This window comes from Vanellus vanellus (assembly GCF_965231255.1).
Source record: "Vanellus vanellus genome assembly, chromosome: 14".
Taxonomy (NCBI): domain Eukaryota; kingdom Metazoa; phylum Chordata; class Aves; order Charadriiformes; family Charadriidae; genus Vanellus; species Vanellus vanellus.
Genome location: NC_138919.1, coordinates 7,313,677 through 7,457,855, shown reverse-complemented (window position 1 = coordinate 7,457,855; position 144,179 = coordinate 7,313,677). Strand labels below are relative to the sequence as shown.

Sequence of the window (144,179 nt, the reverse complement as noted above, 5' to 3'; positions counted from 1 at the left end):
ATTCTCAGGATTTAATCTCAGTTTAATTTCTCAGTTAAGCTGCCACATATCCCTACACATACCATAATAAACCACTAGTCACTGCAGATATATTTAAATGCCTTGGAAAAGTGCTGTGTAAATACCAACAAACTTCAAATAAGTATTATATGTTTTGAACTAATATATCTCTTTTCAGCATTGGAGCTAGCACCTCCTAATCAAATCCTCTAATAATCCCATGAAGTGCCATATCTGATCATAGGCAGGAATCTGGCAACACTTCAGAAAAAACTCTGAGGCTCAGCCTTGCCTGGAAACTGAGGGCACCATTACAGAGCCAGTTTCCTGCCCCTGGAAAGGTCCCCCCTGACTGCGTGCCCAGCCTTGCCTGCATCTGCCCTTCCTCTTCCCAGTACCAACCATGAGCTTAGTGTAGCATCATCAGACAACTTGAGAGAAAGTGAGGCAAATGTCCTTCCTCTGACTCTCACCATCCTCCTCACTGCCGGGTCTATCCATTGCAACCATTGCTTCTCCCTCCAAAGGCCAGAGAAGGCCCCCCTCTCTCTTGCACACACAGACACGCTATTGCTCACGCAAAGCGCATTTTTGCTGTCCCATCAGTCCATTGCTTCATCTAATTTTTCATTTGTTCCTGAAGAGTCCCTTGTGAAGGTCAATACTTCTGGCCAGGTATGTAGGACACTATGAAACAAAGTGATCCTTCCAAAAGCCAGTGGTTAGGGCTGTAACAGAAATTTAAGGGCCCTTATGTTCACTTGTCTGTAACACTACCTTTCTTCTGTTATCATTAGCATTTGTCTGGTCCCCAGACTTCTCTTAAGGTGACCTCCCTCCGATTATCTTCCCCTGTCTCTTTGAAACCACGCTGCTTTAATTTTCCAGCTGCAAGGCAAGTTCTTTTCAGGTGAAGTCCTTGCACGGAAGCATGGCATTGTGTATGCAGTTTTCACTGCATAATCCATTGCTGTGCTGAAAAACTTGCTTCTGAGTTTTCTTTCAAGCAAAATTATTTAACTTGGGAGAGCACTGTGTCACCATCCCTCCTGTTTCTTTGTACATCTCTACATCTTGCTGTATAACCTAAGCTTAGATGCAGAGAACTTATTAGCTTTTGGGAGCAGGATGTTAAAAAAGTTCTCTAGTGAATTCTTGTCCTCTCCTTCAGAAAGTTTAATTCATAAAATAAACGTCTCGGGTTACACATTGGAGCTGCTATAAAGTAAACCATAGCATGGAGCCTTGTAAAATGCAACTGCTTGTTTTGTGTGGTGCAACTCGATACAGCATGCTGTTCCCACAGCTATGCAATGCTCTGTCCTTATATCCCCTGCATGGCCATGGTGGCTGCACTGATGCTGCAGCACATCAGTAAACGATTCCACTGAAGGCATTTCTGTAATTCAGTCTCATTTCCGAGAAGCGATCAGAATTTTCTATGGTTCCTTTGAGCACTTCTTAAAAATCAACAATGGTTTTAATAGAAATATGGTCTTCTTACTAATATTTGACCAAGGCAGAAGCTCTCTGACATGATGAACAAGCAGCGGGGAAAGGGGAAGTAGAAGACGAAGACACCAGGGCGAAGACACCTGCTGTGGCCATGCAGGTGGCACCATGGGAGGCACTGAAGGTCAGCAGTGATTGCTAATGCAGAAGAGCTAACACAAAATATCTCTCCTGTTGCTGCAGTGGGAGGAGAAAAATGCTGCCTTCTGCAGGAAAGCCAGTCAAGGGCTGTGTGATTCCCATAGGTTTCTAAACAATTTGAGTCTTTGTTTCCTGAGTTCGAGGATACAGCCATAAAATCCTCTTTTTCTTTAGAGACCACAGCCCTTTTTGGCACCAGTGATACCAGTATGGGAAGCTGCAGAAGTCATGGTTTCAGAGACCAGCTTGTATTTAGGACAGAAAATGGTGGCAAAGACATGGCATAAACTGAAAGTATAATCTATTTTACTAATTTATATAGTTCATACCTCACACAGACACCTGAATGTGTGAAAGGGAATGAATCCCTTTCAAAAAACCCAGCAAAAATGGCTGGTTCCTGTATGGTAATGTCTGTCAGGGTCAGACTCCAGATTCTCAGGCAACAAGCAATCTCTGTTCCTGCTCTCCTTCTCCCAACAGTAACATCATAATATATCTTACTAAGTCCTAACTTGTTCAAAGAGCTGCAGTGTGTAAGAATCCCCTTAGTTTCACCATGGGGAAGTCACGCTTGACCAACTCGATAACCTTCTATGATGAAATGACTGCCTTAGTGGATGAAGGGAGAGCAGTGGATATTGTCTACCTAGACTTCGGTAAGGCTTTTGACACTGTCTCCCATAAGACCCTCACAGAGAACCTGTTGATGTATGGGGCTGGATGAGCAGACCTTGAGCTGGAAGGAAAACCAACATGAAGCTTAGTTGGAGGCCAGCAACTAGTGGTGTATCCCAGACACCAATACTGGGTCCAATCTTGTTTAACAACTTCATTAATGATCTGGATGATGGGGCAGAGTGCACCCTCAGCAAGTGTGCAGATGGTACAAGCTGGGAAGAGTGGCTGATACATCAGACGGTTGTGCTGCCAATCAGAGGGACCTCAAGAGGCTGGAGAGTTAGGCTGACAGGAACCTCATGCAGTTCAACAAGGAGAGAAGCAGCGCGCCTGGGGAGAAACAACCCCATGTACCAATATATGCTAGGGGCACCCAGCTGGACAGAAGCTTTGCAGAAAAGAACCTGGGCATCCTGGTGGACACCAAGTTGAACACAAGCCAGCAACGTGCCCTTGTGGCAAAGGCGGCGAATGGTCTTCTGAGCTGCATTAGAGAAAGCATTGCTAGCAGGTCAAGGGAGGTGATCCTTCCCCTCTGGTCAGGCCACACCTGGAGCACTGTGTCCATTTCTGACCTCCCCAGTACAAGAACAACATGGACATACTAGAGAGATCCCAACGAAGGGCCACAAATATGATTAAGGAACTGGAACATCTCTCCTGTGAGGAAAGGCCTGGAGAAGAGAAGGCTCAGGGGGATCTTATTAATGTATATAAATACCTAAAGGGAAGGTGCAAAGATGACAGAGCCAGGCTCTTCTCAGTGGTGACCAGTGACAGGACCACAGGCAATGGGCACAAACTGATATGTGGGACATTCCCCCTGAACATCAGGAAACACTCTTTCACTGTGAAGGTGACCAAACACTGGCACAGACTGCATAGAGAGGTTATGAAGTCTCCACCCTTGGAGATATTCAAAAGCCATCTGGATGTGGTCTTGGGCAACTGGCTCTAAGTGGCCCTGTTTGAGCAGGTGGCTTGAACCAGATGACCTCCAAAAGGTCCCTTCCAACCTCATCCAGTTTGATTCTGTGGTAACAATATCACCCAGTAAGTAACACTACCACAAACATTCCTATGCCTACTCCGCTTATCAGCGGTTATAAGCCTAACAGCCACATTTGAGCATATTCTAAGTAAAGAATTTTTTCATGCAAATTCCATCAAGTCTGAACAAATTTCTGTCTTAGCTGGAATCAGGTAGTGGAACTGTATCTCCATGAACTTAAAAAGATAATTTTCATGTGCAAGTAGAAGTCCATAAACAAAAGAATAGCAATTTGAGCTCTGTTTTCAATTCAGTATTTAAATGTTTCATTCCTGGCAAGGGCAGAATCCAAAAGCACAAAGTAATAGAAACTGAAACTAATTTCCCATTCACCTGTAAACATCTTATTTATATATGTATTTACTTTGTCAACCATAACAATCACCCTTCTATACAGCACAGCATCAAACCATACTGAAGACAAAGAACAGAAAATCTGCTGGCTGGGACTAGCAGATTTTTTAATTCTCAGTGCAACACACCGTTTTACAGCCTGAAACTACTATGTTGTGTGACTTCCATTAGAAGTGGATGAAGGCAGAATTCAGAGGGCAACTGATTTAACAAGATGGCAGCATCCAGTAGGCACTCAGGAGACAAAAAAAACTCCAGTGACTCACGTTTCATACCACTTACAGTGCAATATGTAACAAGAAACACACGTACTGGTTGAAGTCTCTTGGGTTGGTAGGACATAGCACCTCTGAATCTGCTGTATATTACTATGTTATGAAGATGTCTGAATTGCAGTGAAATTTCTTCTTCCCAGGGGAAGAGAACTCATTTCAGTGATATGATGAACTGTAAAAAAGTAAGAAAGATGTTTAGAATGAAAAAAGCTTGTGTGAGACAAAGTTACTTTGCGAAAGTCAGTAAAGATGGATATAATAGAAAGTAGTGAGAGTGCTCTACACCTCCAGACTTGCTATAGGTAGAGTCCCCTCTTATCAGAGAGAGAGACAGACAAGACATACTGTGAGGAACAAATTCATTGTGGACTGCTTTAATTTCCCAGATAACTGCTATATAACAAAGGCTTCCAGCAATGATACAGCCCAAGTATTTTTGTATGGTACAGTTAATATTTCTGTCAACTATTAAGTCAATGAAGTTTTGGATTTGTTTTAGGAACTATGAATCTTCTGCCATTACTTTCAATCTGATATTACTGGGCATCCTGCATCCTGGACGTGGTTCCACACAGTCATTTTTTCAGCAACAGCTTATTGTCTGTCTTATGATGATTTTTTTTTTTTTTTAAACCCAGCTTTCACATGCCTTTTCCTCTCCCTGAACTTGCTTGGTGCAGAATTTGGATCTTAAGAGCTGTATCACACCCATTCTGCTTCTCTAGCTCTTCTATAGCATCCATGGCAGGCTGCCTGGTAGCATACACTGCCCTGTAATGTACCAGGATAAGTATGACATAACACTGCAAATTCTAAGAAAAAGCACCTGGGCAGTATTTAAACAGGATAGTAACGCGTGCACAACACAATCCCAGCAGAGTAGATATGTGTAAGTATTGATACATGCTGTAATTAGACCACAAAGGGTTTTATATCCTGATTGTATGTATGGTGGTGCCAAACTTTCTATCAATCTTCTCAGAAAACTGTTCTATTCCCAATAAAAGCTTAGAGAGCCAAAAAATGTAACCACCTTTGGAATGAACTTAATTTAAAATATATATGGGTGGTGCCCAGGTGGAGAAGCCAAAAATATGCAAATAGAGATATCTGAAAGATCTCTAGAAAAGTTTGGATGACAAGCCTGTGCTAGTTTCCAGGGGAATTTAATCCAGCTGCTAATATCTTTAATGTGGAAATATGTCTGCAACAAAAATAGGTCCTTGGGAATGGAGAGATCCCTTACAGCATGCTGTGCAGCAGCAGGAAGCTGTGAGGCAGCAGTTGGCTAAGAATACAGCACCTACTTAACTTCTTGGGACGCTTTCTGATCAAAGTGCTGCATGATCAGCACTTTATTATCACAGGCTTTTTGCAATTGTGTGAACAGTCTCCTAGCTTTTTAATCAATGACTTAATAAAGGACTAAATGCAGAAGGATGGCCACAGACTGACTGGTTTTGAGGCAAGTTAATAGACTACCCGTAATAGAAAAGATAGCAGTCAGAGGATCATCAAGCTACCGTGCAGTAGAGAAACAGCCTCGTGAGCCTTAGCCTGCAATTTACTGTGCCGTGTGCCGAACCCAGACATCAGAGCAGGCTCTACAGCGTTCAGCTGTGTGGTGATGCACTACAGTCAGCACAGATAATTTCAAACCACATAAACCTTAGCTTAGCGTGAACTCTATTTTGCACTGATTTCTTTAACAAGATACTGTAACTCCGACTAAGTCAGGGGGAAGTAACTCCTGTTGATTTCTCAGGACTTCCCTCTGATACCGTAACAGTGTTCAGCATAATCAAAATTAAAGCTAGATGGGAAATTTTCTGTGGACTTTAACAGAAGCAGCTAGACCTCTGCTGCTACACTGAAAGGTTCCTTCCTGGTAACGCAATATAGAATATCAAGTTTACAAGAAGATACAGTCTGCAACAAGTTGCCTGCTGACTTTGCTTAATAGTTTATATCTGCCAGTTTCTTCTCAAGAAATTATTAGAAGTGGGCTATTTTTTTCCAGTGAATCTACTGAGGAAAGAAGGTTAAGGAGAGTAAAACTACACTGGAAGAGAGTCAAACAATCTTTTAACAGTTTTGACTGACAACTTTCTACTCTATGCTTGCCTGAACCAAAGCTATCCAGCTCTTAGGATGCTATATAAACCTTACACATTATACGATGGAGAAAAATATGCTTACATAATAGACTGCACACATACACAAAGAGTTTTATACGATCTCCTCCAAGGGATGTTGTCATGCCTCTCACAGACTCTTGTCTTATTCATTATTTACACCCAAAATACTGGTCTGAGGATGTACTTCAAATTTAAATGAATTGAGATAGTATTTGGTCACTGTTTCCTCATCAGTATTTCACTGCACAGCACAGAGCTCAGCTAGATCGTGGTACACTGGATGAGGCAGGTAAGCCTTCCTTGAGAAGTTATGCAAAATCCTTTCAAAGCCCTTCTCAGCAGCTTTCTGAGCTTCTTGGTCTCCAGATCGTTCTGCCCCATCCTACTGCCCTCTGACTTCTTGCTGCCATCTGTCTTCTTGCAGAAGTTTCTCTCTAGTCAGCTTTTGCTAAAATGCATTCTTGAAAAGAGAGAGACGTGCACATATACATAGCTCATATTTATATAGGCTGAACTGCCTCACGTGCTCTACTCTCCAGCAGTCTTTCTGGCACAGTTTCTCTGTCTCCTAAAAAGTGATTTGAGAAATGGCCTTTGCATTACTCTCTCTGATTACTGTTTGCTTACTTCCAATATCCAAAATAAACAGAAAAAAAAATGGAAGAAAATTGTTCCCTGTCTCAAAATTCATCCCCCTTTTTCCCTTCACCTCCCAGTTACATCTGGAAGTGCAATTACGGCTCATAAGCACCTGTGTGGCCTATAAAGGGCAGTTGGACCCCAGAGAATGCTCACACACTGGGAGGAAGATTCACGCCCCCAACAGACACAGAAGCTTATCAGAGCCACGAAGGTCCTGAGGGAGACTGTAACATACACAGATCATTTTATTTTGTGAAGAACAGGAACCTTTCTCCTCCCCCAGTCATAATGCTTACACTGAGCTCAGCCTCAAAAGCGAGCAGGTAAAGTCTCTCTCTCTCTGGACAGGAATTGCGGTAGCATTGAAGGAAACGCTCCTATCTTAGCATACAAAAGAAAACGTCTGTTATGGGCTTCATTCTACTGACTTGCTGGGAAGTTTCAGAAAGTGTGGCTTATTTTTATTCATTTCCTTATTATAATCAAGTGTCAGTCCTAGTTTACAATTTCCATTTAACAGCCAGGGCTTTGTATTCCTAAAAAGTAAGTGCATGTCTCAGTGTTGTCCTTGCAGCATCATGTACCATTACAAAACCCTGAGCTGTACCAGCTTTAACAAAGAAATCTATTTCCTTATCGCTCCAGGAAAAGACTGTCTAAAACTCCAACTATTCCCTGGCCTTGCCATATTTGCTTATCATGGACTGGGGATTTAGTTACAAAGCCTATACAGTCACATTTTATTTCCTACCAGCAATTAAGAAAAGCAAATTTCACTTTCTGATGAATCAGATACTTCAGTGTTTCCAAATGCTTCAGTTAAGGAAGTAATTAACTGCTTATTTCATAGAATGAAAACAATTATTAGAAGCAGAAAGCGGATAGTCCCTCTTTGGGAAACATTTCCTAGGGAATTTTGGTGATATTAACCAGAAAGGAGGAAGCAGCAGCAATGATTTAATTTCAAAATCATGAAAAACTCCATATTTTTACATTAACAAAGTCTCTGCTGAATACATTCCTTACTGTTAAGGCCATCCACACCATATATCCATCAACATCCATCCACACTGTAAGTCTCCTTTAATTACACTAACACTGTAAATCTCTAGCTCAGATGCCAAGTGGCAGCCCAAGGCATCCCCTCAAAATTGTTTACCTTCTGGATATGAGGATGCGCCTACATTTTGCAGATGCTTCTCATCCAGTCTATTATTCCTTCTTCCAGTTTCTGGTCCTCCTCCTCCCATCCCAGTGCAAACCAGAAGCACCTTGAGAACAGACAGTATAAGAGAACCTGGGGTACATCTTACTGCTGTGTTCAAGATGTAGGCATCAGAGTATGAATGGCTTTGGTACGGTCAAAAGATGGTATTGATGGGAGAAAAGGGGTGGCAGCTCATATAGCTCCAGCTAGCCAGGATCACCCTCTAACCAACTCTAAATATAATCTCTCATATAGGCCCTTTCATTTTCTAGATTATATGGCCTCCTTGTTCCCCAGTAGCAGCTTTTGTGTGTTGATTCTAGTTAGATGTAATCAGAAATCTGTTGTAATCAGAAAACCTCCACAGTACTCAAGTCCGTGACTGCATGGAAACACCTGCAGTTGGTGTAAGGCTGCCTTCACATTAAGGGCAAGATGTATGGGAGGGGGAATTGGAGACGAGCTTTACAGAACTCATTAAGGATTTGGAGGTACTGAGCCATAAATTATCATAGGGATATACTGATTCGATTTTAATGCAAACACTTAATGTTACCTTATTTGTGCTTCAGAGTTCTGAGTTTTAATACGGGGCAGTGAACAAGGCGTTCAAGTTCAAACAAGGATTACTATTTGACTATGCCCAAATCTGATTACAACCTAACAATCAACTTAATGTTTAGTGCTTTTCAATTTTCTTTTCTTTCCTGGAGCACAGAAACAATTATCTAAGTTTACAATGAGTTCTTGGCTACGTCCAAACTACAAAAACAAAGTTATTTTCAGGCTGGGATCCTACCTAAAATGGAGAGGAGGTTTGTGCTATTTGCTCACTCCATATTTTTCAAAATAATAATAAAAAAATCTTAGCCTATCTATGGTAATATCTAATTGAAAATCCACGGTAACCTATGTAATAAAGAGAGGCCAGAGAAGGTGTCAAACGCATTAACTTAGGTGTAAACTATTGCTAATATCATTCCATTATATCTAGGCAGAGAAGAGGGAAAAAAAGTAAAATCCAGCTGACTAAGTAATTAACTTTGGTACTTCATCTTTTAACATTTTAAGGTGGAAGGAGGTCATTTTCATAAATCCATTGTGACCATTTCATTCCCATTAGGAGTTTCTGAATTCAAGAATCTTTAAAAATGCTATTGCTATGATCCCAGTATCACGTTTTAGAAAAATAGCATGAACATAACTAAGAAAACAACAGGACAAGATGTGGGAAAAGTAGTTAGTGTTTTTTGGATGCCTGGTTCACCAGAACAGATTATTGCACAACTTCAGTTCCTAGGCATGGGCAAGTAAAAATACCTAGTGGCAGTAAGCTGATCTGCTATGTTTTCAACCATTAAATCAACACTCATTTATATTTCATGGTCTACACATAGACACACAAGTCTGCTGTATTATTTTTGAGCACAGAGGCAGTTACAATAGCATAAAAGACATATCCTATGGCTATAGGTGAACATCACAAACCTCTCTGGTCTACTGGGTTTCTCATTTTGACTGCAGTGTTGCAGCTGAAGCACAGAGTCAAAGAAGATGCAGGCTTAGACTCAAGCAGATGCAGAATACTGAGAAGTTTCTACCCCCAGCACTTGGAGCTCACTGCACAGGCAAAACCTAGAACCGCGCTTCGCCTGCCAGTTTGCTTGGCTCTCGCCTACCTGCCATTAAGTACCATCCACAGCTCTACAGAATCCCCAGTGATAAATGGGATTGAGAATTGCTTTCAGCTGCAGCATTAAAGTCTGTCCATGCCCGCTTATAAAGGAAGATAAAACATTCTCTGTTCCTTTCCCTTTAAACACAAAACACAAGACAGTGAGGTTTTGGGTTGGTTGTTGGTTTTTCTTTTTCTTTTTTTTTTTTTTTTTAAACTAACATCAGACTTTCTTTTACTCAGCGAAGCTGAGCACTGACTTACAGCCAATAAGGGCCTTACTGAGTAGCTGCCAGATGACGATATCACCTCTCAAAAAAGGTTTCCCTTTCTAGCTATCTCTGTGTTATTTATAGGCAAAAAGCAATGGACACAAAAAACTCAGGGGAAAAGGGAAGAACAGCATCAAGCAACTTGGGACTTCATCCAATTACTGCCTGACAGAGAAATATTTGCCAAGGTCTCTCTGAATAGCTTTTAAAAAAAGTTTCTAGTACAGAGAAAAGTCCATTATTCACAGATCTGGCAGCCTGGTGATAAGGAAGAAGCTTTAATTTCTAAACAAAAGGACACTTGGTATTAAAATCACCTGCAACATAGTCAGTTCCAGAAAACTAAGAGGGAAGGTTTGTTTACTCTTTTTTTTGGGGGGGGCAGGGGGTGGGGTGGGGTTGGAAAGTGTTAGATCACTCTAGAAAGAGCACCCAGGATAGACAAACTGCTGGAGGAGAAATACAGTTTAGGCACAATAGCACTTCCATGGGACAGCCAGGAAATTTCAGTGGAACCGCTCCCTTGCTTTAAATTATGCAGTTGCTTTGCACATAGCAGAATTTTGCCAAAGTGCATTGTTTTTTGACTTGATTTTCTGAGAAAATGAAGCTCATGTTATTGTGCTGCTTCTTCTGCCTCCTATTCCTGCAATGAAGGCTTCAATGGGTTGGTCAATTCCAATCCAGTTTGCTACAAAGCTTGAAATACTGGAGTTATCCACTGCCTCCAGCCCTTTGAAGGCCCACAGTTCTGAAGAGCAGGGAAACTACTCTGTTCTTCTCTACCCACCTAATGTCAGAGGAAAAAGTACAAACAACTCAACTTAGATTTGTTTGGGATGGCCCACCTCATATTTGGGAGGCAACAGCCAGCACCTTCACCAAGGTCAACTGCAGTCCTGAAGTTGGGCCACAACAACCCCATGCAACACTACAGGCTTGCGGAAGAGTGGCTGCCAGCCAGTGTAGGCAGCAGGACTAGAGAAGTGTTTGTCCCCCTGTACTCGGCACTGGTGAGGTCGCACCTTGAGTACTGTGTTCAATTTTGGGCGCTGCAGTATAAGAAGGACATTGAGGTGCAGGAGAGGGTCCATGGGAGGGCAATAAAGCTGGTGAAGGGTCTTGAGAATAAGTCTTATGAGGAGTGGCCGAGGGAACTTGAGGTTGTTTAGCCTGGAGAAAAGGAGGCTGAGGGGAGACCCTATTGCTCTCTACAACTACCTGAAAGGGGGTTGTAGAGAGGTGAGCGTTGGTCTGTTCTCACAAGTTACAACAGATAGGACAAGAGGAAATGGCGTCAAGTTGTACCAGGGGAGGTTTAGGCTAGACATTAGGAAAAACTTCTACACTGAAAGGGTTATCAAAGACTGGAACAGGCTGCCAAAGGTAGTGGTTGAATTGCCATCCTTGGATGAGTTTAAAAGCCATCTAAATATGGTGCTCAGGGACATGGTTTAGAAGTGGGCCTCACAGAGTTAGATAACAGTTGGACTTGATGATCTTAAAGGTCTTTTCCAGCCATAACAATTCTATGATCTGCTTAGCTCTTAACCAGCCATAGGACATGCTGCTCCCTGTGCTGTGAGCAAGCTAAATAAAGGTAGGTGAAGATGGTGGAGAGTGCTGAGGGTGTGGGTGGCTTTTCTGGCATACGTGCACGTGCACGCACATGTGCGTGACAGCAGTAGGAGGCTAGGCCACTACATACTGAGACACAAGACTTGAGGTGGAACTCAGGAATGCAGGACAAATTCACAGGAATAAGCAGTTCTGTAAGGTCTGCTGTTAATGGCCTAGCTGTTCTCCCATTGCACTCATCACCCCAGAGAGACAGACAGCCCTGTCTCTTTCTTAATTAGCCCTGGAAAATTAATGATCTATCACTTTAACTTGCTGTATTACAACTTCTGTTGATAAATACTATATTAAATATTCAGGGAGTAGCACCAATAGCAACAGACTTACTTCAGCAATCACAAAAAATAACCACCAAAACCCAACAAGCTAGCACTCAAAGGAGGTTCAGTGAGGAACACCTGGACATGCATACCCATTTAAGGAGCCTCCGTGCTCCTAGTTTGCCATCACAGACAATTAGTCTCGGAATCAGTGGAAACATTAAACTAACTACACTTGATGGAACGCCTAGGATCTACTGACTTTCCTTATACTGCTAAATTTAAATTCCTATGCTTTTACAACATGACATGACAGAAATTATAAGCAAACATCAGAAACAAGGCTATGGAGCAATCAATGAAGTTTTTGATAAAGATACTGAAGTCCAAGAGAAGAGAAATTTCAACATTTTGCCATTTGAATATACTCAAGTCTTGATTTAGCCAGTTATCCAGAAAACAATTAAATATATTGTTACTGTATATAGGCTTCTCATTACAACCTGTAGCTCAGTTATCTTGCTTTGCAAATACAGAGGAAAAGTCACAAAGCAGATCTCAAGTGGGGCAATTAACATTGGATTTGCAGGTTAAAAATTCCCAAACCCAGTAAACAAGGCCTGCTATCATTTTTAATTTGAACACTAAATCTCTCAGTCCATTAACTCTTGAATACAAGTAGGTAATTTCTGTGTTTATACAAGTCTGGCATTCTTTCAGCTGAAGGTAGAAAACCTACCACAAGAGCCCATCCACCTGGCTGTTTTCTTTAATCTTCTAGAGTAAGTAGGTAGGAGCAACCCTCTGCCCTCCCCAGATGTCTCACTGCAGTGACTTACTGATTGTTCAGCTCTCCAAAGAGATAAACTGTCCTCTCTCCAGATGCAGTGATGGACAGTAAGGGTGATCAGGTCCACCCAGATTTTGCCAGCAATTGAACCGAATAAGGTCTTTCCCGAGACAGCTCTTTGGCCAGTCAGGCTTAGAACCCTGGTGACATCTTAAGTGTATTGAATTTAGATCTGGTTGAGAATTTCGTATTTTATTTATGAGAATGGATTGATTTTTCTTTTCTGTGAGGCAATTATATACCATGCATCCCTCACTCCTCCATCTGTACCTCTGGTAAAATAATTCCTACATAAATACTGATGCATCACTGCCAGAAGCATTGTACAGTTTTAAGACTGCCTTTTTTTTTTAAGTTCCTTTCTTTACCAGGGATTCACAAGGAATGAATTTATGGAGAGGAAAACACCTGAATGCAAAAGAAATTCACAATTACCTTTCCTGCTTGCTGTTGATGGTGCATTCCAGTAAGTTAAGTTCTCTAGCTACTTGCGTTCTGTCCTTGAGTCACAACTACATATTATACAGATGTTTATTTCATCTTGTTCCAAAGCACATTAAAATTGAGAAGAACTGAAGCATGGAGATGGGTAGTAATAGTATCTATCTCCCTCTCACCATGTATTACATATATTTACTCTTTCCTAGCTTACACTTGAGAAATCAGAAAGACTTACACGACTTAGGCTCATGTTTTTCTTTCACACCTTTTCACCCTTGAGCTTGACACTGCCTACCAGCCTCTCCTTGTTAGTAAGGACAAGGCCCAGCATAGCTCCTCTCCTCATTGGCTCCTCTACCACTTGGAGAAGAAAGTTGTTGTCAATACAATCCAAGAACCTCCTAGATTGCCTATGCCCTGCTGTATTATGCTTCCATTAGATTTTGGGGTGGTTGAAGTTGCCTACGAGGACCAAGGCCTGTGAATGTGATGCCACCCCTATCTGTCTATAGAGGCCCTCATCCGCCCAGTCTTCCCAGTCAGGCGGTCTGTAGCAGACCCCCACTGTAATGTCCCCTGCTCCTGACTTTGCTTTAATTCTGACCCATAAGCTCTCAGTCAGCTCTTCATTCATCCCCAGGCCGAGCTCCATGCACTCCAGCTGGTCATTGACATATAGATTACTACTTCTGTTTCAAAACTCAAGAAGAAAAGTTTTATTTAAACAAGGGCCCTACCATTCACTGCATCAGGGAAATGCAATAAACCCAAGAACCTGAAAGTGAAACTTAGAGTCTTGTAAAAAGTTAACTGGCTCCACTGAGCTGCAGCATCTCAAGAACTGATGAACAGAAACCAACGCATTTACTAGAAGACGGTCATACTGGTTTTCAACAGCCTAACATGTACAAAACAGCTGCAAAAGAACTCACATGGCTTCCCATCCCCAAAGCTGCTATAAAACAGTTCCGTGGCGACACAAAGGAACACCTTAAATCAATCAGTGGCTAAGCAAGAAAACACTCAGTGGAAAAGTAATTCTCTCAGTTTTGGGAAAAGCTTCTGTATAGAAGCAGCCTCGCTTGGTGCTGATGGAGAAGGGTCAAGAGTTTGGAGGAACAAGTCTCCAACACTAAGATCAGTTCAGCTGCACCACCGTCACAGTTGTGCAAGTATATGTTGATATGGTTAATACCCAGGAGGTTAAAACAAAAGGAGGTTTATCACTAGAGCTGCAGTGCCACCCCCACGACATGGCTGTTGGTTATATGAAGGTTAAAGTGGTATTGCTACAAGCTTGGCAAGGAAAATGAATAAGCCTAGTTTTCATCTGGCTTAATAAGACCCAGGCTACAGCACCAGCCAGTACTGAAATTACCCTGCTAAAAACCCCCTGCAATTCTTACTTGTCCAACACTGCCTTCCCATGAACCGTGCCAATCTCCCACATGGCCTGAAAATAAAACAGCACTACAAATCACAGCTGGGCTTGCTCTGTAGGAAGTTAGTCTAACATATACAACCGGGCCAAATACTTACCAGGGAAGAGAGCTTCACCCCATTTGTAACAAAACAAAAAAAGCACTAAGTGCTTTTTATGGGCACAATGTAAAAGCCTGGCCTGTTATCATAGCACCTGCATTACTCTGACATAGCTGTACTCAGCCCATATTGCCACTCCTGCATTTAAAGTTGTGCATAATATTCATATGGCCTGCCAGACATCTCCTCCAGTGCTCACTCCAATTTATTTGCTGCTGCTGTGGCAGCATAGCCTGAGGGTGCTCTGTACCTCAGAACGCTTCAAATGCACTGGGCCTGGATTCTGGGGGCAACACACAGATGGAGACACTGTCCAGACTTCAGAGGGAAAAGTCTAAATGTAACTGCACAGCCCAATCATGCCTGTTGCGTTAATGCAGAAGTGAGCATTTGAGAAATGATAATTTTTGCACTTGGAACTGAGCCCCTGGACCCCATACCCTGCATCTGCTGAGCCAGTATCTCCCCTCTCCAGACCATCCCTCACGCTCCAAGGAACAAACTGAACCAAAACAAAAAGCAGAAGAGTATAGATTCTGCTGGCTCTGATGCCAGATGTAGTAATTAAAAATAAGGGATTCTGCTTTTCACCTTCCCCCCTTCTAGGCATTTAGAAGAAACCCATTTCATGTGATCTGAGCCCTTGTTTTAAATGGGAAGGATACTGTCATCATGCCATTAAGGACTGCTTGCAAGGACAGGTTTTATCCCTAGCCAGTGCAAATCCCACAGATCTGCTCAGCACCCTTCACTCAATACTTCAGACTAAGAACAGAAGTAGCCCTGTCCCTTTGTATGCAGATATTTGTATGACAGATAAAACCAGCTCACAGTACTGGTGCATATACCAAGTCCTGAGGAGGACTAAATCATAGCTCTGAAGGGCTTCCTTTAAACTGGCTACTGATGCAGTAGTCACAAAACGAATGATAGGTTTCATTATAGAAGGCAGCAGAAAGCAGCAACAGCAGTAGTTAAGACTATGGCTCAGAGAAAGCACGTCCCTGGCACCCAGGGCCTGGGACATGCTGAGAGTTTTGAGTAAGCTTCCATGGAAGTTTAAGTGAATCTCAGCCAAGATGCTGAGGTCCTGTGCCTGTCCCTCCCTCCTCGTTTCTCTCTTGTGCCAGCAGTAAAGTTCACGTGGCTATATAACGAAAAGGTCTGGCAAAGTAAGAAGAAATAAATTAGTTTGGAGGGTTTTTTCTCCAGTTCAGGCAGATTAGCTTCCCCACCACCTTCACAGGAAAAGTATTATAAATGCAAAGGAGAGGAGAGGCAGGGCTGTACAGCAGACGCCAGGGAGAAAGGGCTGCCAGGACCCAGAGCAGACCAGCTGAAGCTGACATGGAATCATGCTGCTGTCACTTGATTCTTTATTCACAGAATGGAGATACTGAACCTCTTTGCCAGTAGACGAGTTCACAGACATCAAGTCCTTTCCTCAGTTCTTTGCACCCTTCTAGAAAAAGTATAAAATAAACCAAATCTCAAACACTGACAACCCACTTGGCTCAACAGGGGTAGCATTGCCTTAATGGATGGAACCACTGGAGCACTCTGTCTTCAGACTCTCCAAGTTCAGTGCAGAAAAGTTTTTCCATCTGAGCTGTATAGGCTAGCTCTCAATACCAAATGGGCAGTGATGTGAGGGGAGAAGAATTTCTGCTGCAGGAAGATGACATCTAGCCAGAGAATGTCAAAAGCTTGGAAGCCAGTTCATTGGAAACAGGCTGTGAGACATGGAAGATGCCAAAGCAAGCTTGTCAAATGCATCCCAAGAGAGTGAAAAACAAAAACATGGTTGACAGAAAGTGGCTATGTCTTGATATCCCACACTTGAGAGCAGAAAGTGGGTGATGGCTTGCCAGAAAGGTCCCAGATCATCAGCCAAAACAAATGAAGGAGATTCCTACTTTATAAATGGTGAGACTGAGTGGAAATCTGCACAGTGACACCTAGAAAAAGCATACTTCAAGCCTACGTATGCTTCTCCTCTTAACAACGTGACTGTGTCCTCAATATCAAACCATTTCAAGATTATGAAAATGTGTTCCCCTAAGTGCACCTCTTGCCAAAACACAAAAAGCTTTCTGAACAGGAGAGGAACAAGTGGTACAGGCAAGATGGCACAGTAATGCCTGTAAAACACAGGCAAAGTAGGGGAGAAAAATCTCCTTCTCTGCAAGGTCTTCAGGCACTGAGTATCAAACTCTGGAAAGAGTCAGGATTGCTGCAAGACACTCTGCAGTAAATCCAAACACTGCATACTGCCTCCTTCAATTTGGTATTCCTCACTTTCCATTTTGTTGTCTCCATGGGATTATCAGCTGGAAATGGACACACTTGATGGTTTCTGAGACCTCAGATTCCATTATTCTGCCACAACACTTACTAATTATAAACGCTTTGCCAAATATCTGATGTTTTCATTGGCTGAAAGCCCATGCTTAATGGGCTGATAAAGAACAAGTGCTGTCAGAGAATGGCATGTGATTGGTTACATGGGTCAGCTGAAACAGTGCCCTCAGGAGGTGCCTACATGAGCAAGTATTTCCTGGGTGAGAAGCTGAATGAATTCTACTCCTAGAAGAGAACTTATCTTTAACTATTCCCAGTGCTGCGAAGGCTTCCCCTTCCCTGCTGAAAGTTGAACATCCAACGCACGTTAGTCTCCCAAGAGTGCTGTGACCTATCTTCAGTGACTAGATGACAAGATATCAAACAATTTGAGTGAGTTGGGCTCAAAGACAAGTCTGTGTTTGGCATAAATACCTGTTTCTCCTTTTTCCGGGTACACTGAACATATAGGAGGATGCTTCCAACACTAATCTGCATATTCTGGCTGCTGTATCTAAGTAAGACATCCTTTTTCTCCTACTGTTCTGCTTCCTGAAGTCCACAGTTCCCTCGCCCTGTCCTCTCCCTTTCCAGCATTACTGCTTCACACCATCATCAATTCACACTCACAAACCAGCAAGAAAACGAAGAGAAATTAAAGTTTCAATCTTCTCCACTCCACCCCCCCCCCCCCCCCCCAACTTGATTATTTGGAGCACTGTTTCTTAGTTCTGAGACCCAGAAACCAACATGGGTCACTGTTAGGTGCTGTACGAGTAGTGTCCCATCTAAACAGGCAGAACAGAACCAGGCTGGGGAAGGGACAACAGGCAAGCAGATCTATACCAATGCAATGGTGCCCACGTGCTCCAAGTACTTCTTGGTTTTATGATTAAATCTTTTCTGGGAGCCGATGTCAAAGCACATTAGTTAAACGAAGGGTTGGAATGAGAGAGCAAAGGACCAAACAGATCAAATAGGATGGTGATGAGCAAGAAAGCTTCAGAAAGTAACTCAAGGATGTCAGCGATATCAAAGGGTTGTCTTCAGAAAAGCTTCAATAGCTGTTCTTCTGGCTTCAGACTTTAGTTGGCTTCCTTTGCTTTGCTGTTTCATTTTTCAAAAAAGCCTTGTGCTGGTGGAAAGGGGAAGTTACTGAATGAATGTTAATATATCTGCCTCCTAGTTTCCTCAGACCTTTGTCATCTAAGCTGTCTCAACAGCTAAAAATGCCCTTCTCTCAGCTTCTGGAGATTACACGGGTGACATGTCTTTAATAATGACTTACAGCTGAGTGGATGCTCATTCAGTAATCTGATAGCATGCATTTGTAGGAAAATTTCCAGAAACACAAATAGTAATCTCCCTTGAAATCAAACAATCTAGTTCATAATAAAAAAAAAGAAATCACTGATTTCTTAAACTTTATTCTATTAAGTCTTTGCTTCTATTGCACCAAATTCAGGAAGTTAACACTGTGGAGATGGGTTGGGGGAAAACAAAGCAAAAAAAAACCCACCCCACACCCCGTCCTGTCACTCAAACTTGTCAGAGGCTTTGAGGAAGTGTGCAAGGGAACAGCAGGGAACTACAGGAGAAGTTCACAGTGGCACAGGTGCACAGAACCCTCTGGAAATGGATAAACCCCAGGGCTGGCTTTCTAGGCACATTCAGTTCCTGACTTTTGCTGTTATTGATTATGCCCCTTACACCTTTCCAGTTATTTATCATTCTTTTTACTTGCCATCTCACTCATGTTCTTTTGGTAGTGCTGTCTTCTTAGAAAGACATTTGGTGGTTTATTCAGTTCTGCCAGGAGAGAGAAGGGGAACAGAAGCCACTGCCAACTGGAGGCTGAGTGATTAATCTCTCTAAGGTATTTGTAAGATTACAGAACTGGGTTTTACAGACACCTTTGTAGGACTGTCTTTCTATTAGATGCAACATTATCAACTCAATTCTGTTTGCAATACCTAGGCTTAATTCCATAACCCGTGTCGAGAGAACATTTTGGTATCACCACATCAGCATGTAATCTCATAGAAAGGTGACATTAACTTCTGTGAAGGCTGCAAGGCAGGGGAAATTAGGCCATTTAGTAGCATCAAAGGTACATCAGCACAACCCATCCAGGCTCAAAGCTAGCTAATATATAAGGTCTCTATCTAGATTGTTGGGAATTCAAGCACCACATTAAAAAGGAATAAATATGTTTTAATACATTTTCACAGGTGGTTTAATAACAAAGCAACTGTGAACTGAAATAACTTTGAAATGCCATACTTATTTCAGTGGTGGGCATGCTACAGCACAGTCTGCAGACAGGCTTTTCACCGCCTGTTGACTCTTGTGTTTTGAGTTATTAGCTGCTGTAGCTGCATCAGCAGAAAGCTAGAAGGTGGATGAGCAGAGTAACGATTTGTAGGAGATGAGCTAGCTCTAAGTTCAAACTCAGGTAAAACTTCAAATTGCCGTTCATCAGTGGCTTTATTGAAACCCCTGAAGCGACAATGGTAGTTTCACTTTTCATTCTCCTGGTTCAGCTGTTGTGTCCATCACTGAGGGAGGAGCTCAGTTTCTATTTCTCAGCAATAGCCTCTTCACCCTGCACTCCCAACAAGGAATGCTTCCAAACTGAAGGATTCTTAAATATTTCCACAAACATTCCCAGGTTCCTCAAGAAAGGCAAGGGCACTGGCCACCCACATCTATTCTTGTTTGCAATAGACCAGCAGACGCTACTTCACAGTATCACAGTATGCTAGGGATTGGAAGGGACCTCAAAAGATCATCTAGTCCAATCCCCCTGTCGGAGCAGGAACACCTAGATGAGGTTGCACAGGAAGGCGTCCAGGCGAGTTTTGAATGTCTCCAGAGAAGGAGACTCCACAACCTCCCTGGGCAGCCTGTTCCAGTGCTCTGTCACCCTCACTGAGAAGAAGTTTCTTCTCAAATTTAAGTGGAACCTCTTGTGTTCCAGCTTGAATCCATTACCCCTTGTCCTATCATTGGTCGCTACTGAGAAGAGCCTGGCTCCATCCTCATGACATTCCCCCTTTATATATTTATAAACGCTAATAAGATCACCCCTCAGTCTCCTCTTCTCCAAACTAAAGAGACCCAGCTCCCTCAGTCTTTCCTCATAAGGGAGATGCTCCACTCCCTTAATCATCTTAGTTGCCCTACGCTGGACTCTCTCCAGCAGCTCTCTGTCCTTCTTGAACTGAGGGGCCCAGAACTGGACACAATATTCCAGATGCGGTCTCACCAGGGCAGAGTAGAGGGGAAGGAGGACCTCTCTCGATCTACTAACCACCCCCCTTCTAATACAGCCCAGGATGCCATTGGCCTTCTTGGCCACAAGGACACAGTGCTGGCTCATGGTCATCCTGCTGTCCACCAGGACCCCCAGGTCCCTTTCCTGCTCTCTAACAGGTAGCTCCCCATCCTATACTGGAACCTGGGGTTGTTTCTGCCCAGATGTAGGACCCTACACTTTCCCTTGTTGTATTTCATTAAGTTATTCCCTGCCCAAATCTCCAGCCTGTCCAAGTCTCTCTGGATGGCAGCACAGCCCTCTGGCGTGTCAGCCACTCCACTACTTCAAAACATAGAAGTTCTGGTATTTTAGTTCATTTATTTAAGCTAAATTTGTGTCTGGCATTTAATTCATTGTCACTGATGGACCAAGCATTCCAAAAATACTCCTACTAACAATTCCACACGAGCTACTTCCACTTTTTTCCCCCCACCTAGTATATTTTACATTTTTGTACTTTCAAATTCATCTCACTTAATCAAAACTGGTTGCAACACAGACAACCCAAAAAGAGCTGCATCGCTATATGCACAGACATGGAAACTTGCAAGATAAAGGCAGAAGCAAACAATGACTTAAACCATTTTCTGCAAGGAAAAATATATTGAAACAACATACTCCTGAGCGTAATTTAAATTTAAGCTTCTGCATGACTAACTTGACATTAAAAGTCCACCTCTGGAACACAAATAGTGAAACAGTCACCCATAGGGGGAACTTGCAGGCATGGTTTGTTTCACCAATGGACAAAAAAGGCTGATTAGATACTTCTTCTATTCAAAAAATGGTTTGGGGTTTCTTAACTGATTTATTTTGGCAGGACAAGGAGTCTACAGTGGGTATTACTGTCTTGATGCTTTTTTTTTTTTTTTCATATTCCCATAGAAAATCATTTGAAGGACAAAAAATACCCTTTGCCTTTTTATCTAACAAATGGCTATGGCCTAAACCAATAATAGAGCTTAAAGTTAGTGCTTCTAATGTGACCACTGAGACATTTCAGACTTAATTACATCTGAAGCAGACTTAACCACTCATTTCTCTCCAGTTTCACACAAACAATAATTGCCCCTGTAGCCGCACTGCAACACTGTAGAATTAACCACATCCTAGAGGAGCTGCAAAAGAAAAAAGGGAAACAAACCAGACTCCAGAGTATCAAGTCAGAGATACAAAGAGAATATTCCCGAGTCTGTATGTACTTATGTATGTACACATGTACTTATCATCATCCTTATTAATGTACTTCTTAAAAAAACCCAGTATTTTTACTTCAAGAAGCTGTGCAGATTTTACTGTAAGCGGTAATTTTGTGCACCAAATGATACACTAGCCCAAGGCAAAATAAAAAGTGTTAAAGTTAGAGGCTATTTATTTGTGTTTATATTAGTGCACTATTAGTAAAAATGTTGAAGTTAATGTCCCCACAAAAATCTTACACCTTACATTAGAGGCCAGTAACCATACCATGGAAGCTGGAATGTGTTTCTGCAGTTTCAGTATGGCTGGACCACTCCAAACATGCTTCTCTGTGACAGGCAACAAATCCTCAGTGAATGGAAGGGATAGTAAAATACTTTTTATACATTTAGGTCCTGTAAATGAAAGAGACAGCAAAATACTTACACATTAGATCCTGTAATCAGCAAGGCTATACACAAGCTTATCTGTTAGCCACAGAGCTGGGATACTCTTATGATTCAAAGCCTAAAGGGGTAGCAGAAGAGTCCAGGAGTTTCCTGGCATGGTAGATAGTACAATTCAGGATGCCTCTGCCTTGCTGTAGTGCTGCTCAGCACTAAGATACTCTTGCACAGAGAGATAATCCCCTCTCATTTTACAAACCATCTCCACTGCATACTGTTCAGAGTGTACAGCTTCCCACTAGATGTTCTAGCCTGACTCTGGAAGCAGGACGGAGCAACAAGCTGCTTTGATTGCTCCAAGACTGCAAAGTTCCTTGAGGGCCATGTACTTATTTTATGCCTGGTACATACAGGTTTTGTTTTTCTGTCTTGGCTCGAGCAGGTTGAATTACAGATTCCCACTTTATTCTGTTTCTTCACTGCCTGCTTTAATATAAAGAACAGGATTTCACATTGCACTTTGAGCTGAGGATCCATCCTCCCAAGTTGCCTGGAATGGAGGAGGAAAGCTAACAAAACAAGATGCAGCTGCTCCTTCTTGCCTACCAGGTTAGAGTTTGCTAGAGATCCTCTTGTTCACTATACAGAAGTGATTATTGGATCTACCACCTAAAAATAAACAAAAACGTCCTACAGGAACATGTTACTGTGCAGACAGATTTGGAATTGCTCCAAAATGAACCCTCCATGCTGTGAGCCAAACACACCCGAAAGGGTGGCTTTCTCTCACAGTCAAAGGAGTGTCCGAGTGAAGAGGTACAAATTCACTTCCCTGTGCAGACAGAAGTCGTATACAGCTGCCAATCTAAATCCCAGTGCAAGCACACAAGTGTATCTTTACAAAGGCCCATCTCAGAACTTGTGGAAGTATGTCCTAGCTTTCTGGTTTCAGGTGGGGTGGATTATGTTTTTTTTCTTTCTTACACTGAAACTAAAAATAAAATAAAAAAAAAAAAATCACAACAGTAAACTAATAACTGACCTAGAACTCAAGCCTGAGCTGTATTTCAAATACTAACAATGGAAGCGTATTTTGTTGTTTGTACTGCAATCTATGAAAATTGCCCATTCGCAGAAATAACTATACTTTAACTCTCAGAGTTGAAAAATACTGTGGTTTTCTTTCCTATTGTTCCCCTAATCTAGCAGCAATTCAGAGATGCAACAGCTCCATGCGTAAAACAATAACAAGAGCTAACACCAACATGTGTCTAGCCAGAACTAAATCTGGCTGTATGTCTGCCTGCCTTTTTCCCACCGACACGGCTCTCTTCAGAGGAGAGGTGAAAGATACCTCATGCCTCTGGTCTGGTTGGACAGAAGAGCTAACTTCTTGCAAGATTTCTAGTAGAGTAATTTTGGCTAAGGAAGGCTTGCAAGAAAGTTGTTTAATACACTTTGAATGAAATACTATCTCATTAAAAAAATTGAGAAATCTATTTCTCCACTTCTGTTTTCTCATTCAAAAAGCTCGAAATCACAGATTTTGTTCATTTAGTGTCCCCTAAAATTTGGTTTAGATTCTTCATGTGTAACCCGACCATGAGTCATGTTTGAAACTTACCTATAGCCCCCTTTAGGCACAGCACTTTTCCCTGCATGTAACACACTGCATGACATGAATTATATAGTCTGCACAGGAAAGAAGAGACATAAATGAGCATAAATGTATGAAGACTTCTGAGCTACTATTCCCATGAGGCTCTGAAGAAATGTAATTAGACTGATTAGGGATCATCACTTTGTGTCAACATTAATATTTTTCTGAACTTTTCAGATTACAGAGGAGATGGGAAACTGCTCTTCAATCAACTCTTGTTGGTAGCTGAGGCAATATTCCAGATGATGCTCATCCAGACTGGACGAACAATTACTCCGGGTTTATCCTACTACTTTCCTCAAAACATCTATTTACTCATCATAACATGCTATTCTAAGGAATAACATTACATGGAAAAGTTTCCTCATACATACTAGAAAAAAATCTTGTCTAGAAGATGTATTTTAACACCAGATACTACATATAATTTCTTCTACCACTGGAAATACAAAGCAGTCATTAGTAAAGGCAGTTGCTTTGGGTTCAGTTCTTGAGTCATCCACAGACTTTATGTACAATTCTGAGCAATAAGCCTGTGACATGCTTTCCTCAATACAGAAATGATTACACTACCTTATACTCAAATCACACACCCTACCCTACACACAAGTCATCAATGCAGACCGTAAACTCTTTGTAACAGGGTTTGACTCTTAATTCATGTCTGTACAGCACCTAGTACACCACAGTTTCAGTGTTATCAGGGACATCTGTGCAATACAGCAGTGGAGAATGACAAGTTCTTGAATCAGCTTCTGGTCACCCAGCTCAGAGCCAGTAACAAATTAAGAAAAACTACAGCATTAAGTGTTTCAGAGCTTGAACTCCACATTAGTAAGGTTTGCGATGAGACTACCCAGAAACTTAAACTGCCAGAATGAACGGTACATTATCAACCAGGGAGCTGAGGAAATCAACAGACAGGAGTACTTTCTAACACCAGGTTAGGGTGACTTCTGCATTAGTTTTGTTGAAAATTCTGAAAATCAACAGACTAGTTTCCCCTCAGATACATTCACTTCATTCACTCAGGATAATGTTTAATTTATTGTTCTAAAAATACATAATGAGTGAGTCTTGGTTAAGTCTCATTGCTAATAGTGCCTTACAGTTCCTGGACAAGCCACTTCTGCTTCTCCATTTTGGAATATCTAAAAGCTTTACAGGGAATTCTCTCTTTCTGCATACAGACTTTGTATTCCCATTCCAGTTGTTCTCAGCTGCTTTCTGAGAAGTCTTTTTCTAAAAGACAAAGCTCTACATGAAAAATACAGAAACCAAGCTTTCCATGGTCTTTGACATATACTCTGTGCAACAGACCGATCAAGTGGGATTGTTCAGACATATTCTGACGAACAGTTATATATTTTATTTGAACGTTGTTGTGGGTTCTTATGCTCATGGATGCCATACTTTCAGTACTGTCACTGATCAAGCTCAAGCAGTTCAAGATTTCTTCGTGCTTACCAACACTTAATGCTTCCTTTCTTTTGCCCTAGAGGGAAGTTTGTCACAGTCACAGCTCAGAGACAGCCAAAGGGAATGTCTGAGAGCTACTCACCTACACCAACCCTTCCACATTATTTCAAAATGAATTTCCCATCAGTGTCAGCTAAAACATCTGACTGCCACTGAAGCAGTTGAAAAGAGTTCACATGTTCCTTTCTAGTGACTCTGGTTTTGTACTATAATGTCTTAAACCGTGCCTTCCCCCCCCCCCCCAAAATAATTGTGCAACTAATACCTGAGGCTTTTGCAGAGATGGCCTGTACATCATACTGCTATGGCTGAATTTAAGGCAAACTTTTCACAGTACCTTGCTTGAATTTCTTTTTGTTTCTTACGTTCCACACTTCTTTTAGCCTATATACAAAAACAGGCTCTTAAAACAGTTTCAACATTCTCAGACTGACTCATGCATTCAGTTTGACTTCTTAGAGGATAAATAATTCCCTTACTCTCATCAGTATGAAGCAGGAATGACGGAAAAGATTCTAGAAATACTGATTTTTTTTGTCTTCTTTTTTCAAATTAAAAAGAAACTCGTCTTCTTTTCAAACATCAAAACTATTACCATGAACTAATCAGACTGGACAACAGTGAACCATTGCAAATTATGACCAAAACTTAAATCAAAGAATCCTAGAATCCAGGAGGAAGACCTCTTTCCTTAACATTTGGAAGTTGTTCAGATGACTCAGTTATGCTGCAAATGAAAAACCAAAAGTTTTTTTGCAGTGACTTTCAAGGTTACAGGTACTCACCAGGAACTACATTACATGGTGCAAGCAGTAAGTCTGAAATGATAATTTTAACAACATTCCTTTACAACAAGGAGTTGAAAAGATTAATGTTTAGCATCAACATCAAAGCGCTTTACAAACATGAACTAAGCTTCACAAGTGCACCATTAATTGTTTGATATAATTATATTTGAAAAAGGTGAACTAAGGAACAGAGAGGCTGATGACCTGTCCAAAGTCCTATTAAGCTAAAGCAAAGGTGTAGCCTGCTGATGCCAGGATAACACACGCTCTGTACACTCAATGTGAACTAATCCAAATGCAGCTATAGAAAAGTCAGGTCTGATTTCCCATAACAGGTCTGGTTTTCTTTTCAGATTCAAAGAAAAAAACAGAGGAAGCTTAGGTCCAAGACTGTGGTTCAGAGAGATCTGTGGTTTTAAAGAATTTGACAAGCTTCCCTCTCCCACAAAACATCTAAAATGAAGATCTGTTCATAAACTCAAAGAAACTTGCAAGACCTATTTTAACACAAATTCAGCCGAGTCAAGCAAGACTATTTCCCTCCTAAGCATTTTGGCAGCTATGTAAGAATTACAAGTTATCTAGCAGACAGTGGTTGCAAACAACACTTTCGCAGGAAAGCCCTGAAGCTGATAAACTGTGATAAGCAAATTCAAGTGAACTGCATGATGGAGAAGCAGCAAAGCAAAGCCACTCACATCTTGTTCCCAAGAACTTTGGAATTAAGTTACACCCTTCTCCCATCAGCAACTGGGTTTGCACAGGATACGTGTGTGGCGTAGAAAGAGTAAGACTTAAACGCAAGTGTGGCTGTGGACAGTTAAATCTGATGTTTTTACAGATGACATATGTTTTTTATAGTATCAGTTAAGCAACTGATATCCTGCACAGAAGTCAAGATTACATATAAAATGCTATATACTGATGTTTCTTTTCTTTTGGACTGTCCTGTCGAATTAGCTATTATTTTCGTTCTTTGTATGACTTAAAAGTCTTATCTCTAAAAGCTTCAAAACTTTAATATCTGAACCAAGACCTAGTTACATAAAAGTGAAAGGGTTTCTAATTTCTTACCACAGAGAAGCCAAAATGGAATAGCAAAGTCTGTGACCAGTCAGACAAAGCAAAGGGGCTTTATCTTGAACTTAAGGTATGACCTACAATGAAAAATGCATACTGAAGAAAACGCAGGCAGTCTCTCATTCAAACATTCAAAAGGTTGTAAGCACACGAGCAAGACTGCATGTCTTGTTAAAGATTCTAGAAACTACTGTATTATTTTGAGACACTTAAACTTTTCTTTTCAAATATAAGAAACTGTAAAATCCTCCAAGTTGGTTATACAGGAAATAACACTCCAAAATGCTAACTTCAAATTTTTCATCACTCTTCCATTTAATGAAAATTATACATCAAGTAGCCAAAATTTTTGTTATAAATCCTTGAAATCACTCTGAAACATTTAAATGGCTCTTAATGTGTATCACTATCAACAATGAATCAGTAGGCACAGAGCACAGCAAGAATCATTTAGGTAAATTATTTCCACCCTGCCACCTTTAGGGAGAGTGCAGAAGAGAGATGTCCAGAGGTACCAGGAGGCGGGAACAGAATAATCACACAGGGTGAACTTCAGAAACTTGCTCCTTTCTGTCCTTGTTTTGCAAGCACTGAGCAAGTTGTGCTCATTTCTCAGGTTACTGTATCTCCCATATAACAATTCCCATTTTGCTTGCTGGAATCTTTTGGAAGAACAGGAATAACGGATAGAAAAAGGCAGAGTTCATTCTACTATTTGCTATTTCTCATCTTCCACACAGCCTCTACAAAAAGAGGTAAAAACAAGCCAGTTGTTCTGTCTTTAGCCAACTCCCTATTCTAAGGTGTTGTAATCCTTACCAGCAGTTACTATTTCCAATGCCATTGATTGCACTAGCTGGGGAGGGATGTGTTAGCTAACAAGCAGCAGGTAAATCTCACTTTCGGTGACAATCCCTCTGTAACACACTGATTTCATTTAGCTTCAGAGTATCAGACAGATATCACAAGATGTGCATAGGAAGTATTCCCAAATCATAACATATCCCAAACTGTATTCATCTAGACGAACAGATGTATCAAATAGGGTAACTAATACTGGAAATACAAGGTCAGATGATTACTGGCCAGCTAGATTTTTTTATGGTGCTTTGCTTTCAGTTATTTTTATTTAATTTGTTCCATCTGCACATGGATGTCAATAGATGAAAATAAATTAAATTAAAATGAAAATCTAATTACTGTCTTACTTGAAAATCCTCCCCTGAACAGAACATTAAAGTTTATTTTAAACTATGCATGATTGCTTTGATGCTTTGTAAACTCTTACAAGGACAAGACAGATGAAGCTGCAGACTGCTTCAGCAGTGACGGGCACAGTGGGTCCTATTACACCACTCAATCACAGCAGATCTGTACAGTAACCTAAAACTTCAAACTCGACTTGAGTAGAGAACCCTGATGACAGAAATGTCTAGTTTCTTTTTAGAAGAATTACTCCACTAGTTTTCTGAAATAATTTATATCACAGAGCACTTCAAGGCTCTCTGTAAACACCTAGGTGGGTTAGAGAAGGAACTACTTCTTTACCTGATCCTAAGCCTCCCCTTAGGGCTAGAAAGCAAGCAGTCTTACCAAATCTGAAACATCTGGGTGGTAGACCAGCACCATTTTGAATCTACTTTGTAGTCTTTTTATTGATGTTTTTGTTCTTACTCATTGGCAACCTCACCAGGTGTGCTACAAGAACCACTTGTGCAATTTCTCAAGTCCCACGATAGATGCAGAACTAAAAGACAGTTAACTCGCTCCACTGAACAGCATGCCAGTCAAGGTGCACCTGAACAATACAGTTACCTACATTTGTGATGCTGCACTCTCAGTACCCAGAAAAGGAGACTAAAGATCTTAAATAGAAACCAATAACAAAAGAGAATCGCCAAACCATTTCACATGCTGAATCAACAGTGAGTCACAACACTCAGACTCTGAGTAACACACCAGAGAATGAAGCAACATTGCAAAACAGTGTCTTTTTTTGTTCAAAGATCAACTGCATTAGTGATTTCTTGAGGGGTATTTTGGTTTTTTGTTTGTGTGTTTTTATTTTTGATTGCTCCCCAATAAACCTCTTGTACTTCATAAAAGACAGAGGGTAAATTTACTTATCATCAGACATTTCCAAAAAACTGCTGAAGTTCTCACCTTAACCATGATTTCCCAATCAGTAATTGTTAGTGAGGGGCATCTACTATTAAGAGAGATGCTTCCTTCCAAATGAGAATATATTCCTTCCCACCTCCAGTTTGTGGCAGAAGTATTAGGGTATTTCTTCACTTTTAGGCACCCAAAATTGAATTTCCACCTTCGGAATATTATGCTAGAGCAAAATTATGCAAACCCAATCCATTTACTAGGGCCCGAAATTGGTAGAAAAATTTTGCAAAGCCATTTTCAGGTATTTAAAAAAACCCTCACTGGCTCTTGTAGATGAGTATTTCTTATTAGCTTCCTAACATATCTTCTCCTTTTTAGAACTTTATCTGTATTTTAAATAAGCTGAGAAAGGCCTAAAGTTTTCCTCAAAATTAACTCGGAGAATGAAGTGTTTTGCTAGAAAAAGAAAATGAAAAAGCAGCTCTTCCTGAACTGCATGTCTTAAAAACATCACAGAAAGTTCCTATTATGGTTTATGTGGAAAGGTTTTAAATATCAGAGGATCAAGATTCTGCTCTTCTCAATTTGACCAGCCTACATGAAAGGATTTCCATCTTGTTGTGAATTTTCTAAAGCCTTTAAGGAAAGGAAAAAAAAAAAAAAAAAAAAATAAAAAATCAAGCTTCCTTTCTATGTTCTAAAAACACCCAAAACTACACAAAAGCAGAGAGGACAAGAGCAATTAGAAATTTAAGCAACCCCCTTTAAAAAAACCTAGAAGATTAGATAAGAGGCTGACAGAGAATTTTCTATTATTTCCACTTTGACCATTTTGCAGAAGCTTTCCTTCCACCTTCTGATTGTGAGAAATTTTAGGAAGGACAGCCGTTGAAACTGAAACGCTGAATGCTAGCCACCAAAAAAACCCCAGTGAATATATTCACTGTCACATACTCAAAAAATCAAGCCTTATCTCCGTAATTCACGGGTCCTACCCACTACTCAAACAGCTTGTCCTAAGCGTGCCATCTCCCTGCTGAAGAATCAACCTCCTAAGCTGTTTGGTACACTTTACTGGGTAGAATTTCCTGTGCATGTTATTACTCATCTCACCCTGATGTGTCACAAAAATTGCAAGAGGAACTCTGCTTTACTAACTGGGTAAAATCTGTTGCAATGAAAGAGTTGCGTCCTTCCTACGCCTAACTTCAGACAATATGCAAAACGGAGTCAAAGGAGCACTAACAGGGTATGTGGTCTTGCCAACTCTTATGATTTTGAGTCCTTTAATTATGGAAAGGTTCTTCGAACCCTAATATTGGAATGCTATTACCTGAGAACCTCATCTCTTATTAAATAAAAACGTTTCTAGCCTTTGTGACAGGTCAGAAAAACAAGGATCTACAAATTACTCCAAAACAAAAATTGAAATCTTCACACAAACAAGCATCAATACAAAGGACTCTATAATCTCCAAGTGAATTGATGCTGCTGTGAGGGATCTCCTCACTGATCAGACACTGAAGAGCCATCCTTGACCTCTTGTCTCTCTGCCTCCCTCAACCTGAACCGGGACAGCAAGAGGACTTGGGGGGGGGGGGAGGGGGAGGGAAGGGCAGCAAAATGCTGCATTTGGTGGCAAGGCATACTCACCTGCAAACGACTATCAAAATTTGACTGACGAACCTGTCATCATCCACTGAGATGACTTTGGCTTCTTTCTTCCCCTTCTCAGCAATATGTGATTTCGAAGACCTTATCTACTAAATAGTATATTAGCAATATTATAGGATTAATTAGTAATCTATCAGGATGTATCAGAAGAGTGGGATAAGCGTGAGTGCAATTATTTCAGTTCCCAAGTGCCAGCCAGGAGTAAGTCTTCTTGCATTGTTCTTGCATAGTCTACCGGCGTTACTGCTTTTGTTTAAGAGAGGACAAATGCAAGTAATTTCCCATCAATGTTAGAGGCTGGACAGAGTGTTTTCACTGTTATTCAGTGCAGAAGACGTGTGTGCACATGCGTATTATCATTACAACCAGGTTCTCCTAGTAAGAGAGAGACTACTTTTGTCCTTTGTAGGCCCTGCCTCCCTCTGCTGACTTGTAATTCATTTCTCTAAGACATTATGGTGGTTCTGCCTCTCCTCCAGAAACTCCTTTTTCAATTTCTGGTAGCTCTACCTGTTGAGGGAGAAAAAGCTCTGACTATCTCCATAGTGGTAATATAGTCTGACTAGCTGCCTCCTTGACTCGTCCATCAACACGCAATTTCAAACAGCAGCTGAAAATAAAGAGCAAGTTAGCATAACTGTGCAATCAATTTTTCCATAACCCCCAGTTTGGTAACTACCACCAGACCAACATGACATTTCCCAGCCCTTTAGTAACAGGGTGAAGTTGCAACAACTACAGCTTTCCAAAAAGAGCTTATGGGGATGCTGATGCTGGTACATACACTGAGCCAGCTCAGATTTCAGTTAACTTAGTTTTGTGCAGATTTTATGCTCTATTGTTTCAGCTTCACATAGATGTCTCACAAAGTAAGTCATGTTTACAGCCAATTTAGATTATTGACAAGAGCAATGTTGCTGAAGTAAAGAGCCAAGTGTTTCCTGGGAATAAGTGACCCATTTTGGAAGAGCAGCAGAGGTAGGAAGCCTCAGGAAACACTCTACTATTAATAGCTGTACTAAAATAAACCTCCTCTCCAAATTTTGTAACAATTGTTTTAATAAGTTTTCTGGCAAGAGGCTAGAATAAATTATCGTTCTTTGCTCCTGTGCCAGTCACATTAACTCCTGCAACCAGTTTAGCCGAGACAATTGGGTCACTACAACTGTTCATACTCCTTTATTCTACATAAGTTTTAAGCATGCGTTTTGTTTTAACATTTTTCTAAGCTTCTCAGCAGCCTAAATCTGCTTCAAATAAGTGATCCAAAAATGAGGACAAATTTACACAGAGATGTCTTCATCCAATTAACTTAAAGTCAAAATTTATTTCTGCAGTAAAACAACAGCTTGTTTTCCCACCCTGTGTCACAATGTTTATTGCATACTAGAGCCGAGAAAAATGATGTGTAACTAGGAAACGGAGTCTGAGTATTCATGTGTCCTTATCGGTCATCCAAACAAGCCAAAAAAAATTAAACTGTGGCCTATGTGAAATATAAACCTTTATCTGGGGGCAAGACTGAGGATGGAATGATGAGATCAGTATTTTCCATTCAACAAACACATTTCCCAACTTTGCAGAACGAGTCTCTGAGGACAGGCAAAAGCTTTCAACATATTTCAAAAGATCTCACAATCTAAGATGGAATAATAAGGCACTCGATAACCTAAAAATTTCACTTCTTAAATCTATTTTATAGAACTGGGATCCAAACCCAATAATAATTTTAAGAGCTAGACATGTTTGCAGATAAGCTGTTGGTAGAATCCTTGAGCTAAAAACAGACACACGACTGAACACCATCCAACCAGACTGAGTCACTCATTAGCTCAGCTGTCTTAACTGTGTGTGAACACTTACCTGAAACCTTTCTTCTAATTTTGCCAGTGGAGAGTTGCAACTCTCACCATCTCTCCTTATTTGAGAGATAAAAGTTATCAGCTCAAAACTGAATGGGATTTTCAGGAAATACACTCACATAAACAGTGAGCTTGCATTCCCAGCTGTATGCTTCACATACTTAAAAAGATCACCAGAAAGTGCCAATACAGCTTTTGTCCTGACACAAGCTCTAACATGGCAGCATAAAAATGCAGTTAGGGATGCAATTTCTCCCCCCCTACCAAACGGCTGCATGCATGCAATCCCAGTGAACTCTTGCCTTGATATACAAACAAACCAAGCAGTTTAGGTGTCAAAGAATAAAGATATCGATCTCTAAATGCTACATCTTTACTTAGACAAGAGCTACTTTGATAAAGACATATATGTAGTCACAGTTTCACTTTCTTATTTATATAACTATACTGGAATGAATTACCTTAATGATAAAGATGTGGGTTTACCTACTAAGGGACTGTTCAAGTGGCTATACTTATATATTCACGGGGACTAAGAAAAGAGTGGACTAATACAGCATTACCTTTCTGTCAATTTAATTTTAATCCCAGTCAGAATGAGAAGAGGGCTTGAGGCTGTGCTTTCATTCCATCTCTGACCATTATTAACACAGGGAAGATGCTGAACTTGACTCAATGTCGAAGTCTAAAAAGATCCTGTGCAGAAACAGAGGAAAAGTGACAGGACAAAAGGCTGCAAAAGTTCTGAGGCATCAGGATACAGGAACCACAAACCAGTTTCAAACAGAAGGGATCTTCCTGGCCACAAACTATAAAATTGGTATCCTTAACGCAGTATTCTTGGCATGATGTAGAAAGTCCGACAGCCAGGAGCAGATTTAAGCTCATTTTCCCCAAAACACCATGTTTTAACATTTGCATCTTACAGTGAATCACGGTGTTGTCTCCTACCTATGATACCCAGCTTGCTTATTTCACAGTACAATGTGATATAATTTCTTCCTAAGAAAGCTTCTGGAGCAATGCCTAGTTTGAGAAATAACATTTCACAAGGAATGTATATTGACTGTAATTAATTCCTATAGATGGAGAGGCCAATTAACAAGAATCCAAGTAATAACTTGGTTGGATTTAATCCATATACTGAACTGGCAACATGCACCAGAGAAAGAGGTAGTGGGTGCAAGGATATATTTGGGGAAGAAATCACACACGACAGGCACTTTCAAAGTGCTTCACAGACGTTTTAAATGTTGCCCAGCCACTCTTAACCCTTGGTCCCATCTACTTTCCATCACCTCTACAGGCTTCTTTTCTGCTCTCTCTCTCATGCTGTGTCTTTCCTGCATACACAATGCAAAAATGCCTTGGATTTCAGTTTTCAGCTTAAAGATTAAAATGCGTGACATTCACATATGCACATCATTCTTCTTAACAAAAGCAAGCTTCTGCAAATTTTGCATTTCACTATTATTGAACAGCCTTGTGCATCAAATCCAGCAACAGAACATGAAAGGGAAGGAACTTTTCTTGGTAACACCATTTTTATTGCCAAGTTCCATTTACAAAGAAAGGTCTATTGTTCATTTTTGTCCAGATTTTCAACAGCCATGACACATGATCAATGCCAGCAAATACAGACTCAGCTATAGAAATCTGGATTTCAGAAACATACACCAATATTTTCCAATTTCACTCCCTTCCCAGAGACTTATTTACATATTTCTTTAAATTAACAAAAGATATCGTCACATTTACTACTAAAGTCTAACATAACTTGCATTAAATAATACTTATTGCCTGTAGAAAGATATTTCAGAATTCAATTCACCCCCTGTTTGGGCTTTTTTCCATGTAAATGTAAGTGCATGTTCAGGACCTTTTTTTCATGGTTTGGTTTGTTCCCCCCCCCCCCCCCCCCCCTTTTTTTTCAAATGAAATATATTTCAGACACAACTTTATTGAAATATACTTCATAGGACAGTCCTTCATGTTCATTCAATGCTTTATGTAGTGTTTAAATCCCAGGTACATTCATTCTTCTAGAAAAATACATTTCCCCCTCTTCACACTTAAAACAATCAAACTTACAAAACAGGTCAAAATGAAAATGCAACAAAAATATCAACACACCTATTCACAAGTGGAGATGCCTAAAGTTATACCCTAAAGTTTAAAATGCTTGCAGCAGGTCCCCTAGAGTTGTAACAACGTATTATTCAGTGCTATTGCTGGGCTAAATAAAGCTCCTAGATATTCTAATAGTCTATAAATTCACACAATTGAATCTACTCGCAATCCTTTTCAAAATTATCTTCATGCCCATTGTAATTATTTCTGCTACGGTTAGTCCTTAAATACACCCAAACACAAAACCTCAGACCATCTCATCTCCTCATACATACTTAAGTTATCGGATTGCAATTACTATGTCTTAGACTCACTTTAGTATGAGCACCCAGAACCAAAAGTAATGGAGAACAAGGTGAAAAAAAATTCTCATGTATCTTAAGATTACCAACTTAAAAGAATCCTGAGAACACTATATACTAGTCTGAACCTTATTTAACTCTAACTTTTGTCATCGAAAAGTATTCTTAGTCATTACCTGCTTCTTAAGCCCTTTTAAGTTATGTTTTTAAATAAATGCACCCACACATTTATTTATGCTAACAAGACAGTCACGACAATGACTCAATTTTTAACTTTTCATATTAAGAACCAATGAATTTAAGTTAGCAAAACAATAAAACGGATGCCACCACAGTGCACATTTATTAGACAAGCAAAATTTAGCTTTATATTTATAATACATTAACAAACATAATATACATATTTTATAATACCTTGCAAAAGAAATCAAATCTGAGCAATGCGCAAATCTAAAAATTTTGGGAGATCAAAATAGGGAAAAATCTGTACAAATGTAATATAAAAATACATTTCCATATGAAAGAACCTTCGGTTTGAGACTTAGTCCAGAACTGCATCTCCCATGTCTGTTGCTGCTCAAAAAATCCTGAGCAGCAGAAAAACCCCCAAGCACTTCCCCCTCCCACCCCCTAAAAACATCCCACCCTAGCAAGCCCTGCTTGGATCACCATCTGCTTTTCAGAAGCCAACAAGAGACAGTAAGAGTTACTATATTTGCAAATTTTGGGAAAGGTCAGAGCAACAGAGCAGGCAAGCACAGGTGAACCACTCCAAAGACTTCTAGATAATAGAAGTGCAGTGCCCAGGTTAGTGATATCCTAGGGTAGGCCAGTGATGGTTAAACAGTGACATACCAAAAAACTCTTGCAAGAAGAATGACAGTAACAGTTAGGAAGAAAATTTTCAACATATATTTAGATGTCTAACATTAGGTTGCCTGAAAATAAGTAGGAGACATCATCTTTGAGGCAAAATGGCTAGATCTCACCGATGACCCCATCCAATGCCTCTGCAAATCTTTGATTCAGCTATTGGACTAAAATACTTCGTTTCCTAGATGACAGCTGCCTGTGCAATGTTCTTAAAAGCAACACCCCATTTAACTTTAGCTGCCTAGTGAAGACATCAGAATGTTTAGCATGTTTTGTTTTTTTTTTTTTTTTTTTTTTTTTTTTTTTTTTAAGAGTACTACATGCAGGTTAGTGAAACTATTCATTAGACTATTCTGTAGTTATTTACCTATAACGTGTGAGGTGAAGAGAGTGACTGATGACACTAGAGCACCGACAGCACCACGTGACTCAAGTATTTACTTTTATGAAGTGGCTTCATAATTACACAGTTTGACCTGCTTGCCTGATAGCTTACCTATGTCTTCAAGCATACAGTTTTAAGTTTAATTTACTACTAGTGAAATGACACTCAATTGCAGGGCAATTATCTGATTCCTAGACTGCTTAAAGTAATCATGCCAGGCCACTTGCAGTAAGCGTGGAAATTATAGTCACTCATGTCTTACTGCTTAATTAGAGAACAAAAAAAAAGTCACAGTAATTTCAATCCTAAAGATAGTTTGTTTGTAGCAAAATCAACAATTTTAACCATCAGTGTAAAAATTCTACACACAAGAATAATTCAAATCCACAAAGGAACATTATTTCCCCTTGTATTTTGTCTCTATTGGGCAAAGAGTTCATATGAATCACTGCACATAGACTTAAACTCTAAACACTGATCTAGATTTGAGTCTTAAATTCTGGATATGGAAGAAGAGTTTTTAAACGTCACATACCTGTCCTTTAGCAACAATACTGCAAAAGATTAAACGAATTCTGGAAGATATTCCCAATTTTTCCTCACAAAGTGGCTTCAAGGAAAATTCCAACTGTATTGTAAAGTGAAGAATGTTGAGGATCTTAACAGGTGTAATTGTATATCTTTTTTTAAGATCAGCTTAACTTAAGAAAGAGAAGTCATAATTTTTGTATTCTCCACTGTTAATTCATGATAAACTAATAAGCTCAGTCCTTATACTGTATATAATTCATGACTTCACACACAAAATACAGCTTTTAGTATTAATATACGTGACTGCATTTCGAATTAATTTGGTTTAATCCACACAGCTTGTAAAATGAACTGCAGGAAGCTTATGAAATGAAAAGCTGGAGTCTTGTTCATTGTTGTACACTGGATGACAGAAAAGCAAAGGGAACGTGCAAGAGGCAATGAGACCTAACAGTGACAGCAATATATAGTTTTGTTAAACTAGTAATATCTTGGTAAAATTTGATAAAATGAGACACATAGACATAAAATAGCAAAGTAACATTCAGTATTCCTTGGCTTCTTTGGCTTCTCTTCTCAAAAGGAATGGAATAATAGAACTGTTTTGTGTGAACAGAATACAGCTGAACATAGGCATAGCTTCTACAAACACATACTGAGAATTTAGCATCTCTCCAAAATTTTGGCATTTTGCTCTGGAACATTGCTATATTTACTTTAGAGTAATCGTACCTCCTCTCTGCAGTATTACACTGAAATAGCGAGCCTTTTGAATGGTCAGTTCTTTAGCTGCTGCTGTCATTTGCAACTTGGTATTTGGATTTGGTTAAAAAGGGTGAAGTCACACTGGCTCAAATCAACTTTTGTTTAGAAAAAAATTACATTTGTGGCTGATGTGCTAATGCTTTCTTGGTTGAGTTTCCTTTTTACAGTGAAAGGGGGATAAGGAAACAGCCCTTGAGTTTTTCTGATAAGGGAGAGATAGATATGATACTCTTCAGGGAACTGTAGATGAGTAACACCATACTTGCAGATAAAAGACTGCCGATGTCAGATTATTTCAGCATCTCCAGAGCTTTTACATTCTGAAGTCTCCTAAAGCAGCATGAAGCAGTCAAATTGCATACACATATGCCTTAATATTAGAAGCAAACAAGCCCAAAATCAATTGTTTCTGTGTCATAACCATTCAGAGATTTAGGTTGGTCTGTACTAGTTGTAGCATTCATAACAACATGACATTGGTAGAGCTAGTGCAGTCAGAGCTTTCCTAGTGTAATTCCACCTTTGCAGAGAGCTTTTGATAGAACTGCTAAAAGATATCCTACCTTACCACCCCTTGACCAGCAAGGCTCTGCCAGCAGTGGACTAGACAGCAGACCTAGTCTTCTATTTTCCTAATAATAGTATCTATCTCAGCCATTTCCTGTGAAGCCCTCAGTAGACAACTGGTCATGAGATTTAAAAGTCACTCAAAGGCAATGAAAAGCACAAAGTCAGCTTTCTTTCCTTTTGTGCCACTTCTTGTGCAGTACAGCTCAAAGATGAGATTATGCATACCCATTAAAAAGACTCCTTGTACTTGGTCCTAATCTTGCTAGAACTGAATTTGACATTAAATAAATAAAGATCAAGGTTTTCCTGTCTAAAACTAATTCTATTTAAGGGAACTCAGCCTGCACAGTGGCATTTTGTGTAATCTAGGTCAAGAGTTAAGGTTAACAGCTAACATAAACTGCGTTCAAGCTAAGAAAAGCATCAATTTTTATAATGATCTTCAGAATTTTACTGGGGCTACAGTGTAATGCTGCAACATACTAGAAGAAGTGTAGACTACAATCAGTTCAGCTAATAAAAATTTATGTGGTCTTTGTGCCCAAATTGCTACTGATGTCTAGACTTGTTTAGGTACATGTACATTAGCTGCAACAGTGACTGCAACGTAAACTCACCCTAAGCATACGACCAAAATAAAGGCAGGCTCTTATTCCAGCATTGCTAAACTCTCAACCCATATCCATAGCAGTGCTGAGGTCACCTAACTCAGAATTCATTTAGAGTTTGGGCTGCTCTGGAATGGTCAGAATATTGGTTAATCGATTTGAGACAAAGTAGAAGCCAAAGAAAACTAGAAAGCAACAAAACTGCATGCAAAAGATAATAGGGAAGAAAAAAAAATTGCTGCCATTCAATAGCAGACACCTTGTATACATGTTTTACAAAGATTAAGTTATTAAGTGAAGAAAAAGATGGAAAAAGAGAGCAGTTATACTTGTGGATTTATCAATCTCATATATAACATTTAAAATCACTTCAAGTATTCCATCTGACAGCCAGGAAGAGGTACAATACGAGACTGGGAAGTAGGTAAAAACTTTCCAGATTCACCTACGCAATATGAAATCAATGTTAGTAGAGACAGAATGAAGAAACAGATTGCACTGATGACTGAAATCACAATACCAAGTAAAGTAAATAGTAGTCTTCAATCTTTGAGAGCCAGAAAGCACTCAATGTTATTAGCAGACCAATAATGACAATCTGCTCATTTTACTATTAATTTAAATTAACACACATGGAAATTGATGAGAAATCTTAAATTCCAGTAATGTTAAATTACGTATCAAATCAGCAAAGAACATTCCAAACTTTAATCAACACTTTTCCCCACTACTTTCGGTCAACTTGGTATCAGGATCTAGGAAGCAAAGTAAGGCAAGCATAAACTCAGAATCACTTTTATGTAGCAATGTTGTTTAACTGTGATACTATCACAGATAGAAAAAAACCTACACAATACCTTTCCTTTTGAATTTCAGACTTGCAAGGGAACTCTCATTTAGATGGGGTGACCTTCTTTCTACATGAAGATGAAAAGTCTAAAAAAACCTCGTCAGAGTAAAACTGCTTCTGTCTGCTTCTAGAAGTTGTCCTTCTGTAGAAAGGATATCATCATTCCTCAGAGGTGCAGCAATTTGACTTTCAGGAGTGAACAAACAAGCTATAGCAATCTCTTAAAATATTTCACATTCCTCTAGCTGGTTAAGAAAAGACTAAAGTAGTCTCAAAAATCCCTTATGTAAATTTGAATAAGCATTTGTCATTAAATTTCAGGCTTTGACCTTTTACAAAATTGTTTGAGAGATATATATATATCTTGCTTTGAATCAAACCCTGAAATAAATATTACACATGGAAAACATAATATTGAAGTCTGGAGTCCTACCTAGGGAACACTGAATGAAAGTGGCCAAGCCTGCTGGTATCATGCAGACCTCCAAAAGATGAATGAGATCAGGATTTAAAAAACAAAACAAAACTGAAAAAACACACCATGTCTCAAATGGAAATGTTATCTCTGTAGTACAATACGTAATTTTTTCCAGTCAATGGAATGTCTCCAGTTTCAGAGACAATATCCTGAAGCCAGGTATCCAAAAATTTCTTCACTTTGCCATAAAACTCTAGACCTTTTACAATTAACTTAGTTCTGGCAGCTGGAACTCTATAATAGAAAGAAAGTAGGTGCTCTGAAATACTTTCATGTTCTTATATAACAGAAATTGGTAGGAAAAAAATCAGTCCAGATTAGGAGTTTTGGGTTTTTTTTCTTCTCCAGTTTAAATATGCCGAGCATCTGATGTTTACTTTAAAAGCTGCCCACACTCTCTTTCATCAGTGGGCCTCTTCTTACAGATCCCTCAGGCTTCAAGAAGTATCTGCACTCCCAAAGAAAAAAACAATGAAGAATTTGGTTGCATTTGCTTCACTGTCTATCACAGTCTGCAGGTTGGCTTTAGTCAGAACATTCTTCCTCTACCTCTTTTACCTTGCAAACTTCAACTTCAGATTGCAAAGAGGACTGAGAAATGCAGCTGAAAGTTCGAATGCTGTGTGGATCAACCGGTGGCACCAGCGTAAGTGACTCGACACTTAGGGCATCCGTATTATCGTCTGTTATTAACGATATTGTTGGCTGTTGTGCAGGAATCAGGCTAGGAGACAGGTTTGCTGTTTCTATGTCACTGTTTTTTACAGCGTTCTTGCTAGACTTTGAGACAGCTGAAAGAGTTTCATCAGTCAACATTGTCTGACCAGAAACGATCATCTGACCAGAAATGGTCATCTGAGGCTGCTCTGGAGCTGAAGTGTCATCTAACAAAAGAAAACACCAAGAAACAATCAATATTCAACTTAGTATGTACACAAAGCCTAACAGTATACTATTATTTATTAATATTTAAGAATATTTAGGTGGAAAATGCAGTTCTGTGAAGCACTATGCTTACATGTCCACTTTTTAGTAATTAGAAAGAAAACAAAATATTACGAAGGCATAACAAAAAATGCCAGCAGGAAACTGTTCAAATTAGGAACCAGAAAATTTTACACATTTAGTATTAGAATATGCAGCAACATCAGAAATATTCCTAGAGAGAGGGGAAGAATAAGAAAGCCTCTCCAGTATTTAGTATAGACTAAAATGATTAGCCAGCCCATACCAGGAAGCTCTTCAGAAATAAAAAAAAACCAAAACACCCGTATAACTAGTTTTTCCCAAGAGATGGCTTGTTTCTTACAAAAATTGGAAGTCATTCTCTCATTTCATTCTCCAGATTCACATTTAGGTGACACCTCAACCACAGAAAGCAGAACTATGGAAGAACAGGAAGGAGAATAATGTGCTTACTGCAACTGAAAGGTGCTGCAAAATAGGTCTGATTGTGTTATATGATTTTTTTTGTGTACTCCTGAGCGTGGAACATACAATACAGAGAAAATTGGGAATAAGCAGTACATACCATAGAAAACCGATATGCCACTATACCTTTCCACACAATGGAAAAAAACCAACCAAACAGCTATTTGTCCTTCTCCCCCTTAAAATGCTAGCTAACTATCAAATAAACTGCTCGTTTGGCTCAGATGGATAGTGAATGTAGGGGATGAGGCAATATAGCCTTATATGAGCAAGTATGCCCAGAAAAGTCAGGGTTTTTTTCTTTTCAGACTAGTGTAATAGATGCCATTAACATAACAGAAATCCAGCTTCAAGACAGACCATTTTTAGAGCTTTTGTAAGAAACAGCATGTGTTCAAGTGTACAGGCATCTGCAGAAAAGTCTACAAGGCAATGTAGTGAATACAGAAACTCAGAATTAGGTTCTGTTTTTAATACACAGTGACCTTAATATTTCAGTTTCAATATGATTCCAATTAATCCTGTAAAAGAAAAGAAAGCATGAACATAAGGAAGAGGAAAAAAAAAAAAAAAAACCAAACCCAAAGCTGAGAATGGAATGGATAACAGTAAAATTATTGGGTTTTTTACCTTTCTGGTAAGATAACCCCAAACAACGGTGTTTTCTCATTTCAGAAAACCACTGAATTTTACTTTTTGCTGAATCGGTGGCTAAAGCTTCTCGCTTTAATAAAAACAAAATTTAGAGATCATAAAAAAAGTCTCCTTTTAAATAAAAGGGACATCACCAATTATTTTTTGAAAAATAAGGACAGATTCAAAGTAACTCTGCAGATTCTTCTTTTTAGCTGTCAAGAAGCTTTAGTGAGAATGTAGTGATTGATAACAGAGGATGTGATGCAAGACTTGCATGGAAAATGAACTGCTAAAAACATTGAAATAAAGCCTCATTTCTCTGAATTCCAAGATAAATACTATCGTGGTTTGGTATGCACAAAACACTGAGTCTCTTTGCGGTGATTTTACTTTCTGAATTTATAAAATCTTAAAAGAATATCAAACGTTTACTGCCAAAATTATTTTTTGTCTTAATTATAGTATGAGTATTCACCAAAATTCAGGATTCAGAAACCTGAGACATTCTGGTAGATAAAGTACTATCACCAATGGTATTCTGCTCAGGAATGGTGTATACAGCACATTTCTATTGTAGTTCTGCTATTTCACTTCTGATTCTGCAGTTCATTTCTTAAATAATTCCTCCTCCACTCCCAACAAAATATTAACATATTTTCACTCTATTTCAATTTGTCATGACAGACATACATATTCTTCTGCTATGATATATTGTCCCCAAATCTTTCCACGTAGGATCTAAATTAATGCTGAAGTGACTCCCTTCTTAACGCCACAAAGAAAAAGAAAGTATTTGAAAAAAGACTCAAGAAAAAAAAAAAAAGTAACTGGAGTCAACAAGTCCCAATTTTCTAGCCAAAAGTCTGAAAAAAATTGAAAAAAAAGATAAAAATATCAAAAAAACGTAAGCAGAATATACTCTGTCCAGTATTTTAGCTGCAGTATTAATAGAGAATGCAAAATTAGAGCTTTTCTATGCTTGCCTAGAGCTTTTATTTACTATTGACTGAAGTAAGTCTCTCCTCTACTTTCAGTATTTCATTAGTCACTGTTAGAGCTTCACTTCAGATTTCTGTAACCTGGCATGGCATTTCTGCCAAAACAACTAGGTATTCTGAAACTGGCACTAGTCCCTGCAGGGGCAGAAAGCAAATACCAGTACACAATGGGGTGGTGGAGGGAGAATTTTTAAACATTGTCTAGAAAAGGTCAACAGCTCTCACTACTATTTTGCAATATACTCTCCTTTCTGGACCAATACTTATCTTAACTAAAGATCTGACTCTTCAGGTCACAGCTATAAACTATGGCTGTGAGAGCAGTACTCACATCTTTGTGACCTAGCTCTCAAATCCATAGGCTACTTGATGTGTATATTTAGGCTGAAACTACAACTATAAGCTTGTGCTAGCTAATTTTTGAAGCATGGTCATTTCTCATATCTTTTGCATACAAAGATAGAGGAAAACAATCCCAGACCACAGATGAAGGAAACTAAATAGAAAATAGAATACAAAGACACAGCATCTTGGAATGAAAATTTGGTATATAAGAGGCATTACCATGAAAAAATCAGACCACCCTCTTGATGTAGAAAGTTTTCACATATAACACCTCCCAGTTAATTGAATATATGGCTTTAGGACGATAATTACTAATGAGAAAAATTTTGAGGCTCAAAATTTCAAAGCCTTTTGAAGTCATGCTCAATTCAGATGAGGATCCAAGTAGATAAATATATATCATCTGAATTCTTAAAGTCTCTAAAACTGGAATAAACAATTGGCAAAAAGATGCACCCTGGCTGAAAAAAAAGTTCAAGAAGGGATTATTAGAAGAATGTCTGTCTCCAAAATCCGGATAGGCACCAAGCTCTTGATTCAAAACAGTTTCAGGGCAGTCAGCATGTTTAGAGATTAAGTTCTCTACCCATTATCTGGAACTTGTGTCTATATTGCACATAAAAGTACTAACTGGCTTTCAAAAAAACCTCAAACTCCTAGCACTTGGTTTCAGTTTGACTTTTGGATAGAAAGAGCAAAAATAATTGTCATTTCTACCTGAATAAAAACACCAGTCACTAAGATATGCTCTACTCTTAAATATCAAAAAGTTATAATCTAATATGGGAAAACAGCATTTTTTTTTACCTCTCCCCAACACCCATGTATTTAGGCAAGAGTGTTCTGGCAAAAAATGTAAGCCAGATCTGCAACAAAACCAGGGAGAGTGAAGTCAGTTTCTTAAAACAGTTGTGATGTTAACATTTAGTTCTAACAAACACCCCACATGTACCCTCAAATTTAAGTACCAAACACGGTTTGAAAACAGGGTGTCATTTTACAAGTTTTTTGGCTATTATCAGTGCTCTCTGGTTGCAGTGGCTTCAGCAACCTTAGATGTCTTTCAGCACTTCTATAATGCTACCAAGATGATAATTACAGCACAAAAAATCCAAACAAAATCACTCAATTTCTGTTATATTAACATATGTTAAAGATGATTACTAGTGAAAGAAAATAGAAAAGAACAGGAAAAGGAGACAATGAATATCATCTACAGAGCAGTGTCCTAATCTGTACAGCAACATACTATGAAAGGATAACAAAAATATAAATAACAGGACATTAAGTGAAAAGATGCAAAGTAAATCTAGAAAGATTAAAAAGGGTGTTTGTATAATATTATCAGAGTAAAATATCTTCATGCCATGATAGTAAAAAAAATAATAATTAGATACAAGTTAAAACAGGTTATAAAAATAAGAAGGTAGTCTGAAGCTTATTTCCATCTTTTTTGCATATGCTTCCCCTCCTCACCTCCTCAGGCAATTAAACAGCCCATAAAGCCATCTGCCCGAGTTTGATGATATTAAGCTTGTGCCACCACAGTCCAAGGACAGTCTTATGTTGAATGCATGTGCATTTTACCAGAGTTATAGCTTGCTGCTAGCCAAGTACCTGCATTACTGTCCATTCAAGAGCCTGTGCTTACTAAATTCCACCACAGCCATGGCTGCCCCTGTGCAAATGAAGACATAGCTGCTTTGAAGCTGGAGGCTTGATAGCAGAAGTTCCATCTTTGGCATGGGAGCCAAGAAACATGGGAGAAACTGCAGATAAGGCTTGCAGAAAAAGCTAATTATTTCTTTACAGTTCTCCCCCAAAAAGCAGTAGAGATAAATATTTATAATGCTTTCTTCAGTTTCCTACCTCACTGTCATTGCTGTCAGCATGGAAACCAAATATCTTCTATTAACTGTTATGGGCTTTTGAAAGCTTATGGAGGAACCTGCCTGAATTGATATTGCGGGAGTTTCTGTTGCAGCTGCTGCTTGAAGACCTAAACCCAGTGTCCACCGTGACTGTCAGCCTCCGACAGACTAAACACCCGCCGACGTCCTTTCCTGCCAGACCTTACTAGAGGAAAACACAGCGATATATCATACAAAGGCTTTAACAATGAAACAAGGAAGGGAAACTGGAATGAAGACAAAGGAGAAATGTTAGAGTAGCAACAAGAATAAGTGACAAGGACACATCCATAACTGCTGGTATCTTGAATACAATTTGACACCACACCAAGAGTCTTGTAAGTTTGGGAAATACTTCTGAAGCTGGAAGTATTCATTCTTTAGAAATTAAATAAATGGCTTTAACTGAATTTATTTTTTGCTTACCTATCTGGAAATTTTCATAATACAGTTTGGGCTATGTCTGGCAACACCAACAGCACTTACACTGAGGAAGGACTGGCAGGCATTTATTTGCATTACAATCTACTTACATGCTTTAGAAATCCTGAGAGAAGCTATTTATCACAAATTCTGGTGACATAGAATTACTGTAATTTATGGCCAGTGAAAATCAGAAGAGGCGCACTACCGTGCAGGTGACAATACTTCAGACCATTCAGCTCTACTATTCTACGATATGAAACGGAAGTATTAGATTTGGTTTACAAAAAAAGCCAAACAGTGTTTTAAAAGATAGCAGCAGTTCAGATGATGATGTCTGGTGCATAGAAAGTTTCTAGAAAATAAGCTTTCTAGAAACAAAAGTACTTCCTCACCTAGTTAGAAAATCACTGGCATCATTGAACAGGAGATATCAAACCACACTTATGTTACTGATTATATAGGGAAGAGACAGCAATGGTTTCAGTAAGATGGCAGGCACTGCTCTTACAGGCTCTCCATGCTTGATTAATCATCCTGTCCTTGGAATATATAAGTTTTGGGTTGGTTTTTTGTTTTTTGTTTTTTTTTTTTTTTAAACAGACTGGAATCCAATATATTCTCTGTAACAAGGGACAGCTCTTTGTACTTATTTTAGACCTTTTACCATCAATATCTGCCAGAAGTGTGAAACACAGCATAAGTGGCATAGAAAATCAATGCCTTCTGTAGTCCTCAATATCCATTGCTCCAATGTAAACTATTTTCTTAAACATTGACGCCAATTGCATTTTAAAGCTTAAGACAACTTAAAAAGTGATAATATACAGTGTAGATAACATTACACATACATAATACTGGAAGACTGCTAACTTACAGTAAGTGAGCTTCTTTATCTTAATCCTCGGCATATATAAAAATAAGTACTTTAAAGAAGTGCATGGTTCCAGCAAATGTAGCCAAGAAAAGACTGTATTCTAAGCTCAGAAGCTTGATGATTAAAATCTGCCTAGCAAGAGAACATTTTTATCTTATGCATAGCAACACTCCAAATGGACATGTTAATTAAAAAAAAAATATCATGTAAATACAAAGAAAAAACCAACCTGATACTGCTTTTTCTGTCTTGCTAGGGATTCTCCTTTCTTTAAGGGATGACTTCTGCCTTTTCAGTTTTATAGAACAGAGATCTTGTAAAGGGTTAAGCTTAATTCCCAAATACTGCAAATGGGGGAGCTGCTTGGCTTTAAAATATCTGTGCCATGAAGTATTGTGACAATTATTAGATAGGATAGCTGATAAACTCAGTAGTCATAAGAGTTTGTTTTACTCATGAAACCGCAATTAATGCAACTATTGTTCTCTTGGACCAAATGGACCAAAACATGCACAGTAGTCATGATTTTATGTAAGTTCAGTTAACCTCCCCTCACATCAAGATACTGTGTGATTGTTTGATGCAGGTAGGTGTGACAGCAAGTAAAGGATTTTTACAAAACACCAAAATAAAATGACTTTTTTTTTTCCTGTGATACATTTTTGAAAGCTCTTTTACTGTTTAACTATTAATACGTACTCTACTTTGTAACATTGTTTTCTCTCAGATAACAATTATGCAATTTGTTTTTATTTTGTTCTCACCTATCACTGTTTTATGTAAAATTCAGTGTGTATGTTCCAAAGCTTATTTCCTGAAGCAACTCTGTGAAGATTACAAGTACCATCTCAAATATATCAAACTCTGAACAGTTTAAAACTGTCAATAGACAGTAGCTTAGGACACTATAATCACAACTTTGCAGTAGAAACAGCTGTCGTGGTTTATGATGTTACTCTTAAGAAAGGTAGTTGAGGTAGTTTCCTTGAAGTCCACATACACATCTCCCCTTTAACTTCTCTGGCCTTCTTGGCTGAAATTCCTGAGCAACTTAGCATGTTCTTCATGGTCAACAACCTGAGCAGTTGCCAGAACAAACAGGGGAGCAAGGAAGGAGGGAAGGACAGAGAGCACATATGTGTGCTCGCATGAGTGTGTTTAAAACAGAAAGGAAAATGAGAAGGGAGATTCACTTGTGACAGATAGTGGCAGCATTCAAGTGCTGTCTTGGGGCATAAAACAGATCTTGGCTCTAATGGCTCGCTGTTCATCAGCTACTTGTTACTTCCTCCATGAAGGAAACAATTCACACTATGTAAGCCTCCTCTTCTGCTTCACAGCAGACTAAAGCAGTTTAGTTTCACTAGTCCTCAACAGGTTAAGGGAAAATCCACATGGTTTTACATTGAAATGGGTGAACACCAACATTGTTTCTGTAACTCAGCGGAGTGGTCAGCAAGACCTGATATAACACAGAGAGTGGTCAAGACATTACCGCTTATTTCAGCAGTGTACCGTTCATGCAGAAGCCTACAGAACAGCTATCTGGACATACCAAATGGATAACCTCTTTCAGGGTCATGCTCCTGGCAACAGTTTCCAGTATAGAGCACAATTACATATAAATACTATAGAAGGGAAATCATTCATCAGAACATTCATTACAAACTTGCAGTAAACTGGTCAAATCAGTTAATGCAGAAACATTGATCCCAGGAACAGACAATAGTATTGATCTGACATGGAAGATCAGCAAAAAGTGCCAAAGTAGCCCTCTGGGTTGGAGAAAACCCTACCCAAAACCCCAACCCCTAAAGACCCAGCTCCAGTGATTTCAGAATCCTCTCTAGTTCACACTAAGGACCTTGAGACACCATCAGCCACTCAGGTGTAATTATTTAAAACAGTACTTGTTCATTATTGGCTGCAACTACATGAGCAATTTGGTTCAGACCAATAAAGCAGCTTTGAAGAATTACACACACTTACTGCTTTAGTCTGATTTTAGGAACAGTTTCTGTGCGTTAATGAGATTCTTTCACCAAACTATAAGATACGCTGCAACTATGCACCAAATACACCTCAAACATTAATAGTAACATACGTCTGAACTAATAATTGGTCCTTCAGACAATCACATACACGGCAGGCATGCCTTGTCCTAAACGTCAGAGTAAATATGGTCTACAGCAAAATCCCTAAGCCACATGCAGATCAGATGCATGTACCTCAGTACCAACTGTTCATTGTCCTATTGCACCAAATTACCTGCTCATGCACATACAGTCACTGTCTTCCTCTTTGTACTGCCTCCCAAGTACAGTTAGCAGAACCAAATCCAGGTGTTGAGTTCAAAAGTCAGCCCTCCAGCAGGTTAACGCAAGCTGCTGAATTCGGACTGAAGTAGCTGACAGATTCTTGCGTTTGTCTCCACTGACTTTGCTGAAGGTTACTATGCTAATAGTGGTAGGGCACAGAATTATATCCTCACAACTAGATTTCCTGAAGCATCTACATCAGTGCCTCTAGACCCTGTGCAAAAAAACCCCAAACCCACCCAAAGACTGTCTTCATGCATGACACGTGGCATTTTGAATATACTTTTTGATTAAGTGACAATGAAGGTCATACTAAGTGCAGACAGTTCATGCAACCTAACTGGTAAAATGCAGACTGAAGACAGGCATTAAAAAAACCCTTTCCTGTTCTTTTGTTTTGTTTTTGTTTCATTCTGTTTGTTTGGTTGTTTTTTGGTTTGGTTTTGTGGGTTTTTTTGTGTTTGGTTTTTTTTTTGGGGGGGGGGGGGAGTTTGGGGATTTTTGTTTGTTTTGATTTCTTCTTTGTTATTGTTTTTTAAACCAATGAGCAGCCTCCTGTCATCAGGCTTTTAAATTGCAGAAGAAAAAAAACAGAATTTTATGTTACATGAACGCCAACATACCATGTAAGTAGATTTTAATTTTGTTAACTACAGTCTGATTACTCTTCAATAAAGCACTATCTTTTTATGCTAGATGAGGAATTATGTGTTCCGGATCCACTCAGTTTTTCACAGAAGTCAGATTACATGCATTTGAAAGACCTCTGTTTGAAACACGGAGTATAGTCTTGCTTGGTGTTTCTGTGAACTAGCATGTTGCTTACAGCAACAAACATAATTCAGATTTTTTATTTTCGTTTCCTTTATCACAGTTTTCTCTTAGCCACCATTGCCCAGAGGCTTCAAATACAGCAAAGGACATCACAGATGAGCCCTTTTACACTACTAAGGAGAAACATGCAGTCAAACAAATGTTGTCTTGTAGTGCCAATCCATACTGAGACTTTTGACAAGTGATACCACACCTCTGTGTAATCACCACTTATTATCTAGGCCATGAAGAGACTGGATAACAGCAATCACTTACCAATTGAGAAAATAAAATTAGGTCCTCCCAAAGTTTTGAACAGACTGCATATAGGAAAACATTCCAAATTTTATTCTGCAATTGCATATATTGCAGGAATATTTTGACTATATGTCAGTCTATCACAGTAACAGATGCTTTTTAATCTAGAGTCTGGGTGCTAGAATAGTTTATATGTTGTTCATAAACTTCATAAGCAGCCTTTGCTTACCCTTTCCAGCAGTATTTCTTGCAGGGATAGTCACTTTGGACATGTAATGTACATTGATCTTCTGACACTGTTCAGTGAAACCTACAAAACACTAAATGCCTAACAAGGATTGCATCATTTCCTGTAGGACTGCAAAAAAGTTTAGATCTACAGAAGGCTTCCAAATAAAGGTGTGTCCTAAAAAAGACATACCAAAAAATGGTATGTCTTAAAGGGAGGAACCAGAACAACCATTTCAAGGAGTGATCAACATTGCAATTGACTGTTAAAATGAGAGGACTGTTTGGAAAGGTCTTGAGAATCACATCACCTCTATTGTTTTATAGCCAAAATGAGGTAGAGTAGGTCAATTCTAGCAGGAAAGCATTTCAGTATGCACCCTTCAGGATTTACTTCTTGTTTAGCCTCCAGCTTGAGGTTTTCTACCTCACAATGAATTGGTAGTCAGAACAAACATAATTGCAAGATTCTCTACAAATACTACACCAAAAAAAGGAAGAATGAAGGCATTCTAATGCATCAAGTCCCAGCATAAACATACCCACTAAATATACTGACCAATACAAACACATGGTAGCTACATTTGTGAAAGTTACACTGTCGGTCTATTTATATGGCAGCTTCTTTTGCACCAATAAATCAGCCTCCTCAAATGTGGTCGCGTTCAGCCAGAAGAGTGTTATTGCAAAAGCTTTACAATATTAGCATCCTAAGTAACTATTCAAATATTTCATATTTGGCCCATTGTTAAAAAATTAGCATAAGATAAACTTACAAAAGCAAGTGTCACCCAGTTCAAAAAAAGATGCTTCATGCAGAGATCAACTTATCCACTACAGTGAAAGGCTAACAGTTTACATTACAAACTTACACAAAGCAAAACTTCAGTTTAAAAAAAAAAACAAACAACAAAACACAACATTTTTAATTGTATGTGCTAGGAGACAAATCAGACAAGCAGGACATAATTTCACCAGTGCTTAAAGTCACTGCTGAAATATTAGAGCTCCAGAAAGCTGAAGAGATCATTAACATTTGCACCATTATTTACTTTAACTTATTTAGTTGAATGACCAAGTGATCTAAAAACATAAAGCCCTACACTCTGTATTTAACCAATAACATAGTAACTTAATTTTACAATAAACTAGTCTACATCCCTTGGTGCCTAGGCTGAAAGTCGCGATTTAGTACCTGATGGGCTCTGTGCAGCAGAAGGAGTGGATGTTGAGCTGGCAGTCACTGAATCACAGCGCCCTGTGCTCCCACTGCCACTGGAAGGTGATGGTGATGAGAGTGGTGATGGATTGTGCTGATTTATACACTGGGCTACAGCAAAGCCTGCAAAACAGGACAATGAAGTTTATGCGTTAATAATTAGCTTGAAAGAGTTAACCCACATGAATGCAGAGAATGGCTAAGAGTGATTACTGCATCAAAGTGATGTTAATTTCGTGCAGTGACCCAGAGGATGCACTCTCTCTCATCTTCACCTCAGAAGCCTGAAAATCTGAATGCATCTTACTGAAAACATGCTATCTATAAATGCTGATCAATGAGCAAGTAGAGGTTAAGGGATTCATAATGTTTTGAAACTTAGAGCTTGCACAGTCAAAATTCTTCAAGTTTCGGTATATTCAATAAATTAATGGGTCACAGACCTTAACATGGTAAGGAAAAAGGTTAGTCAAAAGCAAACAAAAAACCGTCTCAGCTGAAAAAGCTGCACTATTTAATCCAATAAAAAAATTATTAATCTAATCTAATGCTGGCATTGGATTTCATCCACCTTCTCACAAGTCAGTCTATACAGTGTCTAACAGCACTTATTTAAATGTCTTCTGGGTTTCAGTCTAATATTTCCTCAAATTCTTTACATTGTAGCATCCTCTTCTTTCCTAACATAATCTTGCATTCGTTCCTTTCTCCTTCCTCTGCAACCCCTTGCTTTGTCTTCGACATGCATTCAAAAAAAAAAAAAAATCCTCATTTTAGTTCCTTCCCTCCTCACATACAATGACTCATGCACCTTCTCCTTCAAAATACAATTTCAGAAAGAATTGAGGACCTGCAGCACAGGGAAATCCATTGGAAGTATGCAATTTGGGAAAGAAGTGCAAGGAAGGAATTCAAATCCCTGGTTTCCCAAACCCAACATCTCAAAACTGAATAATCTGAGAATGATGTACTATGCAATATTTAATTTCACTGATTTAGTCAAGATTTAGTCAAGTTAAGACCACACTGAATCAGAAAGTAAACAACAGTTATTCCACATATGTTGTGTAAAATATTTTGTGCAGAAGCATGCTATGAGCCAAGAGAGAACTCAAATTTATTCTTTAGGTTACTGGTGAATGTGTTATGTTGCCATTCAGTCATATTCTACTAAAATAAGTACCCATAAATGTGTCTCCTGTAAGTCCAGTGGCACTGCAAACACATGCTAAACACTTAGTAGAAGTGTTTCAAAAAAGCATGCTACTTTAACAAGAGGTTTTTTCCCTTTTTCTTAAGAAGTCACGTTCCGTTATATCTGACAAATACATTTTTGTTTGTTGTTCAAAACATCTTGTGTTTTCCAGCAATTGTCAAGTCTTTCTTAGAGCTTCTAATTTCATTTAACAACAAAATGAGTTTATTGTTGCTGGGATAGAAGCAAGTAAGCATCCTCTGGCTTTCACCAGACTTCGGATCAAGAAAGTCAAAGCACTTAACTCTTGCATCAAGTCTCCACCAGACTATCAGAAAAAAAGTTGTCCAGTGATGTTATAAAAGGCACTGGCTTGACAAGTTTGCTTTGGCACAAAAACCATAGAGCAGAATAGCAAGACTTGCAGTGAAAAAGCTCCAGAAATTATTTTCACACACTCTGTTGATCCTAATATGTTGAAGACTCCCGCTTTGGGATGATCCGCTAACTCACTTGTGATTAGATTGTTTGAACAAGTCAGGATATCTCCCATGAGATTAAAACCAGTACATTGCCCTTTACTGTATCTTTCAATTAGCAGTTACTTTTCCCCTTTGCTCTGATTTTTCAGCTGAATTTTTAACTTACAGTTGTCATAGTTCTATTGTTATAGAAGCCAGTGGTTTGATCTCAAACTGCATCGGTATTGTAAAAATGAAGAAGAATCAAAACCTTAAAGGTCTAGCATTTACTTTAAATGCTATGGAATTACCTGCTAGAATTTACAACATGCTCTGAAAGAAGAGTTCATGAACTGCCTTTCCCACACAAGTCCAGTAAAGATAAGTACCACTGCACTGCTAATCCTTCCTTGATCTCTTACTTTCTTTAGAAGATTACACCTTTCTTGTGGTTCTCCTCAACTTTCCTCACAACGACACTCCTATAGCAACCCCTCAATTTTATTAGTAAGGCTTTCGTGTGGCAAACCTTCCTCCTAGTACTTGGAAGCTTTTAGTTATCTCTTTAGGTTTTGATAGCAAGCAGCTTTTCAGAAGTTGGAGCACTTCTTACAGCAAAAGAACTATCTTCAATATGGGATGTATGTCAGGTGATGTACACAATTTGTCTGCTTCTGCAGCCCTCCTCACTCTCCCATGGGAAAGAATTAATGCAAAAGTTTACTTTGTACTGGCAGTCCCCTGAATTATTGAAAGTAGCCACGACGTGCACTGTGAACCACCTAACAATATACTACTTGCTGTCTTCACTGCATAGTGAACACTGAAAAGGAAAGTATCTAACAATAAGGTATGAGAGAAAGCAAATGCACCACACAATTCTTTATTCTTTTATATGGGGAATCTGCCATGGCACTGGATGGATGATTCACTCATTACAGACAGTCTCCTGTATGGGGAATTTACTGGTGCCATTCAGCAGGCAGCCAGTCAAAACTCAGTTTAAATGGGCTTGTTAGAAGAAGTATATGAAAGCTTTAAAACACAGACATGACAAGTCAGGAAAATGCTGTAAGCAGCAACACATACTGACAGGTTGTGTTATAAGGAAAAAAGCCAGAGTGGATGAAGAAAGACAGACAGAAGAAAAGCTAACAAACACCTGTTCTGTTAATAATCTGACTTAATCTGTGGTCCCACCTCCTACCCTCTACCTCCCATGCTTATACGCAAGAACTACTCAAAACCACTTGCAGAAAGAAACACAATGCTATCTGAATCGCTGTTAGCACTTGCATCATAATTTTACATGAGTGCATGCCACTTTCACCAAGCTCTTCTCTTATTTTCAGTTACTATTCAAGATGAACACCACTTGAAAGAATTAAATAACCACTATGGTAGGAGACATCTATTTTAGTTAAAAACAAGATAGTTTGGTAAGCAACTAATTATTCCACAAATGTAAATAAATTCATGTATTTTATTTCAGAAACCAAACTGATTGATCTTCTACAATAATTTAGATAAATTAAACTGAGGTTACACACATCGACGCCCGATAGTCTGCAAAAACTTAACCACAAACTAAACTACCTCAAACGTGAAAGACTTATGGCACACAGGGCCACTGATATATATAGGTTTAATATACAAAATATTAAGAATGTATGAGAAACCTAATGCACATTTTGAAACACCAGTTAGCATGGGAAACAAGGAATAATCAATGGACTTGTCACAGAAGTGTGGCAAAGTCATCTGTTAAATTGAATGACACTTTTCTGGAACAATTACTAAAGCCATTGGTATAAGAGTATATTTTGTTTCCCTTACAGTGCTGGAGGAAGTTGTACCCATCCAAGGCGTTCTATATCCATAAAAGGTTTGCACTTCAAGAAAGGAGGACTCTTCCATCCTCACCAAAATAGTAGAAATTGCAGAAAAAGTAAACAAAGTCTACTGGGACTACCATAGGAAAAGCTGTTCTGAGCCAGCAAGATTGCCTACCGAAAGGTTCTGCTAAACAGTCCTCATGGATTCATGAAGCATTTGCTTGCAAATGATCTTAACATATTTTCTGTCCCAATACCACTGCAGAGGAAGGATTTTAAGTGTGCAACTGGAAGGTAATGTAGATGGGAGAGAAAGGTAAAGCTAAATCCTTCAAAATGCTGTAACTGGGAAACCACTGACTAAGAACAAGTATTCTAACCAGGAAACTCCTTCAGGAAGTATCTGCAAAGAAAAGGTGAGCAGAATTAATCATGGCTACGGGAAGTAAAATAACACTCAAAAGGTTCTAGAGATGCCTTTCTTACTACTTTATGACTCTCAAGTTGTGATAGAGATTAGTTAAAACCACAAATATTTCCTTTCCAGTAGTCATGAGTCTGCTTCAACAAAACTTTCTATTTAAGACTCAGTAAGGTATTACTGTACAGATGTACCTTCCTAGATCCTTGGAGAAGATCTTATTTCTATAATCACAGTATTTCATAAGGCTGGGTTTCTTTCATAAAAGATGTATCAATAGTTATCCTTTTGCCAGGTTTTACATAACAGAAGCAAAATTTCATGCCAAAACTTGTAATAGCTTCTTAGCTTTTTTTTTAGAGGAGCTTTTTCTTAAGCAAGTAATGCATATCTTTCCCCAAAATTAGAGAAAATCTTCTTACTGTCTTATAAATAATTTCATGTAAAAGACTGCCTGAACGGTAAGATTGACAAAGAATAAAATTTGAAGGTGAGAAGGGGAAAGAGTAGCAGTGGCAGAGAACAGGACAAGCAAGACAAGGGGAAGAAGGAAAAAAAAAAAAAAAAGGCCTGAGAAGTAGAAATAAAACCTTGGCAAAGAAAGCAGAAACTGTTTTGTCATTGTAAACCATACCTTCATTACCCCAACATCTTTTTTTTGTTTTTTGATTTCTTTCTATTCTGTTCTTGTAAGTGTAATTATCTCATAAAAAAATTCTCAAGTCCTTCCACGAGCTGGTCCCTAGTCAAATCAAGGCAATGATGAACTTGAGCTTTTTTGCAAGCATGAATGAAAAAAAACCAACCCAACCCTTACATGCCTAAAACTATTTCTTTCACTAGTTATTTTGCATCTTTGCAACATGCTATTCTGCCTTAGAAAACTTGATGCACTTCGTAAAAATTTCAACTTGTAGAGATTGTTTATATTTAAGAAACTCCAATACAACCTCATAAAACTGAAAAATAACTGGTTTAATGCAAAGAAAAAAAAAAAACAGTAAAAAAAAAAAATTGGTCACTTGGAGCTCTGTTGCCAGTAGCTGCTGCAACTTCAACCAGCATTAAAAAAATAGATTAACTGACATTTTTAGTCTCCACATTTGCCCTGCAATGCCAATATATGATGACTGTAGCTTTATTAGCAGTTCTCATCAATTTAGTATACTTACAGACTAGTTTCAAGTCTAGTGATCAGGGGATTTAATTCTTTGCCATGGCTGATAATCTTTATGCCTTGCCAGCACATCTTCATTTTGAGTGATTTGTGGTAACAACATTTATTTTGACTGTCCTTTAATGCACAAAGGAACTCTAATATTAAAGCATGCCACAATTTCTTCCATTGGCCAGAGAAGTGCTTTCTACAAGTTGAAAGAAACTGGAATACTTCAACTGGCATGGAGAGAGCTAAAGCATACGTCAGCACTAAAACAGAAGACTTGAGAATTGTCAGTCTCAGAATATGCTATTCTGAAGTGCTGTTTTTTTACTGAAAATAATCCTTGTAAATAGTAAACTCCCCAAATAGTAACAGTCAAAGATTGTTTCCAGACCTATTTCTTATTAAAAAAAAATTTAAAAATCTAACTAGCAGTCCTGCATATTTAACTCAGTTTCAATGGCATCTTTCATTTCTTGCACACAAGCAGTAATTCATACTACATAAATCAAGTTACTTGTCTCTTCTGTAATCTTAGTGCTGTAGAACTACCTTAATGAAGGACTTATGCTTGAATACCTCTGCACAGAAATTATTTAGTTGTAGATCACTCTGATGAGGACAGGAAGATTAGTATCTAGTTAATTTCCCACAGTTCTGATGACCGGGCAATATAAATAGGTATAAAAAAGGCAGCAGAGTTCAGTCTTTAAAACAGCAGCCATAACTAAGTATCAAGCTTGGAATGGTTCAAAGAATGTTAGTTAGAAAAAACAAACTGAGGTGATAAACTGAGTTAGCAGTTGTACTCCATTATTCTTGCATAGAAGACAGGAATTAAAAATACTTTAAATATACTTACAGGCTATAAAAGCAGTATCCTAGAATTATGGAGCATGGGACACTTAAACCATCTCACACTATAAGAAACTTAGTATTAAAGTATACTATCCCAATCTGATGTTCCTACAGTAGGCGTGGTTGATGACAAACATGAAAGGGTTGATCAGAGTCCCACAGTACAGTTCCAAAATAACTGGTATATGACATTCAAACATGCTGAGCAATCTAACCTTATAAAATTAGATAACAAGTGCAGATGCTCATCACCTGTGAATGTCAAGCCCTTCATTAGTACTTTGATCAAAAGGATCTGCTTTCTTACTGTAGATGGAGAAGGCAATTGAATTACAAAAGGTTATAAACATTTCAAGAATACATTCATATTATTAATTAAAAAAAATCTACAATTTTACGCCCACCTGTGACCTGCTAAAGAAGGGCACATCAGTTTTTACAGTGTATAATATGCTTTTAGAGTTAATAATATTTGACAAAACAAAAATAAATTTTCTTCACATAAAACTGAATAATCTCAAACACTGTTTGAACAATTCTCAGGCTTTGTTTAAAATTTTCCTATTCCCAACAAGTAATGCAAACTTCATATAGAATTCTTACCTACATTTTCTTTTCATTTAAAGGGTTACAAAGCTATAAAAGACTTCTTCCTTCAAATTTTAAAATTAAGACGGTTATACTTTGCTTGCAATGACTAATATTAACAAGAACATTTTTTCCAACTTTGCCCCCCAAAATATTATTAGAATCATCATATGCTAAGGTATTAACAATGGAGAAAATTGTAAGATAGACCTACTGATTTATTTTTCTTTCCAGAATAAATACTCCGGAAGAAAGTGACCACACTTGTTAAAATATCTACATGTATGTTTTGCAGTAAATTGTTAAGATTTCCTTTCAGATACACTGAGCATATAAATCTCAGTATACAGCTAGTATTTGAAACTACTATTTGAGTTTGCTTGGAGAGGAAGTGACCGTTTGTTTACTTTCAATTAAAGACCTATGTTCACAGGACACACATCAAACCTGCTCCTTTCTTTGAAAACAATGTAATTCTTTATTTACATAAAGAGTGCTTCAAAAGCATCACATGAATACCTAGCTAATATTTAAGATGGTGAACAGTCCAGCCAACTAAACTATCCCTAAAATGCTTTAACATTCTGGCAAGGGCCATTAACCTAAAATAGACCCTGAAATATATTCATGGTCATGACTTAAGGATGATAAAATTGATCAAGTGAAGGATTTTGCTTCTATCCTTCTCCAATTAGAATTGCCCAGTTTTTCAGGCCAGTTATCTGGGATGATTACATCATCTCACTGCATTTGCATAAGCCATACAATTTGTAAAGAGTATTAACAGGGATGGTCCTACTAAAAAAAAAAAGCGATTAATCTTTTTAAAATATTGCCAAAAATATAGCTCTCCTTAAAATCAAAGCCCACCATCACCAAGGGAAAGCATAACCTGTTTCTTACAAGCATAATCAAACTAACATGTTTCTATTATTGGGTTTCTCACAGACTATATGAGCTTTGCAGAATGCATAAACACCACTTAAAGTTGTAGCATTAAGAAATGAATACATGAAGCTGTAATTTAACTGCAACTTGTTCAATAATCTTTTAAAAAGGCACAAAATCTTTCTCTTAAAGTAAAAATAACTCCAGGCCTCATTAAGGGATAAACACAAAGATTTCTAGCAAAATCACTCAGAACTAGGAAGCCTCATTCATTCATTAGTGAAGATAAGGGGAGAAGGAAGAGGCATTCGATATTTATTTTGTAATCAGATGTAAAACAGTATATTAAACCATTTATAATACTGGCTATCAAAAAATGAATTTTAAAAATGCAGCATTTGAGATACTTCATGTTGTGTGCCTCGTTTCTCATGTTTGGTATTAAATAAAAGCTTCAAAATGCTTTTTCCTCTGGATTTGCATGTGCATACAGTGGAATTCTCCATATCCTGGAATTCAAAGTAAGTATGTGGTTGTTTGAACAAACTATCATGTTGCACCACCCTCAACATTCTGCCCCCCCCCCATTATTAGATGAAGTCACTTGTTATGAACACAAGCAGTCTTCTTAGAGAAGGTTAAATTCTGAAACAGTAACACTGGCATTTTTTCAAACACACCTCTTCCATGGAAGTCACGTCAAATAAGGAAATACATTCCCATCACACAACATACGCTTGTCTTCTGAAAAACATGACTGGCAATATAAATGCTTTCATGATTTCTGTTCCCCAGACTCAGGACTTGGGCAAGCTGAGCTTCAATCTAAAGCAGTAGAACATCTGCTTTCTAAGTAGGGCATTTGAATTTTGAATCAGTGAATCACATTTAAGGAGAAATGCAGAGTTTTGTGAAATGATTGGCAGCCACTGGTAACAAGATTGCATCTTTTAGTATAATACAGCAAAATTAAGTACTTTGAAGTGGTATGAGATTCAACATTAAAATGACTCAATCCAAAAGGAGAAAAGTTCACCACCTGGAAAAAAACCTCTGCAGAGAATTTAATTTGTGAAATAGACAATAAGAAGACAAAAGAGCAAAGAGCTCATTGATTTAGAATCATTCCTTTAATCCCAATTTCAAGGTAATGTTTTAGGAGTAGCTATGGCGCTTTTCTGTCTCGCTAGCTCAAAGGTAAACAAAGCAGTGCATAGTATGCCAGCTATTTTTACAAACTGGCAAGAAAATGATCATAACCAAATTAAAGGAGGAACTATGCACAACTGACAGATGCGTGAATAAATACTGAGTATCTGAAACATGACTCAATTCATAAAGGAAGGCAAAGTATTAAGACACTTCCAGTGTATTTGGAGAAACTGCCATAGATGTATTGCTCACTACATACCTGGAATTACACCCAGGCATTACTTATTTCTCTAGGAGTAAATTTTTCCCTAAGCCTCATCCTGGAGTTGTGTGTTCAGAAACATACTATAGTAAGCTTTTCATTGCTTACAGAAGTTACAGTTCACCTTTTGCAGATACAAATCACAAAGAAAAAACTGCTTGATAATGAATGCTAATCTCACCTGGAACTTTGTCAACAGATGCAAAAACAGAGCGTTGTACTGTAGGATCACTGCTACCACGCCGTGACTGATCATAAAATCTAAACGGAAGGTGTTGGGCTGTAGCTGCAGAGCTGTGTCCAAAACCCATAACAACTTCAGTTGAAGGCTGAACAGGAAGATCCAGGAGAGCTATGTTTAATCACAATTGATAATTTTTGTTACTCAAAAATACATAAAAGGTGGAGTAGGTGAAAATAAAATTACTAGTTTGCTCAGGATCTTAAGATGAAACCAGATTTGTTTAACATAACTTGCTCGCATTTACCTCTTAATTATGGTTGCAATTGCATTGGAAAAGAAGAGAGACAACATTTCTGACAATGTTTTCTGCCATTGCTGTCCACACCACATTTACACTAAGGAAGCCTCAGAATATAGTGGAGGAGAAAAAAAGGATTACAGTAAGCTCCTTGCATTAAACAAGCCATAGCAGTTATTTAAAAAAACATCTTCAGTTTTTCCCTGTACAAATAAAGTCATTCATCAGTTACAACTGAACACTGCAGAAAGCCATTTAAAGAAACAATCTATTTTAAAGTGGAAAAAAATGCCTATAACCTAAAATTTTAATATTAAAATAGACCTGTATTAACCTCAAACTTGCTTTAATTTTTTTTAACGTGAAGTAAGCCATAAAAGTATGGCGTATGTCTTTTGTAAACACAAAAAATAAAACTCTTTTTAGTTAGCTTCCTACAGAATCATAAAATACTAAAATAATCTTAAGCCCTCTATAATCAGAATAATTCTCTGGCCAACTCAATAATTTTAATACCAGCTACGACTTTGTTTTTCACAACTCTGATTAGTTCATTATTGGTCTTGGACAATCCATGTAACTAAGACAGCTGGTGACCTCTTTCATTTCCCCACCTATTTTCCTTCCTGTATTTCAGAGTTTCATTTTCTATACTCACCAATTCATTCAGTTTACTAGTAAACTTCAATTTATTCTTCACTCACTTAATATTCAAGTAACATTTTAATCACTCTTTGCTATTTACTCACATTAACTCCTTCCTTCATCTCTTCATACGCATTTCCTCTAAGCCCAGAAATCTAGCTGCTGATACTCCCCTTGGATTGCTCATCGTCACCACATCCAAGTATTAAGCATTATCATCAATGCTACTAGGACACCAACCAACTCAGGACTTGGACAAGCTGAACTCCAATTTAGTCCTGAAGCAGGAGAACATCTGCTTTCTAAGTAGGGCATTTGAATTTTGAATCCCTGAATCACATTTAAAGAGAAATGCTGAGTTTTGTGAAATGATTGGCAGCCACTGGTAACAAGACAGGATTCTTTCTTTTTCATCCTTTCTTTGATGAGTCTATCATTAAATATGAAAACACATACTTTACTCTTAGAAAATCTATTGCTTGGAAACTAGACTCTGGTTTACAGTTTTCTATGGCACACCACATATTTTTCTAACACGTCCTTATGTTACAGAGCGACTTGCTATGACATACAAGTCTTGTTTCTCAGAATAATTTAAAAATAACCATATACCTGCTATTCTCTGCATTTTCATACGCCGAGCTTGGATACGGCCTTTTGCAAGACGTTGTTTTGCAATAATGCAACGAATGTGATCAGAAAAAATAAATGTAGCTTGAAGGATGGGGAAGGGCTTAGAATGCGGACTTGAGGCAGGCTTATGAATTATTATGTTCAGAGCTCTGCTGTCATCCTCTACTCCCGTCACCTGCATATCCTAAAAAGAAACAGAAGACAAGTGGCTAATGAAAAAGTTAGCATTTTTAAACCGTACATTAAATATCAACTTTAAAAGAAAACTCTATGAGTGGTCCAGTAAAGAAATTGGTACTTGTAGAGATTAAGTCAGTTTAAAATTCAGTTGAGGTATTTGAGCATAGCAAATTTTCAGGAAATACAAACAGTGTCGTCTTAGGCAAGAAAGAGAAACTTCAAGCTTTTGACATCAATTAGATAAGCACAGATCATTCTGAAGTTACAACCTGTCACCTTCCCTACCCATATAGGAAAATCAGAACTCCAGGAGAGTTCATTACTGTGCCACTTAGGGCAAGTGCTTGGGAATCAATCCTCATTGTAAAGGATTTCAGTGTTCAAATGAACACAGCCCAATATATATTGGGGAAGTTACCTCATTTTCAAGCATGCTTCTAGATAGCTACGTAAACTTCTTCAAAACCAGAAATAGTTTAAGAGGCAAGAACTAGAAAAAGGACTAGTAACAGAATAAACAAGTAAGCGTGCTGCAGAGCTTAAATATATAAGCTAATACTGGTATTACTATTTATCCGACATACATGTAGATTTTCACCTGAGGAAAAAGTAACCACCCAGATTAAAACTTGTCTTACCTGCAAAAGGCCCGCAAACTTAACTACTCCCCATCCGAGTCTGGCAACATCTGGCTCAACCAAACTCATCTGGTAAATATCCACAGCCAGGAATCTTTGAACTTGACCCCCATCCTTTGTTATGACTGTACAAGCAATTAGATCACTGTTATCTGAAGGAAGGAAGGAAGGAAGGAAGGAAAGAAAAAAGTTACATAGCTACTGAAATTAATGATTCTGGGTTTTGGTTGTTTTATGTAACATAAAATGTTAACATATAAAAGTGTAATCATCTTTACAACACATGTTTAAACTTATTTGAGGGTGGGTTTTATATTTTCTGCATTTCCTGACATATTTATAGTTAGCTATAAAGGGCAGGATATATTCTTAAAACAGTGGTTCAGATATCTTACAAGTTACGTATAACATGTGTGGCATATGCCCCTTGCTTTCTCTTAGCACCATCATTACCTTTTAGTATAAAAGGTCACTTCACGTCAGGGGTTAAATTGCAACAGTGTTGATCTCTCTTACTAAGTGAAGTCTCAAAAAGTCTTGTTGCAAGACCACAAGTACAGTCCCACACCACTGCAGGCAATTAAGTCTACCTCATTATAAACTTTGGCTCCATTCTGACACAATTTCTACAGATCTGAAACCTGACTATTCTGACTGTTGGAAGTCGTTCAACTTCAAGACTATATGGAGTCTTCAGGTAAACTGTATCAGGTTGTTACCAATATTTGTTAAACGACGTGACATTTTTTTTCCTTTAACCACCCATTTTATGCATTTATATTGAATAAACATATCCTCTCTTAACCATTACTCTAGAACCCCTCAAACAAGCCCCAAAATACAGATCTCAAGAAGTAAATACATGACTCCCTGATCCTCCTGCATCTCCTCACTGCACCTGTTACTTTTCAAGAATGATGGGTTTGAACTGAGACTAAATCACCTTCTTTATACCAGCTGGAGCCTGAGCACCCTACAAACTGGCACTGATACCTCCTAGCAGACTTTCGCTAATCTTACTAGAGTTGCCTTCTCCTTTGCTTTAAATTGATACTTTCTTTCACACACTTCATACAGGTCTTTTTCCTTTGTCTCGTCTAGTGCAAGTTACAGCAAGTAAAAGATTCTATAACCACGCATGCCGTCCTACTGAGTTCATCATCTTTGTAATTCTACATGGTACTCCAGACAATTTGATGGATTTAACAAATAAAATTGCAGCATTTACACTATTTCCTGCAATAGTTTTGATTGGTGGTGTTTTGTTTTTGTTTGTTTGTTTTTTTTTTTTTTTTTTTTTTTTTTTTTTTTTAAGATAGAAACCATCCTATTTGAAAGCAATGAGTTCTACATTTTGCTTCTACCTTAGCCATAGTTTTTCAACACACTTTCTCCTTAGAGCTCTCATTCTTTAGTATTGCTAAGGCATTGACAGACTCAGCATTTTGGAGTTATTAATTCAAACAGCCTTTCCTAAAATGAGGGTTCAATACTGTAGGCTTCAATTGCTGTTGAGATGTATGAGGCTTTTTTTCCCCTCCTATTCTACATACACATACTATTTTTAAGGATGCAGCATTTTTAGACATGTGTCTATACACTGAAATCAGTTTGATAAATGGTATCATTTATATAGGTAAGTTTCTTCCAAAAAGGCTGCCGCCTTATTCAGTTTTTTATATTTATCTGAAGGGAGCTATTCTAACACACAGAATTCAATGTATCTTTAATACTTATAGCAGTATCTCCATACTGAACACTGTAGCTGAAAATCTGAAATCTAGCTGTAGCGTTTTTCACATTATTTACACAAGTAACTGGATTTGGATCACTCCGAATACGTAATGTGAGGTTGATGAATTTTGCGAATAATGTAGTGTGAGATTCTCAACATATAGGCCACAACACCAAACAGAGTTGTGAAGTTGTCAAATACTTGGGTTTGTCCAGTATTTATACAGTTTTTAATGTAACAGCAAGCAGATTGCAGTACTTGGAATTACTGCTGTACAAATCCAACTGCCTGACTACAAAAACACAGTACTTAAGGTAAAGAACTCAAAGGGCAGAAGTTGTTTTCCAGAGCAGACATTTTTCATTTTAGAACTGACAAAAACTTAAAGTAAAGCATTGCTGTGAAAGTTTATCGAAGAACAGAAAGGAAAATTACTCATTTATTAGGCAACTGTTACAGGAATCTTTTAAGTTTATACAACTGAATGTACCCCATTTATATGACTGTTTCTAGTTCACAGCTGCTGAAGGGTCATAAGCTACAGCCATCCTTTATGACAAAAACAGAAGAGAAAGTGTGGTTAAACACATTTCCAGTGAACTGATCTGAGAATACTTACAGCTATGCTATAAAACACTTACAGATAGCCAACCACATTTAGATGAAAGAATTTCAAGGCAGTAAACTTCAGTACTACTGAAATTCGATCTGGGGATTAAAGTGAACCACAGACTGTACGGCTCGCTGATGTGACACTGCTGCAAAAAGGTTTAGTCCCCTTTCTGAGATTAAAAGCAATGCTTAGTTTTTCCTCATGCAAAATGAAGCTTGTAACCAGCTTGGACACTACACCTCCAAGACATGGATCCAGGATTTCTCTGGACCTTCTCCAAGAAAAATACAACTTTTATGAAATACAGCCTAGGAAGGAGAGTTCAAAGACTTTAGCTGCTTGCAGCAAAGACTTAAATTAGGTGAAAATATTGCACAAACACAGGCAACTATTTGCCTAGAAAGACTGTATTATATGAAGCCTTTATGAATACAACAGCTACTTTAGGACATCGTCTAAATGTACCTGACCTGCCTAAGGGCTTGACCTTTACTGAATTTATTATTTATAGTCATCACAAGTCTAGAAATCATCTGCAGACGTTAAAAGCTCTTACAGAAAACGTTTAGCACTTTGTGTGCACAGGTGGCAGTCCAAGATAAGGATTCGGCTGCAGATAGTTAATGCACCACCTCCCACTTTACACAAAGAACTTTTTCCAACAGCATGTAGCTCATTTGGTACAATGTTTTGCTTTGCTACTTACTATAAAAGTCTTTAATTGCAAAGAACTTCAGAGTTAAAGTTTTCCAAGTGCATGAGTTTATAGAGGAATATATGATCTTGACAGAACGACAACAAAATCCCCGAATTTACTTAGTTTACAAAACCATTTCAATTTTTATGTAACTCCCGTGAAACAATTATCTGCACCACACTCTATCCAAAATGTTTTTGACAAGCTGTTTTGACCATATTGTTGAACAGTTTAAAATTAATTACTTCTGTTACTCTTCACAATAAACAGCCCTGTTTCACAGAGGCTCAGAATTACTTGCTCTATATGTCTGCCATCTCTCTTTTGTCCAGTAGAAAGTCAGAATATCTCAGTTCACGTATACTCCCTGCTCTAAGTTAGGACAGGATGCCACTGCTCTTCTTGAGCAGGGAAGCACTTTTCCCATCAAGAACAGCAGAAAAGAGCAAGAGTAACTCCTAAGAGTCATTTGAAATCTCTGTTCTTGCAAGAAACACTAACCACTTTAAAAGAGGAATTCTTCTTTATCTGAAAGAAGTGCTGAAAAATTCATTAAAGAAAAAGGTCTCAAAGACAGTAATAATTCTAAAGACTTTATACAAGAAAAAGACCATGTCAAGATTTATTGAACAAAAAGGAAGATTTAGGAAAAAGGCAAAGACGTTTAAGATCACCATGGAAAGAGGGAAAAATACAAAACTGTATACACATCAATTGAGAAAACAGGATAAATTGAGCAATCCAGGGTGCGGATTTCAGAATGTAAACCAGAGGACAAGTCTTGTTAAAGACGGCTTGCATTGTGGGGTTTTGGTGTTGCTCTCCCCTCCCACCCCCAACGGTTAGATGCAAGAAATGAAAAAACTGTTTTTTAAAAATCACTTTAAAAACTCTTGTTGACATAAAGTATGTAAAACCACCACTAAGTGTGGGGAAAAAAATAATCAGACTGGGTTTCTGGATTTGAGTATACACAAACAAAAACCTAGTGGAAGAAAGTAGCTAACAATTATGCTTACAAAGATAACATTTACTCTAGTAGCCATCACAGAATTTTGAGAGCGCATCTTTTCCCCATTACTGTTTTTGGTAATTTTTTTTCCTGTGAATATGAAGATTTATTTTTGTACACCTCCAAATAACTGAAAATAAGGGAGAACTTATAAATGCTAATCACACACAGGGTGTGTGTGACTGCAATCAAGCAGAATCATGCTTGCTCCTAAAACGTATTTCCCTGTAAACACAAGACTACTGATTACCAGGTAGAGGGACTCCATATTGTAGCATCATTTTCTTGAATTGTCTCAAGATTGTCATGCTGCACTTCTGACAATATTCTTTTTTAAAAAAAAAAACAAAATTAAATACCTTGTTTATATTTTTTTAAACAGATACCAAGTTCTTAAATATAAATCTAGCATTTGATCCTGCCAGGTAGGTGTATTTTAAAAATATTTCAAACCAGTACTTATAAACCTAACAGAGACACTATCACAAGTAAAACGTTAAATAAGTAACTATTATCAAACAAGCAAAACAGTCCAAATAAGCTCTTTCACATTACCATGAATAAATACAAGATTTGAACACCATACACGCTACAGATGAGTTACGCCACTAAATCCAGAAAAAGTCTTGCCTCCTGATGATATTCAGGAACAAGTGGAACATTTAAAAGCAGTATCTGCCAGAATGTCTTATAAAATATGTGATTTCCTCTCAGATCCTTATCAAGTTTCAAGTGTTCTGAATAAAATCCATCTTCCACAGTACCACGTGTGCTAGTACTCACCAACCTACTAGGTAGGCTAGTGAAAAAAATTTAGTTGTCTTATCATCACAAAAACTTCACGGTCATTTCAGTGTTTTGTGACTATCTGAAAAATGCTCAAGGCTAGCATTTACTATCACCTACGGTGATGCAGGAAAACAAAACCAGATATTATACTGTCTTCTTCAAAGCATAAACCTAAAATGAGTAGCTATTTTTGCTCAAACTGCCTTTTTTTTTTTTTAAACTTAAGTGTATATGTAATTTTTTTCATATATATGTGTGTGTACACACATATAAAAAGCATTTAAATAGATGCCTTTAAAAAGCTATTTCGCTCTCTTAAATGCATTATAAAAATACTGGAGAAGTAAACAGGAAAATAAGCTGTCATTTCCATTTATCTAAAACCCACATGATTCTACGGCAAATGAGAACCAACAATAGCTTCACTTTCAGCTTGTAATGAGTATCTGGATTTTAACATTGGCATAAAGTTCAGACAGATCAGTTTTCAAATCAATAAATCCAATTCGCTGCTGTCTGCTTTGCCACTATGAAAACGTCAAAAGTTAAACATCTTACAGAAAGCATCTAGGGATGAGATGAGGGAGTGAAAAAAATTGAAGCGTGTTGTTTATTAAGCTGTATATAAATAAACTTCAGTGCCTGAGGGATGACAACTTTGAACTGAGAAGCACTAGACTGATTATGTTATTTCGCTGGTATTGTACTCTGACACCAGACGGAAAGGCTCTGTGCAAGAGAAAGCATGCTTGCCAAATCTCTCAACTAGGCAGAATCTGTTATGAATTCCTCAGTATTACAATCCAGAGAGCAAATCAGAAAAACTTCTGGGGAGAAAACTTTTCTGACAGGGAGTACCTGCAGAATGACAACAACCTTGTTTTACATGTAGGTCTTCATAACAGGAGAGTTAAATTTTTATCAGGAAAAGTATGCTTGCCTTGGCTTAAAAAGAGATTATTTTAGAGCAACACCTCACTTTTAAAGTGAGAAGGAAATGCCACTCATTCATCTCTGAAGAAAGCTTAGCAACTGTACAACCTAATACCTCCAAAGCTTCTGTTAAATTTGCAAAACGCTGGTATTTCACTCACAGAAGCATAATTACTTAGGATGGGGGAATGGAGATCAGTCTGTTATACAGCATTACCCTTCACAGACTAAGCAACATCAAGAATACAACGAATCAAGCATCTACCTAGGTGTTACAAAGTACATTTAGTTGAAACTAGAGGACCTGTCTCTGATCATACATCTGCACCACATTTTGGCTGGTTTTTCCTTGAATATTTCAGAATACAACACGTTTAGGAATGAGATAGACAAACCTCAAACATCTGTACTTTGGGAAGAAAACTAAAGCAAAAATCTCTTTTAGCATACTTAACATAGTCTTGAAAATAAGTTATTTAAAAATATTAATAAAAATTAAAACCTAAAAATTTTGGTGTTATCTATTAGTGAAATCTCATACTAAACTACGGAAGGAAACTTTCATTTGCTGAGGCAGTTTATGTTCAAATTAAACACTACTTATGCAAATAAGTTGAACTAAGTTTCATTTTCCTGACCGGAGTGTATTCTTTATGTTCACTGAACAGACCTGAAAAGTAACTGGATAAGGACTCAAAAGATAAGTTATATTCCTGGCAATATAACTTAATAGAAGAAAAATTTATATGCTCTATGATAAAACCTCTTTTTAACATCTGCAAATACCTGTTTGGAGGAGTAAAGAAGACGAAGCCAGTGGTATCCAGTAACAAGATGAGAAGCACTAAGCACAAATTGAAATACAGGCAATTCCATGAAAAAAATAGGGAAAAAAAAAAACCAAACAAACCAACAACAAACCCCCACAAGCCTTTTTTATCACGAAGGTGGCCAAACACTGAAACAGGTTGCCCAGCAATGCTGTGAAATCTCCATCCTTGACGATATGCAAAACCTGCCTGGTGAAGGCCCTGGGCAGCTTTCTCTAGCTGACCCTGTTTTGAGCAGGGGGCTTATACCAGATAATCTCCTGAGGTTCCTTCCAAACTCAATTATTCTATGATAAGCGTTCCTCAAATCTTACTTAAAAAATGTTGAGTATAATGGCGTTTATAAAGCCTGTATATTTGGTAAAGACATAGTGAACAAGGAGAGTTAACTATGTTACTTTTTTCAGTTTTAGCAAAGAAATAATGGCTTTAAATGTATCATCATTTACCTCTTGGCCATGGCATTTAAAACATTGTCACTAACAGAATCATCAGCCTGAAACCAAGCAGGAAAGCTGTTAATTTGATCACACAAACAGTGAGCTGCTGAATAATATTAAAGAAGTCACCTACAAACTCACATGAAGCCTAAGGCAGGCAGTTATCACACAACACATGAGTGCTTCAAAACTATTTACAGTAAAAAACAATACCGAAAAGTAACAGTATATATCATTCTGGTGGCAGCACACTCAGCAATATGGAATCAACTTTCTATGGAATACCCGGTTCATTTCCAAACGTACCGTCGTATACAGTGGTGACAGTGTTGCAACTACACTTAAAGGTTAAAGGTTTATAATGAACATACGCGTATCCAAGTATTAAAATGCTTCTTTACGAGAAACTTTAACCTTTCTAATCAAGCTCCCATAAAACACTAGCATTACATTCAGGCAAAAATACCCAAAACATTTTGATAAGGTAAGTTTTGCAGGATTTTTCAAAATTGAAACAGTAACTGAAATAATTACTGGATCTTGTTGATCTCTAGTCCTTCTTGACACTATATGTATATGAATGAGCATAACCACTGGAGTCATCTCAGTGTTCAGAAAAAATTAAAAAGCATTGTAATAATATAGATTGAGGAAAATTTGTTAGATCAAAAATATCTCCAAAGTGATTAATTCAAAAAGGCACATCATTATATTTTTTTGGGTGACGTTTTGCCAACTGCTAAGTCTCCTCCCAAGATACGGCACCTACACAATGGTGTATATCCAATATGCTTTATGCCAAAATACTGACGCTCACTTTACTGCGCAACACAGACTTGAACTGGCAACTGCCTTTATGCTACCACACACATAAGAACTTCATCACTGTGCTACCTCAATCCAGGTAGTTTAAGTAACAACAGCAGTAATAAGCAGTTTAGAAAGTGTTACAAACCAAAATACATAAACTGATGCACATGTAAATGCAGAACTTCACTCAAAGGCCCCAGTGAATGCAGAGTGTTTGCTACTAGCCTTAAAAATATTAAAATTAAAAATAAAAATCACAAAACAACTCTGATGACTTTGAACAAAGAGCGTGCAGTGTTGTAGATGGGAAGACACGATAGAGGGAAAAAGGAGAAAGCTAAAAAAAACCCAAAAGAACAGAACAAAACACAGAAAAAACAGCTAAGATCAACCCCACAATCATGGATACTCAGCAAGGGACTTGTTAAAACCAAACAGTATCTATTTGCTGGGAGGATCAGTTCCAAATATCTGTACCTGTGCTGCACAGTATTATTTTAGCAACTGACTGACAAGAAATAAAAGCTCCTCCCAAGGAAACACCTGAAACATGATCGTATTTTGTGGGCACAGATAGCAGTGCCACTTTTTGGAACAGGTCCAACACCTGTCAACTCGATTTGAAGATGGAATAAGTCTATGCTTTTCTAGCTAGCCAGGAAAGAAAAGTCTTTTGAAGCCAACATATAAAATTCCACATCAGGCACTAATTGTTCAAGACAGCTTGAGACTCAAAGAGAGGACATGAGAAAACTCAACAGGAAGGGCTTTTCACAGCCTTTTTCCGTTTATTTCAGTTCTTGGAAATAGGCTAGTACATCGTTCAAAATTTTGAGATCCCAGACTGACTGACTCCCTCTTCAGATACAGGCTGTTTTCACCAATAGTGGGGTAAGTGATGCGTTTAACTTAACTTCAGTAACTCTACCAGCTGTAGAAAATTTGTGTTTATTAATAAATGCTGGAATACATCGCAACAGTCATATTTTGAAAAATCTATGGCTGTAATTACATATGGTAGTCCCAAAATAAAGACTAAAACCTTCTGTGAAAAAAATCAGAAACCAGTGAAGACACTAAGGCACAGAACCGCCATCATTGTGTGGATACTCTGTATTTAAACTTAACTATGTAACAACAGCACACATAAGGCATAGATACAGCTGTAATGCTCTTCAAGTGTCTAACGCTTCTTTCTACAATTCATACTCTTTATGAAGTCTATTATCTGCACTAGATGTTTACTAAACAGTACCTCATGAGCCCATCTGGAGCTACCAAAACACCTTTGCAAAAGGTTCAGGTTTAACTCTGATGCAACCTATAACAGCTTCCCATTTGTCCACAGAACATAAATACACGCATACATATTTGTGCATTCAGACATTTTAAAAGTCCTGTATCAACCCTTCTGTCTTCTGATTTACGTCATACTGAAAACTGGTTTGGTAGTTAACACCTAGTTGGTAAAAAAGCAGCCATCCTAATTCTTAATTAAAACTTCTAATTAAAAAAAAAAAAAAAAAAAAAAAAAAAAAAAAGAGCTCAAGTCAACCAATACATTTCCAAAATAGATTATCTGGGGAAAAAAATCCTCTTTTCAAACACCCCAATAACACTAACACACAATCAGTGGCAGGGATGCATAACACATTATCTAGTTTTGAGTGATGTGTCCCCTTCCAGGAGAAGCAATTTAGAGAGGTTCCTTCTTGAAAGATAAACTCAGTTGCTGAAGTTTACACTAAAGAGCATTTGGTTTTCTCCTCTGAAGAAAGATGGATCTGCTGTCCCAAATTTTAAGTGTGTAATAAATCGTAATTGCTATTTTCAGTGAGTTCCTGGTTCTGTAATCAAAGAGCTACCAGCATACAGGAATGTGCTTAATTCATATTGTATTACAAAAAACGTGAAGTGAGTCTAGCCCAGCAGATTCTTATCTACAACATGATTTCTTCTACTATTCCACATTTTTGAGTCTCTCTGCTTTTATATTGCAGTTGTGAGACTTCTTGAATGCTTTCCTAACACATCAGGTGATAAACAAGTTACTTAAGAATTCCGCATTGTTACCATTACAGTTTTGATAGCAATAAAATATTCAGTGTAGAATAGTCTGCAGATTAAAAAGACAAGCATGAAATCACTAGCTAGAAATCCATGAGCTCTTCTAAAAAAGAGCACTGGGAAAGTACAATTTAGCAAAGGTGTTGGGAGGACTGTCAGGCAATACTTTAGGAATAAAATAAAATAGGTTAATTCATATGAAACTATTTCAAGTTCTCTCCTGGGATGTACTACAGTCATGTAGGCATCTCTGCTGCCTTCCATTAATAAAGCAGAAAAGCAGTTAAGTAGTCACTCAAAGAAAAAGCACCTCCAGTCCTTTAAATGAATCAAAGCTAAGTAAGTATTCAGTCAATCCCAGTATTGTTCTTTATTTGAAATACTGTCATTTACCTTCTCAAACAGCTTAATGCTGACTCAAAGGAGTATTCTAATCTTCCTACACCAAAAAAAAAAAAAATTTTAAACTTTAGTTTGTTATTTTAAACTTCAGTTTATGCTTATTGTAGTGGAAAGAATAAAGTCTTCTGAAAATTAAGATACGAGTTATTAGATAAATTATAGAAAAAGAAAGGATTTTCATATAAGGATTTCTTCTCATATAGAGCACCAGCACATAGGTTCCATGAGTAGGCCAATGGAACTTATTTTTCTTCTCTACTTGTACATGCACATGCGCAAACACAGATGAATGTATACACATATTAACAAATGGCTTCATGCACATGCATTCAAGTATCACATGACAAACAGTTCAGTATCATTGTTGCCTTAGTTCATATTGGTCAGTATAAATGTGTATTTTAAGTTAATGACTGTACAGTTAAGGACTATAATACACCTTAAAGCAGCAAATGAGTTTAAATCTAAAATAATGATGTTCTAAATCAACAGTATAATTTTAATTTAATACAGCTTCTTAAAAAAACCTTTTCTAGTACACATTAGATCTTTAAGTTTTAGAACACTATTCAAATCGAAGCAGATAATTTTCAGGCTAATAGCCGTGGGCTTTTTTTTTTTTTTCCCCAATATCCTTTCTATACATAGACTCTTTTAACCATTTATATCCAGTGTCCCACACTGGAAGTAGGAAACAACCTTGGACATCATTGAATAAACAGAGCATGGACCACTACTTTAGCAATTAATCTAGCATTGTGGACATGTAATAAAAATTACAAACAATTATACATAACAGAGTGAAGTATTAATAATCTATGGGCTAAACTAAAAGTTCCAAGAAAAGGATACCTTGTGTTCTGTGTAAAAGCAACTGCCCTAGAAATGAAAGGTGTTCCTTTTCTTTTTTGGGGGGGAGGTGGAGAGGAGGAACAAGTAACATTTGGAAAAAGTATCTACCTTTTGTTCAGTATGTTCTTAAAAAACTAACAACTACTTCATAATTTCCAGTTAATTTAAGAAAAACTTTTTTTTTTTTTTTTTTGGTGGAAGCTGATTCATTATTTCATCTCACCCTCTGAGAGCCAACATTTCAATAAATACCTAACTCATTTGAAACAGGAAGCTGAGTTAATTCTTTATTACTAATCCTTGAGGAAGTAAACAGTAACTAAATTATGGACATCATTTTTTACCTGAAAACTAATAATTATGTAATGTAATTAACAACATCTTGTGCTGTTCATTATCTTTGGGAAAGCTTTTAGGGAAAGACCAAAAGTGATGAGTTTGCATTAAGCTCATTCAGCTTAATTCACCAAGCCAAAACAATACCAGTAGGAAGAGGACAGAATACAACTACTGAAAAACACATTTTAAGAAGTATTTTCCCTGTAGATTTTCTTAAATCTTTTAAATAATACAGAAATTCAACAAACAGGAATCGCAATGACTAAACTTTCAGTCTTCCATGCTATCGGCCACGCAGCTACCAAAAATGCTTCTCATCTATTGTACCTTAATGCTTACATTTACTCAGCAAAAGCCTGTCCCTATTCTACAGCTTGTATAATTTTACAAGTTCAGTTAATTGCTTTGATAGCATTCTTTCCATGTTTACAGATAAATGAGTTTATTCTCAAAACCTTTCACGGTTCTGAGCCGCATGGCTTGGATGTTATGCCAGAGGGAGTGTCCTCTGACATTTTCAGCATTGCAGACACACATAATTTCTAAAAATTAAATTTAACACGTTTTAATTTTGAAATATAATTTATTTGTTTAAGGATTAATCTGGATTTCATCCATTAAGCTACTGCACAGCAGCTCTTATCACAAAACTTTTGCTTAGCTCACTTGATTTCAGTGTTTTCCCTTCACACAAGTAATTAATACTCTTGATGGACTTGATGCAGAAAAAGGTCTCTGAGATACTCTGAGATACTCTGAGACATAATCCCATAACATCCACTATGGCAACTAGGGCAACTGCTTTTTTTCTTTTAGTTTGAGTAAGATCAACAAGCACTTAAACAAAGGAAATAAAATATAATGTTTGAAACATTAAGCACTGTTTTCATTCTTTTGTGAGAAAAACAACGGTCAAAAATTAAAACCCTAGCAAATACATATACTGTATTTTAGTAATCACACGCCCTCTAAAGCTACGAATGGTACCTGCACGTTCTTAATAAGACAACTAGCTGAACAAAAGTTAACCACTTATCAGCTAACACCAATACACCAAATTATTCTGTCTTGATTACAAGAAATGGAATTAATAGTATTTATATTATCAGGCACTTTCTTTTCAATTCTAGCCTAAAATCACATTTCTGTAAATATTTTAAACCTTTAAACAAAAAGCAAACATCTCACACTATAGTAAGATTAACTTAAAGTATGTAAAGTCACCGTTTCTTAAACGGTGTCAGTGCTGGAGACAGTAAAACTACAGATTTATGAATTAGGCCAGAGTTACTAAACAGTACGACTTGTAGAATAACACTTAAGGTCATCTAGATATGTGTATTTTAATGTTAAATGAACACAGGTATATTGAATTTGAAGAAAAACAGCATACTTCATGATTCTATTCCTTCCAACTTTTTTGCTTCTTCAGTATGAAGAGTGCAGTAGTATTCTATGATACTGCAGAAAGAAGGAACTTCACCTTTACTTCATAGTAAGTACTACTTAATATCACAAAGTCATCCTGGACATTACAGGCTGGTTCCCCTTAGGAATAGCTCAGCATCCTGTTCAACCATGGGAGTAAAAGCCTCCATATGCAAACTTTAAAATGACAGAAGAGATGGGAAGAACACCACCTCCAGGGCAGGGACAGGGGGATATGATGACGACCAAACCCCAGCATTCGTAAAAGAGCACAGTGTAGCTCTTTAAGAGACCTCTGGTCTCTTAAAGTTCATGAATGGTTTAAGTGCATTTTGAATAGGTGAAAGCAGAATAGAAGAAAATCCTGCTATGATCAGTTCATTTAGGAAACTAACATACCAGGAAACCAGATGAAGGACTCCAAATATTTCATGTGCTAATATTTAAACCCTGGAATACTTATCAACAGTCTCTTTAAAACAAGAACAAAACCAAACCAAACAAACAAAAACCCCACACCAGAAAACCACACAAAAACCCCAAAACCACAATAAGTGTTCCAAATCCAGTAGAAGACAAACTTCATAAAATCATCCCTGATAATCAATTATACAAAATAGATAACTATATTTGGAGGTTTTTAACTTTAAAAAAAAAAAAAATGCCAGCAATTTCTCCATTCTACAGACTATTTGGGAAATTGAGGGACTACTTACTCAAGTCAAGAACATCATCTGTCTTTATCAAATCTTCCTCCCTTGTGAGTGGTAACTGAGTTTCTGGCTCATCTCGCAAGTGCAGTGACAGTGAACGGAGCATAAAGAAAACCCTGATTGCCTTCAGAAATTAAAAAAAAGAGTATTAAAATATTGCTGCATTCAGTACTACATATTTTAACACAATCTTACAAACATATACTTGCTTTTACAACTTCTGAGTTTGTTGTCATGCAGTACATCTACTTTTTAAATTGAGAAAGTAGAATGTAATTTCAAAGTTAGTTAAAGACTATGGAAGAAGTTGAAACATGCTGTTTATTTTCAATGAAGTAGAAGCAGCAGAGATCTTATCCCACTAGCACATTTACACAGATTGTGACTGACAGGCAAATGATTACAGGAGCTGTTTAAGCAAAACCAACAATCTTGTGTCAAAGAACAATCATCATTTTATTAGCCACGTTTCAAAAGGCACCATTTATAATCCTCTTCCACTACAAGAATTGTATTTTCAGTACAGCAAATGAAAAAAAAAGAATTTTATTACTTCTGCTGTTTTGTTTTTTAAAACAGTTTCCTACATAGTACTTCTGTGGCATACTGTAAATTAACTGCTGCCTTACAGTAAAAGCATCGAATTCATGGAACAGCTGCAGTGCCCAGGAACTCCCACATTGCAGGAAGTATTAGGAAAAAAAAATCTAAACTGCTTTAAAGGCAAACCCCTTCACCCCTCTGTTTTTAAAAATCAACAGAACTGTGGTTCCCATTAACCAGAAATGTGAGTGCTTGGTCAGCTATCATACTGATGGTGCTTTCAGAAACTTCTGGTAGAACAGGGATGAAAAGGAGAAATTCCATGAATTGACACCAGAGCAGATGAATTTGGTATGCTGCTGAAATCTAATAGGGCAATATGATTATTCAAAGCAAAGAATGTCAAGGGTATCTAACAAAAATATGGTATTAACACTACCTTATGAATAAGAACAGAGTCTCTTTATAATGGGAGATGATCTCTCCCATTTAGGCAGATTGTATTCTAATGTATTATGCATTTACTGAAATTAAATAGGATTACTATAAAGCAGTTTTACTACCAGATACTTCAAGAAGAATTCGTGGTATTCGGTTTAAAAGTTTCCAAATTCAATCAAGAACAGCAACATCCTTGCATTTTTGGTAACCCAAAAGTCAAACCCAACATTTTTTAATTCAGAGGGCAGCCATCACTCAGCCTGCTTTCACTTACTTTACCCTCAATCTTCTTTCCCTCCTAGACAGAGCATTAATTTTGCTTGCATACATTCTGTATAAAACTAATGTCACTCATCTCTAAACACATAATCACATTTACTATAGAATAATCTACAGGAGTAGGAAAGAAAATTAGAATTTTAGCCTTTGCAAGAAAAAAAATAATAAGAATGTCAGATGAAAAGGGAACTACACTGTGCTTCCTACAATACTGATAGCCTTCAGTTTACTAGCAATATCAATATACACCCAAAAGCATGTGATTTGTGACTTCCTGTAACATTTTATTAGATCTCAATAAAACAGCAGCAGTTCAGTGGCCTAGAATTTTTTCAGCTGATTTCTGTTATCTTGGTTAAGTAGGAACAAATATGAATTGCTATCTACGTTAAAGAACTATGCATTATGATGAGCTATACTTTGCCCCGATTCCTTCATTTATATACACATACCACATGCAAAATCGTAATTTGCAGGGAAACCTACCAGTATCTTATTACATTCCCATAAAATCACATTCTCACGGGTATTTCAAAGCCTTCTCTCAAAGTCTTTGCTTACTACGTACTCCAAGGTGCAGAGTTCAAGACCCATACTGTTCATTACTTCCCAAATAAGCACGTAAATGAGTCTGCATTATTCTAGATGACCAGGAAGCAACACCATCTTTAGGACTACAGAAATCAGAAGGAAGAGATGCAACTAACAAGCAGTAACTGAACTATCAACAATTCAGAAGAGCATCTGATACTGGGCAGAAGGCTTGATCAAGCAGCAATAGCTGATTTCAGAAAGCAGCTTAACAACTTCTGGTCATTTTAATGTTTGAAGTCAGAGGGGCTGGCTGTGCCTTTGATAACTTGAGAGATATCTGATTTCCGAGAGTTCTGCCTGAAGTTAAGAGGAAAAGAACTGCCACTTAGAGGGACTTTTTATAGCAAAAGAAGAAGTGAGAGCCTAAAACGATCTCATCTCTAACAGCTAAGAACTCATGATATAATCGAAGTATGGGACTTCTTCACTTGCTAGTGAAAGAAGACTTGAGAATTTTTTTAGAATCATGCCATGTGATGCTCAGAATTGAAACACTATCCATTTGAAACTGCCAGCAAAAAGGACCTCCAGCAGGTTAAGTGGCAGCAGCAATGTCACAAGGTACACCTGAAGTTCAGCATATTGTTACAGCAATCCAGCCTGAGAGAGGTAGCCTAGCTGGAAGAAAGTAGTGTAGGAATTCTAAGAAATTCTAAAACTTCTAGAGCAATGCAATCAGAGGAAGGAGGACCAACAAGGAAGCATTCTGGGAGTTTTTGCTGATGAGAAAGACCCTTCCACCCCAAAGAATGTTAAATTTTTGAATTTCCACCAACAGAAATTAAGATATTCCTTATTTAGCACATGAAAAGCCATATAGCAGTCAGCTTCTGTTAACATATATTTCTAAGTATCACTCTGTTAAATACCTCAGAGAGAATTCTAGGAAGCATTCTTGCTTTCTAGAACAATACTTTTCAAGATAATTCACTGTACTTTATCAAACTTAACTTGCTGTGATAACAAAAGTTGTGTGGCTTATAAGTAATTAAAGCAAATGTTTTCAAAAGACTCCTGGAAATATGTTTTTTCTTCAAGAGTACTTGAACATACTTATATATACACTTATACAAATGCAAAGCTACCCAAAGAACAGCACACTTTTCAAATAATAATGTCATGCAATAATATATCTTTAAGACTTACTGGCACTGCAAGGCCTACAGGACACTGCCAGATAAGGGCCAAGAACTGATATTCCCAAGAATGCCAATAATGATGCTGTTATTCAGGCCAATATCACCTCTACAGATTGTGTCATAAAAATAGATATTTTGCTATTTTTCTCCTCACTCTCAGGATCTTTATCATGAATTACTTCAGCAGGATGGACAACCCTGACTAGAATTATATTTTTTGCTATGTCTAGAAACACAAGCAATATGAAGCCGTCCAGCCTTCCAGTGGAGATTCTTACTATAGGAATATAATGAAAGATGGACTGAAATATCAGATCATGAAAGGAAACTGACAATATATTCATGAGTGCCATCAAAATGCTTTTTGATGTAGATGTCTCCATGGTCTGGAAAAATTAAAACCCCAGTGCAAGAACATATTGAATTGATTAGACACAAGAAATAGTACAGAAAAGGTTTCTTCGCTGGGACAGGTAAATATTATATATTCTACACACACAGAATCACAGCATCACAGAATTATCAGAGTTGGAAGGGACCTCTAGAGATCATCTAGTCCAACTCCCCTGCTAAAGCAGGATTGCCCAGAGCACATTACTCAGGACTGCATCCAGGCGAGTCTTGAAAATCTCCAGGGAAGGGGACTCCACAACCTCCCTGGGCAGCCTGTGCCAGTGCTCTGTCACCCTCACCATAAAGAAGTTTTTCCATGTATTTGAACGGAACTTCCTGTGTTCTAACTTGTGCCCATTACCCCTCGTCCTGTCACTGGGAACCATTGAAAAGAGCCTGGCACCATCCCCCTTCAACCCACCCTTTAGATACTTGTAGGCCATAATAAGGTCTCCCCTCAGCCTTCTCTTCTCCAGGCTAAAGAGTCCCAGCTCTCTCAGCCTTTCCTCATAAGGCAGATGCTCCAAGCCCTTAATCATCTTAGTTGCCCTTCGCTGGACTCGCTCCAGCAGTTCCCTGTCCCTCTTGAACTGGGGAGCCCAAAACTGGACACAGTATTCCAGTTGGGGCCTCACCAGTGCAGAGTAGAGGGGGAGAATGACCTCCCTCGACCTACTGGCCACACTCTTCCCTATGCAGCCCAGGATTCCATTGGCCTTTTTGGCAACAAGGGCACATTGCTGGGCCATGGATAATTTACTGTCTACCACGACCCCCAGATCCTTCTCCTCCGAGCTACTTCCCAGCAGGTCCGCCCCTAACCTGTACTGGTGCCTAGCATTCTTCCTCCCCAGGTGCAGGACCTTGCACTTGCTTTTGTTGAACCTCATTAGGTTCTTCTCTGCCCAGCTCTCCAGCCTGTCCAGGTCACGCTGGATGGCAGCACGGCCCTCTGGGGTGTCAGCCACCCCACCCAGTTTGGTATCATCAGCAAACTTGCTGAGGATACACTCTGTCCCCTCATCCAGGTCATTAATGAATATATTAAACAAAATTGGACCGAGTATTGACCCCTGGGGGACACCACTGGTTACAGGCCTCCAACTAGACTCTGTGCCGCTGATCACAACCCTCTGAGTTCTGTCCCGCAGCCAACTCTCAATCCACCTCACTGTCGCCTCATCTAGCCCACTCTTCCTCAGCTTCCTAATGAGGATGTCATGGGAGACAGTGTCAAAAGCCTTGCTAACGGCAAGGTAGATGACATCCACGACTCTCCCCTCATTCCACCAACCAGTTATAACATCATAGAAAGCTATCAGATTGGTCAAGCATGATTTACCCTTGGTAAATCCATGTTGACCACTTCCAATCACTTCCTGTTCCTCAACGTGTTGGGAGATGACATCCAGAATGAGTCGCTCCATTACCTTCCACACAGGTTTGTCTTCATCAAGTCTTCATGATTTTATGGATGAAGCTTCCAATCAAGCAGCTTTAAAGGAATTCTAAAAATCCTAAAATTGTTCAAAGTCTCTGACATCATTCTGTCATGAATTAATGTTAAGAAAAACAATCTTACTCACTCTTCGTGTTCTTTCCACATCTCCACAAGGCAATCTTTTCACAAAATCAATACCAGTCAGTGGTGTCCCCGTTGGAGGCAACAAGATTGATGCATCCATCATCAAGTACTCTACATTCATGGGTTTAATCTATAAAAATATTTTAACATTGATTACTATACAGAACAATAAGCATTTGCATCTTTACGTTCAAATACAACTCATGGTTGCATATTTTAAGAGGAAGGAATTGTTAGAGAGTTCTGAGAATTTTCGATACCATCTGTCTTATTTTAAGCTCGTTACATGCAATCTCTATTTTACATTTGCTTGTCATTCCCTAACACACTTTTGAAGTTTCCATACTGAAAAAAACACAGGAATAAACTCTGAGAGATTACAGAAGAAAAGCTATTTCACGAGTACTAAAAAACAAAGTCTGTCAGGTTTAACTTTTGACTCAAATTTGTAATTACTTCAACCACAAGAAAAAGTTCCCCTATCTTTTTCTCTCCAAAAATAATTCTCTAGTCTCTATTGCAATAACTTTCACGCTAGACAATTCCCTTGAATCTTGCCACTAACAGAGTCTCTCCCTTACATGGTTGCTTATTTTCATGAGTAAATGATGTCTGAAATATCTATCCTTCTATACCTTTGGGCAATTTCATCCAAGTTCTATTATATACACGCACACACGAGACATGAGCTTCTTTTTGCCAGAAAGCCAGCTAGAATGGCTAAAACATACAAAAGCCCGTCCCCACAGCTTGTACAGTATTCTGCATAGAAGAAAGATGCAGCCACGTGGGCATTCCAAAATAGCCAACTGTAACTGGAAGCATTCCCAGCCACTTTGCCATGGTCATAAAATGGAATCATAGAATAGTTTGGGTTGGAAGGGACTTTTAAAGGTCATCTAGTCCAACCCCCTGCAATGAGGTCAGATACCATAAAAGAAGCAGACTGAAACAAGGCCCAGAATTTTCACAGTGTAGTCTTGAAATGCTGCCACCTTGCACACATACAAACTCAAAAACAGTCTTTAGCCAATTTTTCTGATCTCAGAACAATTCATCCTCAATGTCTAAAACAGTGGATTAACAAATTCAATGTGCAGAAAGATACAGAAATCTACATAGACAGTAAGAACAAATGAGAACACAGAACTAAAATTTCTAACAATTAACTACTTCAGATGCAACTCACATGAGTGTACACTGGTTTAAACACCATACTACATCATAAAGAGGAAGAATGTTAAAAGAGGCAACTCATTGCTGAAGGCAAAAATACTAAGGACTACAGTGTTCAATTTACTTGCTCCTCTGAACTTGTTCTCATCTGTCATTAATGAACGCACAACTTTTTCATTTGTCATGCAGACAGTGCAAGTATACTTCTGCCTTCGTAGAAGCTCCATACCGTGTTATTTACACAACTCATCTGACAAGACACCACCAGTGCTACCTAATACTTAAATCAGCCCGCCCAGCTAGCTAGCTAGGCAACTAAATATGCTTTAAGGAAAACCAAGTTCAAGTTCCAGGGTATAGCTCTGTCTTTTATGGTAAATAAAAAAACAGCCGTCTCAGACATAGTGATACAACAGAAAAACCTACACGTACACTGAACTTGCAACATAAAAAATGAGGCTAGTCTCAGTGCCACTTCACAGCCTAAAACTACAGCAATACTGAGCTACTAAAAAATTGTCTCACTAAATACTTCTGTTATTTACGCTGGTAAGATATGTGCAAGACGCTTCCCATATTAAAAGACTTATTGTAACACACCAACTGGAGATTGTGCTTTATCAAAAAAGACAACTCGTGGCTGCTCGTTAAATCCCTGTACCACTGTGGAAAAAACCTGTATTTGACTACCTGAAGTATTTTTATCCAAATTCTAATCTAAGAACTGAAACAGATAATTAGTTTAAAAATGTCTTTGCAGGTTAAAAGTGAAGTGTTTGAGATTAATTTTAGTAATCTGCTAAAACTTTCATCACTAGTACTGCAGCGCAGGCAGTACCTCTCTAGAGGAGACTAAGGCCCCAGTATTTGCTCGCTGGAACCCTGTTTGCTACTGATAAGTGGCACCACTCAAAACAGAAACCTTACTGGGCTTCAGAAAATTTCAGGAAGAGTTTCACAGTGTTTAGTAACTAGAAAAAAAAAAATTAATCCAATGTCTCATTTCTCAGGATTTTTGTATACTCACTTTCAGAAAGTAACAGGCTTTAATTTAATAGAGAGCTGTGAAATTTCACATAAATGATTTATCTAAGTGTAGACACAATTGCTCAGAGACAAAAAAAAACCCCACCCACATATTATTCTACTCCTGGAAATAAAGATACCAGCTTACTCAGTAGTTATGAGTAAGTACGTGATCTTGCTCCTGTGTTGTACCTGGGTTTGAGGATTTGGCAGGGTGGAAGGAGTGACACTTACCATCATACTCCGGTATTCATCTTCAAACATATCCAGAAAAATTTCTTCTCCCTTTCAAAAAAAGGAACACAGACGTACCATGAATCCTTACGGCTACGGAGCCACGCTTGTTTTTGTTCAGTTATGTACGGGGTGTGGGTGCCCGGCGCTGGCAGGGCTGTAGGGGGCTCTGTGAGGAGCAGGTGGGGCTGCCTGGCCCACACACAGCCATTTCTGGCCGGTTCTGGATGGTTCCAGCACAGGGCACGGCTGAGCCCCTCAGCAGTGCTGACCTCTGGGAAAACACATTTAAGAAAGGGAGAGAGATTCCTCTGCAGCCCGTGGAGAGGGCCATGGTGGAGCAGATACCCACACAGCAGCATGGGAACCGGCGGATACGCCCTGAGGCACTGCAGTCTGTGGCGGACTCACACTGAAGTGTTTTGGTTTTTCTTCCTGAAGGACTGCAGCCCATGGAGGAGAGGACCCACGTTGGGGCAAGGGAAAAGTGTGAGGAGGAAGAAGCAGCAGAGACAAACATGGACTGACCCCAAACCCCGTTTCCCATCCCCCCTGAACCACTCAGCACAGGGAGAGGTAGAAGAGACAGGAATGAAGGAGCAAAGTTGACCCTGAGGAAAGGGAAGGCTGGGGGCAAGGTGTTGTTCCAATTTGTCTTTCTTTCTCACTATCTAAATTTATTTTAATTGGCAATAAATTAATTTTCACCAAGTTGGGTCTGTTTTGCCCATGATGGTAATTGGTAAGTGATCACCCTGTCTTTATCTCAGCCACAAGATTTGTTCATCTTATATTGTCCCTCCACCCTGTTGAGGGGAGTGAGAGCACGGCGGGGTGGACATCCGGCAGCCAGTCCAGGTCAACCCAACACAAGTTACTTATTTTTTGTAAGCCACATTGAGGAAACGTTCAAGAGAATTCCAACAAAAACAGGAAGAGATTTTAGACACTTGAAATATGTCATGGATTTACTACTCCTTATATACAAGTTAACACCTAGGGCTAAAAATTTTATTTCTCCCATTGCTTACAATACAATAAAAAAATAAAAATGCAAAAAGCTGCAGAGGTCTCCAATAAGAAAAAAAAAGATCAAGTAAAATTTTAGATCATCATTTCATATAAGACTCAAAAAAAAAAGTAATGCCAAGAAGAAACACATTCCATATTAGTGTCAACCGTAAAATCCCAGAAATGTTCTAATAGTGTGGCTCTGTTTCATGAAATACATAGCAGTTGCAACAAAAGCACGACTGCTAACTTGGCCTCCAGTACAAATCCTGTGAGACTTCTAACAGGCTTTTTGTTATGTACGTCCATGTGGTATGGGAAGGGCAGGAAAGGAGAAGAATCCTCTGATGAAACACTTTTCTCTCTATCACAAATATATGTAGTTCCCTTGTTAAAAAAAGTACTGCTGTGGGCACTATGTAGAGACTGGGCTGCAGACTTGCTTCTAATTCCACGTTATGTAACGGATTTTTTCTTAAAGCATTTTGTATACATACCTTATAGAAACGACGGAGGAGATGAACACTTTCTTCCCTTGCACCCTAGAACACATAAAATAACTATGTTTAAGGGAATAAATGCACCGTTTACTCAGAAGTCACATGTAAAAAAACCCCACCTAAAACCTCATAAGAAGAGACTGTCTATTAGTATCCCCATACTCATAGCCTTTAGCCCAGAACCTGACAGAACACAGTCCTTGCACTCATGGAAATACAGCTTATAGGAGCTTGTTAGTTTCAAAGCACTTTTCTTTACATTGTTGAGATGGATGACGTACAAATTTCACAGAGAAAGTGAAACATAACCCAGCTTGAGAAGTTAACAGTTTAAATAGCAGAACATGGAGTACTGATTCTTTACTTTCACTGCACAAAGCCATCAGTGCAAAGATGCTGTAGAAGGTCAAATTTCACATTTATGCTTATTGCAATCAGTAATAAAACAAATTCATTCAACTATACTACAAGATTCAAAGACAAGTAATGCTGAGACTAGTAATTTGAAAGAAAATACTCACCTCAAGGCAAGCAAGGTGAACATCTTTTATGATGCTGCCATTTTTAGAAAAGACAAGCTGCTTCAGCAACAGGCAGCCAAGTTCTAAAGTTGCCAAACGGATTTTTCCATCTACGAAAAGAAAATTTCAATATACAAAACAGTAGCAGTTTAAGTATTGCTTTTCTCATTCCCTGATGTTCTTAAGTGTTTCTACTTTCCTCTGCAATTGTCATAAACTCTGCTCCTCTGTCATACACACCCTATTTGTCAGGGATGAGTGCTGACGCTGGCTTACAATGTTGATGGCCATTAAAAAAAAAAAAAAACAAAAATGAACTGAAAGAGTAATTCAAAGCAGAAGAAAATTTAAAGCAGAACCATGCAATAAGAAGGCAATAAAGATTAATACTACTAGAAAAGAAGCCAAAACCAATGCCTTTACCAATCTGAAGCACAGGTTGAATTACACTAAAATTACAAGAGAATCACAGGCTTTTGGCATGGATAAAGGTACAAGATGAAAGGAAGTTTTGTATATAGCATACTAATAAGGCATAGATTTCCCTTAAACAACAGTCCAGAGGATTCAGATACAGCCTGGATGTGAAAATTTAGAGAAGTTAGAGTGAAAGAATGCTTTAATATTTTAAGCTTATAGTTTCAGAAAGATTTAAAAAAAAAAAAATAAAAAAATCAAAGTCTGAGCTCGGTGATTGATACTAAGACAATATATCCAAGAGAAAGACAGACATCTTAGCATTTGAGCTGAACTCCCCATCTACTATTTTACTGCCAGAAACTAAAGATACAAAGATCAGTATCCCCAAAAAGAAAAGATGTTCTACACAGCATTTGGCAAGCTTAATAAAAATCCACTATTTCCACCCCTCTCCAGAAGTGCTTTTGTTTAAATAAATGCATTTCCTCATCCTGCATTCTTTCCTTCTGCAGTATGTACAAACTCTTTATATGTAAATGTGCCTTTAATCTGTGACTGGCACATCAGCATAACAAGTTAATACTCTGTACATCAGTCGTGTGAGTCAAACAAGCATTAGATTTTATTCTGCAGACAATCAGGAATTTGATAGTGCGCCAGTTTCAGGAGAAAAACAGTTCTACTCATTTGAAGCTTTAAGAGGGGAAGTACAGGGAGAAGAGCCATGGCTGGAACAAAAATCTTGTTTGTGTGGAATAGGTAACTGAGCCTGTATCCCTCATTTCACAAAAAAAGTTGAAGCCAGGAAAAAAAAAAAATTTCCTGCAAAACAGTTCAGAACTAAAAATACAATCTGCAATTAAAAAAAAAAATAATGGGAAAGTTTGCTATCACCTCTAGAGACTAAGGACTGCTCTAAGCAAAGGGCACCTTATAGTTTTCAAGACTTCTCCACTGGAATTACTTTTACAAGCAAAGGTGCCACAGAACATACTCTCAGGATGAAATCCCAAATTAAGATGAAAGCACTATACACCTCATCATTTTTGTTTATTCAAAAACACAGGAAGTAGGAATTAAGACAACAGATTCCTGTATAGTTCTGAGTATAAAAACAACTATTCAGCAGAAACCCAGAGTGTCTGGTTCATCTACAACCAACAAAAACCTGATAGCTGTCTTTCACAGACCACATCTACTTATTGTTCATTGAAGAGCATGCTAAACAGATGCTTTCCCCTCAAAGACAAGAGACTAGGTGGCTTTTTTTTTTTTTTTTAATCTTCAAAAATTTCAGCATGCCAAGAAAACAAATATTGGAGAAGTGATACCTGGTTGTGCAGCATAATTCATTATCCTGATGAGCCTTTCTGCAAGTACATGATTATATGAATTTCTCTCTTCAGCATGTTGAGCTGGAAGTTGAATTCTCTCCAGCTTGACTGGGTCAATTCCTTTTGTGGGGGATGAAGAAAGAAAGGTAAATTAGAAAACAGGAGTATGCCATGAGGCGAGTACTTAATAGATCATAGCAGTTTTCTCAGAAGAGTGTAAGTAACAATACAAAACCAGGCAAGTTAGTTTTGAATTTGTGTTAGAAGGAAAAGGAAGAACAACAGAAAGACTAAAGACATTCACGTATCACTGAAAAATCTCAGCCTTAGATGAAGCCTACTGGGTGAAGACACTCAAATCCCCAAATGGTTGGTGACATCCAAACCATTTTGCCGCATCTGGAATTCTCAGACTACTTGTTTGCATCTAAATCAAATCAAAGTCAAGCTATACATCAGAAGAGCATAAAGGCTAAAGAGGAAAAGACAAAAGTCTGATTTTTAAATTCCACTTTGGTAGTAAGTGATCAGTTCATGTATGTTTTAAAAAAAATAGGAATTTTATTTTGTAACTAGTACCCTCTTATTTAGTACCGTCCCCAACGCAAATTACACATTCTGACTGAATCATTGTATACAGAAACCAAAGCTACTTCTCTTAAATATCTAAGTTATTTCTCAGAATAGACTGGTTACTGTAAGACCTCTTAGAACAAAACATAGTTATAGATTGCTGAGGATCCCCCTGTCCTTATTCTAAAGGATGGCAATAAACATCCCCGTAAAACAGAAGATGAGTATCTTGCGGTTTATAGTTTCTTCCAACCCTAAACTTGTAGTTAACTCTGCATAACAATGCCATTTGCGGCATCTGATTTATTTCTTCACCAAGAATTTGTATTTGGAACAATTAATAAAGGTCTGTTTGAAGATTACTGACAGGGATACAAATGTCTCTGTCATTATGAGAATGAAGAAAGGGGTGGGAGGGAAGGAGGCATTTAAGGAACCAGGGCAATCAGAGAATTAATGTTCACAACAATCTAACAGTTTAGTGAGGAGCTACAGTTTTTCTTCTGGAAAGGACAGCTGCTTATGAGTAATATCTTAGAGAATATCTATATGCAGATTAAGCTCTCAGAGAAGGACATGGTCATTAACCAGCAGAAAACCATTAAGGAGACTAAGAAAACACGGGGACAAAGGAGGCAGGACCAGATAGGAGTTTAACAAAGTGGCCAAATTGAAATCATAGTGAAAGAAATCATATTCAGCACCTTTCCTTTGGTTGTCTGCCTGCAAACGATGCAGAGTTCTGCATCTTCTCTTAAAAGGTAGATATTTCGCTGCCTGTTGTATTTCTCTCAGTAACTCTGAATATTGGGTGAAAAATAAACAGCACCAAGATTGCTGAAAGTAAGCAGCAAGAGGCTGCATCGCTCACTGTTTACAGGAATACTATAGATGTAAGCAAATCATCTTTGAAACAAGAGAGAATATCAGACTTCTTTTCTGGGAACAGGATATTGAAGAGTGAATAATTACGCTGAAAGCAAATACAGTGGGCTGAAGAACTATGGTCTTAAATAGAAGAATTCCTAAGAAATACAACCCAAGAGCGCAGGCTTACTCCTATACAATGACACTGAAAGACTTCCAGAGACTCTCTGAAGCTGCAACAGTTACAACTAATGATTTTGGATAGTCACAGCTTCAACTAATGAATTTTAAGAGAAGAGAATCCATCTCTGACATCAGGATTTTCTAGCATAGTGATGCTCAAAAGTCCCTCAGGGAAAGACATTTTCTGGAAGAAGCATACTGGTTGCAAGGCAGGGGCGGGAAATCAGAGATGCAAGTCAGAGAGGGCTAAAGCATGGCAAGGCTGTGGTGCTATCTTTGGTGATATTAGTTGCGTTATCATCTCTTGTAGTAAGAGACTACAAAAGCCCTGAAATTGTTTGCAAATTACAATCTCGGAGAAGCATTCCTTCCTTCCTGGAAAAAGATAAAGCCATGAAGAGGATGGAGAAGCACAGGAGGAGCTCAGCTTAGCTAGTTTCCCTCAAGACTCTCATTTCCACTCTACTTGCCCATTAGAGGTACCTTGACGCTATAACAGAATCCTTACTTTTAAGCATGCCATCGCAACTGATGCTTTTTTGCTCAGTTTACTGTAGCAGTTGATTCATTTAAATTACTAGTATGTTATAGAAACTATCCTCATAAGCACAAAATAACTTAGATTTGGCACTCAATTCCTGAAACACATGATTATTCCTATGTATGAGTTGTTTACGTTATTGCTTCATAAGGATTCTATTTAAAATGCACACAAAGATAAACAGCAAAAAAGCTAGCCATAAATCATCCTTTAGAAACAGTTACATATTCTCATACTGCCCTAATTACAATGAATTACACATTTAACACTGTTTCGCTGGCTTATAAAATAGCCCGGAGACCTTGGGAGACTTGCAAGATGTATTATGGCACAGAACACTGACAGCTTTTGGCTTACATTCAGCAATCACAGTACATGCAAAGTGGGAAAGAATTGGATCCCATAAACATGTAGCCCACTATAGTCAGTCTTCAACTAAAATGAAGAGATTAGAAATGAAACACGATAATCCTATTCCAATTCAAAGACACCTGTGGAAGAAAAGTTACCTGATGTTCACAAAGCCTTCTACCAAACTGTTCTTAAAAAGGTGATCCTTCGCAACTGTTTTTACTTACAGCATACTTATTTCTGCCTCCCCCATGCAAAGAAATTCTCACCATTTAAGGCATGCATAAACATACGTTACAAACACATCGTGCTTGTCTAAAACCTCGTGTCTCATTTAGTTTTCTCTGGACGCAGCAAAAATTGCTTACCTTTGTTATGTGACATTGCATATAGAAGACAGAGCACAAAGAGGGCATAGTAATCATCGTCAGCACAGTCTAGTGCATTATAGACCATATCAAGAAAAGGCCTGTAGAAAACAGTAATTTTAAAACAGTTTAGAAGAAAAAGATCACATCTACAGCAAAATGAGTAACTATTCTGATCTACATGTGGCAAGAGGCAAATTTACAGTAATGCACAGTTTCAGGCATTAAAAATTAACCTGTTTAAGAACACTCAGATTATAGTCATACCTTGTATTTACATTCTTACGTTAATTCTGATGTTTTAATGGGATTTGTTGCATAATACTTTCCCAAGAATTGATTGTTCTCACATTTACTGGGTTGCGTATAGCACATTTAGTACATATGCAGAAGCATACAGCTTGTTTAAAGTGTATACATAAGCAACTTTAAAGAGCTGCTATCACTGTTGCATAAAAAAGACTACCTTAAAATTCACGCACTAAATGGAGTTGAAAAGTTTTTACTATTACAAGAAAGCAGTTTTAACCAAAAGTTTGGAGGAAGCTAGGTTATTCTAAAACAATCAAAGACTTTACCATCAAACAGCTATAGGAAAGAAAAATTAGCAAGGAGAGAACATTTGAATAGAAAAAAAGAAAGCTTTGGATTGAAGATGAGCTTTGTTTTCCTGGGTTTAAGCATTGTGACCTATGACACGTATACAGGAAGCTACAAACAGTGCTAACTTCACCCTTCACCTATACCCCGAACAGACAAGAAAAGTCAATTTAATGCACAAGCTGTTTGGACAGATCAGATATGGCCGAGATTCAGTTGATCTTAGCACAAGCCTGATGACAAGGAAAAAAAAAAAAAGAAAAGAAAAAAAAAAAAAAGAAAAGAGAGATAATTCCTACCTCTCAAAGTATTTTTTTTTAACAGTGAAAGTAAAAAAAAAATCCTTATGTTACCTAAATTACTTCAAATAAAATACATTAGAATAACATACGAAGTCATAAAACCAAGTATGTTTTCCTATCTTCAGACCTAGCAGACAAGAAGCATCCACTACAAATTCATGGTTGCAGTTAGCTATGGGTCAGGATGGCTATCAAAGATCAGAACACAACATACGTCTATACCTATTCCAGACCTGTGAGGCCCTCATGGTGACACTTAATGTATCCAGGTAAGCCACTCAACTGAAGTCTTAGCAATGTATTTAACACTTCCCATCAGGCTCCACAATTCCCCTCCACACACATTTCAATAGCATGCTCTCTTTTACTAAAACAAGGCTATGACAAGGATAACAGAACACACTGTTCCTCTGCTCTGTTCATGATGTTGCAGTCATATGTTTGCACATTTCTGCAGCTGGATTACAAGCATCCTCTATGATAAACTTAAATCCCACTGAGTTAGGATCCCTCTTTGTCCAAGGTCAGCACTGCTGCATGGACCTAAGTGATGTTCCTATTGTAGATCTCAAAAGAACATAACTATTCAAGCAAAAACAGCCTAAAGAATTAGCAGTGTTGAAAATAAACCAAGTCTTCCTAAGCATTAAACAAGCCCGACAAGCCTCATGACACCCTGAAACAGGGTGCTTTACTCATAGCGAAGGGAGTTCAGCTTCAAGGTCTAAAGAAAGAGGACCAAGATATCCAGGTTCAAGATCATTAAAATACTGAAATGCTAGATAACACTAAGTCTATTGGCAGAACAACAACAGATGGTAATTACCCTAAAAACTGACCTAGGATGTAAAAGTAGTATTTATTTTAATTTTATTAAAACCAATGTTTTAGGGGTTCAAAGGCGGGGAAATATCAGTAGCTGTTCTATTAACACCAATATCACATGGTGTTAAACAACTCCTGTAATCTTTAATGTATTTTTCATTGTTTTTCCACCCACATACTACTTAGATCTGTGAAATTACATTACTTTAAAAAAAAATATATGGTAACAGCAGTGAGAGAAATAATTTTCATTCCAGATGCTTCTTCACAGCATCTATCTATCTGTATTATCAAAGTCTTAATTGGAAGCTGGAATAACTTCTAGGAATCCCATCCATCAACAGATTCTCATATAGACTAAAAGTAGGATAGACCCACGAAAAACTTCAGCTGTAAGAAAGCAGCAACAGAAGGCACAACACACCATGAAGGTTTCGCATTCTGGAAAAAACTGTGCTGTGCAGCATATCATAAAAGACTTAAACTTTCCAGTAGCGAGGCACATCAAAATAAAATTACACAAAACACACTTAAACTTTCTCTTTTATGTTCTTAACAGTAGTAAAAGGGCTAAGGGAAATTGAAAACATGACTTACAGATTTTTAAACAGCAAACTGTGCTATTTTCTATTTATTTTTCAACAACTACTGGACAATTTTTAAAAACCACTTTTAATACTAAAGGCTATGTGGCAAGTATTTTCATGTGTATTTCTTAACTCTGTAAGCATTTGCTTACTTTACTAGCCTTTTACTAGTGACTTCATAGAAGAAACAGATCAAATGCGAATCACGATCATCACAATCATTAATGATTATTCCAGTTATGGAAGTTTCTTCCACTTCCAAGCATGGAATAAAAGATCACTTCATTTTCCACAAGACTCAGTGACACCAATCAGTGTAGGAAAGAAGCTACACACACTTGAGCAAATTTCTTGAGAGATTTAATTACTGTTTCAAATACTACATTTGGCATATAGAATAACACAAAAAAAACTATAGCAGCTTATCCAGCTATATTTCCAAAAATTCACGTACAAAACTAAGGCGATAAGAATAGACCTTGAGTAGGGCATTTATTTTAAAAATATTTCTAGCTCTGCACATTCTTTGATGCTGTTTATTTTTAGGAAAGATGCAGGATGCTGTCAGATCATATCTGCAGATCAAGAGAGTCCTCAAATGCAGACATTTGCCAAATGCATTGGCATGTCGCATCTAAATATTTCACACTTTTCAAGACCTGATCATCCTGGTTGCTTTAGTATTCAATGCAGTCCTTGCCAATTTCTTTCTAAAAGCCATTTGGCACATATTTTAGTCAAAATATCAATAATCTATAACAATGTATTTTAAAGCCAGTACAAGTCGAGGTTCAATTTCACTTTTACAATGAAATGAAATGTTATCTTTATTAATTAATGTAATCTAAGCTACATAAAAGCTATAGTGGAGACAGAATGAAATTCTGAGAATATCAGGCAGCATTTATCAAGTTTAAAAATAAATCTGAAATCCTGTTAAACGTGCATTTCCAAGGGACACATTTGCAATTACTTTTGTGTCAGAGATAGCACGTTTGGTTTCTTTTCTTTAGCATTCTAATAACAAGAACACAAAATTCTTACTGAGATAGTGTCTTTTGGGTATTTAATATATACAAATTTAAATTTTGAAGTCAAGCAATTTCTGCTCCCAGAAACACTTAAAAACTGCATTTCCAAGAGAAGTTTTCGATAAACCTAAGGTATATATATATATATCTCTTCTCCCTGGCGATAAGTGATAGGACAAGAGGAAATGGGTTCAAGTTATGTCAGGGCAGGTTTAGATTAGATGTTAGGAAGCATTTTTTCACTGAAAGGGTTATTAAACATTGGAATAAGCTGCCCAGAGAGGTGGTGGATTCACCATCCCTGGAGGTGTTTAAGAAAAGGGTAGATGAGCTGCTTAGGGACATGGTTTAGGAGTGGTGGTGTTTTTATCAGGGTAGGTTAATGGTTGGACTTGATGATCTTAAAGGTCCCTTCCAACCTCACTGATTCTATGATTCTATGATTCTATACTAATGGACCTTGGAAACTGTACATACGTTAGTAGGGTTCATTCATAACTACTGCTACTAAAATACTACAAAATTCAGCCCTTAATTGAGGAATTTTCCTTGTTTTTTTTTCCTGTATAAGATGTATACAGATGTATACAATTGACAGATGTGCCCATAAATATTAAGAAAACTTCTGGCTTAATTTAGAGGTTTAGAAAATTCTGGAATGTAAACATTTATACTCTGGTTTTATTGTGTTAATAGTCTGTAATGTAACTTTACCAACTTAAGGCATCACAATTACCACAAAGCAAAGCACAAACTGTACAAAGGAACAGGACCATTTCCCGAACCAATCAGCAGAGATCCCATATCCCATTTTTCTGCTGCCTCACTTATTTGTGATGCACAAGAACCCATGCAATTTTAATTGGGGGCAGACTTGACACATTCGTTAAAAGAAGCAAGAGTTAGTGGGAGGGCAAGTAAGGAAGCAATCCAGCAAAATATATTACAGTTCCCTTATACCTGTTCAAGTTTGTTATCTCACTCCCAGAGGCAGCTGCACTCTTTTCTTCATCTGTTGTATTCTGTTCTGTCACAGCAGAGATAGACAATTCTGACAGTTTACATCTCTCCATGATTACCATCTCTATTTCTAAAAAACAAAACAAAAACCAAACAACAAAACCCACAACACCAAAATTCGGTATTTTTAACAAGCAGTTATCACAAGTTCTTTTGTATTTTCTGTTTTGCATTAAAAGTGACTGATGCAACTATATATAAAATGTATCACCATAACTTCAGAAAGGTTAATGAATGGATGTAAGCAAATTTTCTTCCCAATAAAGAATTTTGTTTACATTTCTTAAAGGAATTTAACTGCTATAAGAAAATTATACATATACATAATATACGTAAAGAAAATATACAGATTATTTTGGCAAATAAATAAGAACAGTAATCCCCCTCCCCTCCCAACCACAGGAATTAAAAACACAGAACCTCTTTCTGGAAAAAAAAAAATTTCTTTGTGAAAATGCTGGCGAGATTGGGGCATGGGTGGACATCAAGTTTCATAGAGGGGGTAAATAGGTCTCTACAATTATAGCAAACGGGATACTCAGTCACATGTGGGACCTATTGGCTTTAAGAAGATATATTAGGACCAAACCTAGCTTTGCTTAAGAATTTGGACAAAGATGACTACCACATGCACCAGTTTAAACAGTAGATCATGCCCTATTTTCTTCAAATCATGGTAGACAATAAATCATCAGTTAATTGACACCATTTATAGAAAGCCTTCTCAAACAGACTGTTTACCTAAATCAAAATGCAACTATGTTTGGGGAAGGCTGTCAAAGCATAAAGGTCTTGTTTTCAATTGCTTGCATGCAGCTCTGCCACATTTTTCTCAATCTGCCTAAAGTAAAGACTAGTTTCCTATGTACAACCTACTAATAGTTACTAACTAGTAAAACAAACTGTTATGATATGCTGTAAGACCACTCATCCTAAAACCAATTCCAAGTTAGCATTATGTCAAAAAATCTTGAAAACATGCAATTAAAAATAATCTAAAAGTTAAAGATGTTTTCTTCAGATTTGAGCTATTTAATATCATCTTCTACCATTTACTGTCACCTTTAGCACACTTGTTGAATGTTACCATTGAAACATGCATAAAATACTCCCAACCATCTTACAAAGGTAAGGTGGCTACACCATTCCCTTGCCACAGAAGGAAAAGTTACAAAGTTGTGAAGTCTACTTATAAAGTATCCCATAATCATGTACACCAAGGTGCAAGGCATGCGTGTGTGATAAGGGCCAAAGACTACAGAAATACATGAAAAAACTTTCATAGTTTTAATCAGACTAGAAGTACATGTTCTGACAGGATGATTTAACGTGAGAAAAAAACACAGCCAAAGATTGAAACAAATTTGATGTTCTCTCGTTGCACTAGGTAAACGTGGGACTAAGTCATGTAACAGATCACAACTAGGTCCATACAGTAAATAAAAGTATCCAAATTGTAAGCATCATTTTTATTCACTGGTATACTCACCTTCATTTTCACTGCTTGTTCTTATGCCCTTTGAACTCGCTTCTGTACCTTTAGTTTTATCAAGGTCATCTTGGTTATCTTCGGATCCTCTCTCCTCTTCATCTTCTTCACCAACATTTTTATAGTTGGGTCTTTTCTGCAACCTCTTCTTCCCTTTCTGTTTATTAATTTCAAGAGACCTCTCAAGCGTTTCTGTTGGTTTTATGAAACATCTGATACTTGACTTTGCCTGTAAATTCGAAGAGTTTACACTGAGTTACAGCAAGACATTTTTAACTCTAACTGATAAACAAACTTCAGTTCATATAAAAGAGGGTTTTTAGAATGTAGATTAGCATACCACTTACAAATCTCAAATCCATTTTAAAATACAAGAAAGCAGACCTCGAGTTGTATCAAATCATCAATAGAACAATTATGTCAAAAGTAATGTATTTTAAAGATCTATCATTTAAAAGTATTCCATCTTGAGACAAGATGATGTAGAACTACCTATTTCATCAATTATTATTATTACTATTTTCCCCCTTCTTTGAACTCTCTTAACAGGTAAGGCAGCTAGTACATACAAAATTAAGACACCTTTTGCAAAAAGAATAAAGGCAGCAAAATCTAAAGTGTGTGTTGACAGCAATGTATTAATATGAAATACACTCTTTAAATATCTTAGGCACTAGCAAGGACAAAAAACAGTGCCCTATGCCACAAGCTTTTTTTGAATTGTAAGCTTCCCTCAACGGCATACTAGTCTTTGTATCAGCTAGGAACAAATGGCACTGACATCAACCAACCTTTTTTGGGCTTCCAGACACAGACTTACCAAGTCCGGCAACTTAATTTGTTAGACTTTAATATACTTGTGTTCTACCCAAAGATATCAGAAGACACAAGACACTACAAGAAGTTCTGCAACTAGCAGGACTAACAAAACTTGGTTTCCTACAATTTTGCAGAGTGTTTCTGAGCTGTGACGCTTTGAGCAACCTTCTCGCTTGTTCGGCCTGCCAACTGGATTACCAGAGTACGTGCACCCTCCCACCCAGAGCTATAAACACGGATGAGCCAAACCTCTCTTGTTACTGCGAAGTAAAACACATGGTTTGGGGTCTTCGTGCCAGCACAGGTTTACGCTGAACAAGACTGCTACAGAAACTTCATTACCTTTCAGACCTCAGTACTTCAATCACATCTAGCTGATGGTGGCTAAAGGGTTAAAAAATTAACAGCAAGCAAGAGAAAAGAAAACCAGATTAAAATCAAAACTGATTCCCTTCCTTGCCTTAGGTGACTCAAGTAAAATAAGCATTGAAGATGAGGTGCATCAGAGAGCTCAGAAACAAAGTTTGGAAAAATCCCTCCCTTCACTTAATAAAGAATACCTACACATAAAAAAAATAAGAGATTAGGAAAAGATCTGTGAAGAAGCTTTCTACAAGTCAAAAGGCCAAAGTGTTTCTCTGAATCTTCTGACTTTTTTAAAAGATTTTACAGAAATCTTGCAAAAGTCATCCTGCACTTTGGACTGAAACAAACCATTTAGTAGGAGGAATCTTTCACAATACCAAAAAACCCACAATGTGAAATTTACCACACTTATGTTCCCCAGTAACCTCTCTGATATATTTTTAGTCTGATCAAACTGGAACATGGGAAGGTTATAAAATAACTAACCGGAGTTACAACCAGATTACCTTTTATTGACGGCCTGTGGTCAGAAAAGTCATAAGAAAAGGGAAGAACACCTTAAGTCTTATTCTTTAGGGCAAAAAAGTAAAGTAGCATGCAAGTTGCAAAGTTGCACAACGCCTTTTCCTCTTCCTGCATTCACTTCTTACAATTGCTTCCTAGAATCCTGTAGCTACTTTCTTTATGAAGAATGCATGTACGTACCATCCTTACATTTCTAATATGCTGTTAGCCATATGATCAAAATAACAGAAGAGACCAGTAAACAGCAATGTGCTCATAAGCACTGAACCATGGTCTGGTTCCGTCTCGAGAAAGAATGCTGAGAAAAAGTCAACATATGTACTCTGTTCTGCTAAATATAACAAGGCTATATCTTTAAAACATTCTAAAAATCAGGCTTAATTTATCTAGTATACGGTTTATCTAAGTTGATTATACAGTTCGAGATAATGCCATTTCATACTTTTAAAATGTCTTTTAACCATATTTTCAATTATGGTGTATCTTGTGCAATGTGTGCTGGTAAAATAAGGCAGTACCAGTAACAACTTTTACAGGAAGGAGAAAGTAGGTTAAAAAAGAAACCAAGAAACATGAAATAGGTAGAACTGGCCCACATCCGAATTATGCAGGAAAACAGATCTCACAGGAAGTAAGGTAAACCTTAGAGTGATGACTACTAACAAGTTTAAATATATTCTGTTGGCTATACATACGCAACTCTCATCCCAAGCTAAGAGTATTTCTTCTGATGCCACCTAAAACCAGAAATACAGGGAAAAATATGGAAAGGAAAGTATATCTTAATTTGCTATACATTGAGGTAGAGAATCTGTTCAATTGAGGTTGGGCAATCATTATTGCCCTATAATGTTCATCAGATCTCCATGGGTAGATTATTGACAATTCTTAAGCTATCAGCAGTTAGATCTGATGATTATTTTTTCCAGAAATTGATTTCTAGGAAAAAGTATCATTTATTTCTTTCCTGACAACTACAATTACTCTTGCCCTAAATAACTCTGGATATTTATACACATTTCTGCATGTATACACAGCAACTGCAACCCTTCTCAGCTTCTATTAAGTATTCTTTACTCATTTAGTCTCCTATCATGAGGACACATGACCCTGCTTTTGGTAATCTCAGTCCATACTCTCTACACCTCATTCCACTTTAATTCATCTTATTAGGGAGATTAATATAGACATGATGTTCTACGTACTTTGGGTTTTAGAAACGACATGTTTATTAGAAACTGGAAGTTACACTTCAATTTAAATATATCAAGACATCTACGTAACAAGAGATGAACGGCGTTAGGTACAGAGCAGGGGTTTAGAGATAACTGGAGCTCACCAAAACACACAGAAATATCTCCAAAACAACAAGCTTGGGAGAGTCTCAGAATGATTACCATGGGAAACTGTAACAGAAAGGAAGCAGTAAAAGATAAATTTGGGTCTGACTTAAGAACAGACAGTTCTAAACTCAAGTCAAAAAGTAAATTAAAAAACTTGCTCATAACTTTTCTCTACTAACGCCGGAACAAGCAATTCTAAAGTAGCTGCTGAAACAGCTTCCATTATTCAGCAGAATTTTGTCATTTCTTTGCAACAGAATATACCACAGTAATAACTTTACAATGATCATGATACACCTTACAGTCCAAAGAACAGCCCCTGAAATGGCTAACAATGCTCAAAAAACAACTTTCTGCTCTACGAAGACCTATCACAGAGCAACGAGAAAATGCCTCACCTTTACTAACTTTTCTGTACCTCCCTATCTACACAGCCGACTTTAGCCTCACTGCATTGAGTTGCGTATCAGTAGGAAACACCATGCAACACATGCAGTCATTGTTCATACTCATCAACTGAGAGCAGCTCACTTGATAGCTCCCCTCACTGGAAGTAGGTCATGGAGCTCATCTACTGAAGATTACCCCCTGCTCTTTCTGCAAATAACCAACCTCCACCAGTAGGCTTTCTGACAGTACAGGCTTTCCCCTCCAAGGTTTCATTAAAGAATATGGTTGAATTTACCAAAACATAAATTTTCTCCCATGGAAGTTTCTTCCTCATCCACCAAAAGTGCCACCACTCTTCTCTCCCTGTAACAAAGCTCCACCTCTAGCAGTTTCATTGTCTATCCTAAAAAGCGAATACCCCTCCTATTTACTACCTGTTCAGGTATGACAGAACTCCCAGTTTACACGCCATGAGGACACATTTTTAAAAACCAGTAAGAAGCAGCCCAAACCATTACAGAAACCCTTGATATTCCTAATGTTAGTGCAAGCACACAAACATATGCTACAGATATTGTGCAACTCTGTACAGTAACTATAACAGGAAAAGAAAATCTCACTTCTGCAACAACTGGTGCCTCACCCTCTCGCCACAAATTTCCTAGTAACAAAGCTGCTTCTGCACAAGTAACACACACGACATTCAGTACGCAGCTAGCAGGTCAGACATTTGCTAACACAAGTAAGAGATTGCTTTATCTTAAAGCATTCAGTCAGCTGTACCATTCCACTGTATTTTTTCTTAAAAAGATTAGATTCTAAATATCAAGGTCAACAGTACGAAATACCAGAATCCAAAAGCTACTGGCTTCCACTGCATAGTAGGAAGAAATTTGGAAAAGTTGACTTGTATTATGGAAGAGTTGAAGTGTATCTCCCCCTTGAAACTCTCTGAGCTATAGCCACTTGTCGTGGTTTGGGCTGGGCTGGCCACTAAAACGAATGACAGATGCTCTCTTTTACTTCTTTCCCCTTCAGAGAAGGGAGAGCAGGATGAGAGAGGGAAGAGATTTATGAGTTTAAAAAGAAACTAAACTACCTTAATGAAAATATTAATAAAATAATAACAAGAAAATACTGAAATATATACAATATATACAAAACTGTAACGAGCTCCCAGGACAATGATCATATCACTGGCTGGCACTGGGAAAGTCCCAGACTGGACTCAGCAACGGATGGGAACTGGATTCCAGGTCTGGATTCAGGAATGCATAGACCGGGATCAAGGCAGGCAGACGGACAGAGTCCTCCTCAGATGCTGGCCATTGAAGAAAGAGGGCCGACCCTTTGATCCATCAGCTTTTATATTGAGCATGAGGTAGATGGGATGGAATACTCTGTTGGTCAGTTTTGGGTCACCTGTTCTTTCTACTCCTTGCCGCAGGTGGGACCCCTCTATGCTTTTCTGCTTCCAACCCTCCAGCACGGCACATAACCAAGTTAGCTGCCCTTGGGTGTTATAGCAGTAAGTATAAGCAAGAGCCTCTCTGCATACCATTCCTTGGTATAAATTATGAACAATCAGGTCTTACCACTCTGGAAGTGGATACTGTTGGAAAAATATGCCATTAACTTCAGACAGTTCAGTTAGTTAGAAGAGGCTTAACTGAAAAGTAAAATTGCTGAACAGAAAATTGGTTCTATTTTACCTCAAACCAGGACACTGCTGCTGGGAACAAATGTGCATAAGAATCAATCTACTGCTTGTTATAAGTTAAACATTCCGTCAGTAATTCTTTGCTGACCAGTCAGACATTAGGGGACATGTTCAATCTTTAGACAGAACTACAGTCAGAAGCTTCTTAACCAAAGTAAGGTCATATTACCATCCCCAAATAGGCCTTTAAAAAGTAACAAGCAAGCATTTCACAAACTGTGAAACCCACAACAAAAGGGGCAAAAAAATATCAAATACATGACATACTTAGAAAAAAAACTAACAGCAGCATCTAGCAACATATATACCAGATTAAATCTGAAGGTACAAGGGCAACGACAAAGTGATAGTGCTCCCATCTCTTTGTGGCTGGTCTATATTCTCTTATACACACCTTCAGAGATCAATTTTACTGCCAAAATATTGGGAGTATTCAGATGAAAATTTGTAGTTCCTTCTATATCCAAAGGATTTACCATAAGGCCAGGTAGTTTTTTCTAAGTCTCTCATTTCTACTACAAGTCGGGTAAGGAAATCATTTCACAGGAAAGTTGTGATGACATTTCTATTTCACTACCAAAGAGCTGAGAACAAAAACTGAACACAGAAGACTGGATTACAGAAGTGTGCCATCAAATGATGAAAGCCTTTGCAGTGCCTAACCCCCACAGAAGCAAAGAAGTATTACAATTTGTGTGCTACACTTTCTTATACCACTACCTAAAATATATATGCATGCACAAAAATATTGCAATTTTGACAAGAACATAATACTGCAAGTTGCACAGAGCATTTTTCTGCTATCATATCCAACAACAAATGCTGAAATCTCCTATTGCTGCTCTTCTCTCCCAAACACAAACACGTTGGCTTACCAGATTCAAGATCCCTGATTTTGTTTTTCAAATATTTTTCTTCGCCTCCAAAAAAAAAATTAAACATTAGTTAACCACTTACTGAGTTTTTCTGTATATCTTGCTCAACTTTAGAAGAAAACACCGAAAGGTCACCATTAAGTATAACCTCAGCCAGTGAGTTCACCAAAGGGGCATAATGTATAATTAGAAAAACCTATAAAAGAAGGTGAAAAGAAATATCAGACATGTATTACAGAACACATCAGTGTCACAATTTCAGTCACTGAACGTACTTCTTTGATGTTATTAAACTGGTATCTTAAGTTTAGATATGCAGTAAAGTACAATTGGTAACACTGATAGATCATGAAATCTACTTCAAAACACAGGAGACCATAATCCCCTCTACAAGTATTTGACCTTTCTTTACAATTTAAGCTACCTACTTTTAATAACTCTTTATACTCTTCCCTTCTTCTGAGAAATGTAAATTCTCTCTCCTCATCAGCTTTGAAATGAAAGTTGTGTGATATTCTAATGAGGAACCCAAATTAAAACTGCTCCAGAAAACTGTGTTTTTTTTGAGAAGCTACACACACTGATTATGCTACACAGCATCCACTGACCTTCTTGTATGCCAATAACTGGCAGGACTCCAATAAATTCTGTGTCGTGCACACAATTACTTTGCAGTGATTCACAAGTAAATGTCATTCAATAGGCTGAACTGGATCAGAAGCAGTTTTTCTGGCTATGAAATTGCAATGAATTATGGTCTAGCTACAAAGCAGCTATATAACACAGGAATAAGGGCCATACTGCCTATAACGTTAAAGCACTTATCCAGAAATGCTTCGGTGCTTTAACAGAGTTCTTCATTTACACTAACCACTTTAATTTGAGGCAAGGCGTACAAGGTTGGACCAGCAAACAACTGGCTTCTGGACAGAACTGGCTCAGATCCAGCTGCAACAACCTTGTGTTAGCTTATATCCATTACTCTTCACAGCAATATCAAAACTGGATCCCTAAACAGTAGTTCTAGCTGAAAAATACCCAAATAATTTCTAAATTAGTAAACCCAATCATTGTTTTGACAATATTTAGCTAAACATATAATCATAGAATGGTTCAGGTTGGAAGGGACCTTAAAGATCATCTAGTTCCAATCCCCCTGCCATGGTCAGGGACACCTTCCACTAGACCAGGTTGCTCAAAGCCCCATCCAGCCTGGCCTTGAACATCTCCAGGGATGGCACATCCACAACTTCTCTGGGCAATCTGGACCAGTGTCTCACCAACCTCATGGTGAAAATTTTTTTCCTAATATCTAATCTAAATCTCCCCTCTTCCAGTTGAAGCCATTACCCCTTGTCCTATCACTATACACCCTTGTCAAAAGTCCCTCTCCAGCGCTCTTGTAGGCCCCCTTCAGATACTGGAAAGCTGCTGTAACATGATCTCCACAGGTTTGCTGATTAAAATCAGAACCATTCCAGACCTTCAAAAGTGAAGCGATTATTAGCATGCAGTGGTGACCTATGTAAAACTTCGCAAAGTCACAACACACTTCAAAAATTCTTAGAACAACCTCAGAAATCACTCAGGCTTCTTCTAATTCAGAAAGCATAGCTCGACTATACACAGGCATGTTTTGGCAGAAGTACATTATGTATTCACTTTGTGAACAGTGGATGTAAATCCATGATGAAAACTCATCTCAGTGGATTATCACCTGCTAGTACAAGTCTCTCAAGAACTTGTCTCCAATGTATGAGTAATGCCTAAAGCATATGTCTCGTGTCAGTAGCAGAAATAGTTAAGAAGGCTTTTCAGATACTCATGGTACACTTTTTCAGGTCCCACTCCATTAAAGACAGAATCTAGATTAAAATGAGATGTAAAAAGATGCATTTCTGCCAGTTACAGAAAAAGTAGCTCGATTTTCTACCATTCTGATTCACAGAATTTGTTCCCAGTTCTTTACAGTTGGGAAAAAAAAAAATCCATTTTCTTTATTAAAAACAATAAAGAACATAGATGCAAATCTTGAAGTGATAACCTCTTTGATTTCAGTTCCACTGAAATTGGCTACGTAAGAGGTCAACATATACAACCTTATGATGGAAATCCCTTTGGTTACAAGAAGCTGTTGCTCCCAAGGTTTTATCTGTGGTCAGTAACTCCCACAACATCACAATTTTTTGTTTAAATTAAGAAGCATCAAATTACATTATCCTGAATAATCACATTTTTCAGAAAAGTTCTTACAAAAAGAAGGAAATAAAAAAGGAAATAAATTCTATGAGTACAAGTAAAAACTATTTTCAGAGAACATAATTTAAGAAAACTAGTCTCATTGCAATGCAATGAAGACTACAGGGAGAAAAGATTATTTTTCTCTACAATAAAAAAAAATCCACTGTGAAACTCTTAATTTGAAAGTAAGTTCCAGAAAAAAAGGAGGTGGGACTGGTAAGAAAAAGAAATAACAAGTACTTAATTATAGATTTAAGGTACAGGCATAATGAAATTCAAATGGGGCTTGTGTTGGTTTTTTTTTTTTTTTTTTTTAATAATCAAAACAACCCATGAGACCATTGCTCCTTCTGTGTTTCAAAGCAGAAAATTCAAACCTGGAACCTGAATTTCCCAAAGCTATGGAAAAGTGCAATATAGCATCTATCTAAATTTCAACTCCAATTTTATTAAATTCTGTCCTAGCATGTTGCATGGCTCTACTATGCTTCATTTGTCAGGTGGTGTACATAAACAATAATCACTGAATGCTTTAAAGGCTACCCTGTGCTATGGGATCCTCAGAAGAATGATATTAACTCAAGTAAGAAGCTAAGAAGTCCATAAAAAGACAAATTATCTTGCCTTTTTTTTTTTTAAATGGAAACTGATAGCTTTAAAACTTTGTTTGACAAATTGTCTTTAATGGCTTTGCTAAAATAGATGAAAATAAATTAATTTATAAATCATAACACCACTGCAAAACATGTCCTGAAATAGGACAAAATACTTAAAATACTTACTTGAGAAAGAAGATAGAGAGAAACTTGGAAACTTATTTTTGGACGGTCTCCACCCTACAGAAAAAAAAGTTATGAAAAATGCTAAATTATTTTGACAAAGTTAAAGCATTTACACTGTTTAGTATTTTATTTAGAGTAAAACTTTTAATATTATATTGTTCCACATTCTGCTAAAAAATGTTCAGAAAGCATCATGCTCATCAACATTCCCTTCTTATAAACTATTTCAAATGAAGACTCTCCAAATAAGCATATCCCTTACTCTAGGTGCTTTAAAAATGGCTATTGATTACTATCCATTCATAGTCACTTTGGTAACTTAAATTTAAGAGATGAGTATCTGAGAAGTATGTTGGTTTTCACTATGCTATTATTCCTTCAAAACGTACTTCTCAGTTAACATTCATTCCAGTCTGCTCTAAAAATTAGCTATTAAGAAACGATTAAACACTACCCATATAATAAGAACAGGTTCTTGACAGGTGCTTCTCTAAATCAAGTAAATCACATTGGACAAAAATACTTGAAGTATAACTTGAGCGCAACAGTGATAAATTTATATACAAGTAGTCATGAAAACATTTCTAAAAAACAATCAGTGATACTTTGAAAACCATCACCAAAGAGGTATGAACAACCCAATTTTATGATTGCAAATATCTCTGACCTCATGATAATAGACACATATGCCCAAAACCAGGAGGAAAAGCAGATTTTTGTACATGCATGAGTAGAAGTTAGAACACCTGAAATAAAAGTAAAAGCCAGGAAGTCTGCTTCACCCTATTTCAATGGCAAGACAAGGAGCTGATTGTTATTCAATGTTCAGTGCACATGCAATATACTGAATTCATTACTGACTCATATTACTGAATCCATACTCTGAAGGCAAAGGGGAAGGTCTGGAGAGAGGAAGATTTTCCCCTCAGTTGAGGGGGACCGTGTCAGAGACCACTTGGCCAAGCTGGACATTCACAAGTCCATGGGCCCTGATGGCTTGCACCCGCGAGTGCTGAGAGAGCTGGCGGATGTTATTGCTAGACCACTCTCCATCGTCTTTGAACGGTCATGGAGAACAGGAGAGGTGCCTGAGGACTGGAGGAAGGCTGACATCACTCCGATCTTCAAAAAAGGCAAGAAGGAGGACCCAGGGAACTACAGACCAGTTAGTGTCACCTCTGTCCCTGGGAAGGTAATGGAGCGACTCATTCTGGATGTCATCTCCAAACACGTTGAGGAACAGGAAGTGATTGGAAGTGGTCAACATGGATTTACCAAGGGTAAATCATGCTTGACCAATCTGATAGCTTTCTATGATGTTATAACTGGTTGGTGGGATGAGGGGAGAGTTGTGGATGTCATCTACCTTGACTTTAGCAAGACTTTTGACACTGTCTCCCATGACATCCTCATTAGGAAGCTGAGGAAGTATGGGCTAGATGAGGTGACAGTGAGGTGGATTGAGAGTTGGCTGCGGGACAGAACTCAGAGGGTTGTGATCAGCGGCACAGAGTCTAGTTGGAGGCCTGTAACCAGTGGTGTCCCCCAGGGGTCAATACTCGGTCCAATTTTGTTTAATATATTCATGAATGACCTGGATGAGGGGACAGAGTGTATCCTCAGCAAGTTTGCTGATGATACCAAACTGGGTGGGGTGGCTGACACCCCAGAGGGCCGTGCTGCCATCCAGCGTGACCTGGACAGGCTGGAGAGCTGGGCAGAGAAGAACCTAATGAGGTTCAACAAAAGCAAGTGCAAGGTCCTGCACCTGGGGAGGAAGAATGCTAGGCACCAGTACAGGTTAGGGGCGGACCTGCTGGGAAGTAGCTCGGAGGAGAAGGATCTGGGGGTTGTGGTAGACAGTAAATTATCCATGGCCCAGCAATGTGCCCTTGTCACCAAAAAGGCCAATGGAATCCTGGGCTGCATAGGGAAGAGTGTGGCCAGTAGGTCGAGGGAGGTCATTCTCCCCCTCTACTCTGCACTGGTGAGGCCCCAACTGGAATACTGTGTCCAGTTTTGGGCTCCCCAGTTCAAGAGGGACAGGGAACTGCTGGAGCGAGTCTAGCGAAGGGCAACTAAGATGATTAAGGGCTTGGAGCATCTGCCTTATGAGGAAAGGCTGAGAAAGCTGGGACTCTTTAGCCTGGAGAAGAGAAGGCTGAGGGGAGACCTTATTATGGCGTACAAGTATCTAAAGGGTGGGTTGAAGGAGGATGGAGCCAGGCTCTTTTCAATGGTTCCCAGTAACAGGACGAGGGGTAATGGGCACAAGTTAGTACACAGGAAGTTCCGTTCAAATACACGGAAGAACTTCTTTACGGTGAGGGTGACAGAGCACTGGCAGAGGCTGCCCAGGGAGGTTGTGGAGTCCCCTTCTCTGGAGGTTTTCAAGACTCGCCTGGATGCAGTCCTGAGTAATGTGCTCTAGGCAATCCTGCTTTGGCAGGGGAGTTGGACTAGATGATCTCTAGAGGTCCCTTCCAACTCTGAAGATTCTGTGATTCTGTGATTAACTTGCAGTAAACCTGACCTCTAGTCAATGAAAGTACGCTTAAATTCACAAAGCATTGTGTATCTTAAGAACAAACACCACTACAGAAAATTAAGAAAAGGGAAGGGAGGAAAAAAAGACAAAAGAAAAAAACACAAGAATAAACAGAACAGTGAATATATATATATATATATATTTTTTTTTAAGACAAGTGAATACAGGAACCTGTACAGGTTTTAAAAGAACAGTTTCTATTTCATTAAGAATTAGCTTTCCGCTAAATTTAAAGGCTACGCTTTAAAATTTAATTAAACTATATCACATTCAAACACAGCTTATCTGCAACTAGAAGAACCATGTATCAAACCCAAAATGTTGTATTTCCTACATGGAATGGATTTTACACCACGGAAAATTGTGCATATACTGGGAAAAGGTACTATATCTGCTTTTGCTAGGAAACAAGTTACCATATGAGAAAAGGAAATCACACATCTCCCTGTGTCAAAGAAATGTAAATCCTTTTCCCAATTTGCAATTTTTCTCATCTCCACTATTGCTAACAACCTTGTAATCCAAAACAGTATTTGTTTGGTGAATAGTTTCATCTGTTCTGCCCTTAAGTTCAGTCTCAGGGTACTTGCCCTACAGTTATTTTATTTAAGATGCTTATTATAAAACACACATAGATATGGACAGTATTAACCCTATTACAGCATACACATGCTGAACAAATCATTATGCATACTGCAAGCAAGTAATACCTTTAAGACTTAATTATTTGCCGGTATTAGCTTACCTTATCTTGATTTACTAATGAATACACATAGAGGGGGAGAAAGAGCCTATTAAGTAGGTGGTCTGTCAGCACATCATTTAAAAACTCACAATTAATGATAAGAATATCATTAAGGTAATGTAAATGATCAAGGTGTTCTGCTACCAGATCACTCAGTTTGCCTCTATTTCTGTGCCTGAAAAAGAGAGCAGAAAGAAAGTCTCAGATATAATCAACTGTCAGTCTTAAAAATTTATGGAAAGAATTAATGTGCATCCCCTTCCAAAGATCATCTTGCACAGATCGACTGCCTAAAGATGATGTTTTCAGTAAAGTCAAACAGTATTCAGGCGCTTATATGTGCTTTATGATGCATATATCAAGTTTTTCTCCAAGTTTTAAGAAGCAATGTTTTTACAAAACTTCTCTTTCCACTGCCAGAGTCTTTTCACAAGCTAGCTATAAAAAATGGTAAGATTTGTTTCCAAAAATAAAAGAAGAAATCTATGTTGTATTTAATGTCTACCTCTTCACTTTAAGAAGGCAAGAAACAGCCACCCATTCTGAGGTGGGGGTGGGGAGGTAAACCAAGAATAAACTGAATGAACAAAATATTTCTGTAGTTGATAGTGGAATATTTCACAGGAATTTCAGGTCTCCAGTTCTCATATTAAATAAAGTTCACCCTTCCTTTTCAAATTTTTTTCCGAGAATCTTTTAATGAGTCTGTTCTAGTAAGATGATATACAGAAAAGGAACATTAAAAAGATAAAGTTAGTAAGATTGAGAAGCACAAAATACCTTTTGTGACTTCTGGATAGCTACTGAAATTAGCAGAATTAAAAAAAAAAGATGAAGAAAAATCATGTTGCCAAACACTGATTTACTTTTACAGATATTAGCACAGATTGGGCACACAGCACTAACCACTATTAAGTCAAAGAATCACTAAAAAGCTTTGCAAGAATGAAAAGCTTGAACTGTCTACAAGGGAATGTATTCAGAAACTAACTGGACTCCTACAGACAAAATAAGGAGATTATCGACATCTGGGAAAAGCATGACCATTCAATACCCAGCATTTGTAAAAGCTTACTCTTCATCAGTCTGCACACAGTTATCCAGTTCTATCACGTGGCTTCCAATAAACCAAACGAGGTTGGAGAAATAAGGAACAGCAGTTTTATCTCTAATGTAATGCAGCATAGGTTGGTTGTCCACTGAAGAGAAATTGTTAAAAAGAAAAATCAGTTGCCAATTATTTTTTGTATTAATTTTTAAGAAATACTACAAAGTATCTTTTGAATTTTGACTACATGCTAGCTTTTTTTATGAGTATATACCTAACAATCTTATACATGAAATGGACATCTACAAAAGTGTCATATCAATTCTTAATTGGCTTGAATGAGCCTAATATTGATATATTTACACAGGTCTGAAGATAAACAAATCTAGTGGAATTCAGAAAGGTTTTTTAGCACACTTTATTAAAAAGAAGAGAAAAAAGCGTAAGAACAAAGCAGTAATACTGAAAGTCAAGCTAGTTAGACTTACATGACACTGCATTAAGGAACACAGGAATCATCAGAGAAGGAAGGGCAAAAGAAACAGACAACAGTTAACAGGATTAGGAACTGGGATAGTGACATCTTCCAAAAGGGTTAAAAAAGCTAAAGCACAAAGCATCTAAACTGAAAGCTACAGGGTAGGTGGTTAGACCAGAATATATGCAAACGGATAGTCAGAAAATAATGAAACCTGAACATCTGAGCTATGTTTTTTCAACTCTAACCTTTATATCACTAAAACATTCAATGAAAATTCTAGGAAAGTACATACCCTGCATGAACATATTCCATAATACATACTACCTTACAACATGCTGATTTCAAAGATAAAAGTTCTGAATACACACCAATTTTTCTACAGTGATCACTGATATTTTCAGTTTATTACAGATTTTATAGACTCCAAGAAAAATTTAGGGGAAAGTGACTTTTGGACACTGTCTAGTCCAAACCCATTCTCAAAGCAGCACTAACTTCAAAGTTCAACCAGTTTGCTAAAGGTCTTGAGTTTTGAAGATCTCAAACAATACAGATTCCTCGGTTTCTCTGGAAAACCTGTTGCAGTGCTTAAATATTCTCACAGTGAAGTTTTGGTTTTTTTCGTTACGTCCTACTGGAACATCCAGTACAGGAATTTGTGACTGCAGCCTCCCGGCCTTCACTGGGCATCTCTGGGAATGGTCTAGCTCTTCCTTAGTGTGACTGCAGCACTTAGGATCTCTACAATCATATTCTAACACACTTCAAATCCAAAAGGAAGTGATGTAGCCAGCAAGGTTACTGCTTAGTACGTTATAAAGCTCAAGTTCATAAGTAAAAAATACTTGATATTCTTAAAGCACTTTTTTTGGGGGGTTGGGTTTGTTGTTTGTTTTTTAAATACAGTCACAATCTGATCTCTGTTGGAAGGGACGCTAAAGTTCCTTGTGTATGCCTGAAACTCAGTTTCATCTGTGAGGAAACAGTACTATCTACAAGTACATACTGTAGGTTTGGGGTTCTATTTCATAAAAACCAAAATGCGTATCTGAAGCATGTCAACATGCTAAGCTTTTCAATCTCATAAAACAGAAAGAAAACCCTTAAATGTAAATAACTGAAAATTAAACTACACTGAAAACAGCATTTTGTACACATGCCTTTTTTAATATTTAAAAAGCGTACCTTTGTAGACATTTAAAGTTATAGTCCTAACAGCAATCCTGACCATGCTTTCTGGGTGGTTAAAAAATTTAATAGCTTCAGTGTACAAAGCGAAGTCATTAGTGTGCTGTAACAAGAGGAAAGAAAGTATTTATGAATTAGCCAAAACATGTACAGAATTTTTATTGGTATTCTGTACAAAAAATATTTTCTATGTATTACTGATATTTTTATCTTCTACTTAAGTAACAGAAATGATTTTATAATGCACAGTCTGTTGCATTTGTAGTTCTACATTAAAATAAACTGCTTTAAGCATCGAAGCTTTCGATGTTAACTCTGCACATATTCAGTGCTTTAATGCCCTCTTCTGGCAAAAAGTGGAATGGAGAGAGGAAAAACCCCTTTCAAATTTGATTACTCAGGCTTTTTAGACTTTGACTAAGCCTCTTTGAACCAAGTGGTGCAACAGAATAGATCCTGTTTATAAAAGCACAAGAAAACAAGGCATAAAGAAGTTGAATTCTCAGGGAGGTAGACTTCAGAACTACTGAAACAGTCCGGTACAACACTAACTTCCAGAGTCTGATTTTATTATAGTTGTATGAAGACAAAGACCTTCTTTATCATGCTTTTGTAGAGATTCCCACAAATGAATTCTCACTCACTGATATTACCGTTATAAAAATAAATGCAGGACATGCTGAGACAAGAGACTAAATAGAATACGTGCCAAATTGCTACCAATTTCTAATTAAAGTTCTCTTATCCTTATACTGCAACTCTCTCTTTCTTCACTTACCTCATTATAAAAGAAATGTACAGTATGATTGTTGAGCTTCAGAGAAAGAGTTTTCAAAAATGATATGTAATATGCCATGATCTCCTCATCAGAAAAGTCAAATTTGTGGACAATAATAGAATTTACATAGTTATTAGACAGCAGGTAGTCTGAAAAACAATATATTACACAGGTTAACAGAGAGGAAAAAAATCATTATGCTAACTAGCCGTATTTAAAGTACCAGCTAGAAACAAACTACCTGGTGCTTGAATATCCCAATTTTTAGCCAAACAACTCAAGTGATGGCTTCAAGTGGTAACGTAAGGAAATTGTTCCCTACAGAGGTCTTTCCTCCCAAGACGAAAAGTGAGAATACACTTCACCTTCTTCAATTTACTTAGGCGTTGCAGCTAGTAAGTAACACTTAAAAAAACACTCTCTTTTCCTCCCAAAGTCATAAATTCTAAAAGGCTTGTATATGACTTTCTCTTCATGATAGTTATGGAATACTTTAACTATTAATTCTCTGTCCTCTTTACATGTTTCTAAAAACCTTGAAGTAAATGCAAGTGGCTGAATGCCAGCCCCAATGATGTCAGAACACTTCCAGTACAAATTAGACAAGAGTTCCACGGCACAATCTGCAGTAGCAAAGTGAACGTTTCAGACCACAACTATACTGCTGAATTAAAGAACCCCTTGAAATATGCAGCAAAAGTGTTTCAGTAGTACCAAACAACTCCTTTAGTACTACTGAAAATTTAGATTATAAGGTATTTTGGAGTCAAATTACACTGCATTTTCAGTAGTGTTCAATTAAAAAGATTGTTAGGAACTTATATAGTTCTTCTGTGAAGGGGCAATAGGACTAAATTTCATTAAATGAAAGGGAATTCAGTTAAATTTTGATCGCTTAATCCTAAACCGTTTAAAAGTGTGCCCTTACACAGTGATGTTTCATGACTGATGTTCTCAAAAAGGATATTCAGAGTCTGCAGAAGCTGCACACAAACGTAACGACCAGACTTCTGACGCAAGATGTTCAAGAAGAAAACAAACATATTTTTCTCCAAGAAAAAGCTGAAATAAAATAGAGGTGTCAAAGTCAGTTGCTATATTTAAAAGGAACAATTTTACTGGGATTGGGGACAATTCTAGGCAAGTTTGACAAACAGCACGTTTTACATTTATGAAGAATTATTTTGAAAAGTTTGGTCTGTATAACAGAATAACATCTTCCAAGAACCTTAAATACTAACAAGGGAGCTTAAACATTCAAATTATGCAGAAGAGAGATGTCAAGAAATCAGGGCCTTTTTAAATTTATTTTTAGTGTATTCAATTTATCAGGCAGCTTCCCTACCTTGCAATCATAATTTTGAAGGGGAGAGCCTCTAAAAGAAGGTTACGTTTTGTTCACTTGCCCCTTTTAAGCTAACACACTTTTTGTCTTCAACACTGTAGACCTTATTTTTGATCCACTTCATTTTTTTTCTGCACCAGAAGCAAGCATTTCATAGTTTATTGTACAATTCAAACAGAATCGAATGTTTGCACTGTTTTTAAACCAGAAATGCATGCAATTTAAAGAGAACAGTGTGGACTCCTTCCTACCAGGACATCACAAATACGTATTTGTGAAATTTTTTTTACATTAACTGCAGAAAAAACTCCTCATTCCTAAAATTCTCCCAAGCAGAGTAAGGAATGTGATGGAGTTACAGTATAAATACAAATGATCAGAATAATTTTCTTAGTCAGCCTCATAACCAAATCATGTGGAAATCATCTTGTAAAAATAAAATCAACCACTCCCTAAATAAGTAATTAAAAATACCAAATGCCTTAACTTTACCCATCTCAATCACAAATTGCCTTTATAAAAGAGCAAGTGTCTTGAAGCAAACAGCCAAGCAATGGGCATTAACACAGTCCAATTTGCAACTGTGAATGTTTGTTTTGAAGTTCATTTTTCTATCAACTCATTTTATGGGGATTAAAATAACATCTGAATAAAAACTCTAAACATCACAGCTAGAATAATATATGTATTTGTAGTATCTTATATAAATTGAAGTGAACAAATTCAAGTCATATGATGCTAATAGATGTACTGTGGGCCCTAAAGTAGGTTAGATTTTGTATTTATATCAAAGATTTGAGAGTCAAACAACAGCTGCACATGAAAGGGGCTCTGGACTTGGACCACTTTTTTTGTTAACAGAAGCAAATTCTGTTTCTTTGTATGACAAGAATATGATCTTGCTTACCCTTCTACGTACATTCATGAAATACAGTCCTGAAGGAGTTAACCTTTTGAACTAGATCTCTATGCAACTTTAATCATTCTTCAAAAACAAAACCAGAATCAAAATTGCTTCTAAGTACTTACTCAAATACTGAGCTGTCATTCTGATCCCCCCATATAAGGATCTCTGTTATAGAACGAATAGTCTCTACCAGCAGGTTGCGGTTGTGATCTGTTACTGTTGTATTTTTAGTCAAAACATGATACATGTACCTAAAAGAAAAAATAATTGCAAGTAATAAGCCATCCTGCCACTTTCACACACACCATGTTTGTAACAGTGTAGACACACACATACATACACATGCTCAGTCTAATGATTGTACAGTTTTAAATCCTAAAATTTCCTTTTAATACTGATGCAGAGAGAAGAGTAATTGTTAAACAGGATATGTGACAAACGAAAGACACGCGTAACTAGCCAGGTGAGTTATGAATGCTTACGCATATGTTAACACAGGACTAGAAATTATGTAACAATTGTCCCATGGTGCTTCTTATGGCAACGTAGCAAATTTCTTTGGGAGTACATTCAAGTCAAAGGAGTGATGAGCAAGAAGGAGAAATAGAAGCAGCAGGAAAGCATGAGTAGCTGATATGGAAAAGTGTAATTCTGGCAAGAGACACATGCAGATGTAGAAAAGTTAGACCCTTTCTCTTGTCTGCAGAAACACTGTACAGATTCATGTCAATTTGATGGTTAATAATCAGGACTGTCAAAGACTATTCATGCATCTTGGCTTAATCATCAGGTCTCTGGCCCTTTAAGCATAGACGTACTGATTGGAAAGGTGGCAAACTCCAGCTTTACCATCTCAAAGGACAAGATTTTAAGGCTGTCCAGTGAAGTTTAAAAGTAAAAGTCTGTCTATATTACAACAGGTGACAGGAAGCTAAATAAAATGTGAAAGGCTTGTATTATAAGTCTCAGAATTTTACTCAGTTGAGGAAGCACATTTCTCTCACGACACCACAATAAGATGTTACATCAAAGATTACCTCCCTTTGTGCTAATAAAAAAAAAAGGGGGGGTGGGGGAAAGAATTCTCATTAAAGTATAAGAATGACCACTGCTTTTCTCCCTCTTTTTTTCCCTTTTATATAGCAATAAAGAAAAAGGATGGATGCAAGAAAGTAATTAAATAAAAAATATATCCAGAGAAATTTCATGTCATTTTAAAACTGCAAGAGTTCAGATTACCAAGCACAGATCATATATTTCTATACTGCACTCCATTGAAATTCAGGAGTAACACCTTAGCATTCAGGTTTATCACAGAATCACAGAATCTTCAGAGTTGGAAGGGACCTCTAGAGATCATCTAGCCCAACTCCCCTGCCAAAGCAGGATTGCCTAGAGCACATTACTCAGGACTGCATCCAGGCGGGTCTTGAAAACCTCCAGAGAAGGGGACTCCACAACCTCCCTGGGCAGCCTCTGCCAGTGCTCTGTCACCCTCACTGTAAAGAAGTTTTTCCATGTATTTGAACGGAACTTCCTGTGTTCTAACTTGTGCCCATTACCCCTCATCCTGTTACTTGGAACCATTGAAAAGACCCTGGCACCATCCTCCTTCAACCCACCCTTTAGATACTTGTACGCCATAATAAGGTCTCCCCTCAGCCTTCTCTTCTCCAGGCTAAAGAGTCCCAGCTCTCTCAGCCTTTCCTCATAAGGCAGATGCTCCAAGCCCTTAATCATCTTAGTTGCCCTTCGCTGGACTCGCTCCAGCAGATCCCTGTCCCTCTTGAACTGGGGAGCCCAAAACTGGACACAGTATTCCAGTTGGGGCCTCACCAGTGCAGAGTAGAGGGGGAGAATGACCTCCCTCGACCTACTGGCCACACTCTTCCCTATGCAGCCCAGGATTCCATTGGCCTTTTTGGCAACAAGGGCACATTGCTGGGCCATGGATAATTTACTGTCTACCACAACCCCCAGATCCTTCTCCTCCGAGCTGCTTCCCAGCAGGTCCACCCCAACCTATACTGGTGCCTAGCATTCTTCCTCCCCAGGTGCAGGACCTTGCACTTGCTTTTGTTGAACCTCATTAGGTTCTTCTCTGCCCAGCTCTCCAGCCTGTCCAGGTCACGCTGGATGGCAGCACGGCCCTCTGGGGTGTCAGCCACCCCACCCAGTTTGGTATCATCAGCAAACTTGCTGAGGATACACTCTGTCCCCTCATCCAGGTCATTCATGAATATATTAAACAAAACTGGACTGAGTATTGACCCCTGGGGGACACCACTGGTTACAGGCCTCCAACTAGACTCTGTGCCCCTGATCACAACCCTCTGAGTTCTGTCCCGCAGCCAACTCTCAATCCACCTCACTGTCACCTCATCTAGCCCATACTTCCTCAGCTTCCTAATGCGGATGTCATGGGAGACAGTGTCAAAAGCCTTGCTAACGGCAAGGTAGATGACATCCACGACTCTCCCCTCATTCCACCAACCAGTTATAACATCATAGAAAGCTATCAGATTGGTCAAGCATGATTTACCCTTGGTAAATCCATGTTGACCACTTCCAATCACTTCCTGTTCCTCAACGTGTTTGGAGATGACATCCAGAATGAGTCGCTCCATTACCTTCCCAGGGACAGAGGTGAGACTAACTGGTCTGTAGTTCCCTGGGTCCTCCTTCTTGCCTTTTTTGAAGATCGGAGTGATGTCAGCCTTCCTCCAGTCCTCAGGCACCTCTCCTGTTCTCCATGACCGTTCAAAGACGATGGAGAGTGGTCTAGCAATAACATCCGCCAGCTCTCTCAGCACTCGCGGATGCATGCCATCAGGGCCCATGGACTTGTGAATGTCCAGCTTGGCCAAGTGGTCTCTGACACGGTCCTCCTCAACTGAGGGAAAATCTTCCTCTCTCCAGACCTTCCCCTTTGCCTTCAGAGTATGGGATTCACGAGGGACAGCTTTAGCAGTGAAGACTGAAGAAAAGAAGGCATTCAGTAACTCTGCCTTCTCTGTGTCTTCCACCACTAGGGCACCTGTCTCATTCACCAGTGGGCCTACATTTTCCCTAGTCTTCCTTTTTCTATTGATATACTCATAGAATCTCTTCTTATTGTCTTTAACTGCAGCGGCCAAGCCGAGTTCTGATTGAGCTTTGGCCCTTCTCATTTTCCCCCTGCATAGCTTTGCTATATCTTGATAGTCCTCATAAGTTGCCAACCCCCTTTTCCAGAGAATGTAAACTTTCCTTTTTTTCCTGAGGTCCAGCCAAAGTTCTCTATTTAGCCAGGCTGGTCGTCTTCCCCTTCTGCTCGTTTTTTGAGAGAAGGGGATGGCCTTCTCCTGCGCTTTTAAGAGCACCTGCTTGAAGTATGCCCAGCCTTCCTGGGCACCTTTGCTCTTCAAAACTGCCTCCCAAGGGACACTCTCGACCATGCTCCTAAACAGGCTAAAGTCTGCCCTTCGGAAATCCAAGGTGGCAGTTCTGCTGGCTCCCCGCCTTACTTGATCAAGAATTGAAAACTCTATCATTTCGTGATCACTCTGCCCAAGGCAACCTCCAACCTTTACATCCCCCACAAGACCTTCTCTGTTAACAAACAGTAGGTCCAGTAGGGCACTTCCCCTAGTTGGTTCCTTCACCAGCTGTGTTAGGAAGTTGTCTTCCACACACTCCAGGAACCTCCATGACTGTTCCCTCTCTGCTGCGTAGTATTTCCAGCAGACGTCTGGGAAGTTGAAGTCCCCCACAAGAATAAGGGCAGATGATCGTGAGACCTCTGCCAGCTGCTTATAGAATACTTCATCAGCTTCTACATCCTGATTAGGAGGTCTATAACAAACTCCCATCACGATGTCTGCCTTATTGGCCTTCCCCTTAATTCTTATCCATACACAGTCAGTGTTGTCATCCACACTTAAGTTCCAGACATTCAAAACTGCCCCTAACAGAGGGCCACCCCACCACCTCTCCTTCGTTGCCTATCTGAGCAATATACTCACAAGTGTTTGGGAAGGAAGACAGATTTTCCATACTATCAACCTTCCCATGAAAAGCGCAGTTAATCAAAACTCCCAGGATCTGTTTTGGGGAAAACAGCCTGCCTGTCCCAATTTTGTGGCAGCCTATCATTATTGTTTTGGATTCTATGAAAGGTTATTCAGAGATTCAGGTTGAAATTTTAGGAATCTTATTAGTACAATGCAGGAGTTTAGAAGTCCAAGAAAACAATTTTTAAGACTCAAAGATCTCAAGCAGCTGTTATGTAAAAGATAAAAATACCAATTTTTGCCAAGCTACTGTAGGATTCCAGGAAACACTGTGCATTTCTAAAACAAAATTTTGGGTTGTCTGGTTTAAAGGAAGTTTCAGAAGTTTAGATCAAAAACAGAGTTAAAAATCACATTTCAAAAAAAACAGTATTCCCATCAATTTTATCTACGCTAAGAAACTGAATCACTGCACAGGGCAAGCACAGCTGGAGACTAAAATGCCATTTAACTGAGCACATATATCAGGCTGTTCCAACTATTTATCAGACTTACAAAGACAAAACAAGTTATTGCTAAGTTTCAGAACCTTTTTCATACTCAAACTCAATTAAAAAAAAAAGTTTGATCATATCTGCTGTTTACTTAAAATTTGCAAAATTCGGTTTGGAGAATCTTCTTCAACCACTGAGCTGCCACTCAGTTGGCCAGAGCTTCACGTGACTTGTTGCAGGACACAGTCCATCCTCATAAGCCATGCAGGAAACAGAACCTACTTCAGAGAAGTTTATTACGCTGTTATGGTGGAATGCTATATGCTTGCTGATCTTCATATTGCTTAATCATCAAATAATGATTTTACTGTGTTGAATACTGCACAAGGACACCGAGAGGATGGACAACTCTCAGAAGCTCACAGCTTTAACAAACTTGATATACCACATGCTATCTTCCCTCTTCCCCAAAATCACCAATATGATAAAAGCCCACATCACATTAAGGCTAACATACTAGACAGCACAGGAAAGAGGAAGAAAAAGGGAAGAGATGGCAGGAGGGGGAAAAAGATTGGCTTTTCATACTCTTTATCTTCAGTAAAAAAAAATTTCTCTCCCTCTTCACGCTGTTTTTTCCCCTCATAAATCAGTACCAATTTTCCAAATCCAGAACAGAAACCTGCTCAGATTGAAACCATTCTAGGAAAAGTTGATTCACAGATATCTCCTACAGCTGTATCCACCTGCTCATGTGCCATAACATAACAGAAGTCAATAAATAGCAAGTCAAAGAGCATCTGCAAATCCCCTTCAATTAATCTGCGGATCACAGTTCAAGATTCCTTCTACAGACACTGACAGCGTGACTGCTCACAGTGAAGATGTAAGAGTTTAAGTCTGACCACCTGTGAGAACTCCTAGGGCTTTCTAAAAGAGTACTTGGTACACAAGCCCTGCAAAAACTTCCCGTTATGGCAGTACATGTGATATCAGAACAGTGATTCAAAAACTAAGTCACTGCTCTGAGCATGCATGAGTTAATGGAACAGTGAACAGCTGAAGTCAGGAGGCAATTAAATCAGAACAGTTCATTCCACAGCAATCTGTATAGTATTTTTCCTGAGTTAGTTTAAAGAGAATAATAATACTACACTACTTCACATATTTTAGCCTATTTAATTGAAGTCATATATAAATTATTGCATCTGTGAACATATATTTCTCATTAATATGTTACATTATGCAAGCTTGGGAATAATAATTCTCATTAATATGTTACATTATGCAAGCTTGGGAATAATAATTCTCATTAATATGTTACATTATGCAAGCTTGGGAATAATAATTCTCATTAATATGTTACATTATGCAAGCTTGGGAATAATAATTCTCATTAATATGTTACATTATGCAAGCTTGGGAATAATGATTACTCCAACAGCAGAACTTGGAATTGGAAGCAGTTGGAAGAATTACATGCTATTACCTCACCTCAGGAGTCTATGGAACATAGAGCATTAGAGATGCAAAAACATTTAATAGTCAGGAACTAACATTAACGCCAAATTAATTTATTTAATATCAACATTACTGCAAAGTTCCTTGATTTGGTAACACACTGATGCACTTAGAGAAAACCTGGGCTTCACTTTCAAGCTATTCCTTTATCCATTTACTTGAAAATGAATGAGAAAGCACGCACATACTTGTTTCTCTCACCAGAGATGCAACATACCATATCATGAGAATATAAACTATCACACAAACCCAGTATTTTTATATTTACATAAATTCTTAAAGACTGCCTTTAAATGCTGATTAGAAAGGGGCCAAGTTTGTGCTCCAAAATGCTAAACCCTCAGAGAAGAGGTTTTTGTCATCTCTGTCCCACTGTATCTGAAGACTGGGTTCAAACAAACAAAAACCTAACACGCCCCCATGCAGGAAGTGTCCAAGCACCTGATACCATCAAAATCAATAGGAGATTTTGCCAGCAACATAACAAGACAAACAAAATTCTGAACATTTTTCTGGTAAGAAACCATGCTCAAAGGGATAACATAACAATTCATGAACATAGAAAGCGTGTATTAGTGTCTTTTTGTAAATAATTAGTAGGAAAGTCATTAAAACAGGTAAGAGTTTAGGAAGTCAAGCACTCAAATTAAAAAAACCCAGACTTAACCATAACGTGCTTGCTTCTTCATGCTGCCTGTAACTATGTAATTATATATTGTTCTCATAGAGGAAACGATGTATAGCATGGATAGTACTTCAGGAAATGAATCAGCTGTGAAACAAGCCATCAACTATACATGTTTATGGGCACTGCCATCTGACCAAGTTATGAGAAATGTTCAACACCCAACTCAAATGGTATAAAACCTTTTGTGTAATCAGTATGCAATTAAAATACCAAATGTAGAAGCAACAATGGGAAACATACTTGAAGGTAACAATAGAGCTATGTAAAATACCTCTTGGAAAAGTAGGAAAAAAATTTGCATCTAGAAACAATGATATTACACTTAAGTTCCAAAACCTTTCACTTTAGCAGGAACACCAGAGCTATTATCCGATGAACTCTTCAAAATGGTTAAGATATCACCACTTAAATACTGGGATAAACGACATAAACCCCCTTCATCCATTTCAATGCAAAGTCAAAGTTTGAGGACACATGGGGAAAGAAGATACAGTTATCGTCTCAAGACAATCAGACCATGCATCTGCTAAGGTTAGACTATCCTCAACTGGGCAATACGAAAGACTTTTGTACTTTAACCATAGGTCACAGCTCCTAAGGTGACGAGCTGCCAAAGCAGAGTACAGTGACTATCACAGTCAGTGGCTGGAGAGAACTGTAAGAAACCCACGCACACAAGAACACCCGGTTTATGCACAAAGGTAGGCCACAAGAGAAGAACACGCAGCTCGTGAGAAAGCACTGATTTCAAGTTTGTGTAGCAAGACAGACTGTTGTGTAAAACAGCCTTGATGTATTTGCTTTTAGAACTGGAAGCATATAATAAACAGAGCAGAAGACTATATAAAGGAAGGAAAAGAAGATCTTATTTTAAACTGCTGGATGCCACCTTTAAGAAGTGGATTCTGGCCTTATTTCAACAAGACACAATCTCATGGAAAAAAAAACAAGTCGTTTAAGACCATTTTCACAAGCAATCACTAGCATTGTTCCTGTTTCCAGAAAACTTACCTTTCTCCATTTATTAACTTATTGACATTCCCTCACCTACTAAAATACCAAGTTCTCTGATAAGTAAGTCAGAAGCACTCAGGCAGTGCACAGTACTGTTTCACAGCCTCTCTAGATCACAATTCAGCAATGTATTAGAAAGCTGGGTTAAATTGTAATTTCACTAGACCAAGAGACTGTATCAAAACACGTAATACAAATAGTCTCACAATTTTCCTTTAGGCAACCCATTCTATGGCACACTTGCAAAAAGACCGAATAGTAACATTTCCAAAGCAAGCCTCAAACAAACTGCATTAAAGCTGATGGGAAAGGAAGCTCCAGATCAAACATTTACTGACAAAAAGCAGTAACTCCCTAAACGTAAACAGGTGTACTGTTTACAATTTATGTTAAAAAGTAAAAATATACCCATAAGGATAGCCCAGGCTAATTTCATTCTTGTAACATAGCATAACATACATTTTATAGGCCAAGCTAATCTGTAATAGCAAGGTTGGTGCATTCTACTCAACACACTCATATGGAACACAATATGGGTTTTTGCTGAGTTGAAAAGATGAGAACACAGACAGATCACAAGATGGTGAGCTTACCAGGACTGACTTTCTTTGATGAGCCTGAAACAAAGGTTATCTGCCCTTTTTTCTTCTGTGGCATTAATCACTTCAACTGCTACCTTAGAAGAGCCCTAAATTACACTTTACCACTAGGTACACCACTTTACCATTGCTGTTGACATCTGGCTAGAAACTGAAATTCATACAGCCTAGCTAAACAAACACTTAAAATATATGGTCTAAACAGATCAACAATCTTGGCTGTCTTTTACATACTACCATTTTAGATTTCATAATTAAAGAAAAAAAAAAGCAAACAAACAAAAGCTAGTATTTCAGTAAAGAACTCTATACTTCAATTCTCAGGTAAGAAGTCAAGCACAAACCACAACACTTACAGCCCAATTCCCTTTGCTGCAAATCAAACAGCATACCACTTTTTCCACCCTCTGTGGCTCCAAGAGAACAGATAATCACATTTTTCTTGCCTGAAAGATTCTAACATCCCAAAGCTTCCCTCTCACCAGCCTTTTTCCAAATTTAAGCTCAATTTCTTCAAATTTCATCATGCATCAGCATTCTTGCTCTATCTTCAAGTGTAATGTTAAAACCAGATAGATCTAAAGCTCCACTAGAGCTGAGCAGTACCCAATGGCTACCCCTTGTATGTTAAATAGAACATTCCTGTGTTTATACCTGAGCATGACTTTTCCCCTTTTTTCCTGCAATGCCAGATCATGTTGACTTACTAGTCTGACCTACCGTGCTTCCCAAGTTACTTTCTGCAGTGCTACTGCCTCATCAGTTTTGTATTTACGGACTTGATTTCCCTGTCTTTGGTTAAGTCATGCACTTCAATTAGTCTTGCTGGTTTTGAACATTTTTTCAGTTTAGAGACAAGGACCAGAATCCACAAATCATCCTCATAAAGCAATTGCAAGATCCAAATCTTGTATAAGTGCATCCTGCTCACTACTGTCACACTTTTCACATCCTTCTTGTAATTTGACTAATCGTTAAAAACTACCAGCTACTTATTTCTCAATAAGCTATGTATTCACTGCAATTTAATTTAGAAAATGCTTCCCCTCTTAACGATCTCCTTTTCCTGTTCAGTAGAAAGAGAAGCTATAACAGTGGACCTCATTTTTCTTGCCATAGCAGAACCCTTAAAATGGAACAGAGAATTTAAAATTGTTTTATCCCTTGTCATCCTTCTAACTCTCCAGTGACAGAACTAGAAAAAACTATTCTACCTTTTACAGTCAGCAGTAACACAAGGATATCTGACTCCTGACACTACGGTTACAATTCTCAAGCTCAACAGCTTTACTTTTGTGCCAGCTGCTGAGCTCTCTAACCAGAGTAGATCCCCTGGACCTGCAACCCCCCAACCATGAATCACTGCTGACTACTAAGATCACACACACACACTTCAAAAGGCCTATATTGTTTACAGGCCGGGACCAGGCTCCTCGCTCCCCCGTCTAAGCCACTACCAGGAAAGAATCAAAGTTCTCTCTCAAAAGGAACGCGGTATTTCTTGTATTTATCGTCTCTTACGCTCTACTCCACAAAACGAGACTGTGACATTATTAAAAATCAAACAAACACGTATCGCGGCGATGAGTGTGACATGACATCACGGAACTGTGTCTGCCCTGAAGACGTTTTGGGACGAAGAGGCAGAAACGGTACAGATTTCGGTGCGAAGGACACCAGCCCACCCAGCACTGAGAGCCCCCGTCGCCGCTGGCGAATCGCTCCGGCAGCTTTCGCCTGTGGAGAGCTGCGCCAAAGGGCTGAGGCAAGGAGGGAGTGGGCGGCTGGGGAGCGCCGCCGGCCGAGCCGCCTCCCCTCGCACGCCCTCTCCTCCGGGACGCCCCGGCCCCGCTCTGCTCCGCAGCCCTCTCCGAGGGAAACCCCTGCCCCGAGCAGCTCCACAGACGGAGCCCATCTGCCCCCCGCGCCTGCTCCTACCCTCCGAGTCCCCTCATAATCAGGCAGGGCCGACCGCAGCCGCCGCCTCCCCTCACAGCTGCCGCCGCCTCCCCTCACAGCTGCCGCCGCCTCCCCTCACAGCTGCCGCCGCCTCCCCTCACAGCTGCCGCCGCCTCCCCTCACAGCTGCCGCCGCCTCCCCTCACAGCTGCCGCCGCCTCCCCTCACAGCTGCCCCCGAGCCTGCGGCCGGCTCCGCACTTACTTGAGGTGGTCCAAGGAGTGGATGCTGCGGGCGGCCTTCCCGTGCCCGCCACCCACCCAGCTCCGGGAGCGGCCGAACATGCTGGCGGCGAAAGGTTGCTACGGCCTGCGAGGGGCTCTAAGGCTTCATAGCTCCGCGGGGAAGGACGGGCAAAGGGCGAGCGGCACCCAGGCGGGCGGAGACCGGGAAGGGACCCCCTCAGCAGCAGTCACCGGCGCACACAAGCGCCGAGGCGCATGCGCGGGCGGGGCACGCCGGGAAGCGTCGTCCCGCGCCCCGCCCCCCGCCCCGGCGACGCCGCGCGGACTGCAAGTCCCAGCAGGCTCCGGGGCGGAGCCGCGAGTTCCCCTCAGATTCCCGCCTTCGCTGGTCGGGGTGGAGTCGGGCGGTCTCTGAGGCCGGGCCTTCTCCTGCGCTGGGAAGGAGCCCGCCGGGGCCCGGCACTCGTTATGGCCCACCACTGGCAAGGAAACGGGAGCGTCCCCGGGGAGCCCGGCGTTTTCTCCCTTCCTGTCAGGATTTCCACGGGGCGATGGAACCGCGTTCCCTAAGCCGTCCTGCTCCGAGGGCCGTGCTCGGGCAGCCTTTCTCAGAGCCGACCAAGCGAGGCTGTGTGCGGTGGTGCTGGGCCCACCCCGGGCGCCATCTCTGAGCACGACAGCAGCGATGGGCCCGAGGAGCTGCGGGACGCCCCACACCTCCCTGAGCCGTGGGGTTTGGCTCCCAGTTTTATTTCCTGCCCTGTCTTTGGCAGCTAGGAGTTAGATCTTGTCAGGTTGTGAGGGGACTGTTAAGTTAGAGGGATGTAAAAGACTAAATGTACCTCACATCAAAACCAGCCTTTTAATGTGTACATATACCTCTCAAATACATTGTAATTTGGGATAAAATTTGGTGCCTGACATTCCTTGTTCACTTTGGCAAGGGCAGCTGGAGCAGCACTGGCAGGGGCAGTCATGGCCGAAGGACGACAGGGTGCTGCAAGGCACAGTGGAAATTCAGCTGCTGACACTCCGCTTGCTGAGGCTTTTCCAGTGAGTATGGCACAGTTAGTTTTGAATCGGCTTAAAAACTAACGTAATTACAGCAGAACAAAGAGAACGAGATCGTTGATGGCTGTCGTCATCTGGTTTTAGATTTTTTGCTTTAACCGGATAAAGAAACTAAATCCAACTAAAAGCTGAAGGGTTTGTCAGCCAGTATCAGAAAAACAAACAAACAACAAAAAAAAACCCAACCAAACCCCAAGTTTAAAATCATGCATTTGATTATACTTTCATATAGGCAAAACCTTGGTGCCTCCCCAGAAGTGGAAGGGGCGCAGGCCTGCACGGCTGCTCCGGGAGGGCCCTGTTGGGCCGCGGGGGAGCAGAAAACTCCTCCCGGGGCACAGGGGCAGACCCAGCCTGCCCCGGGCTGCCGCGGGGCACGGGGAAGGCGCCCGGCGGGGGACGGGCACCACAAGCCGCCTGCCGTCCCCTCCGGTGCGCCGCGGCCGGCCCCCGGGCAGGCGGAGCGGGACCCGGCTGCTGGGGAAGGCGGCGGGGGCGCCGGCGCCCGTCACGGCGGGCCGCGATGGGGATGCGGCGCGGGTAAACAGCCGCGGCGTGCGGCGGGGGCAGGCGGCGCGGCGGGGCGGGGCGGCGGGGGGGTCCTGCCGGGGCTCCGGGCTCGCTGACGGCGGCAGCTGCTCCGCGCCGACCGCCCCAACGCGCCTGCGGGCTCCTTCCGCAAAGTTTGCGGGCGGGAGGAGGAGGGGGAGCCGCGGCGGGACTGCAGCAGCCGGGCTGGAAATGCCCCTGAGGAGCCTCCTGCCGACGGCGGGGCTGCGGCGGCGCCGCTGAAGCCCGCGCTGGCCGCCCGCCTTCCTCCGGGGAAGGACGGGACCGAACCGGCCGCTCTGCGGCGGTGCCGACTCCGCGCCCCGCGGGGCTCGCCTCTTCCCGGCTCCGGCTCTGGGGTTTTGCCCTCTCTTGCCGCCGGGGCTGCGGAGCGCGGTCCTGTGCCGCCGCCCGCTCCCCCCCCTCCTCGCCCTGCGCCGGCCGGGGAGGTCGGTGCCCGCTGCGGCGCCCGCAGCCGCCGCCGGAGCCCGCCGCAGCCCCGCACGGCTGCATGCCCGCCGCGGTCTCGGCACGGCTGGATTCGCTGGAGTCCTGGGCCTTCCATGCGCTGCTGGTGCTGCCCTATATGTTTTACGTGGGCTTGTTCTTTGTCAACGTGCTGATCCTGTACTATGCCTTCCTGATGGAGTACATCGTTCTCAATGTAGGCATCGTCTTCCTGCCCGAGGATATGGACCAGGCTCTGGTGGATCTGGGGGTGCTCTCCGATCCTGGCTCCGTGCTCTACGAGACGGACAGCGAGCTGGACGTCTTTGACGGGTACTTGGAGTGACGCCCCGGGGCGCTCCGAAGCGGCTGCGGGGTGTCGCCGCCCGGCCCGGGGCCGGGTGTCCCGGCATGGCCGTGGCTCGGGGACCGCCGCGGCCCCGGCGCGCCCGCGCTGCGTCTCGGCTCCTTCTGCACAGCATCTTCCCTTCCGAACGAGCCCCAACCCCGCCCCGGTGCCTGGGACCCGCTGCCGCCGGGCAGGGCCGCGGACGCGCAGAGGGCTCGCACGGGAAGTAAGTCATTTCCTCGGGCTCCTGCTGGGCAGCGGAGCGCTCCCGGCGCCGCTCCCCGGGCGGGCCCCCCGCCCGGCACGCCGTCCCGCGGGGCCGGGGCTGGCGGCCGGGCCGGGGACAGCCCTCCCCGGGAGAGCGGGGGGGCCGGGAGCGGGCGCTGCGCCGGGGACACGCAGCGCCGCAGCTGCCATCGCGGTGGAGCTCTGCGGGCGGAGGGCCGGGGCCGGGGCCGGGGCCGGGCTGCCTGTGGGGCGCTGAAAGCTGCCCGCCGCCCCCTCGCCTCCCCCCGCCCGGCAGAGCCCGGGGCCGGGCCCCGCTCCGTCACCTCTGCTGTGCCGCGGGGCCGGTGTCACTCCCGACGGAGTAATTTTCCCGGTTGCGCGGCACTGCAGAGCGACGGCGGGGGTTGTGTTTACAGCTGGTCAACAACTTCGCTAATCCGGTCGTGAAAGCGGCTCTGAATCCAGATGAACATCCAGGCCAATATTTGTTACAATTCAGAGACCATACTCGAGCCAGAAATACATCTTAATCGGATGCCCTTTAAAACCTCTGTCTTGCATAATGAGAAACTTACCCAGCTCACCGTTTTCCTCGTGTTAATCTTAGCACGAAGGTTGGCTTGGTCAATTTATTATTGTTGTTTTGAGTGATACTAAAACTCTGGAAATGCAAGGATTTAGCACTTTAAAACATTGAAATGCAATGGGGAAGAAAATCACTATTTCTAGCTAGGACTTTCTGTGCCAAGTGTATGTTAATGAAAACATTCACAGTTTAAATTAAAATATGTTAGCAAATCTGCCAGTGGAACTTTTAGCAAAATATTGTCTGTAAATTTGAAAACCGGTTCAGGATACCTTTTTATTTTCTATTTTAAATTACAGAAATAGGAAATTCTGTTGTAAGGTTACAAACATAACCTTGGGGAACATACTGTACAAATACCATTTAACATCAAGCTATTTTAATCGGTCTTCTGATTTAAAAGAAAACCCAAACCTTTTCTGTAGTGCTGTCCTTCATACAGGTTAAAACTATATTCTAAATATTTCTATTTGAATTCCATATAAAGCAATAGTAGCTGGCTTTGGTCAATAATTTAGAAGGAAAAAATTGAAATTTTTGGTGTTGGAGTAACATTGATTGCACAAACGCAGGTGAACAAAGCTTGGTCAAAGGGATATGGGAGCATAACAAAAGTGTGCGTGTCGGGGGAACAGATCTTTGTTGCTACTGAAGAAATTCCACTGCAAATGAAAGTCTCTGTGCCAATATTTGGTGGTCCATCCCAAGCAGCTGGATTAGAATCACTTCCTTTAGAACAGAAAGTCTGGAGCAGAACTAAAGTTCCCAGAAAATGCTGTTGGCTACTTCAGTGGCTGTCTCCTCCTCTCCCTTTTCAGATAGGCAAGTAATACATATACTCTGTATTCCAAGAGAAATTCATAAAAACAAATGGAAATTTAAGCAAAATCTTTGGTGCAAAAAGTCCTAGCCATTTTCTTCCCCAAAATCCCTTTCCTCAAACCCAGAATTGTATTGCTCCAGCACCATCTAATACAGGGATTAAAATTTCTTTTTTAGTCACTTTTTTGCTGACTAGGATTTGTCACGATGAGTTACGTCTAGTTTCCAGGAAGACCTAAGGAGAATAACAGACATAATTTTCCGCATGAACACATAGTTTGATAGAGCATAAGGTCTGAGCGCAATTCTGTTCAGTATAGATAAATGGACTTGTTAAATTTTTCCTTCATATTAACAGGATTAGCAGCTCTGCAATCTTCTTAATATTCTAACCAGAAAACCACGTCACCTCCATATGTAGACATGCAGAGGTCTTCACAAAGCTCAGAAGTCTCAATCTATATCCACCTTGAACTAACAGAGCTTTGCACAGGTACCAGCTCCAACCTTGATCCTTTAATTTGGCAGTTGTCATGTTAGATGGTGGTTTCCATTGAGAATCAAATCACGAATCCCTGAAGTTAGATCAATTACTAGAGAGCAAAAAATATACTATTACTGTGCTTCATCTATTTATATATTTAATTATATTTATATACGCAGCAACCAGACCACAAATTACATAATTATTTAGCTACCAGGAAGAGACTCGGCATGTCGCCATGAAAAGGAATTTGTATTAATATCCTGGTTACAGGTTTCTTCCCTGTTCTGTGCCATTTTTCCCCACCTGTTCCCTAGGAAGGCAGGCAGAAGAGAGCCCTAATTTGGAGCTGTGGGTTCTGTTTTGGGAGCAGAAGTAAGGCACTGAAAGGGAAGATTTAAATCCCTTTGGTGTGTAGCCTGCAGTGACCCGAGTTCTGTACGAGCGTTAACGCGTGCTCTCCATAGGCCTAGGAAGGCTGCCCACCTGCCCTGTTCGCTCACACCCAGAAGTGCTGAGGATTCACAAGACGCTGTAGGAAGAATGGTTCTCAGTTTTACCAGCAGAGGTGAAAAATACATAGGCATACTCTCTGCATTAAATGTAAGAGGAGTGTTCTTCATGTGACTCACCAGTGATTACTGAGAACAACTAAAAAGCTATGATTAGCCTTAGCTGAAACCTTGCAGTGTGCTTCGTGCCTTTAGAAAGCAATGGCTTGCACCCAGGAGGTGAGTGGCATGCATGACAGGGAAACAAAGGGGGCAAATCCCAAGAGGCGATTCTGCAAAATGTGGAAAGGCTAATTTAGATGTAAAAATAAAAGAGCATGTGGATCAGAAAAGCTCTGTTCTCTCTTGCAGCAAAACCCTCACTTGAATAAACTCAACAGGAACAAAATAACATCCAGGTTTCTGAGCATAATTGGTGGCAGACAACTAAGCAACTCAGAGAAGCTTTCTCTCCTATTCAAATGGAGAAATCCATCTGTGTAAACTGAGAAGAATTGAGCTTGCTTATGTCATCTACTGTTTTAGCGTGAGTGTGCCAGGTTCTTTATTATATTTGAAGTGCCCTGGAATAAGGTGATATGACTGTTCTCCATGTACTTAAAATCAGATGTGACTCATCACAAAGTCCTCAAATCAGAAAGAAAATGAGCAAAAATAATCAATAATGAAAACTGAACAGGAATTACTGGACTTATTTAATCTTACAGTACAAGCATTACCTTTATTTTTTCATCAAGGTGAATTATGATGAACGTCTTCAGTGAGCAGAATCCAGCACTCAAAAACTTGTGACTCAGCACTTCTGCTGCATGCCAGCATCTAAATCCTGAATCAAAGAACAAGCTTTACTCACTAGCTCATCAATATAGTGCCAAATAGAAATGCCGGCTCAATGTCTATGAGAGACAACATGGCCCAGTGGTGGGAAATAAGCATGCTGGACTCCTTCCTGTGTCTGCTACTGATGTCTTCTGTGAGCTTAACTCACCTGTGCCTGTTCCATCTCTCTAAAACAGAGATGCCACGTAAAGGAATGGGTCAGAAAAAATATTATCACTAACAGTGTTAAGATACACATAAACGCATCAGGATCCACTTCCTGACTTTCTCCTTTTCAGACTTTGAATCTTAAAAATAGTGACCACAGTGATCTGTTACTTATTTTACCTTGCCATTCTTCACTACGCTCTTCCCTTATTTGTAGAAATCTCCATGTACAAAAATAAGAAAGGTGGCTTGATGACTCCATGATACAGATCAGTTGGCAATTTTGTATGAGTTACAGTAACAACAGGATTAAGAGCAATAGCTGTGATTTTTAGACCTGTGTTTTGAATTCTTAGATGTTATTAAAATTAATAGAAGTTGAGTGCTCAAACTCACCTGATAGCTCTGCTTTAAAGAGACTTTTGTACACTTGACTCTCCTTAACAGGAATTCCATCCTAGATGGAAGGAAAATAAAATCATGGTTAACTGATGAACTGTCCATTCAGACTCATTAACCACAGCCATGGACTGTCCTAAGTGATTTTCAACCAAATGCATTCATTTATATGATGCAAAGAGAGAACGAAGATTTTTAAAAGCAGTTTTCCAAAAGCTGCTCTTAATAACATGAATTAAAATGAGGCACAGAAAATTAAGAGACATTCAATTTAGGATAGAAATAGTTCAGGCCTGAGTATTTAATTTGTAAAAGCTCCAGCCACAAGTGATTTTAATGAATAATTAAGAAAAATTCTTTAGTTCTTCCCTACAAACATGAAGCTTACAGTAATCAACTTGCTTCAATAGGTGGCAATAGCCAATTATCAGTCTTAAGCTGTCAAAGGAATTAAGAAATGAATCCAGTTTAATTCTTCATGTTTGTTTCCTCTGAAGGAGGGGCCGAGTGACAGTATAGTTCAGCTATCAACTAGCAATCCTAAAATAGAAGACTAATTTGTTTAGAGACATTTAGTTTGTATATTTGGCCAGTCCAACTCTTTGCATTTGTACCCTCATAATGATTCTAGTTTATATGGAGTACAACTGTCCCAAAAAATTAAATAGTATACAGAAGTGGCTAAATCTTTCAATTTCTTCAGGGAAACTTTCAAACTGTCTTTCTCTTCCCAGATGAGTTTTAGTACTTGGGCCACAAACGGAGGGAAAAAATAGCTGAACAGTTTGAATGATGCTCTCTGAGGACACAAACATGTTTCTAATATACATGATAAAAAGGGTAAAGACTAATAGAAGCCATATATGGAAAGTAATGGCATAGTGGAAAATGGTGATGTGTGCACTGAATGATCTATAGCTGGGCAAAGCTCTAGTTCAGTTAATAGACTTAGGGCTATATACTCTTTGAAGGCTGAAAGAGCTGAGGCTTGCTCAGGCAGCAGAGCCCAAATATGCCATGAGATCTGACACATGCTCTTGCACAAAGTCAGGAAACAGAATGCAGACAATGTCAGGATGCGAAACAGAGTCACCGTGTTTCCTTTGGTTCAGCCTGAATTGTGAAGAACAGCAACTTCACAGGCAGAATTAACAAAAATACCATTACTGAGTTTCTTCTTCTAATGCTAGAGTTACTCTATAATAGCCACACTGTTAAATTCTTACAGGTATCTTTTAAGGTATTGGAAGACTACAGTTCTGAGATTTTAAAAATATTCGCTACCTTTTCATTTTCCATTGGGTTTTGACTTTTTTTAAAATTTTCTGTTAAAAATCAGGTTCACGTGAAATTTGAAGGACAGGCTTTTAATCAGCTGAATAGAAAGGCAAGATTGGATACCCTCGTCAATTGTATCATTCACACCCCATGTAATATCTACCACTACAAATTACAGTCTTGGACTAGCAGCCCTACAGCAGTATTTGAAACTCCATTAGACAGCTTTATGCTTAGCTTTGGAGGCCCAATGCATTGTGCTGTGCTATTTTTAAGTCAGCCTAGAATTTGATCTACAGTGCAGAATACTAACAATCTCCCTGAACTGTCTACTGTAGATCAGAGTTTTTAGTTCAACTTGGAAAGTGATCAGATAAACATGAAATGAGTAACTTGTTAGAGCTGCTGTTTCCCCTTTTCTTGTTCTTAGTTTAAGAAACAGGATTTTGAGCATGCGATTACTGTTAGCAGGGTACTGTAGCTGATAGACATTTGACAGAAACAAATCACTGGATGCAACAGTGTTTCTTGTTTCTCACCTGTTTCTGATCTACAGTAAGTGGCATACAAGGACAAACGAAACATTGTGATGAGTGGGACCATGATCACCCAGCCCTGTGTTCTGCCTCTGGCAGGGGCAGGGGATGCCCTCTGGGAGAGCAGATGACCCTGACCAAAATCTGCAGTCTGTTCTCTTCATACTTTTCAGAGTCCGCAATGGTAGAATGAGGGATATTAGAGGGCACATTGCTGCCCAGCCCTTTAGCAAATGTTTTCCAAACCTGTCACCTTTTGCCCACTCGATGTTATGAAATCCTTCTGGAGTGCCTTGCTATCACTACAGCATCTAAATACCTACCTGACAGAGCTTATTTTCTTCAGTCTTTAGGATTTCTTTGTTCACTCTCTTTGCTGGGTCACTAATGGCGATGTTGAATAAAAACTGGTCCCTGGTATACCCCGCTACTGACTTCTTTCCTACCAAGCCTTATTCTTTGCTTCCAATCTTTTAATCTGCTTTCAGTCCATAGAAGAACCTTTCTTCCAGTACTGCGTCAACCTGTTTGCTTTACAGCTTCCCATAACACCTTTGTTAATGATACCATGTTCTGTCTGTCTATGCTCAAGCAGAATATATGACATTGCATTTCATTCTTCATTCATACTCCTCGTCGATTCTGTTACATCTTATGCACCTGAACTGGTGGGAGCCCTCCTGCCTCAGGACCCCTTGTGCCAGACAACCTGACATATGTTCTGCTGCGCCTCCGCTCCGTGCACAGAGCGTGAGGAAGAAGAGAGAGGCTGTGTTTTGCCCTGCAGCCCAGTGAGAGCCTTTTCAGAGAGCTCCACGCATAAAGCAGATCTGTTAGCAGATCTGTCACTCCCTTCCCATTTTACAACTGGATTAGCACCTTTACTGTATAGGCTCCCCTGCCTTTCCACGCTGCACAGGAGGCTGTAATACACGTAAAAAGGGAAGGAGGGAAGAGCTGTCCTTCCAGAGACTTGCTCCACACAGTGCAGATGATCTGAGCTGCAGGCAGCCAGGGGACCTGCTCGTGGTCTTCTGTACCTCAACTCTTCTTCAACACAGATTCATCCCCAGACAATCATCCCTTCTCAGAGCTGCACCGTTCTGCACTATGTTAATTAGTCATCTGCGAGGTCACAAGACCAAATGGATACAGTCAGCTCAGCACCTTTGTAATCCACAGCTCTGATTCTACTTGGAGAAGGCTTCTCAGGCCTTGTGTTTACCTCTGATGAAAGTAAAAATCACCTTTTAATAGCTGTCGCATACATTGACCCAGTCAAGGCAACTTAGGTAAACTGAGATAAAGCAATATAACAGTAATTTTTTCTTGTCAGTAAGACCAAGAAGTTACCCCAGCATGTTATTTAACTCCATAACTACTTACCAGTGGATCCAAAATGCTTTGAACAAAGTGACTCTAAAGAAAAAAAAAAGCCACTCAAAACAGAGGCTATGTCAAATATAGACAGTACATAATTAACACAATTACACAAAAAATAACAACAGTCTAATGAACAGTATCTGGTTAAGAAAATGTAGCCAGTTCAAAAATCAGTTTTAATAGGCAGGTCTAATGATAAAAAGCTAGCGTAAAATAGGCTGTCCCACCGTATGTTGTGGCTGGTTGTGCTCTCTTAAGAGCAACCTCTACTAATTGACCTGATGGACTGTGGTTGACAGGTTATTCTCATACCCCTCACACTATTTTCATGCCTCTGTTAAAACTACACTAAGGACTCGCGTGCTCTGGCATTAACAGCAACTGCTACATTGATTTCTCTGAAAGGCTGTTCAGGCCTTTAATTCTCAAAGAATTATCCATAGTCACAAAAGGTTTTGATTTTTTTGTTTGTTTGTTTTTAAAGAAGTCAATGACATGGTGCTATACCTGACATACACGGTGACTTCTCTCTTCATTTTAGGTCTAGAGAGTTACTCTGTATTTATGTGTTTTCTTTTAAACAGATTCATTAAACATCTGAAATGGATTATGACCAGGTTAATGGATCAAGTGATGGAAAGAAACTATATTCTGAAACATAGAGATGAAAAGAAGGACAAGGGGACAACAAGAAGAGTTGTCATCAGACCTTGTCAGTTGTGACTTTTCTCCGTGGTCATTGCCTCTTGAGTGGGCACTAACTGCAGCGATTCATGCACCGTACTGGGCTTCCATAGGTAATTCTGGGATGGACTGTATGAACAAATAATATAACCTATGTTCTATTATAACAGAAAATCAAGATGTTACTCAGATTTGAAAAACTTTTGAATAAATAACATGTCACCCGATTGGACACACTCTATGTACCGCTTAAGCAAGTTTTACAATCACACATTGAAAACTCTACCAGCCAGTAGTTCAAAGACAGTGCGCTCTCAGGGGAAAATATGCAGGAGTGACTGCAAGGACGTTCTGTTCAGGGCAGTTTACGGCAAGAACTGTGCTAGTAAGATATTTTATTTAAATTGTGAGTTTTGAAATAGATCAGAGAGTAAATTTTATATGTCAGGTGGATTCATTATCTAACATGAGATACTTTGCAGATTGTTTAAGCTTATGTTCCTATGTACAGATGGGAAAGCAATGCAATAAAGACTGACCTTTTCCATGAAAAAGTAAGCAGTCATTTGTTGGAGTTATTCTTTTTCAGTTTGAACAGAAAATAATTGAAATATGCTTTCCAGGAAATTCCAGTTTTCCTACAGGTACCTGCAAGGAGTTCCAGATGGTTAAGATGGCCAGCATGTAGGAAATCCTTCTCATGAGCAACTACTTAAAAAATCAGACCCAAACTGAAACACCAGGAACTGGGGGAATGGGGGAGAACTTACATGTTATTGAGGGCAGGTATACTCTTTTTGTCTTAGTACATTTTTTTAGAAAAGTCTACTTTTTGTAGCTGTGCAGTCATTAAGCCAAGTTGATACATCAAGAATGTTTCAGGTAAAGCAGAATTGAAAACATTTCTCCTGAACTCTCTCCGTGCATATGTCTGTCCTCTGCAGTCTGTGTCTCTACCATCTGCTCCCAGCTCGGGCTTTCAGATCCGGACAGATGGTGTCATGAGTCTCTTGACAGCCAGTATGAGGGAATAAGAGGGTGACAGTTTAGATTCCCTGAGAAACAATGACAAAGAAACTTGTCTATCAAACTGCTTTTTTCTGGTACTCCCAGTGTGTTACACTCAAATGTCATTTTTTTTAACCCTCAGTGCAGTAGAAATTAGCTCCCAGTCCCCAAAATTCTGTGCCCCAGATGCAATTTTCAGCTGATCCTGCAAGAGGTGAAACACTGTCATTGAACTAAGTAGCTTTTCTCCAAGATAGGTTCCATCAGATGAAGTTTGGGGCCTTAAAAACACTGACAAATGCTTTGTTCCATACAATCCCTGGCCTGCAATTCAGGGATGAAGTCACTTAGGACACAATATCCTAACACGTAAAGATACATTCAGGAAACTAAATCCCCATTTAGGCACCTATATAGAGCATAGCTAAGTTTAAAGACTTGTTGAGCTTGTGTTCACATGCCTATTTGGTACTAACTTGAGATAGGCTGAATTTTGCAACTAACTTGAGATAGGCTGAATTTTGCAACTGAAGGCAGCATTCCTGCTACCTATATAATTAGAAATTCATACTATTCACAGAGATGGCTTACACTAATTTTTCAGGGTCACGTGTATGCCATTTTAAGAACATGGTTCAGTTTGCCGTTATAGGTACTTATTGCAGTATCTACTAGTTTGTAATCATTTCCTTGCAGTGGGTTTATGCCACAAAACACACAGATCAAGCAATACAAATTCCACCAAGTAATCTCTGGAGATTCCGAATCTTAGATCAAGATTTCTGATTTTTCAGAACAGCTCAGCCTCATACATTTAAAGAAAGGGGAGATTACTCAGATTACAGGATCTGACTACCATCATAAGACAAGCCTTAGCATTTTAGAAACGCTTCTTTGGCAACAAAAAGAGCATGGGCATAAAGAGAGTAGCATTTTTCTCACTCTAAAAGATTTTTAGAACACAGATTTGTTCAGAACAGCTTTTTCAGCCAGTGAATTCAGTCATCTATACACAAGGTGCTCATCTGACAAAAGCATTTTGGATGAGTTTTGTGCCACAAGAATATCCAGACTTTGAACCTTGATTAATTTTAGAACTTTTAACTACAAAAAATCCAAAAAGATGAAAACATCTTTTTGCTGTTATTAGCAGCCAACTTCAGTCAGCACTCATATCTTCTAATTTTGGACTTAAAGTCTGTCAGTTGGCATTGCAAGATCCTATTGCCTGTTAAGAAAGAATTATTCCTCCATTTCCAGACCACTGAACTGGTATGTGCCAGCAGGACCAACCTGTCTCCCTCGCACACCATACTTTCCGTTAACCTACAATACAAAGCCCTTAGCATGTCATTATGTTCAGAAGACAGCAGTGGTTTCACAGCGTTTCCAAGAGAAACATCAAAATAATTTTCAAGAGGTACTACAAGCTACTGTAAAAAGGAATACTTACTTTTATTAATGTTTTAAAAAAGATATATAAAGACAACCAAAACACTGTATCACAATTTACAACCTGTACATTATAAACATACATCTCCAACTAACTCACAGAAAGAGAACAGCATTATTCCCAACATGATTTCATCAGTCCAGACAGGCTCCTGTAACATTCAGCTGCCTGTGTAATATTTAGCACATTCTCAGATTCAGAGTGAAGTGTAGCTGCAGAATATATCCCTAAAGGGTCATCCAAAGCTTAGTTAAGGGAAGCCTAGACAAGAGCTCACCATAGATCTGCACGGCTGGAGTGCCGCAGGCTGATGGGAACATCACAGAAGATTTGGCTCAAATTACCTCCCATTCAAGTAGCTGAAAGAGGGGGATGTAAATGAGATTTTTTTTCCATGACTCCAGCTAGAGAGAAGAATTGTGCAGATAGTTAAGAAAAATACCACTGTCTAGTTACAATCTCATTCTCCACAGAGTTTTTCCACCTTGCTCTCTTGTACTATTACCTTCATGTACTAGGTCTGGTTCCCTGCTCTCCTTTGATTAACAGAAGCAACAAACCAGACCTTCCTTCCTTCTTTAATTTGCCTACCCTCTGTCCCTGCTGCCGAGATTCTGCAGGTGCTGAAATGTTAGCAGAGAAGTATAATTTGCTGGAAAGAACATAAAGATTATGGTTTTGAATTGTTTAAATTGGGGACTTTTTTAATACCACATAACAGAATATTTGAGAGGTTAGCTGAGAGATTCTAGTTTGCGTAGATCCTTAGGTCAATATTGTCAGTGCTTCCTAGGAGAAGAGATTTCATGGAGGTTGTTGAGCTAACTGTGAAGAAGAGACCTCCCATCCCAATTGGTGGCATATTAATTTTTTTCTAGCTTTTCTCCATCCCTTTTTGTTTTTCTGTCTCCAGACTGTATCTGGACAGGGAGCCAGAATGCTAGTCCTGACAATTGTCTCTGTATGATTGCAAGTTCTCTCTGTGTTCACAGAGCTGAAATAAAAGAAAAGAAAAAAGGAGACAATTGGTTTGCTATCGCAGTCAGCAGGACCGGTATTTGGCCCACATATCACTGAGACCAGCAGCACAGACACATGATAATGCTTTGAAATATGTTATTGTCTGTCATTGCCTAGTTATTCATAGCTCCGGAAAAGAAGGCCACATAAATCACACACTGTAGTGGTTTCACTGTCAAGTATAAAATTGCTGCTTGTACATTTATGCCACCACATGCAGGGGAGAAACTAAATCCCAATGCAGATATATGAATTTAAAGTTCTTATTTGAGACAGAGTAAAACCTTTGAAGATTTTGAGGATTTTTGTGCAATAAACTGAAGCTATTTGTATGCATTTGGATTTCTGTGATAACGTCAGAAAAATCCTTAATAGTTTTCCAGTTTTACTTAATTTCTTCTCCTTCTTTTTGTTTTCCCCCAATCTTTTTGAAGGATTCTATAACAAGAGAGTGATAGAACATATCTCCATATCCCTTAAGACAGTATTGGTGACTAGCATCAAGAAAGGAGTCACTTTTAGATTCTTGTGGATAATCTTACAATATCAGACTCTTTTCTAAGGCTGAGAATTCATACTTATGCTCCTGACCCCAGTGCTTCAGATCAGTCCAGACTGACAGGTGAAATCTGTAACATTGATCTTTGAAAGTCCAAAATCATCAAACCGATCACAGTTATCACTGGCACCATGAAACAATTGGATTTGATATGTCGCTCCTTCAGATGTTGCAGGTCCAGAAGCTTGCAGTCTACTCTTTGATGAATCGATGATGGAATTTTATACTATCGATATCCTGGAGATTCCTAGTCACCTTTAATGGTGATCGCAATATCCAGATGCTCTTTTCATCTTTGAAACTTGACATTGCTTAATGCTTCATCACATCAGTAGAAATACAACTGAATAGTATTTTAAGTGACTTTTAAAAAATTTGATCTGCATCATTCACTCACTTCAAGCATCACCCAGAAGCTTAAATGTGACTTTTTTTCATTGTGCCACTATCATGAAAATCAGCCACTGATTCATAAAGCAGCAAGATAGGAAAACACAGAGGACACCTTCCCCTCTTCTTTCTGTTACCTGTGAAATGATGAAAATGGAGTATTAGATGTATGCCCATCAGCTTAATCACCATTAACATCACCAAAACCGTATATTTGGTGTGGTCTGAAAACAGACAACGGTGGCTGGTAGATGCTGGATGTTTCGAGTTTGGGAGACAGGATCCAGACTTCTTGCTGCTACTAATCCTCACTGCTAATGAAGAAGAATGTTTCCTCACATATTCAGATACTATACTAATGTGGGAACCAGTGCCACAGGCATGTGCTGCAAACACGAGAGAACAGCAGTGGAGGGAGATGCAAAGGGTTGTTTATGCAGAGCTGTGTTAAACATATCTTTTGCTTGGTGCAAAAGCTGGCCAGTGTCCAAGAATCACTGACTTTAACAGAGCAGAGCTCTCTACCACTGACTGCCATTGCTCTGTGTCCAGAGGAAAACTGTTTAGGAGCTGACCTACATGTTCAGGGACTCTTATCGCATGGTCCTCTTGAAGGACAGACACAGGAGGTTAGCATAAGCTTTCACAGAATCACAGAATTTTCAGAGTTGGAAGGGACCTCTAGAGATCATCTAGTCCAACTCCCCTGCCAAAGCAGGATTGCCCAGAGCACATTACTCAGGACTGCATCCAGGCGGGTCTTGAAAATCTCCAGAGAAGGGGACTCCACAACCTCCCTGGGCAGCCTCTGCCAGTGCTCTGTCACCCTCACTGTAAAGAAGCTTTTCTGTGTATTTGAACGGAACTTCCTGTGTTCTAACTTATGCCCATTACCTGTCGTCCTGTCACTTGGAACCATTGAAAAGACCCTGGCACCATCCTCCTTCAACCCACCCTTTAGATACTTGTACGCCATAATAAGGTCTCCCGTCAGCCTTCTCTTCTCCAGGCTAAAGAGTCCCAGCTCTCTCAGCCTTTCCTCATAAGGCAGATGCTCCAAGCCCTTAATCATCTTAGTTGCCCTTCGCTGGACTCGCTCCAGCAGTTCCCTGTCCCTCTTGAACTGGGGAGCCCAAAACTGGACACAGTATTCCAGTTGGGGCCTCACCAGTGCAGAGTAGAGGGGGAGAATGACCTCCCTCGACCTACTGGCCACACTCTTCCCTATGCAGCCCAGGATTCCATTGGCCTTTTTGGTGACAAGGGCACATTGCTGGGCCATGGATAATTTACTGTCTACCACAACCCCCAGATCCTTCTCCTCCGAGCTACTTCCCAGCAGGTCCGCCCCTAACCTATACTGGTGCCTAGCATTCTTCCTCCCCAGGTGCAGGACCTTGCACTTGCTTTTGTTGAACCTCATTAGGTTCTTCTCTGCCCAGCTCTCCAGCCTGTCCAGGTCACGCTGGATGGCAGCACGGCCCTCTGGGGTGTCAGCCACCCCACCCAGTTTGGTATCATCAGCAAACTTGCTGAGGATACACTCTGTCCCCTCATCCAGGTCATTCATGAATATATTAAGCAAAATTGGACCGAGTATTGACCCCTGGGGGACACCACTGGTTACAGGCCTCCAACTAGACTCTGTGCCGCTGATCACAACCCTCTGAGTTCTGTCCCGCAGCCAACTCTCAATCCACCTCACTGTTGCCTCATCTAGCCCACACTTCCTCAGCTTCCTAATGAGGATGTCATGGGAGAGAGTGTCAAAAGCCTTGCTAACGGCAAGGTAGATGACATCCACGACTCTCCCCTCATCCAGCCAACCAGTTATAACATCATAGAAAGCTATCAGATTGGTCAAGCACAATCTACCCTTGGTAAATCCATGTTGACCACTTCCAATCACTTCCTGTTCCTCAACGTGTTTGGAGATGACATCCAGAATGAGTCGCTCCATTACCTTCCCAGGGACAGAGGTGAGACTAACCGGTCTGTAGTTCCCTTCTTGCCTTTTTTGAAGATCGGAGTGATGTCAGCCTTCCTCCAGTCCTCAGGCACCTCTCCGGTTCTCCATGACCGTTCAAAGATGATGGAGAGTGGTCTAGCAATAACATCCGCCAGCTCTCTCAGCACTCGCGGATGCATGTCATCAGGGCCCATGGACTTGTGAATGTCCAGCTTGGCCAAGTGGTCTCTGACACGGTCCTCCTCAACTGAGGGAAAATCTTCCTCTCTCCAGACCTTCCCCTTTGCCTTCAGAGTATGGGATTCACGAGGGACAGCTTTAGCAGTGAAGACCGAAGAAAAGAAGGCATTCAGTAACTCTGCCTTCTCTGTGTCTTCCACCACTAGGGCACCTGTCTCATTCACCAGTGGGCCTACATTTTCCCTAGTCTTCCTTTTTCTATTGATATACTCATAGAATCTCTTCTTATTGTCTTTAACTGCAGTGGCCAAGCCGAGTTCTGATTGAGCTTTGGCCCTTCTCATTTTCCCCCTACATAGCTTTATTATATCTTGATAGTCCTCATAAGTTGCCAACCCCCTTTTCCAGAGAATGTAAACTTTCCTTTTTTTCCTGAGGTCCAGCCAAAGTTCTCTATTTAGCCAGGCTGGTCGTCTTCCCCTTCTGCTCGTTTTTCGAGACAAGGGGATGGCCTTCTCCTGCGCTTTTAAGAGCATCTGCTTGAAGTATGCCCAGCCTTCCTGGGCACCTTTGCTCTTCAAAACTGCCTCCCAAGGGACACTCTCGATCATGCTCCTAAACAGGCTAAAGTCTGCCCTTCGGAAATCCAAGGTGGCAGTTCTGCTGGCTCCCCGCCTTACTTGATCAAGAATTGAAAATTCTATCATTTCGTGATCACTCTGCCCAAGGCGACCTCCAACCTTTACATCCCCCACAAGACCTTCTCTGTTAACAAACAGTAGGTCCAGTAGGGCACTTCCCCTAGTTGGTTCCTTCACCAGCTGTGTTAGGAAGTTGTCTTCCACACACTCCAGGAACCTCCATGACTGTTCCCTCTCTGCTGCGTAGTATTTCCAGCAGACGTCTGGGAAGTTGAAGTCCCCCACAAGAATAAGGGCAGATGATCGTGAGACCTCTGCCAGCTGCTTATAGAATACTTCATCGGCTTCTACATCCTGATTGGGAGGTCTATAACAAACTCCCATCACGATGTCTGCCTTATTGGCCTTCCCCTTAATTCTTATCCATACACACTCAACACTGTCATCCACGCTGTTAAGTTCCAGACATTCAAAACTGCCCCTAACATAGAGGGCCACCCCACCACCTCTCCTTCCTTGCCTATCCTTTTTGAAGAGTTGGTAGCCATCAATTACAGCATTCCACTTGTGTATGTCCTCCCACCACGTTTCTGTGATGGCAACTATATCATAGTTTCCTTGCTGTCCAGCTCCTCCTGTTTATTTCCCATGCTGCATGAATTAGTATAGATGCACTTCAGCTGGGCTAATTGTCCTGCCACTTTCTCGGGGGGACAAGCCCTAATTCGCACCTGATCATACTCAGACACTACTGTAGCTACCAAATTATCACTACCCCTCATGTCTTTGTTGTCACACAATTCACCATCCCCCACCATCACTGGGACAGGCTGCAAGACCTTGCTAACACTTTTTTTTACCCAGAAGCACTGGTACGCTTCTCCCAGGCACCACTTTTGTAATCCTGGTTTCATCCCCCAAAAAGCTTTGCTTTTGTAATGTTTCCTGGCAGTGTTCATATCCCTAATGTCATCTTTCCCAAGTAGGTATGGTTATTCAAAAAGACAAAGACTTAGTTGTACTATAGGTTATTAAGGATCACTACAATTTTTCACTGCTGCTGTATAAAGCTAGTCTGTGAAGCTGGTATGGTACGAAAGTCTTCCACAACCTGTAGCCTGATCACCGCCAGATATATATATAGCCCAGTCTACATTTGGTGATTAGTGCAGTGAGAGCAAGAGCCATGCAAAAGCTTGGCTCATTGCATGATTTAGGGTGCCATTGGCAAATGCAACCATTGCCAGGACCATTCAAACCACAGCTCAAGCAGCTGGCGATCACTCTGCAATGTGTTTTTTGCCATCTGAAAGAATGCCGGAGGGCATCTGGTGTCTGGCTTGACTCTGGCTTCTCATTCTTCACTGGGATCCTTTCACTGATGGATTCTGCATAACATTTTTTTTTTTTTTTTAAGAGCAAGAGGAAGCACATGGCAGAAAGCTGGGAGCAGAAATCCTACACAAAACCCTAATTTCCCCTGCCTGCTGCAGCTCCTTCAGTCCAGGACCAGCAAGGCAGTCAGATCCTAGTGATCATCAGCAAACTATTAGCAAATTGCTAACAATG

The 144,179-nt window shown here is 39.2% G+C and overlaps 2 protein-coding genes across 2 annotated transcripts; one reads left to right on the top strand and one right to left on the bottom strand.

The window, feature by feature from the left end:
• Nucleotides 1–40,599: 40,599 nt before the first annotated feature.
• On the bottom strand, nt 40,600–125,204 carry CLEC16A (C-type lectin domain containing 16A; the record flags this gene model as incomplete). Its single annotated transcript, XM_082490776.1, has 24 exons — nt 125,095–125,204; nt 114,747–114,875; nt 113,301–113,434; nt 112,373–112,521; nt 111,592–111,697; nt 109,953–110,076; nt 108,878–109,052; nt 105,585–105,638; nt 102,644–102,757; nt 96,524–96,752; nt 94,975–95,104; nt 90,670–90,770; nt 87,784–87,906; nt 86,033–86,142; nt 85,509–85,553; nt 84,001–84,051; nt 81,566–81,694; nt 76,594–76,714; nt 62,931–63,082; nt 62,092–62,296; nt 60,534–60,704; nt 51,507–51,653; nt 45,437–45,556; nt 40,600–40,958 (listed from the first exon to the last, which is right to left on the bottom strand). The coding sequence occupies exons 1-24, from the start codon at nt 125,172–125,174 to the stop codon at nt 40,600–40,602; spliced, it is 3,258 nt and encodes a 1,085-aa protein (XP_082346902.1). The 5' UTR covers nt 125,175–125,204.
• Nucleotides 125,205–127,022: 1,818 nt separating this feature from the next.
• Nucleotides 127,023–136,081, top strand: DEXI (Dexi homolog). Its single transcript, XM_082490350.1, has 2 exons — nt 127,023–127,717; nt 135,291–136,081. The coding sequence occupies exon 1, from the start codon at nt 127,207–127,209 to the stop codon at nt 127,486–127,488; it is 282 nt and encodes a 93-aa protein (XP_082346476.1). The 5' UTR covers nt 127,023–127,206; the 3' UTR covers nt 127,489–127,717; nt 135,291–136,081.
• The last annotated feature ends 8,098 nt before the right edge of the window (nt 136,082–144,179 follow it).

Coding starts and splice junctions, on each gene's coding strand:
- DEXI (XM_082490350.1), top strand. CDS start 127,207: ATGCCCGCCGCGGTCTCGGCACGGCTGGATTCGCTGGAGTCCTGGGCC.